We start from the raw sequence: 144,179 nt of genomic DNA on the forward strand, positions 1-144,179 counted from the left end.
AAAACTTTAAAGCCAGCAAGATATGGAGCATCTAGCACTTCTATCACATGATAGTTATTAATATTAATGAAATTTAAATGTTTACACTCCCTAGTCTGTAATGTTCTCTTTGATGTTAATTACTTTACAGTAGATCAACTAAATTCTTTCTTGGTGTCTGACAAGTAAGGGAATGTTTCCTTTTCATTAACTATTTCCCATAGCAACGTAGTAGGTCATAGCCGTTGGTTAATAACATACATTTTTTTTTTTCTGGGCATGCTGTATACAAATCTGTGTCTTTGCATGTTTTCCACTCTGTAAGTCTTTGTTACTAAGATTAATAAAAAATAATATAAAGATAAAAATATGTGGTTATGAAAGTAACTAGTATAATGAAGTTTCGCAGCATTCTCAGACACTATGTTCTTTTTGTTTTTCCTTCTCTTATTACTGTGACACAGATTAAACAGACACTGTCTTCCCTTGTTCCCATCTCTGCTTTCCTGGATATTCTTATTCATCTCTTAATCTCTCTGAAGAAAGGCAGTTGTGAAGCTAGTATCCTATGCATTTTTTAAAAATTGAAACAAAAATGAGCTATTGCTTTCAGAAGGGTAATTTCCTCTACATCTCAAGTGTGTGTGTGTGTGTGTTTTATCCTGATGAAATTCAAGGAAAAATATACATTTTCTTTACTTAGCCTAAAATATCTGCTTTTTATGTATTGGCTCTTTAAAAAGATGCAGATGTGCACGAACTGAAAACTCAAAAGTCTAGATTTACAGATATTCTTGGAAAACCTGTGTTGGCATAAATAGTCTTACCAGTCGTTGTCGTCACTAGCTGATTTTCAGACAGGGCCGGAGTTTGTCCTTCTGTCTATTAATAAATTTCCGAAATATCTGAGATTTGTCCCTGAATATTTTGAACCAGATACAAGTAATTTATGCTTTTGAAAGTGATTGCAAAGCTTTATGTGTTGCAGTTGGCTTTTTTTTTTCTTCTTCCTGAGATTTGTATTCATCTAACAGTTGGCCATCTAAAAATATTTTATCAGGAGTGTCAAACTCCTACAGGATCTACTTGTGTTTATTTAACAGCAAGTCATAAAGATCCTGAAGGATCTTTGTCTTTGTGTGTCTTTAGAAGCTTCTGTACTTCTGGGTGGAATTTGACATTATTTTTTGCTATCTATTCCATTGCTACTGGTACTGTTAGTGTAGTCTTTCTGCAGTGTTGTGCTGTTTTATTTTTTTGGTTTGTTTTTTTGTGCCAGTCATCTAAAAAAGAGAAATTTTCATTAAGCGACATAACAGAAATACTTCTCAGGGATCTTTATCTCTCAAAAGTGATAGTGAAGGCAAGGTAATTAAACTTAATGCAGTAGTGTAAAGCTAGTCTGGAACTGCCTATTCATTATGTCACATTAATCTGTAGTCAAATGGTTAATACATGACTAAAAAGTGGTATTGGCAGATGTGCTTAACCGTGTAAATTCATGGAGAACCTCCTTCAAAAAAACTCCAATTACTAACTCAACATTTTCTTGTAATATAAAACTGTAAAGAGTAACTGCTTTAAAAATCCTTAATTTCCATGCATATTCTAGACTGTTTAAAAAAAACCCTGGAAAGCAGAATAAATAAAAATCTTTGTAACCTTAAAACTTTAAAAGATTCTGGCAGGTGACATTTCTTTTATATTGTTGTGTTTTCTTTAAAATGAAACTTTCCTAGATGGTCATAGCAGCATACTGGATGCAGAGATTTCATGTAAGTATGTAAGTTCATAGCGCTGGACAGAATTCCCTGTTTCAGTATTGGATTCTTTGTGCAGGATTTTTTCATTTTTACACACTATCTTTACGCTATTGAGTAAATGCAAGTTGAGGGTAGGATTATCTGCAAGGTCGCAGCAAAACTTAAAACATGATGGGCAAAGTACTTAGTGAGGTTGGAACCAGAACTAAACACCAAAGTAATTGTATATGGCCATACTGAGAGTTATAAATTAAGTGTTAAGGTTTCCAATCTGGGAAAGTATCATCAGAATTTAGAAAGTTCTATTTAAATAGTCCATTCTCCTCACTTTAGACATCTGTTACTGGTTATTGTTTGAGTGACCGCCATGTACATTATACAAAAAAAGAATGTGTTTTTTGTAAGATCTTTGCTAATGTGGCAGATAAAATCCCAGTGTTTGATAGCAGTGCCAAAGGGCAAAGAGGTGCTGAGCAGTATTCCTCATCTTCACCATAACTTTCCTTCCTGGAAAAACAGGCTTTGACAGTGGGAAAATGAAGACGGAGATAAGGAGAGGTGGAAGGAAGCTTGGGAACTGAGAGTGATATAGACCAGAACTGTATTTCAACAAGCAGGAAAAAAAATCTACTGCATTAATGCACCAATAATTATTTCTTTGACTACAAATTTGAATTATATGTCCTTGCCATGGTAATAAATTGAAGGACTGGTGAGATATGAACCAGTTATTTTTTTGGCAATTAATGTAATCTAGTCCAATTTTTACAGTGCTTATAATTGATTATTGACCTGTTAAAACACACTGTTTGCCTTGATTTTTGTTCTTTGCTGGGGTAGAATTTCTGTGCAGTAGATAAGTGTTTGCTGCACATAATCTGTATTTGTTTTCTCCTTACAGAGCTAAGCAGGTGAATATGGGTTACAGGAACTTAGGAACTAATCTGCAATGAAGACATGTTAAAATTTAACTACAGCTAAATGTATTGCTGGCTACACATAAACATTGCAATTAGCCAGGATTTAACTCAGGTTGCCGACATCTTAGACACTTGTTATTAGATGGTCTGTCTTATTTTACTAAGGTGCGAAAGTGTACTGGGCAGGAATTGGAACTTGATAGGCAGGAAGAAACCCTTGAATGGAAATATAAGTTTATGAAAAATATTATGACATGTTAGGAACATTATGGCAGTTTTTTGTGATATTCTTGATGGCAGAACAAGAAGAAAAAAGTTAATAAAAGTAGAAATAATTATCTGTGGCTAGAAAAACATTAAAATAATTTAAAATATTATTTTTAAAGGACTGTTTTGCAGAGGGTCTCTGCTTTTTTTTTTTTTTTTTTGCTATTTTTTGGTTTAATATGGGAGAAATTTGGGAGACAAGGGTAAAGACGCATCACTTGAAGAGAATCATGAGACGGCACTAGCTGAACATGGTGCTGTGTGCTTGTACACAAGAGCAGAAAACATTAAAATACATTGCTAGAGTTTCAGTGTACTAAAATGTTATTGTTACAAAGCTCACAATTTTGAAGACAGGCACATTAACTTTGAAAACTAATTTATGAATTTGTGAGGTTATAAGTTGTAAAATAAACAATGGGTTTTAGTATAGTTTTCTATTTTTGTTAATTCATGCTCCAAACTGGGTAAGTACCCAAAAGCCAAATATTAGCATATGTGTTTGAATAATAAACTTCTGGCAGATCTTCTTGTTCTTTGCATTTAAACTGCTTCACTTCCAGATATTAGACAGTGTCTCATATGCTGGGACTAGTACGTCTGTCAGATGAGTAAGTCTAACACCTCTATCTGCCAAACTAGTACAGGTTCTATTAAATTTGTAGAATCAATGTAGATAAGTGCAGTACATTAGGAAACAGTGTAAAAGCCATTGAAAAGAGCAGTCCTGCATCACAGCCTACTGAAGGAATTGGTGAGCGTGAAGAAAAGGGAAGTCTCTCTACAATGTGTTTAGATTTCCGAAATGGGATTGACAAGGTGCCTCCTCAAAATCACCTGAAGCAGGTGAGCTGCAAAAGGTCCTTTCAGAGATGACCTGGCTAAAGGGTAAGGGAGGTGGAGTAAATACTGGAGTCAAACAGTTAACTCCTGAGGCTGGGACTGAGTGCTTGTAAATGATCTGAGAAGCAAGCTGAACAACCAGGGCTGACCAGGAAGCATTGCAAAAAGAGCTAGTAGTAATGAGGGGCTGTACAATAAAATGGTAAATGAAACCCAGCATAGCAAATGAAATGCATATAGGGGCGAGGGAGAAAAATCTCCAAATTTGAGTATACAAACAATGAGTCCTGGTCCAGCTGTTTTAACTTGGAAGACTTCTTGAAGTATTTAAGGCTTTATGAAAGCATTAGCTCAAATCACAGTAGCTCCAAAAGCATAGTCAATTTTAGGATTTATTAAGAACAGATGGAAGAAAATATAAATAATACAATCGTTGATCCACCATACAAATTAAGTGTACATGTGCTCTTGAAATACTTTATACATTTATACTTCTTTAAGAAAAGTAGAGAGGTGTTGAACTTCTTCAATGTAAGAAATGATTTAGAAGTCTACAGCCCAGAAAACAGACAGTTGGAGTTAAGTGGGAAGGGTTAATAGTGGTCTATTAAGTCATGGATGGCAAGAAGAGATAAGTAAGAAATGATCATTTATTCTAGTTTAATAACTAGTGGCATGAAATTAAACCACTGTGATAATTTTGAGCTGAACAAGGTGCAGGCTGTCATGCTCATAGGATGACTTTGTGGAACTGCCTGCCCCAGGATCCTGCGGATGTAGAAATTCACATTGTTTCACAAAGCTCTTTGAAGAATTCTGGTAGAAAAATCACCTATGAGGTGTAAATATTTATATAGATATCCACCCTGTGTCTTAGAAACCTCCTGAATCTCAAATTGTTAAAGACCCAAAACATCTGGGAAAAGTATCATAATTTGCTTAACTCTTCTATATTCTCCTGCAGCTACCTGCTAGTAGCCACTGTCGAGCACAGCATACAGGGCTATGTGTACCTTGGGCCAACCCAATACAACTTCTTATGTAATTTAAGTGTATGTTTTGTTGCATAAAATCCATGGTATTTATCATTTCAAATGACTTTAATGTTTTCTGTGTATTAATTATCACTGGAACTAGACTTTTATAAACATAATTATAAAAATATTTCCAATTAGTAACATTATCCACATGAAACTTGAAAAAATTGGCTTTGAAATTTAAAACTGCAACAACATGATTTTTAAAATGCATTCCCAAATACCAGCTGATACAGATAGTCTTCTAAATATTGCTTAAAATTATACCCTTTTTTTCTTCTTTGTGGCAACATATTTTTCTGATCTGTGTGAAATAAGAAGAAATTTGTTAGAAAACACATCAAGGGAATGGGCCTTCTTGCCCTTTTTTTCACTTGCTTTTAAATAGTCCTCTGAAATCCTGGAAGCAGGCTGTTTCTATTATACTTGATAATAGATAAAAATGAGAAACTTGATAGCCATGTTGTCTGTACATTATATGCAAATTGGCATTCTCGTGTTTTCATTACTTAATTGATCACATGTGAATAAAATAACTATCAATGGTCTTGGTAGCATGAAAAGCAATGACAAAAGCCAGTTATAGATTAATTTGTGCCTATGTAATGTATTGGATTTCTTTCTATATCCATGCAGTGTTGCAGCATTTGTTTTCATATTAAAAAGAATTTTTAATTAAATTGCTTAATCTAGACAATCTTTTCCCCTCATGCAAGAGACCTCAGGAAGAAAGTGGTAGGGTCGTGTGGCCTTTATGTTTTTTTTTTGTTTGTTTGTTTTGGTTTTTTTTTTTTTTTACGGATTGAGAAACTGAGTTACAGAAGGATTAAGGTTTGCATAAGGGTGCGCTGGTTTGGGATTCCAAAGTTTTGGAGTGCCTGCGGGATGCATTTCTGTTTCCTAGGTACACTGTGCATACTGTCTTCAGTATAAGTAGCTGGTGTGTTCCCAAATTCCTCCTGAAGGCCTAATGTCAGAACACAATCAGAAAGACTTTTTGGTTGCAGCTGATTCAAATATAACTGCCCCCCACCTGCTTTGCATTGCCCTAGTCTCCTACCAGCAGCTACCACTCTGTTTGCTAAATAGAGCTGTGAATAGTCAGTCCTCGTGGATTTCTCCTAAAAATATGTGATTTAACTTGGTAGTTTTTAGGATGAGTTTTAAAACAACTGCTGTGTCCAAACTTGTTTCGTTCCATGACAGTTGTGGCCACTCCGTTGCAGAAGCTCTGGAAGAGGAGTGGTGGAGGCAGAAAGGGTGAGGACCAGTGAGCAGGGCTTCTTTAACTAGAGCTTAAAGGCTTTTAACTGAGGTTAAGCTCAACTCTGTACATCCTTCCTGGTGACAGGCATTCTCCTAGGAATCCAAGTGGCCTTGCTTGTCACCTGCTCTTCAGGGTTCAACTCTGCTAATATTTTACAGGTTGTTTTATAAATCAGGTGTTGCTCCCTTCGCCTCCCCTCTTCCCTGCTTAATTCTTTTTATTTAAGCGTGAAAAATATGATGTGTTTGGCAGATCTAGGCAAGTTGATGTTGGTGGTTGTTTTCCTGGAGCACCTTTTAGAAGTCTTACCTTCTTTTGCCTTCCAGCTGATAGACTCTTAAAGTTCTTAATAATCTGCTTCCATTTTGAGATGCAGTGTGTTCTGCAAGCATTTGACTGTTTTTTCAGGAGTAAGACTTAGCGTCCCTTGTTCAGCTGAGAAACTCATCTGTTTTGTCTTTTGTTCCTTTGCATGGCAAAGGTTTAGTTTTCTTTATATTGAGCTTTCCTGTGTGTTGACTAAATATGTGCCACTTAATTTGGGGATTTTGTCCAAAGGAGGTTGCTTCTGTAATACGCAGATCTTGGAAGTGAAATTTTTTTTACATTATGTCTGAAAAAGCTTTCATGCAGTTCTGAAACTTTCCTGGCTTAGTTTAGATTCAGAGATGAGTTAGTTAAAATGGAGAGTTAAAAAAAGTTACATTCTTTAAGTGCATAAAGCATCTCAACAACTTGACCAAATTTAACAATACTGAGATGCTTTAATTTGGCTTGGTGTTATTCTTTTTCAAAAACAAATATTTTTGTATTATGTATTTGTCTTAAAGTCTGAACATGTGTAATCAATGTATCTTTAATCTGCTAAATTATTTTGGCATAAAGACTTAACATCTGTCGCTATTTTGTAGTGAAACATGGACTGCAGATGTTCGGTTTGGTTTTCTGTTCCCCTTTGCCTCCCACTGAAGCAGTTGTGTGCTGCGGTAGGTAACATCTTCAGATGTTAGGAGAGGGAGGTAAAAGAGTAAGGGCAGGTGAGACTTGCTTTAGTCTAAAAAGGAGAAGAGACCTTATGAAATAATTGCAAAATTAGGGAATGCACAACGATTTCCTGCTTGGCACCTGCTCCCACTTTCCCATGCTGTTTGTAGGAGGGAAGTTGGCCCTTCCTTGTAGCTGCCATGCAGCAGATCAGGGAGAATGTTATTGGGTGCATTGTGTGCTTGAGACCTGCTGCTCCCTTCGTCTCGGAGATGAGCGCATTACCATACACTGTGTGTTCCCTCACCTCACCTTATGAGAACTTTTAAATCATCTTTTTCATGATATCCAAATGCTGGATTTATTTCTGGTGACATAATGCACATCAGAAGATATGCAGGATGATATCTTTTTCGCCTTAATTTTTACTGCATTTTAATTTTATGGCAATTTTAGTTTTGTCATACCTAGAAACACATAGAAGTAGGTGGTGCATTGCTAAGGTGCTCAGCTGTTCTGAACGGTCATTCTCTCTGTGCACTTAACAAATGTGTTGGTATCTTGCAAGCGCCTATTTAATAATCTGTGGTTCTGAATTTAAGTTTGTCTTGTTAGCACTATAGTGTAACCTGTAGAATATGTATGTGAAAATCTGTGAAAATTACTTAACAAGTAAAAAAGTTTGAAAAAGGTTCTAAACTCTGTTTAGAAATTGTATCTACAGAAAAATATATTGTTACTGTATTGCTTGAGATTGTTCAATTGTTGGAAACTTTTGTCATCCCTGCTCTTTCATGTCAGGACTTCAAGTAGCCCTTTCTGGACTATGAACCTGTAATAACCAGAACCTTGTTCTGGTTATTTTGATAAATCCCTGGACTTCTGAATGTTTAGAAATAGCTACATATGAAATTCTTTGCACTTACTACAGTGAAGTGCTATATAAGTGAATTAAGTACTTCTCTAGTCTGTAATGCTGAAGCACAAGGAAGTAATGATAATCTAGGGTTATCAGTTTTACCTACTTCTGATAATATCTGTAACTGTACTATCTGATCATCATTAAAAATGAATTCAGACATGCAAGCTCTTTGTATAAGGGGTGTGCTGGTATTATTATCTCTTCATGTGGATAAGAAACTAAATCCTAGCATTGACTTTCCAAAACCACAAAGGATATCCCAAATTCCAGTTTTGTACTGTACTAACAAGGCTGTTTTTCTCATCATGAATCACTTCCGTGGATCACTTTCCTAAGATCAAACTTCTATGTTGATAGCTAAGGGTGGGAGCAAGATAAGGCAGCTCTAAACTCTATTTGCGCAGACTTATCAAAGATCGGGTGATACGTGGTACCACGTTATTCTGTGGTACCTATTGGTATGTCCAAGTCTTCTAACCTGTCCTTGATGTTTACCATCAAGAATATATATATATTTGTGAATATGCTCATCAGTGTGGTGAGTGTAAACACTGCCTCTCGCCCAAACCTACCCCGTTCCACCTGGAAAAGAGGTTATATGTCTTTGTAACCTGCTACGTGTGATTTTAAAGATATTGTAATACTTAAAAGTTGTGCTGTAGTACTTAAGTAATGTAGTACTTAAAAGTGCTTTAGAACAAAAGGGTGAAAGCAGCTTGTTGGAATCTCAAATTATCTTTTTATTATCTTGAACAAATACTGTGCTGCTGTTTCCGTACTTCTGGATCAGTTCTGACACAGGCAGGGGCACGGCAATATATCCTTTCAAAACAACGTTGTGATTGTGCTGCAACTTGGAGACTTTGCCCTGAGGAAAAACTTGGTTTTTGCAATTGTTTGAGCTCCAGCTACCTGACTCCTTTCCATATGTAGGCTAAAAAACTCCTACAGAATTGGTACCAGACCAGCACAGATTGACAACCTAAATTAAACTTAATTCTCTCATGCAATTTATGCCTCTTTTTCAACATTGTACTTGATAGAGCAGTTCTCGGAGACCAGTTCAGATATTTAGATTAAGTAATGACTACTCAGCCTGATTGCAGGTGATGAAGTGTTCTGTTTGCGTTAAAACATTGTCTTCACTAAATAATGTGGAAAGGTTTGGCTACTGCAAATACGCAGGGTGTTTTTGAAGTAGCTGTCTTGATTAATTCATGTTATTCCGTTGATTTGGATGGATCTCTCACAATTATGTGTTTTAACAACATCGTATTAGTCCTTAATTTGTATGTCTCCATTATAAATCACACCTCCATCAGAACTGAAGTTATTTAGATTTCTCTACATTTTTCTGGGGGTTGTAGCACCCACACATCTTTCATGATGAAAGACAATAGGAAAAAACAGCGTATAATATTCTGTCTATCCGCAGCTTTTGGGAGTCTATTTTATTGCACTGCAGCTTAGCTTCTTGTGGTGTTCTCACACCACGGTTTTCTCATCAGTTTTTTTGAAAGATCTGTTTGCAGCTCTTTGTTTGACATGTAGGCCCCTGAGTAGCCTATGCTCATGCTTAAATTCTTGGATTTGTTACTGTCTTCCTCTAAAACATGAGAAAATCAAAGACGCCTTCCTTTTGGAGTTTCTGATATATATACTACATATGTAAAAAGCAAGTCATTGGCTTTTGAAAGATTACTTAGATGCACCTCCTTCAGCTTATAAATGGGGTTTTAACTCCATTCTTTTGAAAAGTTTGAATGCATTTTAGCTTGGCTGATTCCTGCTGAACCTATGAAGACAGATCTTCAAGTTAGTCCTTCTAGGCAGTTGCTGTTGATCTGCTCCCTTTCTAGGGAGATTTTGAAAGCAGGGGACTAAAAACATCTAGATGTTAGCTGTTGACTCTAATCCTTTCTTACTATTGGCTTTTTGTCAAAACTTTTTGCGACCTCTAGTAGCTCAAATTTATTCCCATTTCATATTTCCGAAGATTGTTGCTGTAACTCTGGACTGCTTGCTGGACACTTAAACAAACAAAAAAGGCAGTATATGGCCCAAACAAGCTTTCTGAAACTTGGCAGAGCTCAGTCTGAGGGCTTGAGTTTCTAGTTTCCCTTCCAGTTGTGCATATCTTCATCATCTTCCTTTTTTGTGCCTCGGAATCTTGTAGTCCCATTTTGCAACTAGTGCAAGAAACTTTGGATTCCCCGATAATGTAGTGAATGGTTTGTCTTTGAGGATATTTTGGCTCATAACTTAGCTTCTCAAAGCCATGTGATGCCTGTAACAAATCACAAGTTTTTCCAGAACTAAGCAGTCTCTTCTAGAAAAGAGGTCAAAATTAGAAGAATTAGAATTTGTATTTTCCTGCTTTTGCCGCTTAATTCTTAGCTATTCTGTAATATGGACTTAGCCCATAGTCTCCTAGAGAATTTTTACATGTGGCTCCCTCTGGAACCTTCACTCTTTTATTGCTTTTAGTCCCTCTTTTTGAGTGACCTTTTGAGTAAATCCGTAAGATCACCTTAGCTAAGACAAGGAATAAAGACCAAACCCAAACTCAAGAGGTTCTGGAAAAAGATCTGCCAAAGTCATTTGCATATCAATATATAACTTTATCTACTTCTTAAAATAATGAGAAATAGAGATCACCAAACCCCTTTAGCTCTCATATAGTCATCATTAGTAATAACTGCATCAGTAGCTGTTCAGAGCCATGTGCATACACAGAATGAGGCATTTGGCTACTTTGAAAAGTTCTTTCTAGTTTTCCTTTAGGTGTCTGTCTATGTACTTTTCTAATTAATGCCAAATGAGTCAAGTTAATACCTGACATTATCTAATTTCAACTTTTGTAATATATTAAATGCTGCTCTTTGTGATAGGTGCTGACCAATGAATAATTTAAATGCTTTCTCTTCCAGAAACATGCAGTGTCTGGGACCTTTGAAGTTCAGTAGTCAGCTCACAAGCTTGCTAGGGCTAACTAATGATTCACCAGAGATTTTTGAGCAAGATTTTTGTCATTAATTTAAAACTTGGAGAGGTTTGCTGCTGCAGCCATCTGGTAATTCTTGGTTCTCTGGAGGAAAGAGAAGCCTTTTGATAAACTAGATCAAAGCATTCTATTTTTTTCAAGTGAGTGATACCTATAAGTAACTTAAAAGCTTCTTAAATTGTTTTTTTAATGCCTGTCTCACTTGCTAGAGGTTTACAGTATAATACAATATTGATCACAAATTTGATTGTAGAAATATTTAAATTGTTTACAAATGTCTGTTCACTGTTAATTATGTCAAGTATCGATCTAAGTATTACTAATCCTAGAAATACATAGTTTATGGCAAATGTTGGTATGACTGGTAAGGTCATACCTAAATCCTTTTTTTCCTTATACTAAGCATAGAGGAAAGATCTCTTAAAGGCTGTTCTGCTATACCATAAGCATTAGATCTAGATGCACCTTTTACCTATAGGTGATGTGTAGTTATACTGTAAATGTATGAATAACTATATACTCTATATAAATAGTTCTGTTAGCAATTAGAATTCTGCTGTTAGGTAGATGTTTGACAGTGCAGGCCAAATGTACGCAGAGTTTTAGAGCAGGAGGTGTACACCACAGCATGGATTTGAAGCAAGCAATCCCAAGAACTGGAATTCGTGTGCGCAGCTGAGTTTTGGCTGGGATCAGGACCCGGTTTCCATTTTGTGAGACACTGCGTGTGTGCAGTTGTCACGACCATGCACGTCCAGCCCTCAGAAAGAGCGAGTTTATAACATCACGAGGGTGGCACAAGCAGCCAAAACGTAATGATGAAATTGGCTCGTCTTGCAAATTGTTTTGCTAAAGGCAGTGTTCGTGAGGTCTTGCGCTGTGCAACAGCAGAGGAAAGGGAGTGTAGGCTTGGAGTGTATTGTGCATCTGCACATGAAAGCAGAAGTATTTTCTTGTTAGGCGGTGTTGAGTTCACACTAGAACTAAGCCCCTATGTTTGTTCTTTATATTAGCATCTCGCTGCAGTGACTGATATATTGATAGAAGGAAATCACTAAGTCTCTCATGTTGCAGTATCCTCAATTAAGACCTATCAGGGAACTCTCATAGTTGATGAAACTTGAAATACAATTAGGTAGAATAGTAATAGCTTAGTTTTATTTTGATTTAACTGCTTGAGTTATTGGCTAAATGGTATATACCAGTGAGTATCAGCGGGTTGCCGCAAACTTTTCAAACTTGCTTTGCTTCTATTAGCTAATGTGGAGAGGTAGAAGTTCTAGTTTTTAAGAACTTTACTGATTTTAATGTGAAAACTAGATAACTAGTTTACTGATACATTTTCAGGCAGTGGAGTGAGGGCGGTTTGTTGAAGCAATAGCATGTTTTTCATACATCAAAATATGCTTGCAACCTGGTTTTTAAGGTGGCATATACATAGCAGAAGAAAATTCAGAGTACCCATGCTTGCTGTTACTGTGGTAAGTTTTCACTTAGCTGTCCAAGATATGTCTAGGGCGCTGTCTTTTTTTTTTTTTTTTTTTTTCTTCTTCCCCCCCCGCCTTTTTTTAAAGCACACAGACAACAGTAAATTTGTTACTCCATACCTTAAAATCTTTTATGAACTCTTATGTTATGTTGTACCGATGTATCAGATGCATGTGCTTACCTGATTGTTTCCTCCCTTGTCTCCTAGACATGTGCTTCTTCCCAGCTCCAGCTGAACTTTTGTTTTTTCTTTTCTCTTTCCAGTGTGGGAACTTTGCTGTTCTGGTGGATGTTCATATTTTGCCTCAAGGCTCCAGTAGAGACACCAGCTGGTTTTCAGATCATGAGAAGGAGGTACAACAAAAAATCAGTTCTACTTCAAAAGCATGTGGCTGCAGGGAGAAAAAGTTGGATTGCACTGAAGTGCTTGGGATTTTTCAGTGTTATGATAAGAATATTCTAGTTATATCTAAACTGCACAGTTCCTGTGGGACTCCTAAGTCAATAATGTGCTATCTCTTCTTGGGTCACTACATGGCCACTTGCTCTTTGTCTTTAAAGTTTAAATCGCTGTGTAGGTGCCTGCTATTTTGATTTTTCTGGCTTAAATAATTTTCAAGTTTTAAAAATATCTCCTGTGAGTGTTCGTGAATTATCTTATAAACTGTGACAGATACCTCTTCTACAGAGCTTGTGAGTGAAATTCCTTTTTTACTAATTGTTTTTCATCTTCTGGGAAATGTGAATGGTATTGTGCTTAGAGAATAAATGAAAGAAAATGATTTCGTGTGCATGCATGATCAAGGAAAGTAGATACTTGATGCCTTGATAGTAGATGAAATCTTGTAAAACCAGTGCATTAGTGACAAGAAAAATTAAGAGCGTAACATTTGTGAGATTATTTGATTTCTGCTGGGATCTTGTGCTGCGTTACTTGGGAAGCTCTCTGGGAGATGTCTGAACTCGGGGCTTGGGATGCCTGTGCGCTTTCCCGCAAGTCTTCGTTACAGGAGTTTTCAGCAGAGAGGTTTTCGAGTAATGGCCTAAATAACTTGTCACTACAAAATGTCCAAGTATTTCTCAAAGTAATGCATTTGTATAAAATCAGAAGAAACAATAAAAAAATATTCTGAGGAAAGCAGGATATTTTCTAGTATGTGTTTAATCTGATAACCAGCAAGAGAATATGGGAAGTTTTAGATTTCTTTTTTTCTTGATGGATGAATACACATTACAGCTTCTACTTATAACTGGCCTTCCTATCCTGGTTATCCAACTTTTAAGTGTTTAAAAAATGTATATTGTATAACTGCCAAAACAAAAGATATAAATTTCAGGAAATTAGCTCATGATTGATTTAATAAAGTGGCAGCATTCATTACGTTTCTAAGTACAAAGGTTGCATATTTTCAACAACCGAGAAGTGTGATTCGAATAGCTTTACAATTCACTTCCTCAAAATTGTGTTCAGAGTCTTTGTTCAAGTGGGAAGAAAAAGGTCAGTAAGATTGCAGACAAATTGTGCCCCTATGAAAGTCTGAAAGGAGCCTCAGACTTGAGGCTCATTTTGAGCCGTTTTCAACAGTTTTGCCTTTTGCAACTTGTGCAGAATGGCACTGCAGCCCCACTGCCTGTCCGTCTGTCAGTGAGTGAAGCAGGTGCTTCCCAGAGCTCTTGCAACACAAATGCAATGTCTTCGGAGCCTCGGCTTACACGGGGTGATATTCAGTGGCTGCTCCTTGTAGGAAATGGAGGTGTCTCTGTTTGTCTGCCCTCTTCTAACTTCCCTTGCCTGTCCATCCTACTTCTTTTTTTACCCCTGGAATAATGAAGTCACGACTTTGCTTTGTACTTTGAGCCAAAAGGGTTGGTTTGTTTAATTCTGACTTTTCTTCATGTCACTGTTATGGTCTCCCCCATGCGTGTGTAAGGTCTCAGCTATATGTTCCTTTTAGCTGTGGGAAATAAGCAGTGATGGTTCTCTTTAAAATTAATCTGCTTATAATTTCATAAATACAGGCCTATACACTGCTCTATGGAGGACTATTTAAATATTTCCGTAAGCATGCCAACTAAAATAAGTAGTTTGCATGTAAAGTGCGAAGATGAGCTGCATGCTTATCTTTATTGTACAGAATGAATCAAATTCACACTTTCAGCTGCTTTCCAGACCTTTTCATTTTAGGTTGAAGACCTAGACCCATTGAAGAAATGTGTAATGAGATCACTTTAATGAGTAAAACAGAAGAATAAGTAGAGCCTGTGTTTTATAAGTGTAGTCTTCAAGCTGAAAGGAAATTATATTCCTTAAGGAGAAAATACTGCTTGTAGTTCATCAAATATATATGCATTGCTGTAATTTAGAGCAATACATTAACATTTTGTTGCTCTGCATTCTTTTCGAGATTAATGAAAGGTATGCTTAAAACCAAGTTATTTTGTTTTAGATGGTAATAGTATAACATTGTCTGTTTTCCAAACACTACAAAATGGAAAAGACATATCTTTTTATCCCACAAAGTACCGTTTATGTGAGCACGTACTTATGCACAATGTAAAATGAGAATATGGAGGGAAAAGGATAAAATATCTGTATATGAATTAATCTGAAAATTTATTTTAGTATTAGAGACATTAATTTTTGTTTTTACTCCATGGCAATTTTGGCTGAAAGACCTTTTTTTTTTTTCTGTTTTATATGTGTGTGTGTATATATATATATATATATATATATAGTTTTTTGTGCTTTGTTGAAGAAAATATGCAAGATGTATATGGCAATGCTTAGGAGGAGAAAAATCAAAGGGAGCGAGAGCAATCAGGTTACTGTGGCCTAGCTAGCTCCATGTGTTCCTCAAAATGCTGCACTGAATTGAACAAAAATATCTGCTGTGTTTTATAAGAATTATTACAGAGGAATTAGTGTTGACAATTCCTGGGAGTATTTTCCCTAATATTCTGCTTGAATTACTCATGTTGTGGCATATTTTTCGTATGTATTTTTTTTCCAGCTTTGATCGCGTGAAAATGAATTTAATTTGCTGTTCAAAAATGAATTGTAGTATTGTAGTTTGTTTCATCTCCCCATTAAGAATTCTTCCATTAAAGACATTCTATAAATACTGTAAATCACATCATACAGTGTGTCCTACATGGATCACAGTGTGCTTCTTTCTTTATTTTTCAAAATATATAACAAAATTATTTGATCTCCACCCTCTGTATTTCTTTTATTCTGATGCTTTTCAGAAATGATGTGCTGCTGCTCTCTGTTCAGTACTTGATCACATATCTGTTGTTTGTTATATGTTAAGGGGGAGATCTGATATTGTTTGCTGTTGTGCATCTATGTGCATGTCTATAAACTGAGATTTATCAAGGCAAATTATCGCTCTTTCAGGAGGTCTGCATGCTGCTAGAAGATGTGGTTGCTTCCAGGGTCAAACACTACTTGGAAGCTCCTAAACAACATGGTCAAGGGAAATCCATGGATCACGCAACGTCTGCTCCTTTCTTTCTAACAGGTAAAATCAATTATTTAATTTAGGGTGAAACAAAGTATTGTAAAACTGCTGTTCTTTACTTCTGTCATGAGAAATTGGACATCAGGAAACCCAGTAAACCCAAAGCGTACATTAGAATTAAAAAGAATGAATGGTATAATCATGGATGCTCCCAAATCTGTGGAAATATTGCTGTTTATTTGGTTGGTCTATTTTCCATTTAAACCCTAACAATTTTTTATAATAGAAATAATACTTGTTTCCTTCTCCTTCTGTGTTCATGCTTCATATTTTGTTATGATATGATAAACAGCATTTGTCACTTCATGCGTTTTACTGCACATTTGGGCTCTAAATGGCTGGCCAATTTTTTTGTATAATTTTATTGCAATAGCAGGTCTGATCACAAAGTACGGGTGGGGGCTCCTACTGTGGATAGGGTGTTTTCTCTTGGTGCCATGACTTGATTATTGCCAGCTTAGAGTGCTTTATAAATCTGACACAGCAAAAAAGGGAAGTAATAGCTGGGTGTTTTTTACATTTGCTTAAATATATTGAAATCTGTCAATAATATATTAATTCTGCAGTGATAGTAAATACATGTTTTTGTTATGCCATTACTATATTGTTGCACATTTTTGAATTTAAGGTATATGATTTAAAAATCATAATTCCGAACGAATTCTTTGCCTCAATGTTTTGAGTTACCATATATGTATATTGCTGGAAAATGCATTTGGTGGTTGTAACATTAAACATTATTATCAGTATTAACATGAATTATTTTTAATAAGGAAAATAGATTAAATACTGTATTGCTGGTTCAGTATTGCAGTCAAGATTATTGAACATCTTGTAAAAATGTGTTGGGAGTGCATGGGGGTGGCTTTGCTATGGCACAAGTGTGGGTTTCCCCCTGCCCCCACTCAAGTACAAAATATAAAATATGCAAAAAGAGCCTAGAGCTATTTAAGGGATTTAAAACTTTTTTTTTTCTCCCCTGTGAGTGGGAGCTGCATTTTAGCCCTTTAAAACATTGTAAATATTTGTGAAACATAGGAACTTTGTTTCCTGCACTTTTCTGTTTCTTACTAAATAATTAGAATTTTCCTGCAGTGAAAGCAGAGGGACCTCGCAAAGTGTGAGAAGAAAAATTATTCAGTGAAGGTGATTTTGTTTGTTTTTAACTGAGTGCCTATTTTTTGTATTATTTATTTATTTCCTGCCTGAATAAAAAGTGTTTTTAAAAACAAAACAAAACAAAAAAGTGAAATTTACCTGCCAGACAAGCCTAACTTTTATATATACTGATAGATGCACTAATTTGAAGAGAGTCTTAAGATTTTTATGGTTTTACATTTTGCTTTCTATCACAAACTTCAGTCAGAATATGGGTCCGCTGCTCTTGGAGGTTGTATTTTCCCTTATTTCCAGAAAATAAAAGGGCTTAAGTAATGAACATGGAACAAGGTCATCAATAGTGCCTGCCACTGATTACATATTCGTGTGCGTTGCATGAGGCAGATTTACTGTTCGATCAGTTTTGTGCAGTTAGTATCACTGTCATTAATTTCCACTAAAAAATCAAGAAAGCAATTGGGGATAACAAACATTCATGTGGAAGGAACAAAACTTTTGATCCAGCTCTTTCCTCCTCTTTAAGCCTGTGTTGTTCAGGGCCATCACGTGAAGGAAAGAGGTGTTTCAAGCCCAAGAACCAAGTTTATTCAGGGTGTATTCATGTCTACACTTAACCTGAGACAGGAACGGAAGGGACCAGGTGAAGCACAAGGTAACTGGCCAGTGCTTAGCCGGCGGGCCCTGCAGCACACAGGGGAACGCGCGGGCTGCGCACGGGCCTGGCTGCCCCGCGTTCCCTACGTGCTGCCGGTGGAGCGCTGCAGCCTGCAGCTGCTGATGCGTTTGGAGGCTACTCGGTGCTGTTGAGCTCTTCTAGCTGAGTGTGGTTTCTTATGCTTACAAAGCATGTCTGTGTCTAGAGTTTCACTGCTGTGAAATCCCCACTGCAAAGAGGAACGTTTCAATGGAGGGAATTAAAATATTTTCTTAGCTGGTTATTTACTACATGGAGTATCCCTGATCTGCACCTCACTTCTGTTGAACTCATGTATATTCAGGTCATGCTTAGTTACTTATTTGTTCTCCACTTTGCAGACTGTACTCAAAAATTACTAGAATCAGAATTATTAGTCCACTCTTAGTAGAAATTTTAGACTGCCTTTAGCATTGAAGTGTGCTGTGTCAGGATTAGAAAGCTGTGTCAGAAATAAAGTCAAGCTACTTCACTTGATCTGCTCTTGGTGTCTGCAGAACAGAGGAGAGACTGCTACAATGGCTACCATAACTATTTTGAAGGGAAAATCAGCAGGTATCACAATTTCTGTTTATATTATGTTTCATATTAATAGTATTTAATACCACCTTTCAGTTTTACAGCACATAAAGTAAATATCCATATTTGTTAATTTACTTTTCTTTTTCATGTAAGTTACACCCACGTAGCAGTGTGTGGTGGGTCGCATACCATCTCATTAGGAAATCTGTGGGTGTTGTACATAGGAGAAGAAAGGAGGAAAGAATGGAAAAATGAGTGAAAGTAGCCAAGACAAGCAAGTTCTTCCTATTCTTCCTTCTGTCTGAACAATTTCCCTGCCCCTCCCAAATAGCCAGTGTGAACAATTTGCCAAAGTAAGCTTTAATATAATCTTTGGACATAGGCTTTGGTGTAAACTCTGTACTTCCTGTGTTTAATTAAAGTCCAAATATGTTTGATTCTGGTTTATTTTTTTTAATAAAAAGAGAAAATTAAAATGTGATAGATTTTACCAAGATTTGATTTTGCCTGCATCCAACCTGCATGGACAAAACCATGCAAAAAGGCCATTGTTTTTCAGTAGCATTATTTGAAGTGCAATGAGCATAAATTAATCAGTAATGAAAGGCATGTATTAGTGATTTTTGGTTATTCATTTAAAAACAGTACTTAAGTAATTCACAATTATATAATCTTAAAAGTTACAGCTTGTGTTCATATATATGCAGTACATTTTCACTTTGCACTTCTGGTACTGCTTGATAATGTACTTTTTTCAGTAAACTTGTTAAGCACACAATACTCTGATATAAAAAGATCATAGGCCTGAAGATGACAAAAGCAAAGCCTGTTTTTTTTGTGCTCTGTAGAAGATGGCTCTTTCTGATTAAGAGCAAAGAATTAAGTAACAAGGGGACTGAGTGGAGATTTTAAATACAGGAGGATGTTAAAGGACAAACTACAGAAGCTTCAGGCAAAAGGCAAAGTTTGCATGCTAGAGAGGAAACGACAATGAGGATGTGTACAGAAAATATGGCTAGTAGAAATTTCCGTAGAAGAAATGGAAGGGAGGAAGGTTAGCACAGCTGACAGACACAGCAGTTTGCACAGAGGATGCAAAAAGGCACCTTTGTTTCCAGTCCTGGCAGTAGCCGCCTCCTCGGGCCCAGCTACAACCTGTCCCAGAGAACCTTCCCTGGGTGGACTCGATGGTATCAGCTGGTCAGAGGTTTTCAGCTGGACAGGCCCTCTGAGAACTGCTGCAGCTGCCCAGGTCTCGGGCTGCAGAGGGTCCTTGGGGCCCCTCCGTGAGGCCTGGGCTGATGGCGAGCTCTCCCACAGAAGGTGTGCTGCTGGTGACGAGTTGTGTCATCACGGAAAGGAGCTGCAGGGTGATGTCAGTCATCTGTGTAGCATCCGAGATGGTGAGCAAGCGAGAGGTGTTCTTGGAGACTGTACGCCTCCAGGGGTCCCGGTGCCCACTAGCAGTGGGGTTGCTGGGGGGCTCTGTGTAGAGTGAGAGGGTGCCCCATAACACCGTGGAAGGTAGCTGAGAACGGGTCGCTCATAGGAGGAACAGAAAGGCACTACTCATCCTGATGACTTGCAGGCTTGGTGCCCTCTGGGCTGAGGAGGAGTTGGGCATGACTTCAAGGAAGCAACTGGGCAGACAGACCCTTTGCCATGCAGGAACACCCAGAAGAAGAGTCGAGTGATTGTTGTGGGTGACTTCCCGCAGCAGGAGACAGCGGGACCCATCTGCTGAACTGCCCTCTTATCTAGAGAGGTTTGTCACCTTTCCAGAGGCAGGGGCTCCAATGTGAGATGTCATGCAAAGACTGCCAAGACATGTCCACGTGTCAGACTGTTACCCCCTGCTGCTCTCCATGTGTGCACAAGTGGCAACAAGGCCATATTGGAAAGGAGCAAACAGGATTTCAGAGCTCTGGGGAAGACAGTCAAGGGTCTGGGAACCCAGCTTATTTTTTCCTCAATCCGGCCAGTGAGGAGGAAGGATGGGAGGAGGAGTAAATGGATTTTTTCAGGTTACCAAATGGCTGCACTGCTGGTGTTGGCAACAGGGTTTTAGTTTCTACAACCATGGGAATCCTGTTTGAAGATCAACAGCTTGATGGGGAGAGATCCACCTTGCTAAGCAGGGCACATGTATCCTTGCTAACAGATTGGCCAGCCTGGTAAGGAGAGCTCTGAATGAGGAAACGGGGGAGGAGGAGATTTATAGAGACAGGTAGTCAACAAAATGTGTCTCAAGTTGGGATGGATGAAGAGTGACTCAAGAACTTATGGTTAAGGCACATGGGAACAGTGAGGTTACAGAATGCATGGAAATCTCCACTGGCTCAGGAAAGGGCCATGTCGAGAGTAGATGCAGGTTGGGAGAGTCTTGGGCAAGATGTTACATATGTTTTTGCGTGTTTTTATTCTCTCCTTGTATCCATTTTTAGTGACTTATAAATGCAAAGCATTTAACTACGTGGACCTTTGATCTGGCACAATATGGCCTTTTTGTATGTTCTTGCCATCATACTTTTTTGGCAAAAGCCGGCACTGTTATCTGAAAACATCAGTTTGTGAGGAAAAAGATGTTGTGTTTCAAAGATTGTCAGAAAAAGTGCTGGAGTTACAATATTCCAGCATCTATGTTTGTCTTTTTCCTGATACATGCAGAGACTTCAGCAGTCCCTGGGACATTTACAGCTGCAGTACCAGGTGGGCTGGATGCTTTATCCTTATTTTACTTCTTCCCTAGTTGCAGTTCCCATGTGAAGGTCTTGGAGAGGAAATGAAATAGTGTTGTTTTTATTTTAAAGATACCCTATAATGGTGTTTTATATAGTTAATATTGAAAAGAAGTATCAGTTACTCTAAAACAATAAGCGTGTTGTTTAATTTAATTTTAGTTTTGAATACAGTCTTGACTTCTGACCTTTAATTATGTCTGCCTTATATTCATACTATTTCAGTCTCTTGTTTCTATCTTTTGTTTCTATCTCATTTCCATATGAGTTTTTCCAATTTTATGAAAGGCAAAAAAGGATTATGAAAATTACTATATGTATGCAGGTGCAACAAAAATACCTGTGTTTTTACATGCAAATGTAACAGGTATTATCTTATGTATCTCTATAAGTTATAAAGGTCTTGCTATAGTATCTTGCTATAGTATCTGTAGCTATTTTGCTGTTAGTACTTCAGTTCATGCAGAAACACCTATTTATTGTAAATCTAATTATATATAAAAACAATATTTTTATAATGTTCATTGTATAGTTAAGCATCATTTCAGTAAAAAGTAATCCCATGCTCTTATGAAGTGAAATCATGTCTCCTGTTCCAATTTGCCAAAGCTGGCTAGAAGTTAATAGTCAATTTACCTATACAAAATATGCAGGACAGAAATAACCTCATCCCTGTCTGGGTTGGTGCAAGTCATGTTTACTATTTAAAAACAGAGTTTAGAACACTGGCTTGGTATAGATCTCAAGTTAGGCAAGAGGAACCTTCCTCTTAATTCCCAGTTTGCTTGATTTATATCTGTAACTGTCAAAATGAGTGTCTCAGGCTATAGAGTACATAGCTACTATGTGAGAGAGGCCTTAGCATCTATTTGTAGGTGAGAACCATGTCGAGTGAGTTGGGAAATTGCTCCCTAAGGACTTACCATTTTCTGTTTGACTGCCTGACTGTTCTTTGCAGCCTGTTACTCTTGAAAGTTTTCTTCTGTTTGTGCACTGTGAAGAATCTGAATCTACTTAAATATTTTGGGTTTGTCTGTAATATGGTAATATTATCCCTGTGATATGAATAAACCTTTACAATAACTAAATTATTAGATGCACACCAGGCCTATCACTCCTGTATTAAAAAAAAAATCCAATTGGTATCTTTGTATTTTTGTATTTTTGCATCTTTGCTGAGCTTGCTACTCATGTGCATGTTTCCTTTATCAGTGGCTATGTACATGGGGTTTCTGCAAGTCTGGAAATGTTGCCTCTGAAAATCTTTGTTACCAAGGCTTAAATTCTACTTTTCTTGACATTAGTAGTCTTGTTAGACAATGATATAAGTCATCAAGATTGCTGGTATGTGAAACATAACTGTGGAATTGGGAGCATTGTCAGTATCTTCAATATCAGTTTTTTTCATATAACTGCCAGGGAAAGAAGAATTGAGTTTAAAAAAATGATATGGCTATTAAAATACAAGTAATAAAAGGAAGAATATGTAAAGGGAAATAACTCTTCTAAGCAGAAAATTAAAAATGTGCTCTATTTTTAAACTCACTGGTTTTCAGTTTGATGGCTTCCTCTGCCTCTTTTTTCCAGTAGAAAATAAATGAGACAGAAAAAAGTAAAGATTTGATTTTCAAATTGAGATGAAATATCAGATTCCCTTTTTTTTTTTAAAAAAAAAAAAAAAAAAAAACTAGGTACTCTGTATTAAATGCTTCTAAAAAGAGCAATAGTGTTTTGGTTACAGCATAAGCCAGAAAGAATAGGGATTTAAAACAAAGCCTAAAAGAAATACGATTTCCCTAGAAATGTTTGGAGGAATTTACTTAATTGCATCCAGAAGTCTGACCTGGAAGTGTAATGTTTTGACCCCTTAGCTGTCTGGTTTCCTAAATGTGTTGTTTTGCTGTCTTTAAACTGTGAGAAAATCTGTTTTACATGTCTTTAACCCTTGATTTCCTAAAATTCTCAAAGTAAGTCCCAAAACTATTACCGGTAGTCCAACAAAACCAAAAACTGACATTGCATTTTACAAAAAATGCAAGAAATGCATATGGTAGACTCATGTCTTTTGGTCTTTTGGTATGAAATACCTTAAATTTGCTGCTGAACGTTGAAAAAGAGAATGTTCTGTGTATCTTTTGCATGTAATATCTGTTAAACTGATGCCAGAGTCTGCAAGAGACATAGGCAAGTCACTGAGGTGGTTCATTACAGTACCGTGTTCGTGAGCAAGCTAAAATGAGCAGCTTGTTACCAGCCCTTCTGAGATGAGAACTGAGCTGTTGGCGCCGCGGCCATCACCTGCCTCCCTGCTAGAGCTGGGTAGAGGTCCTGCTGCCTGCATCTCTTGAGAGAAAATATCACAGGCTCCACTGGGGTGGCTTGGCACTTATTTTCTGAGAAGGAGCTCCTGTAAACATTAAAGAGAGTGTTTTGCGTGAACAGACAGGAACCTATGAATGAAACACCACAACTTGCTTTGTTCTGACAGCACTGTGAAATACATGGTAGTTCAAATCCACACACATTTCTTAACTCTCTCTCTCTCTTTTTAAGGTGCCTTTAGGTCCCAGGGTAGAAGAGAGAGCTCATGACCATCAATATCTACCTCTTGGCTCCATTGAGCTATCTCTTAATAATATGTCTTTAAAAATGCACAAAAATATTCCATGCTGCACATATGTCAGGATCAGCTTTGAAGAAGTGTACCTTCTCACATGCCATCCTTCTAAAGTTCTGCTGGGAATACTTGTACTAGCTCTTCCTTCCCTCTCTTTTTCTCCCAGCACATTTAGGGGCAGACCTCCCCCTGAACCCATAGGTTTTCTAGCCATGAGATACAATATACAGTTTTCCACCTGTTCAAAGCTTCTTCCTGACATTTTTAGTGACCCTTGCCTAGACTTCCTGTTATGGGTAGAAGATGGAAGTCTTGTCAGCTTTGGGAGCTGGAGTTTTAGTATCCTTTTCTCTCAGGAAAGCTTTTGCAGAAGCTATTTTCAATTGCCAGGGGAAAAATTGTCTGCAGGCCCATGAAGGGTTTGTTTGCCTTCATTTGAAAGTCTTTTTAGCACTGTAGTATTAGCACCTATGATAATGTTGTTCCAATGAGCAGTAAAGGGAAGCAGTCACGTTTGTTAAACTCTGAAAGGCACCTTTCCACATCACAGTGAGGTCTTTGTGTTCAAAGTGACTTTGATTTGTAAGGAGTGCAACTGACTTGTGTTCAGAAGACTTAGCTAATAGCAGAAGGGCACTAAAAATAATAAATTTGTTAAGGGGAAGAGTAAGGAGAGTTATCTCCTGGAAGAGATGGAAACCAATTACATCATTAAACTTATTTATAGCTATAAAAGTTGTTAAGATCAGACCCTGCATATGTGCAGCATGATTTAGCATTTGATAGAACTGTATCAGGGAAGACCTTTAATTTGTGCATGCAAAACCACACCTACAGTGCTGCATTAAATGCCTTTAGCTTACCTGTCCTCCTTCCTAACAGACACATGCACTAATATATGCATATTCATACAGAAATCAGTACTGCACCCAAGTGTTTTTTCCTATTCACGTTTTATGTTTATAAATGTAATGGATGGAATCGACCTTTTTAAGTTTCACTTAAAGTCTACCTACATATTCCTATGCATTTAACGTAACTGTCGCTTTGAATGATACAGTTTTAGAAAACAGATTAAAAAATTAGTTCGAGAAAGTGCCCTACCTTGATACCTCTGCAAAGGACCAGAAAAGGCGCAAGGAGTCTCGACAGCTTCTTGCGTTGTGCCTGCCAGCTCCTGCTGGGCAGGGTGCGTAGAGCGGCGCCTGGACACCAATGTTTGGCTTGGGATCTCATCTAGATTAGGCTGAGCTAGCTGGAGCAGGTGAGGTGAATATGTCCAGTCGTTTTGGGGAGGGAAGGCTGCGCAATTAGCAGTAGGCCTCTCTTTTGTTTTGTTTAGGTTTTTTTTGTGTGTGTGGTGTTGTGGTTGCATCTGTTTCTTTTATTTTTTAGGTAACAAACAATGATCAGGAATTTGTTGGTTTGTAATTCTAAATGGAGAAATATGACCGCTAAAAAGCATCATAATAATATGTCTGTAGAGTACTTTGAAGATGAAAAGCCCTCTATACTGTAAACATTATTACCATTCTAGTTTACTCTGTGTGCAATAATTAAACTAGCATAAGCAACATTCAGATTTTGTTTTATTCTAATATTTCAAAATGTCTATATGTTTACTTTCCCAGTTTAACATAGCACATTCATCTTCCATTTTCAGGATGTGTGAGTTACAAGGATTTACTGCAGACACATAGAGATGGTCCTAATCGGGAATAATCTGTCAGAGATGTATAATATCTGGACTGTTGGAAAAAAAGGATTTTTTTAGAGCGGTATAAAGAAATACTGATATTTAAAAATAAAATAAAATAGCTGTGTGCCCAGCAGGGACCTGTTTGTGGGGCACCAGGCCTTCGCAGGCTGGCAGTGGGGTTGGAGAAGCCTCTGCAGAGCTCAGAGCCAGGCAGGTGCCAGACTGTGCTGGGAAGCGAACACCTGCCAGGCTGCTGCAGATAACTCTGCTGCTCAGAGGCATTTTCCCAGGCTCCCAGCTCACTGGTCGCTAATAGCCGTGGGAGAGGGCTTCCCACTGCTGGGATCTCTACCACAGCCCTCTCTTGGCAGCCTTTGGAAAGCTCAAGTCAACTTGGCTGTAACTCCTTCGGAAAACAAGTGTTGCTGGATAGTTTTACAGTGAAAAGTCAGTGTCTGATACTTCCCCTCAGTGTCTTGGGACCATGAAATGTAACAAGCAGGGCAAATTACCATTCCCTTAAAAGGCATTACTCACCGGTGCATGTTACAGCTGAAACCGAACTGCAGCCTCTCTAGAACTGCTTTTGTTAAGTCACGTGCTGGGTTCCAGGGGCTCACTTTTTGATCTGTTGATTTAGATGCACAGTTCTGGAAAAAGTGGAAAATAAATGCTCGCAGAAACATTATTTCTGCCTACGTTGGCCATCTGCATAGGGAGTTATGCAGGTGCTGCATGGCGAAGATGAAATTCCAGCTTTGGCTGCGGGGGCTTGCCGAGCCGAAGGTGCGCGAGCTTCCTTTCTGCGGGGCTGCAGCGCGGCGTGGGCTGCTACGGGCGGCTTGGAAGGGGCTGGCACCGGCCTGCTGGAGGCTCCCCGCTTGTTCCTCGCTTCCCGTAGCGTTTGGTCCTCGCCGAGCCGACACTGGCCCTCTTCCCTGTGTATGAACAATGTGGATGGTCGACAAGGCTGGTTTTGGGAACTAATTCAGGCTCATGCTCATTAGCTGTACAGAAAGTTTAAAAAACTGCAAGGTGCAGATAAGGAGCTGCTCTTGTGAGGCTTGCTCTTGTGTTATGAAGAAGAATGGTTAACTGAACAAAACCTTTCACTCAGTCAAAGCAGAAAATGAATGTGGCAGCTTTCATAGTGCTGCAGTAACTCTGACAGTCTCAAAGCTATGGGCAAGTTCTGCAAAATCCAGGTGACTTTAGGGGCTGATTTAGGTTTCACACAAGAGTTTAAATACGTTCAATAAACATGGCTGTGTGTTAGTTTTAAAGTATGGATATTTTGAATGTAACACAATGTAACATTTTCTCACAATTATAGCAATGCATCTGTTCCAGCTTTTCAACAAAGTCTAGCGGTAAATAGTCATCGAAACTGAAACTCTCCTAGTGTTAGTCCCTCTGGGCAGAGCTTATTCTCAGGTACAACACCCTGTGAAGGCTCTGTAGTGCTTTCAGATTTGAGGTGTCTCTGCAGAATTAGCGTCAAGCTCTCCAGGTCACTCATGTATGCATGTATTGTTTATTTGGTTAGATTTAAGGGAGCTGCTCTACCCCAGAGAACAGGAATTAGCTGAATCAAGATTCTTCAATAGGAATTTCTAACTTTGTTCAGGCCATTAGTCAATCCAATGTGATTAAAAACAATAGGAGAGCAAGCAAACTAAAGATATATCACTAGTTTCTTAAAAGAATTTCAGGAGTGAAGTATCATGTTTTTCCCTGTGAAAAGCACAAGACTTACCCTTTTTTATTTTAAGGCTTACTGAAGAAGAACGCTTTGGAAATATCTTAGACCTATTAAGAGAGGAAAGACTCTCTTAATATAATTCTCTCTGGAAATTTGTTTGCAAAATTGTGTTGTCTATGAATGTTACTTTTCTAGCATTATGGAGGTCAAGTGGAAGACACTATAATTGCACTAATAATTTGTTTCAATAAAGGGCAAATTCCTAGATTTTGTTTACCCTATTAAGAGTGTTGAAGAATTGTGGATGCCAAATTGGAAATAGCTAGAAGTAATTTTCTTTAGTTGTGTTCATAAATATACAGTTGATAAAGGTGATCTTCCTGAGGGGAAGGAAAAAAGATGGCTGATAAATATCAAAGGATTGATTGTGATCAATAATTTTAGTACTTAAGGCGAGATGATGCTGTAGAACATCCATTAATGGGGAGCTCCAGGAGATCTTGTACGAGTAGGAGAGCAGTCTGTGCAGGAGCGGACGTGCAGCTTCAGGCTTGGACTTGGAAATATCCTTGTACTTGGCACTTGCTTAGCAGAGATTGAGCCTGGGGCACAGGGTCTTTCCTTACTTCCTTTAAACGGTTAGAAGAACAACAGTGCCACTTCATTTTTAAACTCGTCTGTAGTTTTTGCAGCTAGAATGTCTGTCTTGAAAGGAGCAATATGTTAAAACTTGCAACCCCCTAAAGAGCTAGGGAAAATATTAAGACTTGCAAACCGCTGAATAGTTGGGGCCAATCTCACTAACTGTCTTTAAAATTCTTGTTTGTTTTTTTGTAGTGATATGTAGAGGGAAACTGTGGAGGAGGACTCACAGATTCAAACTTCTTTCAATTTCTTAGGTTCCTAAGTACCTTTCTGAATCTGGTTTACTCAGGGTCCACTGGGAATTTAAGTAGGCTTCATAGTTACTTAACATAAAATAATCCTTTCTGGCCTTTTCTGATGCTCCTGGAGCATAAGGATTTCTATTGTTCTCAGGAAAGGGAACTCAAGAAGAAGCCTCTAGAAATGTTACAGATATCTGCTGGGCCAGCCAGTATGACTCTGTGTATTTGTAGGTATTGACATTTCTGAATGTTTGCATTTTTCACTTAATTCAATACAATAAACAATTAAGACATTTTTAAGCATTTTGCTTACTAGGAGTTATGACATTTCTCTAGAAAACAATTAAGGAATGGTCATCTGTAGTCTTCATGTAGCATTTGTGTAAAAGTATATTAGTGACTAGGTGTTTAGCCCCCAGGGCTGTTGATGAGACATCTTCTATGATCAGTTAATCAATTTAAATATATTTCTGTGATTGAATACCTAAACTTTGCCGTAAGGAAATTATTTAGGTTTTCCCCCCTTCTAGATACTTATTTCTTCAGACTTAAAGGTACATAGTTCTTATTTTAAAACATTCCTTTGAAGTTGTGGTGTTTTTTTGTATTCATAACCTGTTGCTTTTTTCTCTCTTCAGCAGTCCTATTTTTGTAGATATGCAACATTTTGAGACCAGAATGCACAAGATACCCTTGCACTTACTATTATCACTTTTGTTTTATGTAGCAGGCAACCGTTTTCACATTGCTGCCCAGTTTATGAAGAGATGGGTCAATCTTCGTTGTGCTGTGGGGAAACAATATCGTGGTAAGAGACTGGTTTCTTATGATGTTGCTCATAATGTGGCATTTGTAATAGAAAACAAGGAGATTATAAACTAATACTTTTGTTAGGTTTTTCTTGCTATACTTAATCAAAATTATTTTAGGATTTGCTTTTGTTTTGTTTTTCTAGAGGATGTTCGCTAAAATTAGAAGCGTTTCTTAACATATGATAGATTTCTTTTTTTAACTTAATTTAAAATTTTGTGTGCCTCGCCTCAGGGTAATCAGCTAAGCCACACCAAAATCTGTAAGTATGATGAGACTCAGCATTTTGCTGAGTTTCTGCAGGATGAATCAACCAGAGGTTGCAGTATGAATCACTTCATTGTTGCTCGAGTGTCTTGTGACATCAACTGTATGGTACAAGTGTATGCAAGAAAAAGCTTTCATTCGGCCCAGTGTTATAAAATCTTTACATAAGTGATGTCACTGGATCAGGTCTTTTTTCATGTTTTCTCAGGCCAAGATGTTCTGTAAGGAAGTGATATCAATCCCATCCTGCCAACAACAATAAAAAAGGAGCTTTAACAATCACTGCCCTTTTTGTGGATTTTTTTATATGAAAGAAGACTAGTAAATCAACTAAGTGGCGTTAAAAATATGGTTCCTTGAATGGAAACCTTTTTGTAATTTCTTTTTTTTTTTTAACAGGAATTTATATTCATGAATGTTTAAATCTCGTCATATCAACTATTTTTTTTCTAAATGGGTAGTGATTAAAGAGATTATAGTGTTGATTTTAAATATTTTGTCAAACTTGTTTTTCTTGCCTGCTGAAAGAGTAATTAGGTTAGAATAACAGAAAGCCTGTGATGCTGTTTCAACATTCTTTTCTAAGTATTATATCTTAACTTTCTTTAAGCATCAGTGAATGCCTAAAGATACATTTATTTTATTAGCCAGCAAGTGAGATTATTATAAAATATAACAATAAAAGCAACTAGCTAGAATTAACTTGCTTTACTACTGTGGCCGAAAAGAGAGACTTTAAGTCTTCAGTCAAAACTCAACTTCCTGAAAACTGGATTTTCTAGCAAGAGGAGCTTAATGAGCAGTGTTTTCCAGTGCTTGATAATCCTTATAATAAAGAAGTCTTTTCTTTAAAGGAAATTTCTTGCCCAGTTTGTGCTCATTGTTTCCTGTCTCTTTACTGGATACTGCTGAAAAGAGATGGGTCACTTTTTTTTACACCCTCCATCATGGACAGATTGATAAAATTCCCCTTCTTAAGCAATCCCAGCTTTTCCTCATATTACAGATTCTCTGATCTCTTAACTTTATTTGTGGCTCCACTATGTCCATACTGGACTTGCTCCTGTATGTCCCTGTCTCCTACATAACTGGATGTGGTCCAGATAGAATCTCACCAGGTCTGAAGAGAGGAGAACCTTCCTCTGCCTGCCGATCATGTTCTTCCTAATGCAGGGCAAAACTCTTCTCGGCAGTGGCCAGCGACAGGACAAGGGGTAACAGCTGCAGATTGAAACACAGGAAGTTCCACCTCCATGTGAGGAAGAACTTCTTTCCTGTGAGGGTGACAGAGCCCTGGAACAGGCTGCTCAGAGAGGTTGTGGAGGCTCCTTCTCTGGAGATCTTCCAAACCCGCCTGGATGCCACCTTGTGCCATGTGTTCTGGGTGTCCCTGCTGGAGCAGGGGGGTTGGACTAGATGATCTCTGGAGGTCCCTTCCAACTTCAACCATTCCGCAGCTCTGGGTGTTGTTGGCCACGTTTTCTGACAGGGCATATTGCTGGCTCATGATCAACTTGGTGTCCATGAGAACCCCCAGGTCCTTGCTGGGAAGCTGCTTTGCAGTGAGTTGAACCCCATTCAGTGCTGATGCATGAGGTTATTCCTCCCCTGGTGTGAGACTCGCACTTCCCTTGGTTACACTTTATGAGGTTCTTCTCTGCCCATTTCTCTAGCATCTGGCATCATGGCCATGTTGATACATATTAGCTTGCAATTCCCATTAGCTAAGAGAGTGTCCACAGAGAGACCAGAGCTGCAGCTTAAGTACCACAATAGCTTGTTAAACTACCTCAGCTTGTTTGGGAATATGAGCCTTTCACACTTGCTTTGTTTGTAACATCAAGACTTGAAATGCCTCCCTCAAAAGCAGAGCATACTGGCTTCCAAACAGTAAAGCAGCTGTGATGGAAAAAGCTGTCTGGAAACCACTTCCAGATATATGAAGATAGCACCTTAAATTGTTTCTCTGTGGTTCTTAGTGGTTAATTTGTCCAGGGGCTTGGATGGACTAATTGGCTCCCAGGGCTGTCCTCTTGAGGACTGGACTTACTCTCACTTAGCGATTATTGAATGTTTTAAAAAGGCAGGGACCCAAACCAGGGATGAGATGTTGAAGAAAGAAGGTAATAAAGTTCTCAGTAGTGGAGTAGAACAAATGAGTTCTTCTGTAGTTAATATATATATATATATATATACACATATACTTTTTACAAAAATAATGCATATATTGCCATTATGTGTCTTTGAATATATGCATTTCATTTTTTGTAATCTTCTTTTCAATTGTTTTTGCACAGAGCTACGTGTATTCCCAGAAAGATTTGTGGTTTGTATCAGTAGACTTGAATCTGATCCAAGTGCTTGGACCTGTGAGAATGGTGCTTTGGTATGTACAAAACAGTTCTCTGATTTTCCCGTTTACTGTAGAGTAGCAAGACAAATGTTTTATATAGATGTAGTTATTCACATATTTGTGAATGTCTGGTTGGAACCAGAAAATCACCCAGACAGTTTGACTGAGTATTCAAAAGGAGATCCTAAAGTGACTCTGAAACAGACAATAATGACAGTTTTTAGAAGTTCAGTTTTTATTATTATTATTTTTTTATTATAATACGACCAGTTATTAAGGAAGCTAAGTATACATTCAGCCCCTGGCTTTAGCGATCTTTTTTAGGATCTTTTTTTCCTTTACCTTTGGTCTTTACAAGAATTTATTTTGCAAAGTTATGAATCATTTTTTAATGACTGTGGAGTTTTTGTTTGTTTTGTTAGTGTTGCTGTTTTGCAGAACAGCTCAAATGAATCAGAGCTAGCCCTGCTCAGAGAAAAAAATCCCAATCATTTTTGGGGGAAGAAGGCATTGATGGGTAGTTAAGTACCATAAAAAGTTGCACTTAACACCTTCATGATGAAGTATATATCAACAGGAAAGGCCTACATATTTTATGCTGCAGCTGATTGACGTTTGTCTCAGGACTACTCGCACTGACCCAGCCTATATGACAGACAGGTTTATGTGTGTTTTAGAGGTCTGTATCAAATATGTTTAGCTATATTTGATACTTTTTTTTAAAAAGGCATTTCTTTCATGCCTTGAACATGATCTTTTTTTTATATCAGGGCGTTTTTATTTCTCATCTTACATTCATAGTTTATTGTCTTGTTTCCTTAACTGGTAAGTATTCTTAAGTGTCAAAGGACTGAGCAAATGTATCTATATCTGTCTTTCAATCTCTATATACCTTTCTCTAAAATAAAATTAATTGCTTTTCTAGTTTGGTGAAAATTATCAATTATGAAAATTACCAAATGATCCAGATCTCTTACAGCATATTTAGTTCCAAGTTTGTTATAATTTCTAGTTGACTATTTTGCCAAGCCTAGTAAAGATAATTTCAGGTTTTTGGTACTCCAGATGTCAAGACTAAGGATTTAGTGTACATGCTTTCCTCTATGCAATTTAACAGTGTGTTTGCTTGAATACCAAATTGGACTACAAAAGACCACTGAAAAGACCCTTCCCTTCCTGTAGATTCTGTTCTATTCTATCATGGGCTGAAAATCGGGCATATGCCTTTTTCCTCTGTATGTTGTTTGAGTTTGACTCATTTCATAAAGACATTTAAGTTCTTTTAGATATTTTAACAGCTCTTACCTTTTACTACTGATTTGAGGATCTATCTCCAATTTATAAAAGTGACTAAGAGTTAACAGCGGCTTCATCACCTTTCAGTGTTATGTGTTGTTAATGGTTGGCCAAGACTTTAAAATCTTGGGTTTTTTGTTTGTTTGTTTGTTTTAAAATTTTTCTTATGTTGTTTTATATTTTGAGTCAAGCTTTAATTCCTGAATTAGATCAATAAATGTCAGGCTTAGTGGCCTCCTGCTGTATACTTAGAACCATTTTATGTCAGCCCAATAGATGGACTTCTCATTCATTCATTGCTTCTTCTCATACGCTTGCAACTCTTCTGTTCTTCACCAATCTTCAGCAGTTCTTTCTTTGCCCGTTCCCTGTGTTTTAGGCTATTTTTTCCATCTCCCAAAACAGGCATTGATTAAACCAAGAGTTGCAAGAGATGTGACTAGATATAAAATAAAATCCTAATGCCCTGCATCGTAAGAACAATCAGGATTAGTTTGCTTTTGAGATATTCACAGGCACAGACCTGAGCAGTGATGGCTGAAAGTAGCAATTTAAAGCCTTCTGTGATGTGTGTTGTGACTTAAAACAGTCTCTGTAAAATTAGTTTTAAATGTGAGGTAATAAGAGGTTTGAGAGAACTTGTATGGAATAGAGCTTGAAATTAAATATCAGTAGATTGCCTTCTGTTTTACCTTCTGTTTTCTAAAATCTATGCTTCGAAATGGGAATTGCTGTCATCACATCTAGGAAACTGTCTGCAGATAACGCATCATTTTGAAAGAAAGCAAATCGCTATTACAGAAACGATACAACAGGCTATTAAAAATACCTAACAAATTGGAAGTCTTAGAAAAAAGATGGAAGAATAGCCCAGCTGATTGACGCTAAGTATAGGCATAAAGCCACTGTTTCATGTTTTGTCATATTATATTTATAATCTTAAATAGATTTACCATGAAAAAAGAGCGGATTTCGGGAACATGGCAAAAGAGGAAACCCAGGAAAATATAACAGCTATAGAGACGTTAGTCATCGGAGTCAAAGTGTCGACATTCTCTTCATGATTACTATTTAGAATGCTAGAATGGAAAACTGTAACTGGGTTATCTGAAGAAACAGTGGAAATGGGTGGAAGGCTTATTTGGAGTCTTGAGAACATTTTTTAAATGTGCCAACAATAGAGTATTCATTGATAACGGCATAAGCTTTATATTACAGTCTATGAGAGGAAATAGTTGTAGGGAAGGCATGAAAGAACTTAAGCTAACAATGATATTAAAATGGAAATTCGAAATTCATATGAAATTTTTGAAAAAAAATGGAGAGATCATATCTTGATTTAGAGGTAGCAAGGTGTTCACTGATCTTTATTAAGTTATACAGAATATTATGGGAAAATTAAAATTTTTCCAAACAGAATTTGACTCCTAAAAGGTACAAAATGAGAAAAGTATGGAAAATATGCAGAGCGCACCATGAAATACATTTGTACAGTTTACAGTGCACAAGGTGCTAATCTTACCATGGAACTGTGTTGTGCATTTGTAATATCACACTTAAACTGTTGTAACTGGGGGCTAATCCTGAAAAGGTCAGTGTCCCTTCTATTGCCAGCTGCATATTGCTTTCCCTTGCAGTGGGCCTTGTGATTCTTCAGTTGACCTTCAATCAGTTGGAATTGATCCAGTAGAAAACTATTTATTTGTTACATTGTTTTGTTTCTTTTTTCTTTTTGAGTTAGTTTTCTGTCATGTCCGTTCATTGACCCAGCTCATCATGTGCTCGTTCAGTTGCCAAATGGGACCCAAAAAGCCTTGCAGAAGCATAACAGGATTTGGAAGGAGAGGGAAGGACCAACCCTTCAGACAGCAACACACAGTTACTTGGAGTGCAAGTAGCATCCAAACCACATGCTGATTTTGCATTTGATGTAGTGCCTGATTGCCTGATGTTTTCAAAGTCATTGCATTATCCTTTTTTTTTTCCTCATAAAATCTGTGATTTGGGTTTAGATAATATGCTATAATTCCTTCTAACTGTTATAAGAGGCATAATTAGAGGAGAACGACTTAATATTAAGATGTAGTTTGATAATTGTCTGAACAGGATTAAATATATTGTATGAATGGGTTAAATGCTCTGCATTGGTCTCAGTGGCCCGGAAAATAGTGTCGCAACCTATCATTCATTCATGACTTCTTCAAAATCATACGAAACAAGATTGCACAAGCACGCCAAGTTATGTCACATTGCCTTTATTCTGTGTGTAAATGTATTCTGTATTTCTTTTGAATCCCAAGCTCAGAGGTGGGAACTACTGCACCTGGAAAGAGGCGTTTGTGTGAGGTATGGCCCCCAGGGCCAGCTTCCTCCGAGCTCCTGCTTTGCTCGGGTGCGTTGTGCTGCTGGGCTTTCTCATAATCTGAAGTGCTGAGTTAGAAAAGTGCCTGGAGCTGGGATTCAGGAGCCCTATCTCCCTTGGAAGTTTTGTTCCTACCAAGCTGACACTGGCACTTCTGTGTGTTCTTCAAATCTGCCCTGGTTACTGGGTTGCTGGTGCCCATTTTAAGCAAGAGATGTGAGGGAGATTGACGGAACAATCAGTTAAGCAGCAGCAAAGCAAAATGCCAGGTAAACATGTTGTTCATTCAGGAATTATTACTGAATTAAAATGAAAAAGTAATCAGGCTGTACAAAATGCGTAACATTTTTCATTAGAAGCTGTTCTTAGTAGAAGTAATATAAGAGCAAATACTGCCTTTTTTATTTTTTTTTCCTAAAGAGGAAAATTGCAGACTAGTGAGCCTTGTCCCTACATCATTTTACTTAGACAGATAATTAGTTTTTCTTTTGTGCATTTGCACTTTCAACACTTGAAGCTTTTGTCACCTTTTTCTACTGCTCCTTTGTGTTCAGCTCAAGCTGGCCAAGACTGAGGACGCTAAAACCTGCGATCTCTCCTGCCTTCTCTTCCTTTTGATTATCTGTGAGTTCCTGTCTGCAGCTCCTGTCACTATCTGCATGTGTGGCGAGTAGCCGTAGTTCACTGATGCATCTGCAAACAACGTGTTTGCTGCTGCTGTTTGCAGGGTTACCTTTCAGCTGGATCCCCTTGGCCAGACTCACTCTGTGGCTGCCTGAGTGCCTGTGTTCACACAGGCACTTGGCAGGACCAGGTGTTTGATAAGGGTGAGGCTTTCCTTTCATTGTCAATATAGCTTTAAATTAGCTTAAATCATCAAAGTGTTCTCCGAGAGAAACTAAAACACAAAATAGCGGAGCTAAGGCCTTTGACTCAGACGTAAGGAAGAAAGCTGCAGCAGTTTCAGATATTCCCTTTTGCCCCACTCGTCTGCCTCTCCTTGGGTATTCCAGCTCCTGTAGCAGGGTTTGCCGAAGGCTCTGGGCTCCTGCCCCCCATCGCCTGCACGTCGCAGTCGCGGGCGCCTTTCCTTCCCTCAGCCCTGCTGGGGGGCAGAAACCTCCTGCAGAAGGGGAGGGAAGATACCCGAGAGCGGTAAGGTGGATTGCCTGCCCGAGCCCTGTCTGAACTTGTCTTGGTTTCTTAGTTCACAGCCTGGCTGATTTGTTTTCTGCCTGGCTAAAGTGTAATAGCTGTCTGCTGTTTGTTATATTACTGTTCCAGTGAAGGGGCTAAATAGTGAAGTTGATACAGTTATTTCAACAGGTCAAGATTAGAGAAAACTATGGGGTACATGGGAGAGATCTCACAAAGATCAGTAAATGGCTTTCAGGACTCTAAAAGAAAATTATTCGTTGATACGTGTGAAGTAATTTACACTGCGAAGAGCAATTATGTTGTTGATGCCTGCTGCTGAGTGCTGCTGCTACCTGTAAAACCTCCGGAAAAAAAATCAAGATACTGCTAGTGAGTGGATTTGAAAAAGATTGCTCAGTAACATTATTTATCTGAAAAGCAAACAGAATATTTGTGTGTCAAGAATAAAATAAAAATAGCAGAATTATTTTAATGCCATTAAGTTGAATCCAGTTTCATTAAAAGGTTTTGTACTTCTCGTGCAAATCCAAATAAGATTGTAACTGCAATATAAATTAAGTACATAAATTGATTCTCATGTTGAAAAAGCAGGGTAAATTCAGAAAAACTCTGATATCAGCAGTTGTTTCTTATGTGAGTACTCCAGGTAATTTCAGTGTAACTACTGGGCAGCATTCACATAGTCTCATTTCTCAAAGGCTTGTGGTTAATTCAGATATTATTGTCTCTCATCATCCTTTCCCTTGTGCCATTTTCCTCTCCACTCTCACTCTCTCGATGTCTCAGCTTGTGCTGTGTAGCAAACACGTATTGAACCAGGGCTGTGGACATTGTGCTGTGGGATGCTCTTCCATCTCGCAGCCTTTGAGAGGATGGGCACGTGCTGAGGCTTAAGGTTGCATTAAGCCAAAGAAGTTTAGTCTGCCACTGTGCGCCTGAGAGATTTTGATGATTTAAGTCCTGAAAGAGACTTAGATGACTTAATGTTGTGATAATAATTCTCTGTGTTCCTGTTGTCCAAAGGGTAGGGTGGTTCTTTTTATTATTTTTTCTGTCATTTTAAAGAGCAATCTGTTCCTCAGCCTTCAGCAGAAAACCTTGTAATAACTAGTTGGAATTTCATAACTGGAATGAAAAGTGAGCTGAGCTGCATGAATGGGGAGGATCACGGGTGGGTGGTTGAGCAGTCTCTAATGTCTCTGGTTCGGCTCTGCCGTACCTGAGCTTTGCACGAACCTTCGGACACGTGTTTTTTTGCTCACCCTGCAGTCAGTGTGTACAAATGCACCGTGCGGTTGAGCTGGATAGAGACAACCCGCTGGCCACGGCTGAGCGTCAATGAGGTGTTGGTCGAGGAGATATTCTCTCTTTCCAGTATTTCCTTGTGTCTCCTTACTTCTTATTAGAAAACAAACAAACAAACAAACAAAAAACCCAGGTTGTTCTCCCATTGCTGGAACTAATCGGCTTTTGCCTTCTCTTCAGCTTGCACCACGATACCTCTGATTTCGTCATGCATCAACCTGAGTGAGCCCAGCTCCCTGCCCCGTCTAGCGCAGTGTCCTCCCCCTCTGTGCCCACCCAGCTCCTCCACAGGCCTCTCGGGTTTCTTGGCCCCCTGAGTCTGCACAGTTGCCTCGTGTTCCTGTGCTGCCCCTGAACTGCTGGCCAGGGAGAGCGGGGGCTTGTTCGGGCTGCATACCAGCTGTCAGCAGGCTGAACAGCTCCAGCAACGGAGCTCGCTCTGCCTTTCCCTCTGGGGAGACGTTTACAAGGGATCTTTCCTTTTCCTGGATGTCAGCTTTCTTTAAACATTTCAGAATTGACTCAATTTGAGACTTCAGTGAGTCTGTCGTCATTGCCCGAGATTGACCTGCAGGTTTAGAAACATTTTGGAGGACCAGGCACACAGTGTGAGCTCAGAAATCTAAATCTTGGGGTTTCAGGGCGAGGGGGGTGCCCTGTTTTGGAAATTGAAATAAAAACGCTGGCAGAAGTGTGGAAGAGTGAAACTTTCCCAGGATGTGCAGCTTTGTTACTGAGCTGGAGCCTGGGGGCTCTTCTGGTTTTATCTGTTTGTATAACTAGTGATCAAGAATATATATATATATATAGAGAGAGAGAGAGAGAGAGAGTTAATCTTTCTGAAGTCTCTTGTGGTCGTTAAATGCTGTTGTAATTGTATAAATAGAATGGTTGCTTTTAAACTTGAATGCATTTTTTCCAGGTATTTTATTTTGTGAGAACTGATGTTTTAAGCAAATCAGTCATAACGTTGTATAGGTCATGTACATTAATTAATGCTCTGTTATGTCATATAACCCAGGATAAAGGGAATTACAGTATATCTGCAAGGATAAATACAAAATTTACTTAAATTATTACTGATAGATAGTACTGGTTTAAATATCTAATACACCACTTAGATTTAATAGGCAGATAGAAGATCCAAATTTTAGACTGCTAAAAGCTGTAGTGGAGCATTACAGGTTCACCTTGCTTTTCCGGATACCCATGTGACAGTTTAAGTTGATTCCCTTTCCTGTGGTTTGCAGTTTGGGTGAAAGGGTTGAGCTGCACGTAAAATCACTATTTTTCCTTAAGAAGTTCTTTAAGTATAAAACATGTTTTACATGCGTATCTTCTTTTGTGACTACTGAAGTCAGGAAGTTTAAAGTTCATGTGAAATGGGCCTGAAGATGCGTGTTTTCAGGCAATGTATTTCTCTGGGAAAAAAAAATTAGACTATGTTTAAGTTTTCCTTAAATATCATTGAGTGGTTATTTTACTTGAAAAGAAAATGTCTTTTTCATTGTTTCCTTATTGGAGGACATCTCTGAAGATAGTATCTGAATCTGGCAGCATCAGTGCATGGAATCAGAATGATTAATAGGTTAATTAGTTAACATTAATTTTAACACTTTTGCCTTCAAGCAAACACACACAGTATGTATCACATGTGCTTCTAAGTATGTAAATAAATCATTTGTTTCAGGAGCACCATCTGTGTGGGTTTAGAAAACATTATGTATGTCTTGCTATCTGTCATATAGTCCTGCTTGTTACAGGAGAGAGGTGCCTAACTCTGGTTGATACTCTGGTTTCAGTCTTGTGAAAGGAATGTAATTCAAAACCACCAGCATGTCTTAAAAATACCTGTTTCACATATGGAAGTCCATATGCCCATTCTTGGCATGGAATGTGATCCGTAGTGTTTTTTGTTGTAAATTATTGACCTGTAGAATGGGAGAGTCCGCTTTTAAAATGTAAAGCAAAATTCTGCAAGACCAAACAGTGAACAATATTTCAGATTGAGGATATCCATTTCTGTACGTGGAACATTTCTGTGAATAGTTTATCTTATAGTAGGAGTCTGTAGGACGGGTGCAGTCCTATAGTGAAAACACTGAAAAATTTGGGTCACGTAGGAGGGTTCAGTCAGAGACTAGTTCCAAAATGTCCCATACCTGTTGATTCTCTGTCAGTTGGATCTGGTTCATCCTTCATTTACAGGCCTATTATAGGAAGCCTTTGATATTTATGAGATTGGAAAAATTCCTGTATCACCTCTTTGCTCTGCCCGTCATCTACCAGAACCTTTCTAAGATCTAAAATATGATTGAGCTCATGATGCTACCAGGGTGGCATTAAGAGAAATCATAGAAGTGCAAGCTCAGATAAAGTTCCCAAGAATAACTACTTCTGTCTGATTCCTTTTACTAATTTTAATTTTATTCAGTTGTGTGTAATTGGGATAATACTTTATTCCATTGCTTCATCTCCATTATTGTATTCAGGGTCTAGGAATTTTGTTGTTGGGGGCTGCTGTGCTACATGTGCTGGATGAGGCCTCAGTGGGGACCCCCATATGCCACTCTGGTACTAACTTTGATTTATCTGGCCCATTGATGTTTTCTATTAAGCTTGTTGTTTGATGATTAAGTCAAGCCACATTGATAAGTGCGATTCCAAAACAATGTGTTCTTTTTAACCAGACATGAAATTTAATTATCCCATACAGATTTTGTTTTATTGGTACACAACTGTTGGTGCCACTGTTATATTGGGCACAGTCACTGGCAACTGCAAGATTGCAGTGTTTATATGAGCAGTATTGGCAGCTTGGTTTCTGAAGAGGCCAAACCTTTCAGTCTTCTTCAAGATGATCAGTTGATCAGTTCAAAATGATCAGTTGATCATTCTTGTGAAGAATCCCTACACATAAATTAGTAGTACTTTTACATATGCTTCATGCTGGCTCTCATGGAGAGAGGTGCATGTATCAGTCAGAACTCTTTCTGAGATGCTTGAGGGATTCTTCTTCACTTGGAATTTAGGTAGTAAAAGAGAACAAAATTGCAGTCTGATAAGCCTTAGTGCAAGTATACTGTGCACCTAACAGCCAAGTTTCTAGATAGCTCTTAATAGAGAGGGGTATTTCTCCCTCTCTCCCCCCACCTTGATGCCAGACCACTGAGTAAGCGCTAAGGATCTGCAAATGGGGTTCTGTGCAGCAGGTTGTATGTGCAGGTAGGGTGGTGGCTCCTCGTTTCTGCAGGCCCTTCGCAGTTGAGCTTAAGTGATAAAAAGGAGCGAGTTTACCCTAGGATTTTCAGAGCACAGATTTCTAATAGAACTTGGCAGTTCAAGGGCTAGAGAACCATTTTAATCTTCTGTGCCCACCCAGTCTCTATACAAATGTAAATATGTCTGTCTTTTTAACAATTTGCCAAGAAATGTGGTTTTAATTTGTTAGCAGTGATCCCACTCCCTGCAGCTCTCTCGGAGTCAAGTCGCAAGCCTGGCGGTGCTTTGACGTTTTCCTCTGTCATGGTGTCATTGTTTATGTGAAGTCTGCTTCTGCTCTCCTCCTTTTTTATGCCCGGAATATTTTTCTTTAATTATTTCACTGCCTAAAAGGAACTTGGGATTACTAGACAGGATGAGAGCAGATTAACTTCTTTTTTATTTTTTTTTCTTTCTCTAACAAGTCCCGAAGTTCCCATAGGAAATAAATAGTATTCCCAAAACAGACAATGTTTTTTATTTTTTTAATTAGCAAAAATTATTAAGCTTAATAAAGAAAATAAAGGAAGTATCACCAGTAATGGCCGAGTGACTTAGTAGTATATGCAGTGCCCGTTGTTGTTGTTTATTACTCTTTTTTGCCTTCTATTGTGGACTTATTCCAGCCTTAGGGAGTTTACATCACTTGTAACAGCAAAAGGCTCTCTGGTTCCCACAGAGCCTTTCAAAGCCTGACTCATGGGCCTTATGTTAATTGTTCAGCTCTCAAAATACAGCACTTAGAGGGTGTGGTTCCGAGGGGAAAATCTACTGTACTTAGAGGGCATGTTCAGAAGTGTTTCACATATAAATCATTTTGATTCTTTCTTTATTTTTTTTTTTACTGTCTTAACCCTTTTCTGTCGCCTCTTGATGGGATAAGCTACTTGAAAACAAAACAAGAGTCGAGGCGGTGCAGAAAGTGAACGTGTTTGCCGGTCAGCTCCGAGCTCCTAACTTCCAACGTGACTCAGTTCCCACGTGAAGTGACTCTGTGGCCTTTGCTTCTCCTTGGGCTCTGCTCCTCACACCCAGAACTGACTTTGCCTTCTGGTCAGCAGCCATTCCCTGCTCCTGGCAGGACACAGGATAGGAGTGAGGTTCATGGCTCACCTGCAGCAGTGAGCGCGGGTGGACAGTTCCTGACCATGGTCCTCCTTTGCCCACGTTGTCTCCTTGCCACCCCTTGTCTGCCACAGCCAGAAGTGTGTGGTGGGCTGGTGATCCTGTCCCAGGCTGCTTTGTGATGAGCTCAGGGGAAGATTTAATGTAAACAGCCTTCCCGCTTACCATAAAGCAGAATAAGGAGGTGCAAAGGCTGCTGCTTGTGCCACTTTCTGTGGCTACCCAAGGGTCTGTCCTACTGTTTTGATGCAGAGCTGCTGTGTAAGAGCTGCAGTCTAAGCTGAGCGGCAGTAACTGGAAAATGTAACAGTTCCTGCTGGCTTTAAAGTTAAGGGTCTGTGCTTCTTTCCAAAGCTTTTCAGTATCTTCATAGTAATATTTCTGCTTTTAATAGTTTAAAAAGTATGAAGGTATATTAGGTCAATTTAGGGGAGTCCATAGCTTTAACAAGAATAGAAGCAGCTCTTCAGCCCTCATCTTAAACTCGTTAGGCTTGATTTTTGAGATTGAAATCACATGGCATGTATGTCTTATGTGTTGGGTGCCTCCTGTAAACATGTATTGCAACAGCAGTGCACAGAACTTTATGCATCTATTAATACACACACAGAAGTTTGCATAACTTGCCTCTGAAACAGAGACTCAAAACATCTGCAGTTTTTGAAGCTGTCAAAATACCCTGTTTCTTTGCCGAACTGTCCTCTCTCTCCCGAACAAAACAGGAAGTCGTTCTCACTGGCTCCTGCTCTTGGGAAGAGAAGCAGGGTTTGCCTCCTCTCCTTGAGCAAAACGGCAGGGTTTAACCCCCGGCGAGGGCAGGCTGCCCCAGCTGTGCCCCAGCTCGTGCTCACGCGCGGGCTCCAGCCCCTTGGGTTGCTTCGGTTCTGCCGTTTGGCCGGCTCTGGCGCAGGGGGCTGCCAGCGTCACGCAGGCAGCAGTAGGAGCGAGGGCTCCCTGTGTTCGACAAGCCCCAATCAGAGGTTGCATCATTCGTTGCTGATGAGGAAAAATGCTGTCAAAAGAAAGGAGATGCACAAAGCCCCTTCTCTTCTTGCCTTTGCGCCATTTCTTTCCCTCCTCTCCGTAGCCGTAGAGATCAGATTTATTTGCAGTCTATGGTAGTTAGTAGTGAAGTCAGCAAATGGCCCTTCTCTCATTGAGATTGTTTCATCGTGAAAGGAAATGCTCACAGTTTGAAGAGAAAGAGCATTTTCCTTCCCTCCCCCCGCTCCTAGTCTCATATTATATAAAACCATGGTGCTGCTGTTAGCTGAGACCAGAAAGAATTCCCCTGTTGTCCTGTCGTAGCCAACCACTACAAGCTGTGAGCGTCCGAATGTTAGTTTTAAAACTTTTAACCCTTGCCTTCTAAAATGAGCAAATAATACTCTGTATATTTTTTGGTAAGTATGGAAAATTATGGGAATTCTTTTGAGAATAAGTCCATAGACCGCTGCGCCAGTCAGTCTCTTCAGAAAAAAAACTGACAAAAATGCTCCTGTCTGCAACAGAGATTCCTGGCATTTGTCACAGTTTGAGCCACAAAGATGTCAAATATTTGCCAACAGTTTCCTCAGCTGGTTTGGAAAGCTACATCCTTTACATTGCAATCTTGTTTGTTTGTGGTATATTTTCGCATACGAAATATGTTCATCAGGAGTCTGAAAGGGGAGTAAACTGACTACAGACTCCCAGTTGATATAAGATTAAAAATAATTTGGTTCTTAGCTGTTTCTCTAAGACCACTCACATCAAAATAATAAAGACCATGTGTAAGACTTAGTAGTACAAATGGATGAATAATCATAGCTTAATGTGTCCTGTTTTAAACCTGTGTTTTCTTTTGGAGCAGAAAGAAGTTTCCAATGGGATGTCTGAGTATTTTACTGAATCTGCCGAGAATGAAAAGCCTAAGCTTAGTGTGACCCAAAAGATAAAGCAAGACATCTTGAAAGAAATGTATGTCACTCTTGTTTCTGAGTTATAAAAAATATGAGTAGATAGGAGTCAGTGCATGTTATGAAATGTCAAATATTATGAGCTCTTATATAAAAGATTATTTTTGATTGTTAAGAGACTGATACTGTACTGTGGATAAGCATATAAAATGTTCTTTGTTATTTTATAGGACATGAAAAAAAACTATTGCAACCCACATAAGCTATCTCACATAGCAGTAGGCAGAATAAAAATATTTTTTTTTTCTTGAATGAAGCTCTGAGCCAAAATAAATACTTAGGATGTTTGAATCTGATTTAGAGAGAGGAAAAAAAAGCCCCACTTTGCAAATACATATTTTTTTTTTTGTTTTCATTTTGTGAGTCTACAGTGTACCACAGCATTAGTCAGGACCTGTGGCTACAACTAAAGGGTGCCCTATACAGCTATATAGCGTAGTGGAATGGGGCGGGGGGTCAGTTGGTCAGCTGCATGTTTCAGTGATCCTGCGCTAGACCATTATGCTGTCCTTGCCTGCCAACAGCCCAAAATGTTTACTGTGGAATCAGGATATTGCTGTGAACCCTGGCAACTTTTGTTTTAACCCCCATTTTCTCATCTGTGCTGATTTTAAAGTGAAATCAGATTTGGGGTTACTATTCTAGTCCTTTTCTCAAGTTAGATATGCTGACTTGAGAACTGATGGCATCAGCAGAGCTGCAGAAAGCAGTCTCAGCATGGGAGGAGCTATTCTATAGTCTTGAGACTTTAAATCTTATATAGGCAGCTCCCATACTTGTATGTAAAGTTCATCTTACAGATTATGTGAAGTTTAGCTTTGTAGGTAATACACACTGTTGAAGAGTGTTTATGTACTAACAGGCCATTGTGACTCTTATGATTTCATTTTCCTGTATAATTCCTTTAAAAATATCCTCTATTTGTTTTACCTAAGTCCCTTCCAGATGAGCAGGCTTGATATTAGATGAGTAGTGGTTAACTTTAAAGTAACGCTTTGAAATGTCCTGGGAAAAATTCCAGAGAAACATTCTAAGCTAGTGATTAGACACTCTCATACACAGACACACACACTGCATCTTCCTGCCTGTCCCTCTCTAGTCTTTAGATATGCATAATGTATATGAATATATGGGAATGGTTTGAAATCATTTAGACGCTTATGAAACGCTGTTTTATCTAGCTAATTTGGGAAGGAATTCAATGTACTTATGCAGTGTTGACCTTTAACATCTGTAATGAATCCAGTTCTGCCTCTTGGAACAGAATGCAAACTCCTTCATGGCTTAGTCATTAATAAATAGGGTTCCCCTAGAGCAGTGGAAAATCAGATGGGTAACACTTGGTATTATCCTCATTAGACAAACATTACTGCTTGTCAGGTGATATATACTCTCCTTTCCACATTCAGAAAGAGGATTGCCCTGCTGGTCTTTGAGGATTAGAAGAAAAGACAGATTGAAACAGTTAAGATTCATTTTTATTTAAAACATTTTTTTTTAATTACAGTGTGAAAAGGACAAAAACAAGGGAAAGTTGCATGAGCAAACCTCAAACAAGAAAGGACTCTAATAAAGTACATCCTGGCTCAGGGGACTCCCAGAAAGAGAACAGAAAGACTGACTGTCAAACTTCTCCCAATCCATCTGATTTAAAATGTGGGAGTATAGAGCAACTAAAGGATTGCATAAGTGCATCTGAGAGCAACTTAGAGCTTCCTGTTTTAGAGCTGGAAAATGATGTTAATCAGAGACAGCCAGATGATGCTAGCAGCCAGCAAAAACCTCATTCTGTGGAGTGGTTAAAGATGAGACTTCTAAGCAAGAACCCTCCTTCTAGCTATGAGTCAGCACCACTAGATCCAAAACAAAGTCAAAAAGTGACTGAAACACAGGCTCAACAGAAGAGATGTGGTTCAGAAGAAAAGCTAGGCTGTTCCGGGAAAGAATTTTCTGAAGAGGCTCCATTAATTCCCAGCACTACAGAAATGAGCAAGTGCAGTGACGATTGTTCAGCTCCAGTCTTAGAGGAGAAGACCCCACTTGATTCAAGATCATTTTCTACAGAAGACTTGACAAAAAGGGTATCTGATGAAGAGTCACTCACTCTGGAAGAAAAGCTCTCCAGACCTCTTCTTGAGGGGAGCAGTATAGTGCAGACTGGCAAAACTGAGCCAGGCACAACCCCTGAAGAGTTCTCTCTGATGCCTTCAGCATCTCATTTTAAAACACTGTCTATGTCTCCAGAGAAGCTTAATCAAAAAAGAAAAAAAGAGGTTAAAGATGGTCTCAGAAAATTAAAACTGCGAAGGCTCAAGAAGTCATGATAGTGTCTTGAATATTACTGTGATGGTTATGGATCAACAACCAGATTTGTATTCAGAAAGAATGTATAAAGAGTAGGAAGTCAGTCAAAACAATGAAAAACAGTAAAAAATGCACAAAGTCTAAATTGGAAAAACTTTTAAAGCAAGTTTAATAATTAAACAGGTCTGTGATTTTGAAGTGTAATTAAGATAATTCTGATTTTTTTTTAAGTATTAAGACATGTAAATATTTTAACAATCATAATATTTATAGAAAGAAATATCTTAAAATATTTACCAAGCAAAATTTCCGATGGATGTTTATTTTGGCACTATAAAAACTGGGTATCGGCTGGTGGCAACAAAAGTTAAAACCCTTCTCATTAGCCTTTAACAACTGTAGTTGCCAATTTTTCCTTGCTTCTGAGCATATAATTGTTTATATTAGTTTGTATTAATTACTTCTATTTCCATGTTAGAGAGTTCATGTCTTACTCATATGCTCTTTATAACAATAAAACAAATTTGGATTAGATCAAATACATATTTATGCAACATTTAATATTGCCGATAGGTTAAGGCTTATATTTTCAGTGGGATTTCAAAATAATTAGGAGTTTGCAGTATGCAGTTTTGATACAAATATGTGTTTCTAAGATGAGTTGTTGATACAAGTGATCATGTATTCTGTGTTTGGAAACACTGAGATTGGTTTTATATTTGCTGTCACCTACATTTGCAAACATTGTTTTTGAGGAAAAAAAAAATCATACGTAAACATGCATAAACTTATTTGTGCATGTATGTTTCAAAACCAAGCCCTGTTTGTGTGCAAGGACAACATGCTGTAATGTCTGGCTTTTTCAGGTTTTAGTGATACCTTAGCTGTTACTTTAAGATGGAGTTAATTGTACAGCAGTTTTTAATAATGCATTTGTAAATTGTAGGGTGATGTGCTAAGGAAATGTAACTTCTTACTTCACATTTATTTTCTTAAAGAGGAAAAATAAAATTACAAGCAATTTCTTTTGATTGTTCTCTCAAAATCAATGTGAGCACAGAAATTTTGTGTGAATCAAGCTTTGCCCAGTCTGACTGACAAGCAGTCATTACTGTGGATATCTTTACTTAGATTCATGTAAGCATTAGAGTTGATTAGAGCAAGTTTTGTCCTTATGAGAGCTAGTAAGTTGAACAGCATCTTTGCTGCTGTAAGTAACTTCAGCTTTGCCTGTGGATGAAGAAAATTCTGCATGCCCACAATACACTTTTTTTTTTTCTTCCAGTCTCTTTGCATGGTGTTTCTGACTGTGTTTTGCATTAAGGCTGATAATGCTTTACCAAGCTGCAGGCCTGCAGAAAGGTCTTTCCTGGTAACAAGCAAAACCAAAGTTGCAAATGAACATGGGTTTGCAGGAAGAATAGCCTAAGGTATGTTTATTGTTATCTTTTGTATGGTCTAAAGATACTAGGTTACACATCAGGGAAGAGCCCTTTTTTGATGGACTTGAAAGATTTGTGAAGATGTATTTAATGAATTATTGATCAGGAAAATAAGAATAATTAGAATCATCCCAAGAGTTTATATAAGTGTTAGCTTATATTTTCTGGAGAAATGATTATGGTATACAAGTCGATAAAAACTGATACAAGCATATATGATAGGCAACAGCTGTAATTTTTTTCTGTGTTCTATGTTCTACTTTGTTTTTGCTCAAATCCTTACGAATTTTCTATTAGGTTTTTCTACTAAGTTTTCAGGTGTAATGCAGATACCCACAGGAGAGGTTCAGACAACTACCCCGTGACAGACATATGTTGAGGTTAGCAAATCATTTCAATTTCTTCTCTTCATTTTATACTAGATAGAAAAAATGCTCTTATCACTGCTTTTCCAAACTGGTGACACAATGATTTTTATCTGTGAAAGTTTTGAACAAACCTCAGTAAATACAGCCTACTACAAAAAACTACAACTTACAGTTTTGAATTCTGAAGCTTCCCTTCTTGCCTCCCTCCTTTCCAAATCAAAAAAATCTAACATATTAGAAATCATAACTCTAACCACAAATAATATGTACCATCACACAATATTTAACGGTAAGGTTGCAATTTATTTTTAATCTTAATAGCATATGGAGGTATGCATCTTTACAAATAAATGTTATCGTAGATGCATAAGGGGCTAGGGTAGATCAGTCTTAGCTGGGAACACTTCATCCTGCCTTTAGGATCATTTGCTATGTTACAGTGCTGTTTTCCATCACTTTACTGATAGCATGGGAACATCTTGCATTTAAAACAGTGATCTTGTGACAAGAATCGTGAGGCTAGATTGCATACAAGTCTTGGAGGCCTAGAGATTCAGAAGGACTTTTGAAAAAGTCCTGGCAACCTGTAATAGGAGTGAGCATAGTTGGCTCACTCCTACTACAGGTTGCCAGGCTCCGAGGCTCTCTGGGAAGACCCACTGCTCTCTGTGCTCATTAATTTGAAAAAATGTCTCCTGGATCCTCGCAGAAATGCAGTTATCCAGGGAAAAACTTTGAATTCATGTTCACTTTTGGATTTTAGCTGGTCCTGCTGCCAGAAATTGTTCTTTTTCTGTACAGCAAGACTATTGTAAAAGCTTTCCTTTTGCAAACTTTAACAATGTTTTCTGAGATTCCATGACACCCAGGGTGTATTGTTACTGTGTGTTTCTGTTATCTTTGTGCTTTATCCCTAAGGTCTTCTCTTCAGTGTTTGGGTTTTTCTTTATCTACAGTCCACCTGCATCCAGATCACTGACAGGTGTGTCTGGCCTGAGATGCTCTTGATTCACAAGTGTAATTTCCCAAATCAAGTTTAGGAATAGAAAAAAAAATACTGGAAACTGAGCCTGAGTAATGTAAAAATAGTATTGGCTTTGGCTTTCTATTACAAATTTGCTTCAGAGCGGTGTTAGCGTATCCTTCTGCTAAAGGTAATAAAGATTTAAGGTTCTATAAGGTTCTGAACCTGTACTGAAGCACAGAAACCATGTCTGTGCTTATTTTTTTTCTGTTTGATCTGTTTCATTTTTTTGTTTTGTTTCATTTTTAAAGCTTTTTCAAGCTTCTCTGACATACATCAAGACTATGAGTAACTGACTGGCTGAAGCCCAAAATGTAGAGTTCACGTTGAAAAATATAGATTTGTCCTTAAAAAGAAATAACTGTCTCATTCAAAGGAAACCTCATTCATATCCTCCTTCTCCTTTTTAAAAGAAATTAGCTGGTTAATTTGATCTGTCGTGTTTGTTGAAGTAGTTAAAAATATTTGTTTAGTGAACTTTTGTGTTTAAACACACATCAAAAGCCAGACCACACTTTTACATATTTATTTATTAGAAGGGAGCATCTGATGTAAGATCTTCCCTGGCCCCTGTTGGTCTCTTAGAAAGTTCAACTGTTGCAAGATTTAGTCTTGAGTAGTAAACATCGTGCTAGCTCTGATGCTGTCACGTTGTAGTTCTGCATACGAAAGTCTGGACAGTCTACTGGCATGTTATTACCATTGTATAGCCACATTTCAGTGTTCTTCACTTAGAAAAAAATAAAGATCAGCTATTCCTAACAAAAAGGAAAATCTTAACTAGGACTTTGCATTGCTACAGAAACTTAGTCTGAGTGAGGTGTTAGGAAATCTTCCCAAGAAGTGCATTTAATCAAAGTAAACTTCCTTCCTTTAAAGAGCTCGACATGTTGGTCATGTGGTTTGAGTTTCAGTTGGCATTTTGAGATCATTCTCTTATTGGCTTTTGGATACAAAATGATGGATTCTGTTTTAAGTAAAAAAAAATAGAGGAAGAATTTTTTACTTGCATTGATAAACAGGCAATTGAATTTTTAATTAGAATATCTCAGATTGTTTGTGTTACAAATAGTTGTCTCTTTGCCTTTATCAGTATCTATCAAAATGTTTCGTGCTGTATGAAAACAGTAATGCAGGCTCAAACAGATAGAGTTAATAGTCTCAAGTATCTTTTAGCAGGCAGTGGGAAGTGGGGGTTGGCCTCAGAAATTTGCTTTAACAAAAGACACTCCTCACTTCGCTTTCTGCTTTTTGGACTTCTCCAAGCAGCATTAGCTAGCGTCAAAATACCTATGTGAACAAAAACATGTAGGATGAGGGAATAGTTCCACATCTAGCCTTTCATCAAAGGGCTCTGCAAGCAGCTGAACCTAGGAGGAATATGAAGATGCTGTTTTTGACAGGGGGATAGCACTGATGGTAAGCGACTTTGTCAAGGTGATGCAAGCTGGGTAAGGAATTTATTCTGCAAGTTCTTCTGTCAACACATTTGTTTCTGAACATGGTTCTCACTTCTGATTTAATTTTTAATTTTTTATTTTTTGAGCCACCAGATCATTGAAATGGAACGTAGTCAGGGTGCGAGGCGTTCCAGTGACATTTTTACCCATCCTTTTCTGTAGCCAATATAGTCCCTTCAAGTAATACGTCACTGGTAGGAATTATCTGTCTCCTAACTAACTGCTGCTTTGGCTGTCAGAATAGTTGTCTTTTTGGTTTCTGCATCAGCTCTTTAAAGAAAAGTGTCTCGAGCTACAATCCTAGAGATGGGCATGCTTCATCATTTTAATATTAAAATGCTGTCGTAGTGCTAGAATAAAAAGAATAGATTTATTTCTCCACCTTGTTGAGAAACTGGTTGAGGCAATTTGCACATCACAGAGCAGGTGCTCACGGGCAGCACTGGGCTGGGTATCTGCTGTGACACCCTGGCTGCTAGCACTGATCCCTGCCCGAGTGAACCTGCCTGACCCAGGCAGGCCAAGAGACAGCTCAGACCCTTCACCCCCTCCCCACAAAATAGAAATAATAATTTTGTTATTTTCTTTTTTCTTTTTTGGGAACAATAGCTAAGTTTTTTTAGAGCTCTACGTGCGCTAGTAAACAATAATCATGAAGACCTTTAGTGTCAGTATTGCAAAAGAGGAAGTTGGAAAATTCTTAAAAATCAAGCGTGTTGTTGAATGCTGCGTCTGAGCGCTGGAAGGGGAGGGGAGCTTGTGCAATCGCTTCCATCTTCGGCGGAGGAGAAAGAGAGGCTCAGTTTGGCACTTCCTTTATCACAACTTCTCATCTCCTTTGCGTATGCTCATAAAAAACATTAAGCCTCTGCCTTGTGACTTGTTCCAGCGGGATGTGGAGAGCGGCAGCGGCAGCAGCGCTCCGGGCCTCCGCGCGGAGGCGGCGGCAGGATCAGCGTCGTGTAATGGCCGAAGCGGCTGAATCATGTGAGGGGCAGGGAGCAGGAGCCAGCACAACTTTGTAAAGTCCCTAGTTTGGCAGGGAGCTCTTTAATACTATTAACTCTCGCAAAGGAGCAAATCAGTTTGTGCAAGGAGTGGTCAAGGAGAAGAGTCTCAGCAGGGAAGGCGCTCGAGGCTGCTGTCTGAGTTTAGGCCCCGGCCTGTGGTAGGCGCTTGCTGGGTGAGCACTGTACAAGCGCACACGAGCTGTTGTTCCTTGGGTTACTGCATGAGTGGCTGTTCCCAAGGCTGGCTGGCTTTCCACCAGTGACGTGATATATTGAGTTAAGGCTGCTGTAACGTGCAGAATCAGCACCTTTCCCTAAGTCACCTCTCTGAGAGGAATGTGGGCCCTTTCCCTGCAGAGGTGCAGTGGCTTTGATGTGGCTCCCTTCAGCTCCTGTGGGACCAAAAGGAGATTTGACAGGTTCATTTAGCGGCATAGGTGTAGCAGAGCTGAGAGGGATTTTGTTTAAGCTTTTATATTTAAAACACAGCTCAGGAAACATTTTTCAGTTCTTAGATGAATGAAGAGTCAAAGAATAAACACACAGTAGCAGCAGGAAGCAGCTCTTGATTAAACAGCAAGTGTCTTCCTAGAGCAGTAAACTGGAACCTGGCAAAGTAACATTTCCACAAAAATAAATGGCTCTTGATATTCCAGTTAGAACCTTCTCTGTTTCTATGTATTTTTACAACAATGGAAAAATTCTCCCAGCTGGGTGGTGGTTCTGGGCTATGGAAGACTGTTTTTGTTTTAAATTCACCAGAGTAAGTAAGTTGTGAAGCTACAAGTAACACATGAGGATGTAATTTAAAAATACCATCAGAGCAGTTTCACAGACTTCAGTTGCTTTGACAATTAAATGAGTTATATAGGAAAAAGATGCTATGTATGGAGAAGCTATGCTGTAACAGAAGCCTCTACCTGCTCAATGTCAGGGTTTGTTGCCCTGCAGAGGCTCAAAATAAATAGTGCTGTCAAAGTCTTAACAAGCTTTGAAGCTTAAGAAATCCAAGTTTTGCTCTTCATTGAGTCCTGGGAGGCCTAGTCACTAAATGCAGACACAACCATTTGAATATCTAATTAGGATTTACTTCAGCAGGGTGGGAAGGTGGCCTGACAAAGGCATATTCCTAGAGACTAGGCCTATATATTTTTTATCTTCTTCTTCACCTTTGCTTAGTGGAAGATAGTCCCAGCTTTCTCCCTACAAATTCCCATGTGAACAGTCATTCAAAAGAGGTAAGTGAAGGGCTGAAATGGTAAAAGTGGACTTCAAGAAGACAATTCAATATTAAAAGCACAACTGTTCATCACTTGGGCTTCAAGTAGCTTCTTAAAAAAGGCTTGTTTACTTTTTTGCAGAGCAGAAGAAATCTGGAAACAAAGGAAAACAGCAGTTGTGGGGTTGGGCAGCTGAGGCGTTACTGAAGCAGGCAGCTGAAGCACTAGTAGTCCTGTTGACTCCCCCTTCAGCAAATGGTAACTGCACCTTATCCGAGAATTTTCAGTTTATGGAGTATGTGAGGGGAAAGAGGAAAGTAGGACCCTGCACCTGGGAGTGTAGTGACTGGTTAGGCATCCCAACTGCAGTGAACTTAAAAATAATAGTAAATAAATTTGATGCTTGCTTTTTTTTTTTTTTTTTTGAAAGTTGTAGAAAAGTTACAAAAGCATAAGATAAGCAAAAAAATAGGTGTTCATTCCAGGGATATTACAGCACTCTCTGTATAAAGTTTCTGTGTTTACTATAGACCAAAGATAGAACAAAAGTTTTTAAAAAAAAAAAAAAAAAAAAAAATCTTTCAGTATGTTGTAGCAGGCTGGCTTAAACTGAAGTACAAGACAGACCCTGACCATCTTTTACATTATTTTGCAACTGAGTTTGTTACACAGTTAAGGGTTACTTCACATTTAGAGCAGTGCCTTCCAAAAACAAGTTTGCAGCTTAATTTCTTTGGGCACATGTGCTACCCTACAGCTAACCCCCAATTCCATTTAGGGCCCCTCTTACCTGGGAGAGGCTGCATTAAGTTAACCATCAGCTCATTATAGAATATTTTAAAAGCTGATTTTGTGCTTTACAAAGCACTTGCCTATTAGAGATCAGTATAATCTATGGATCCTTTCCCATCCAGGTCAGCAGTTTGAATCTTGCCTAGCTACTCAGCTCTGCTCACTACCCCAGGGTAGTTCATTGGCCCAGGCAAAGTAAACTAATTGCACAATTCTGGTCCCATCACGCTTCTTACAGCTACATGGAGTCAAAAGACATGAAAAACAAACACATAAACAACCCCAAAGGGACATATGGCTTTTAAATCCCTTCGACTTGACTCAAAACCAGATGAGAGGGGGTAGTCATCTAACAAAGGAGTGTAACACAGTAGCAAGTCTTGGAAATGCAAAGTGCCACCTGCCACTGCTTTCGCACAGTTACCTAGGTGGGAGGGCCTCCACGCTCAATAATCTCCACGCTTTTTTTTTTTCTTTATGTTTTCCATACAAAAATTTAATAAATATTACTTTTCAAGATTTATTGCCAGGAACAACACATCAAAGATGCATTTTCATATAACACTAATATCACAATACAAGGTATCTTCATGATCTCAATGGTTAACCACTGAGATTATTATGTTTATAAGCCTTTTGATCTTAAACATTGTAATAGCACTTTGATTTCCTCACTTGTTAAGGCGGGCAGTGTAATCTATGGCAAACCTACACAGTGATCTTACTGGACATTCTACTGTTCAAGTATTCAACAACTAGCTTATTAGAATACTCCCTAAATGCAGTAGATTACCCAAAAAGTCAAATCTACAAGTGGTTCAGTATTACATATTCATGGTGAGGAAGAGGAGGAGGAAAAAAAAAAAAAAAATCAGAATTTACAAAATAAGATTGCCGTGTTTCCAACTTCACACGCTAATTTGATATTTTAATTACATGCAACCACTCACATTTCATCTACATAAAGTCATAGCTCAGTTTTGTTCCCTTAAACTGCTTCTTAGCAGATTATCTGCCTGTCACTCTTTTTCAAGTCTAAAGCAGCAAAAAAAAGTTTCTAGTCTATTTATCTAAACTGCCTCAGTCAGTACTTACAAAAAGTCTTAAAGTGATACTATGGAAGGTGTTTCAAACGTTTGACATTGTACAAAAAACCAGCATCAAGGCATGAAAGCCCATCCTAATAAAAACAAACTATTTTAGAACACCTTAGGTTTTGGCATATAGGCAACATGTAACAAGAAAATAAATTCAAAATAAAGAAGCCACAAGCTTACAATGCTATCAAAAACCTTCAACTCTAAACACATACATATAAATAAAAAGGAATGATATTTTAAGGCTCTTGATTATTAAGTTAATAAATCAAATATACACAGTGATTAATAAAAAAAGAATTATTTACATATCTATACAAACTTCTATTTTTGACACATTTTCCTCTTTAAATTCTTCATTTACCAGCAACTGCTGACAAGTTCCCCCCACCCACCCCCAACAAAAATACAATTTAAAAAAAAAATAAATAATAAACTTATTTTTGATAGCTGCTGTGGTTCCGAGCTGCAAAGGCACTTTCAAATACAGAACTAGTTGTACGTCACCATAAAACCAATATACAAAAAACTCAAATTCAATAAATATAAATAAAATGTATTATTCTAAAGAAACTGTATAAATTGGGACATCTGAAAAAGAGTTAACACTAAAGAGGAGTGATAAGGCTATGTAATACCTTATGAAACGTTTCCATGATGCATCAGCTACAGCTGAATTTACATTAGGGCACTTTTGACTAGTTTTGCATAGATGTGAAATGCAGCACTTGGTATTCCAGCCAACCACAGCAACTATCATTGCCAGTGTAAGCCAGCTTGTCAAAACTTAAATTAACACAGGGATTCTAAGTAAATAATAGCCTTAGACTCAAATATTACACAACAGTTTAAGAACTACAAGCTCCAAGTGCCTTTGTAATGATACTTCAAGGCCCTGCATGGCAGCACCCCACTGTCTGCTATACGATGTACTCCATTCGGTTTAAGCTTTGTGCACTTTCCAAGTCTCTGTTGTCTTGTTTATTTGTCCAGTTTGGATGTTTTGTGGGTGTGCTGTTGGGTGGCTTTTCATCTCTGTCTACCAATGTGTACGCTGGCTGTTTGGCAAATCGGGCCTTCTGCTGGTGTTTGTCCATGTCATCTTCTTCCACCTCCGAATTGTGTGTCCTTATTTTGGCAATTTTAGAGTTTTTGTTTTCATAGTCTTTGATGGGGACTGTATTTGCTCCGTGTTTCTCGATGGGGTTTTTGATCTGGTTCAGCTGCTCCCTCACGTTGTTGGTGGTGTTGTCGTCAGCTGCCGTGTGCGTGTGGCTGCTCTGCTTCCGGCGCTTCCGAATGCACCAGTAGAACACGGTTACCAGGCAGCAGATCCAAGCTACTGTTAAGACTGAGCTCAATAATGGCACCAAGAAATCTGAAAGAGATGAAACGAGTTAGCCCTGCTGCAAGTTTTAGTCAAGGCTTTCTAAAAACAAAACAGCTTTAAATTCTTCTGTCTAGTTTGTATGTAGTGGGTCAGAGGGAACCTAAGGATTACCTTAAGCTCCTTTATAGTACAGGGTGGTCTAAACAAAATTAGGACTAACCAGTAGCTCTGGGAGCAGCAGTGTCTTCCTCTTACCCCCCCAGTCAGTGAAGGCAGGCAGCAGCAGTGCTCCTGGGGACAGTGGCATAGCCATGTCAATTAGTGGAGCTTTCAGGACCAAGAAGCTTGGCTTTCAGTTACACCAACCACGCAAGGGTAGAGGGAAGGAGCAAGATCCTCAAGCGAACCCCCTTTATTGTTCCCACTTAACAAGAGCAAGAATCCAACATTCTCAATCTTGCTACACATCTCAGGAATAAGGAAAGCTTTGCCTGCTCTGAAAAGCTCTTTTCTAGTCAGCTAGAGGATAGGAGACTGTGGAGACAGTGCAGTTTACCTGTTTTGTTTTTAACTGGTCGCCGTTGCACTCTGACTTCCGCAACTGCAGCGATTAGAGTGTTGTTTCCATCGCGCTTGCTGACTAGGTCAATAATCCTGTCTGTGATTTCTTTGATCGGGTTCTCGTCTTCTCCTATATCTTCAGCAGACTAAAGGAAAAGTCACACAATCAATAGCAAATACCTGATCGGGTGCATGGGCAATCTACTATTTATGAACTTGAACAGTCAGTTAAGGCACTTGGCATTTTTACTCTCACACACACACAAAAGGACAGGGTAGTGGGAACAGCACTCAGGAGTGTATAACCAAGTTATACAAGCCCGTGTTAGCAAGATTCTTCCCTGTTCTCAGAAGGGAAGTGGGATAGAAACTAAACCACAAGTGCTGAGAAAACAAACAAAACACACCCCAAAAAGATAAAAAAGACCCAGAAATTATGATTTTTATGAAATCCACATTACATGTGTATCCAGCAATTGCTACTAAGGCACATACACACAAACCATTCTAGGAGTACTTACAATAGCAACATGTATCTCATTATTCGCCAAGTGTGAAGGCTCACAGGTAATATAGATGGAATATTCAACAGAAACATTCTTCAGAATATTTAGGTTCCTCAGTTCACTGCAGATATGCTCTGTGGTAAGACCCTAAAGCACACAAAGATTTACATGTTTATTTTTATATATTTTTGTGTGTATATGTACAAGTGTGTGTGTGTTTGTCCTGTAAGAATTAGTTCTTGGCTGGGTGGGAATGGAATTCCCACCAAACTAGCTTTCCTTCTTTTGCAGACACAGAAGCATTTATGGTAGAAATCTGTATTAGGCAGTAGCCCTTTATACCTTAGGTTTGCTTTGATAATGAAGGACTATCAGTTTTTATTGTACTTTACTAGCAAAGCAGTTTGGTTTGTGCTGTGGTGCACTCAGGCTGGTTTCCAAGAGCAAGAAGTCCTCTTACTTACTGGTGCCATCATTTCCTTGTTAAAGGTAAAGGTGATGTTGGCACAGTTGTCTTGGTAGTAAGAGTCAGAATTGCATTTTGTCTTCACAGGTTGTTGATTTGAAGGCCAACATTCACCCACTGCAGCACAAGGGTGGGTGAAACAGTGGTCTTCTTTAACAGGAACACAAGTGTGTCCAGCAGGGCACTCGTTGTGACCTTTGGCATGTATTATACAAGGCCGAGGACCACACCAAACCTGGAAGGGAATAAACACTGATATAAGAAACTTCTAGTTATAGAACAGAAGACCGTGTAACCCAAAACACTGTAGATTTGTACCTTAGAACAGGTGACTTTTCCATTCACACACTGACAGGTATTACAGTCGTCATCCCACTTGGTCCCATCTGGCATTACACGAACATTGGTAATGCAGGGCCTTCCTGTAACTGAAGATACAGGCTGGAATTAAAAATTTCACATCGAAAAAGCGTGGAAAAAGTGTTTCCCTTTCCCTTCACCTTAGAACTTTCTAAACTCAGTGTTGATTTAATAAGCTTGTTTGAAAAGGAAAACCTATCTGTTATAACGCAATCATATCGATCTTGTTACAAACACTGTTATAGCAGTTGTTACAATAGTTATAATAATCCCATGACACCTGAAATACCTTCTTGGCATCCTGCACCGCTACGACCCGGTGGGCAAATGCAACGATACCCATTAATTTCATCCACACATGTAGCTCCAAAAGCACAAGGCGAAGACTGGCATTCATTGATGTCTATCATGGGGAACAGAAGAAGGGGAGAAAAAAACAAAAACAAAGAAAAGTTACTCTGTAACATCCTTTTATTTTGCCAAACAAACAAACAAAAAAAACCCCAAAACAAAACAAAAACACCCAACACACACCCACAACACAGCAATTTGCATACTGGAACCTTATGTTCCATTTCCAGTGTCTACTCAGAGATCAACACTTATTAGAAGCACCATTATCATCTTGGAGCAGTTTCCATGAAGTTTCTGCTATAGCACTAGCAGAGATCAAAACCTGACCCTTATGGCAACTTATGGCTTTTCAAGAGGAGACACACTTCTCTTCACATGAGGACATTCCCTCTCCTTTGACACAGTCCAGTTTTGTCTACCTACCATACTATACCTCAACTGATGACAATGTTAAACCCCTTTCCAGTTAGGGAAACTAGGTACTGCTCTTATGAAACTGCTATTTCCATGGCTGTTATTAAAAAAGTGTTAGTCTCCTACCTGTAATTATTATTAAATTACAGGGAAGTGTATACATGACCTCAGGGCTTGTATGTATATTATTAATTGACAAGGCTTCTGGCTGGCATGCTTTCATATCAAACAAACCCACGCCACAGACACATGCACACTGGGACAACCATCACGAAGGGCATTCTCCCCACTCAGCTGAACCAAAAGGTTTCAGTCCCCTTTGAACTAAATGCAGTATTTCTTTCATTTTCAATGCAATTCCTACTCTCTCCACATCAGCTACAGATCTGGGTGAGGAAGATATCAGCCATCTATTGTAAATCTGACCGTCACTTGACTCAGTTAAAATGACTGTCTTGCAGCAAGATTCAAGTAAGACAAAAATCAAGGTAGAGTCCATTGTAACACTCACTGATTCTGCAGTCAGGACCAGCAAAGCCTGGAGCACATTCACAGCGGTACCAGTTGTCTCCATCCACGCAAGTGCCACTATTATAACTATAAATAGAAAAATAATTTAACACACACACACAAATTAGTCTGCTACAAATAAAAAAAAACTAGTATTCTAAAAGGAATCTAGCATTCTAGAGGGAAGAGGGAAAAAAAAAAAAAAAAAAGGAACAGGATGAAAGGCAAGCATTAAACTTACCAAGGATGAGGACTGCAGTCATTTGTGTCTGCAAAGCAGAGACAGACACATTAAACATGCAAACTTTGGCTAATGCAACTCTACTGTCAGTAAGGAATGACTAGACTTCCCCTAATGCCCCAGTTGCACTTTAACTTTTACAAAAATATGCCGAAATTCTCTACTAAATTGATTCCAGGCTTCTACCACAAAATTTGTTAACTACTTTGTGGAACACATGTACACAGGAAGAGATTGTTGTAAAGAATTTAAAGGCAGGGGGAGGGGAAGGAAATGAGTGGAAGCAGACAGAGCTGCTGGTAGAAAAAGAATCTGGGAGAAAACAAGACAACATCTGTCTCCACTTAGCTCATTTGCAACTTTCTCATGCCCAGGTCAAGGCTCTATCACATAAAGTCATTAAAAACAAAGATTCAGGTGATGCTAAAGCCTACATCAAACAAGCTTTCCCTTCTGGTTTCAATCTTGACTCCAAGGGCAACAGGATGAGTTAATGTTCTCATCAGGCAACACTTTGGAAAAGTTCAAGCCAAGACAACTTACTCTGAGTACATGTGGGTCCTTCCCAGCCCTCTTTGCAGACACAAGTAAAAGAATCCCCACTGACTACGCAGGTACCACCATTATGACAGGGGTTTGGCAGGCAGCTGCTGTTCCTTGCTGTAACACAAACAAAAATTGCCACTAAGCTTTCAAAACTGAGCCAAGAGGGAAAGCTGAGGTCACAGATTCAGAACTGCATCTGCTTCCTGGTGCTTATGTGGGGTACTTGCCTATATTACAAGTGGCTCCTTCCCATCCTGCAGGACACATGCACTTGAAAGTGTCCCCCTCATCATAACACGTCCCTCCGTTATTGCATGTTGCCTCATCACACTGGCTGTCACCTAGGAAGAACCAAACTCTGTAATTCTGGTGCTTTCTTAATGCAATCGAGTAAGCTGAAACAGCATAGCAGAGCATGCCTGCTGTGTTTTGGAAGTGCTAAACTTACGGGAATGACAAGTTTTTCCTTTCCATCCATTTTTACATTCACAAAAGAAGTCATTGACCAAGTCTCGGCAAGTTCCTCCATTGTGGCAAGGGTTTTTACTGCAGTCATTAATATCTAAAAATGTTATGGAGAAAAAGTGAGCTAAGTAGCACTTACAGAATTAACAAGCTAAGTAGCACAGAATTAGCAAACACCTAATGCCTGAAAGATTAATTTTCTGTTCCTAAATTTGTATTTCAGTCATGGATTAAATACTTAGGCAACTACTTTTATGCTTTAGGCACTTCCACAAAAGTCAGAATATTCTATGTTCTGCTGCCTCATTCTCATTTTATTTCAATGAACAAGAGGTCAAAGATTTATTTGGAAAAAAAAACAAAAAACAAAAAAAACAAAAAACAACCTATCAGAGGAGGGAAGGTAAAGTATTCACTGTTTTCAGTGCTTTCTGTTTTCAAGGCTGATAAAATCCAAATAAGGCACATCTGCTCTCTTAAAAACTAGGTACTCATATTAAACATTTCTTGCAGAAGTTATCCAAAGGGTCCAGCAAAAAAATGGCCTTGGAAGAAGACCTCGTGCTGAGCTGGCATTGCTCACTATCACTTTAAAGACCAGATTGGCCATTTCTTGCTGATATTTCTCCGAGTTTTTCTTGTGTGCAGGAGGAGGATTAACTTACTTGTTTCACAATACATTCCTTCCCATCCATCACTACAGATGCATTTGTAGGAGTTGATGCCATCGATACAAGTGCCACCATTTTTACAAGGGTTGCTCTCACAGTCATTGATATCTACAAAAATTGGGGGGAGGTGGGAAAAAAAAAATCATGCCGTAAGTTCAGGAACTAAAAGTTACCATCTTACTCAAGACTATTTGATGCTGCTTCCATTTATAAGCTCCTCGGAGGAAGAGTTCTAAGCAAGACAAGACACACCTGAAGACAGTACAGACATGAAATGATCAAACCACCAGTCAGCAATTTAGAGGGAGAAAAAGAAAGGACATTTTAAAAATAGGACTTTTGAGGAGCCCTTAAAATCCATGTTAAACCCCACTATTAAATACCTCAGACCTTGTATACATAAAGTTTTTAAAAACATACAATTCAAGGCCAGAAGGTTCATTATTGTGAACTTTCCCCAAGGCCTAGCAAATTCCAAGCTGCCTCGCCCAAGTGGGATATGAAAACCTAAAGCAGTTCCAAGGTTCACTGTGTTAGAAGGAGGAAAAAAAAAAAAAAAAAAGGAAAGAAAAGGAAAAAAAAAGAAACAAAAACACACACAAACACCCCCCCGCCCTCCCCAAACACACACACTTCAAGTGATCTGGCAGGAAGGATGGAATCTTTTTTACAGGGGAAGATTCACAGACAGTAAACCTCAAGCATCATTCAGCTCTTACTCTCATGGCAGTAGGTGCCGGTGAATCCCTTGTTGCATTCACAGGTGAATTTTCCACCCGCTTGGCTCTTGCACTTCCCATGAGGACCGCAGACATTTGAAGAAATGTAACGAACCCCTTCAGGTGTGCTGTTAGAAGCCACTGCCACTGTGCAGCTGTCAATCACTGCAGGAAAACAGCGATCTGTGTAAGGATTGCCCCTTTGAGATGGCTTCATATGCTAATAGCCACCTTACTACATTTTAAAAGATTTGTGCTTGCTGCTTTAGAATATAAGGAATGTCCTAAGTATTCAGGCATAAAACAAACAGCATCTTATCTGAAGGTTGATGGACCAATTATTGGCCTAAAATATCTCCAGCAAAGCTGGCTATTTACTGCTTGTGCTTCATTTCCATATCTTCTTTCAAATAGCAGGGCGCTTTTTCTTTTTTAAAGAGTATTACCCATCTTTTTGCACTAACACAAGCATAAGCACTGGGTACAATTCAGCCTCTTTATATAAAAAAACAAACCAAAACAAAAAAACCCACCCTCTTTCACTGATTACACTAAACCAGGGCTGCATTAGGTCTTGTGCCAGGGGATGAGCAGAAAGTGTTCCCAGTCATTCCCAGCCTCCAAGGCGACACAAACCTTCACAAGGAGTTGTGCGGCAGTGATCTTTCAGGTGGGAGCAGTTCTTCCCTTCATAATCTTCAGGGCAGTTACAGAAATAGTCCATAGCAAGATTGAAGCACTGGGCACCATTCTGGCAAGGGTTTGGCTCACAATAATCAATGTCCAGCTGTAAGCAGTCCAGAGGGAAGGCAGGGAAATGGAAGAGGGAAAAAAAAAAAAAAAAAAAAAAAAAAAGGTGGGGAGGGAAGCTGAGTGAAACAGAAGTTTTATCATAGCTTTCCCTCATTACGCCAAGCAGACATCGTGGAATCTGACCTTTTTATCTACTGCCTCAATGAATTGTTCATAATGCACAGAGTTCAGCTAGACTTGCAGCTATTTCAACAGACAGCCCTCTTGATACTAAACAGTCACTGAAAGCTAATAGTTAGCATGTAACAAAACCTGACATGCAAACACTTGCAATTTGCTTAACAAAAAGAATCTTCAGCAGCCTGTGAGCCTTTTCCCCCCCACCGCCCTGTTGTTTCTTTTATATAAATATATAAATATTATATATATATATTTATATATATATATATATATAAAAATATATATATATAAAAATCAAGCACTTTCTTGGCAGCTTGACAGCTATACCAAGTATGACTTGATACTATGGTCCACTGGATGCAAAGTATTCAGGGTAGAGCTCCAGAGCCCTGCTGGAAAAGCCACGGGCTGCGAAGCCGCCTTTCACCCGCGCCTCTTACCTGACAGAGGTTTCCTGAGAAACCAGCAGGACAGAGACATTGGAATCCATTGATTTCGTCCTGGCAGTGACCCCCATTCATGCAGGGGTTACTTGCACATTCATTGATGTCTTTCTCACAGTGATCTCCTGCATAGCCAGGTGAACAGATACACCGATAACCATTAACCAAGTCCTGCAAAAGAACAAGAAAGTTTAAGGTTGAGGGGTTTCTCTTTCTCTTCCCTCACACATATGATGTATGAGTGTATGTAGATATATATACACACATATGCACAAATACATTTTTATATAATGCATACACTATATATATATATTTATATATATATAAAAAATATATAATACTACATGTATTCATAATTAAAAGTAAAAACCCTAACAGCCCCACAATATCATCTATTATATCCAATACCAACATATATTTATATATATACATGCACACACACACACACACACACACACATATAGAGCTCATGTTAAAACAAGATAAGAAAATATAGGGGAAAGAATATCCACCAGCTCATGCTGGCATAAATTCTTCATTTCTCAGGATACATAAACCTGTACTTTCAAGTGGAGGATCCACATTTGTAGTGGTTGATACGACAACCAAGCCTGTTTCTTGGTGACAGTGACGATGTGTCATTTGCTGCAGTTACTGCTCTTGCACCCTTTAGGAATGTGTGTGCAGAAGAGCAAGCGTGACACAGCCCTGCTGCTGCTCCAGTCCAAGGCAGGGTAATGAGCACCTGCAGCATTCCCAGCTTAGGGCTGTTTCCTGCTCTGTTTGTGTTTAGACCCAAATGTCTTAGTTACTGTTGCAAACTTGCAGAAACCAAATCAAAACCAGTTGCTTACCCGGCAAGAACCTCCATTCTGACATTGTCCACGACAGTCATTAATATCTGCAGTAAAATTAGCATGGTTAGAAGGCAAAAATATATTTACACTAGATAGAAGGACTTGAACTCTCTAAGACAGCAACTAGATAAACCTTTTGTCAAGTTTCCTGCATGCCTTCCCTTGAGATAAGGTTATTATAATGGGTGGGAACCTGTAGTGATTCTTCTAGTAGAGTTAGTGGAACTTCACATCATTGTTTTAGTCACTTTATCAGAATATAGCTATGTTATGAACTAATGAGTTTGATAAAATTGTGTATTTTCATTCCACACCAACTACTCCCTTTCTAAAAACAACTAAGACTCTGACCGATATTTAGAGCGGAGCTGAGAACTCAGTGGAGCACATACATTAAACACCCACAATTAGCCCTTAATAAACGCGGCGCTCCAGACACTCACTTATATCACAGTTGTGGCCAGACCAGCCGGTAACGCAGTCACAGTAGTAGCTGCCGATCAGGTTCCTGCAGGAGTTGGCATTGACACAGGGCTTGCCCTCACATTCATTCGCATCTGAAAGACAAGGGGAACGGCTCCATGAGCTGCTCCAAGGGCGGGAGACCGAAGGGAAGCCGAAGGGAAGCCAGCACTCTGCTCTCACAGCAGTGACCAACAGTTCCTGTCTCAAAGGAACTTGCAATATACAGCCTGGATTAACGTGATTTGAGAAAACAAGAGTCAATCATGCCTCAGTCTTTGAGGTCTCCTGCAATTCCTCTGCAATTAGAATATACCGGCTATGCCAATTATGTGGTAATTGCCCAGCTACTCAATCAGACCCCTCCACACACACGGCAACACTTGGCTTTGTGGCAGGAGAGCTGCCGCCTGGTCACTGGGGTTAACGTGTCGTGGAGAGCACACACAGCTCGCTCGCCGTGAGATCATCCGCATTTTGGGAGGCAGCTGTGAACTCCCTGGTCTGGAGGAGTTGACATGGCTGAAGAGATACAACGACTTTCTCACAGGCCCAAGGACGAAACATGTGGGGGCAGATACACATACACCCTCCCCACTGCAGTATTTGCAGTTTAGAGGATGCCTGTTTGGCTTAGTTAACTATTTGCTTCCCCAGCTAGCGCACGTCAGCAATAAAAATGAAAGGATGCCACTCTAAGCTGTTTTAGGCCCCACTCCTGCAAACACAAAAACTTAGGACTCTGAGTATGCCAGAATATGTCCACAGGTTTCAGAAACATGAACATGCCCACAACATAACCCATGAAGCAGTGGGCATGATCACATGCTTGCAATGCTTGCAGGACTAGGATCCCTCTATTTTTTTTTTCCCCCTCCAGCAACTTCGGAAGAAAAGAAACAGTACTCACCTAGAAGGCATGTTTTGCCAGTCCACTGAGGTGGGCAAATACACTTAAATCCATCAACTAAATCTTGGCAAGTTCCTCCGTGACCACAGGGATTTGGAGAACAATCATCAATATCTGTAACGCAGGAAGAGAAGAGGCTCAGCTCTGTTACCAAACAGGCAACCAAAAAACAGCTGATACGATAAGTTACTTTTGCTTCTAGGATCTATCCTGAGGGACAGAAAAACAACAGAGCTTCTGCTTGGAATTTCTACTAATATTTTAGCAAAATAATCCTTAAAAAGGGTGAAAGGGTTTTCAAAGCATACAGAGCATGGAGAAAGATTAAGTGGCCTTTTACAAGCAGAATCAGATTTTGATACAACAGGTCTCTTGGACTGCATTTTAAGAGCTTGCCAAAATGCCACCCAAAGTCTGCTCTGCCTCTCTCGAACCTGTTGACCATTCTCTCTCCTTGCATTTAAGGAAATGCCGCAGGACAAGCACAGGAGAAAAGGGTGCATGGTGACACGCATGGGTGCTAAGAACCAATGCTAAAGCCAGCCCAGGATAGGCAGGTTGCACTGTGAGTTTGTCAAGGATTAGAAAGACAGATAGAAAACAGTAACTAGGATTTTCTTACTGTCAAGCAATTTTGGAAAACAAGCTAGCAGAACAACCAAGCCCCACAGACTTACTATCAGTGCAAGTCGGTCCCGCCCAGCCAGGCGCACAGACACACTCAAATCCCGTGGAAGTTTCTAAGCAGCTTCCTCCATTGTGACAGGGATCGGAAAGACAGGCATGTTCCGCTGCACCAAGACACAAGTTGGCTCTGGTCAAGACCACTGTGGCATCGCCACCAGCCCCCACGCGCGCTCCTACCCTGCGCCCGCTGCCATTGCTCCTGGTGTGTCCAGTTCCCAAGAACTGGAAAGGCACAGGCCACCAGCAGGAAGTCACCTCCCATGCTAAGCTGGCCAGCACACTGTGACACACACCTGCTCGCATCGGAAGCAAACAAGCTCAATCATGAGCAGGGGCCAGGACACACTAACTATCAGCGATGAAACAAGTCTGGACCTTTGTAGCTCTCCCCAGCAATTAACGCTGGAAACCCACTCTTCCCCAGCACAGTGCATCCAGGTAACAAACTCAGCCACTAAGCAGGGAATAACTGCCAAGTGGCAGGTCAGCAACCTCATCAAGAGCACTCACCGATCTCACACTTCTGGCCTGAGTAGCCCTCGGGGCAGGAGCACTGGTATTTGTCTGGGCCAGTGTTGCTGCAGGTGCCACCATTCAAACAGGGTGGGTGGGTTCCACAGTAGTTCAGATCTGCAAAGGGCAAGGTGCTTAAAAACCACAGCTCAATGGCTACAGAAATAGGGCTGCGTGCAGAGACCTCATCAAATACCTCTGCCTGCAGAAGTAGGACAGAGCAGAGCAAGATGAAGCACATGCCAACACCACCAGAACAGCGGAGCACGCAGTGCCGAGGCACTGAAGGACACCGGCTCTGCCCCGACCCAGGGAGGAGCCTGTCAGTGTCAAACCCCATGGGTGCCCTTGGCTCTGGTGAGGTTCACATACCTTTGTCGCAGAGCTGACCACCCCAGTTGGTTTCACAGAGGCACTGCCATGGTTCAATGCAAGTGCCATGGACACATCCTGGGTGTGGAATGCACTTATCACAGTACTGGCCTTGCCATCCGTACTGACACCTTCAGAAAAGAAAGGGGAGAAAAATAAATTAGAGCAGGGAAAGCAGTCTTAGAATTGCTCTGTGTAGATGTGAGTGTTGAGTTCCAAAGCCTCAAGAAAGATGGGGCAGAAAGGGAGGACGAAAGGAAGTGGAGAAGCCATTCAAGGTTTGTTTGATGGTTTCTTATAAACAAACATTTCAGTAGTTTTGCCAAGGTCTCTGTAGCCGGCCTCCTGACAAAAGAATAACTGTTCTGGGAGAACCAGCATGAGGCCGTTGAGCACAATAACACTCTTTCTGGAGCCTCATATAAATGTGGCCGAGAAGGTAGGCGTGCACGACAAATCAATCTCTGGACTTTGACAGAGTGCGTTATAAACTGAGGGAGGGGGGAAGAACAGGCAGTGGAAACAACAGTTTTCCAGAAATGCTCCTGAATCCAAGGTTGCCAGCACTGCAGCCATGCTGCGCGGACAGGAGGACAAGCAGAACCATGAGCAGGGGCTCCGAGCCCGCGCAGGGCAGCGGCAGCGCAGGAGGAGCGCGGCGCTCTGCCGGGACACAGCCCCATGCCGAGCTGGGAGACACACACAGGAAGCGGGACAGAGCCACAGCACGAGATCAAAGGAACCAGCGCACGCCAGAATTTTGCATTTGTTCAAAGACAACCTGTTGCGAGTGCACTTCTGAGCTCGATCCGAGCTAAGCTCTCTTCAGGTAACAACTAAAAGGTGCCCAATTTCAAGCAATTTTAGTTACATTACCTGAAGAAGACTTAATCATTTTTAGCTGTTATTATCACTATCAACAAGCTACACAAATTCCTGCTAAAAAGGAGGATGCTACTTTAAAATAAAGCTCCCTTAAAAAGAAAGTTTATTTTGGCTTTCACTTCAGTTCTCACAGGCAAAGCAGACCAAGGATTCTTCAAATTAAAGCTCATCTATAGACAGAAAAGGAAGACAAGCTGAGACTTAAAAGCAAGGGTTTGGTGAAGTACTGCATGCATTTCTTTAACAGGTCCTGAGAGTAATTGATCATCAGTAATTATGCACTAAGCTGACACTAGATTATGAAAACAAACCTTTTCTGTACAGAAGTCAGCTAAGCTTTCTATTTATAAAACCCCCTACTATTCTTTTACTAGCAATTTCTTCTCATGGGAAAAAGCTGGAGGGATCTATCCAATGGTTAATCACACACAGCTAGTGGTAAGTCTGACTTCCCTTCTAAAAAATCTCAGGTGACAAACTGCATCCTAATGAACTGTGGGTTTTTTCAAGAGCTACTTCAATAGCAGCCTACTCAAAATCAGTGGGAAACACTTGATAGTTTGTGTATATATAAAAACCAAAACAAAAGAAGAGTTAGTCCAACTTATTTTTCTTTGTGGACAAAGATCATGAAAGAAAAACCCAGATCAAGCAAAACAGCCCCTCTCAAGTAGCTCTTAGAAAGTGCTTCCATATAGGGAATAGAAAAAGAATGCAAAAAGACCAAGATTTAGGAACATACCCTTTTAACTTCTATTGCATTCAAAGCAACTGGCCTGTAAGCTTACATGCAGGCCTAACTAAAGTGCCTCACCTAAAAAAAAAGAAGCACACAAATCTAGAATTTTACTCCCCCCCCCTTTTTTTTTTGGTCAAATTAAAGCTTTTTGATGTGTAAAGAGAAACAAGTATTACTTAAAAAGAAAAAAAAAAGGCGCTAAGATCAGCTTCAAAGTATAACAAAGAAAAAAAAATAAAAATAGGAGTAAGACTATGGTCATCTTTAGAAAAAGAAACAAAACACAAAAAACCCACCCCATCAATCAGATATCCATCCTAGAACAAGATTCATAATAGTAATTCTTGTTTAATAATATGTATACAGTAGTTTCTCATGAGAAACTTAAAGTTAACTTTCCTTGCATTTGGTTTTGTTGGCAGGCTTGCATTCAAGACAGTGACTTGCACCAAGAGGGAAGAGGATATTTTAAGAGTGTTTGCGAGTTGTCTATTATACCAGAACCCAGAGCAGTTTCTGCTGGGATGTTATTTTTAAACTCTATTGCATTTGTAACATAGAGGCTACATGACTCATCAAAACTTAAGAGAAAATAAAATCTTGTTTCTGTAGTCTCTTTAGAGATATTGGTCTAACTTGGCAGGCAGAAGTTATCTGAAAGCACCAGAAGGACAGCATTGTTTCAAGACTATGCAAATCAAGTGTGGGAAAGTTGCACCTTAAGTAAATAAGAGCACTAGTGCATGTCTGGGCAGTGAGTGGGAGGTAAGAGCCTTAGAAAGAGAAAGGGAAGAAAAAACCTCTGGAAACAAAGCCTGTTGTTCCGACTAGGAGACAGCAACCTCTACAAGGCATGTTTATTCTGATGACAGAAGCACAAATCACTGCTAGCCCTGACTGATACCCTCTCCTCACAATTTTCTCCCCAGCCCCACCCATGCTTCTTATTACTTGCTTTTTAAAAGAGGAAAAAGAAAAAAAGATTTGGTATTTTGGGGGTTAACCAGCCTATATAGGTGTAGCTAGTACTTAGCATAACCCATATCAGTCCCTTCGGGAGCTTTCACTTTGTCAGGTCTCTTGTGGAGGATGAAAAGTTACTTTCTGTCTTGCTCTAAGGATTCCCTTTGATGAAAGTGTTTTTGGTTTGTTTTTGAAGTAGAGATGACAGGGATAAAGAGAAAGAACAAACTACTGTGGGCATTTGGGCTGACCTCTTACACTGTGTAGTCTGTCAGACAACCTACATTTAATTCTTGCTTGAAGTACGGTTTATCGAGAAGAGCAACCCAATTCATGTGAACGTTTCCAGCAAAGGAAAATCCACCAGTTATGTTTTGTAAACAGGTTTTATAAAGGGTTACACAAAACCAGCTATAACCATTTGTTAGTAAAAATGTCCAGATTTATTATTGTCCTTACCCTTCAATTGATACAGGAGAAAACCTCCCTGGTGCTGTAAATATATGGTGCATATTTTGAAGTATTCCCAATATTTAATTGCTGGGTTATGGCTAAACTCTGCTTCTCATTGTCTCCTTGCCAGGACAGAACGGACTTCAAAGCACAGCAGCAAAATTCTGCATTCATCAGTCTGCTGACAAGATTTCATCCCAGCTATTAACCTCTCAGCACTCAGAGCCTGGCTCACAATGGTAAAGGAACCAAGAGATTTCAGTAATCCCATTCTAAAGAATGCTTGACTTTTGCCTACCGATGGAGCAAACTTTGGAGTGGAGGAAAGTAGAGGGGGAAAACAGGCATGAAAGGGAGGAGAGAGAAGTCACACTGCAGTTCAAACTCCTACTGGAGAGAGCCTATTAACCAGGTTGTACTGAAAAAAACAAATACACAGCCCAAAATATTTGCACCGTTTATGCAGAAGCAATTAGTTAGCGCTAATTAGGCAATATTCACAGCATTTAGCCCACACGTTTTATGGGCATTGCTGTTTCACAAACTAAGCACCCCTCAAAAGTATTAGTACATTAAAGACCTACCTGCCCCCCCTTTTATTCAGGACTAGTCAGCATGAATAGTGCACCCTGGTTAAAAGCAGAACTCCAAGAATTCCCTCCCTCCGCAATCCTGTTTTTAGCATCACTTTTTTAGTTACGTGGGAGGTGGAGGGGGGTGAGAGGGAAGAGGAGGGAAGCATTTACCTGCACTCTCCTGGAATTGTGCAAGAACCATGCTTGGGGCTACATCCCTGACGACAAATAGCTGTTAAAACAAAACAGAGTATCAGCATGCTGCCTGCATCTTCAAGCCCGTGGGAATGTTTTAATCTCTGTCACTATAATCCTATAGAATCCAAGTTTTTAGCGAGTCTCTCATATCAAGTCTACTGGATAAAAAAACTAAGGTAGCTGTTCCCTACAATAGCAAATCTATCGGCTAGCTTTGCAGAACAATCACACTTAGCACTCTTCAAAGAGTTGCCTCAATGGTAGAGAAGCCATCTCACTTTACAGAGCTGCAAGTCACTTCTAGTCTACAGATTCCCTTTCTCTGCATTTTGCAGAGCTAGCCCCTATCTCTATATCTAATTCAGAGCAACTTTTAACTACTCTGGATTTGCTTTTGAGCCCTATCTCTACACAGAGAAGAGATTAAGATGAGCGTCTATTCAAATTGCAGGTAAATTCAGTCAGCAAGACATGCCGATAGTCTGTTGCCCCTATTCAGCATCCTGCTTTCTCCATCTGAAATTACCTAGGAAATCGCCAATCCCTAATATACATGTTAAACACCAGCTCAGGTGGAACAAATGGTCTGGGACTTTTCAAAACCAAAGCTTTACACTTGCCAGGTCACCTCTAGAACAAGTCTCTCCTTCCTGCTTGTCTTGAAATTCTGCACCAAAGGGGAAATCCTGCCATTGAAGTCAGCAGCAGAGCTCCCATTGATGTCAGTGGGCTGGGCTCTCTTCCCAAGGGCAAAGATGGGGATAATCAGAGAAAGAATACATTTATTCTTTATATTCAGACCTCTCCAAGATTTTAAAACAAGTCTAGAACTAGCCTTCTCCTTTCTGAGCTCTCTGGGTAAAGAGTTGCTTCACTGTCTGTCACCCTAACACTAGCATACCACCAAACTTCTGGACATGAAGGACCCCATAGGCTTGTCTCAGTCCTCCAGCCTACCCAAAATTGCCGATCATTTGCGGTTAAAGCATCTGCCACAAACCTTTGTTGCATTCTGGTCCCGTCCAGCCTTCCAAGCATGTTTTGTTGCCATTCTGGTCACAGGTGTGGTGAGTGAAGAAGTCATCTCTTGGTCGACAAAACTTGTTGCAGCCAAAGCCATAGTAATGCTCTGCACAGGTCACCCGGATCTGATACTCAAAGTGGGCAACTCCTGCATTATGTTTCAGAGTCTGCCACTGACGGCTCGGATTGATCATGCCTGAGTGCGATGCCTTTTCTATAATGCGGTCAGGATCTATATGGGAGAAGAGACAGAGTTAGATTTTCCCAAATTGGAGTTCTCAAGCTGCATAGGTATGACCAAGGCAGCCAGTTTGGTTTTAACAGCTTTATGTTTTAGAGAGTAAGATAAAGCTGTCCTAGGGCTCCACACTATTAACTGAAACATTCATACACTATGTCAAACCAAACAGGGCTGGAAGTCGAGATGGACTCAAGTCTTAGCCAGGCACTTACCAATTTCTTGGTGAGAAGACATTCGATAAGAACCACAGGTCTAGCAGTTAAAGAAAATTGAGCTGCTTTTCCTCCGAGCTCCAGAGTGGAGCATAATGCAAATTTCCCTGCAACTCAATTACTAGCACTGGCCTTGTTTTTAACTGTAGCATTCCATACTACAGTAGGGCACTCTCCACCAACTGGACATAAACACTACAAAAGAAAAGTTTGCAGCCTTTTGGGATTCCAGGGTAAGCCCTGAATCCCTTGAGAACCAGCCGCTTTGGCACTCGGTTGACACCAGTGATTTCACAAGAGAAATGTTGTGGAAGTTCTCTTTTCACAAGTCAGCTCACACTAAAAATTCAAGCTTACCAGAGCTTCGAGCAAGGAGCTCACATTACTGTGCTTGTTACAGATTCCCCTTCTCTCTATAGGAGATTTCAAAGTTTAGACTTCATACTATATGCTTAGCTCCAGCAAAAGTTCTCTGGCTTTTACAGACCTACAACTGCCTAAATTATATCTTGAATAATATTTCACATTAGCACCGAATATTGGATATATCTGTGGTATGTCACTTTGTAGTCTAGGCCTTGTGACTTAAATGATCTGACACCACTGTACAACCTGCTGCTAGCAAGTACTTGACTGCTGAGAGAAAGTTTATCATAAAACAGCCAAAATACCCCTGCAGACATAGTTTAAAAGAAAGTGCCAGGCTGCACTTTCTGTACATGAGAGCATAATCCAGAGACAGAAAAAATTCAGGCAAACTGCAGAAGGGCAGTTTGCCAGTGACGTATTAGCAGCGTGTGAAGAACTAGCACATTCAAGTATCACAAATTAAAGAGTACTGACGTTCACTTGTCCTTACAACAATTAAAAACAATTTGGAGGATTTTACATAAAGCAGAGTTGAAGATTAATGAAGCTGCTACAGAAAGCTTATGAAAATACATGGGAAGGCTTCTGTATATAATACTTCTGAACATATTGTTAAGGGCCTTTGATTTTTAGCTTTCTAAAGGAACATCTAAACAAGCTCCTCAAGCCTCAGATACCTGCTGTCAATTTCCTGACAGATCTTGCCTGCTTGTGCAGCAAATGCTTCAACTTAACTATCTTCAAAACTGTAAACAACAACAGAAGAGTGTCAATACATATATATTTTAAGCAGATACAGGTATTCTTGGCTCAAGACTGCAGCGTTTATTAAGCGTTTACAGTGTGAAATTAAGGGCAACAACTTATTCACCTTCTGGTATTTCTGGTTTTATGACGTTTCCCATTTAAATCAGCTTTTATTATTCATTGGCACTAAGCCCCCAACCCCACATCTACGCCTAAGACTTTCCGATGCATGCAGGCCTTTATTAGTTTAAAACCCATTCACAAGCAATGCAGATGCCTAAGGACTTTCCATACTGGTATATCCAGAGCAATATCATGTCCTGTACCATGCAGGTGTAAGACTCTCAGATCTCATCAACAAGATTACAGCCTAATTCTAAGAGGTACTTAAGCAGATGCATATCTGCTTGTCTTGAATGGAGCTAGTCAGGCAATTATGGCTGCACTCATGCGTGCTGGAGATGGCTTTACTGCCCTTGCCAAGATTACACCCCGATCTACAGCGTAGCTGGAAAGTGAATGCATTTCCCCAAATATCAAGCCTGGGCATAAAGACATCCTGTTTCTTGCGAGTAAAACAACTCTATCCTTTTCTCCCGTAGGCAAGAGAGGGGGAATGACACTCAACTGAGTTCTGTCACACCCCCAATACACTTCTAGAAAGTCTTTTTGTGTTCTCTGCTGGGAACATACCCTTGACAGCCAGGTCAGTTCTTGGCACCAGAAAAACAAGAGCTATGGAGAAAGAACCTTTTCATCTTGTCTCCCGCTCTACCCTTCTTCCCCTGCTTGTCAGCTCGTGGGGAGCATGTCCTTGCTGCACCACTGCGACATCTCAACTCCAGCCACCAGCTCCTTCAAGCCCTTATCCACAGGCTACTGAATTTACACACAGCCATCCTTCTTAGTCCCCCAACTTTATTTTGGTAAGTGCCCAATTGGAAACCAGCTGCGATTTCACTTTGGATCATGGCTAAAATACTTTCATTTGATACGGGCTGCGAAGCTGTCACTCTGCATTTAAGTCTAAGTAAGGGCACACAGACTTGTAAGATCCCTTTCCTTAGCCGTCACCCACAGTTTTCACAATGAAGTTGTGGCAAGTTCCTTCTTGCATAGCAGTTTCTCCACCCCTCCCTATTCCCACCTGCCAGTGCACACTTACACAAGGGTGCTGACCCAGGCTTCAGGGAAGGCATTGCAAAAACACTGCCATTCTTAGCCTGTAGCATGCAACCCCAAAGCAGCACACTGGCTAGGTTAAAAATAAAAACAAACAAACAAAAGGCTGCAGAGGCTTGAGAAGAAGGGGTCTTCATCATGCCCTTGACATCGTTTGACTCAGGAGCCCATGACAGACAGCAGACAGAAAGGTTAGAGGAAACACTAACTAATGAGGAGTTGATGAAGTGGAAGAGAGGCTTTCTGCAAATTTTTAAACTCCCACTCTGCACTCTGATGCCAGAAAATTTGGTGGTTTCATTTATTTTTGGTGGCTGAGCTTCAAAGCCTTTAGTCTGTCTTTATTCAAGGAGCAACTAGGGGAAAGTTCTTAGGCACAGAGAAAATTAGCAATTTTGAGTGCCCACCTTGGCTCTTCAGGGGTCCCATTTTCAGAAACTGCAACTGGCCAGCCCTAGGAAGCACACCAAGAAAGCCTGGACGCCTCCAAGCAGTTTGGGTGGCCATAGACACCGCAGTTATTTTTTGAAAGTCTTTGCTTCAGACAACCTCCAGCTCTGGCTTGGTTTACATTGTGTTGAAGCCTCTTATGCCTGCCTGGAATTCACATGCAACCGATACTAGTCATTTACAATAGCTCTTTGACATAGTTTGAGATGCAGTGTCGGCCCCATTAGCTTTATGTATAAAGCGACAGGAGCAAGATGGAATCTAGACAAGAACCGGGATAAGAAAACTATTTAAGTCGAATCTTGGCTCCAACAAAGCATGATTCTCATCGGCTTCACCAGGGCCAGAATTTAACTGCAAGCCACTCTTGGAAGTGGGACAAGAGCTAGCGTGTGGTAAAGGGAACGTAGGAGGAGAGGAATGTAGAGGGGGGAAGGAAGCATCCACTCAAGGATCTCCTAATGACAGGATTGATCAGGATGCTACAACTATTGCAGAATATACAATGCCTCCTAACCCCACTATTTTTTAAAAGAGCTCTCTCGGAGTGCTCACAATTCAGCTGTAATTAGGGCAAAATAAAATCCCGTCGACATCTAAAAATACTCATCATATTTTCTCATGACAGTCGTTTAGCCCTAGCTCAACTAGTTCTTCGAGGCTTATTCTTCAGTTATGGGAAAGCTACTGTAAGTAAAGTGATACAGTGCAAAGAGAAGGGCTTGTGCAGTACAGTGACTGAAGGGACCTATAGATGGGTCTGTGACAGCAAAGCTAGTGCAGGAATGTAAGTCAGGAACATATGCAAAGCCATGTCTGCACTTGGTCAAATGCATTGCTGAGAAAATGAGGCAGTTTTGTCTGAAGACAATCACACATCCAGAACATGAAAGCAAGAAAGGCTTCATTGTGTGGCTTTGGAAATGCAGTTGTTTCATGAAAAAAGATGAGCTCTAATAATAGTAAAAGTGGCAGAGACCCAGCCTGAGAAAACCCTCAAAGTCTACCGTAAACAAGACTTGCTTTTTGAATGCAGGCATCTCCCATTTATGATACAGCTCTGCTGCCAGAGCAGTGTATTTTCTGCTCCTTGATAACATACTTCTAATCGAGACTCAAGAGGTTTCCTAGGCCCATTACTGGTGCTGGGGTAGGGCTTAAAAGCACAAGAACTGCAACAGCGTTGGACAAGTCAGGCTGTAAAGCAAATTATGGATATCACTCATGGTCACGGAAATCATTTTCAGTGGAAAATTCTCTCTTCCAGAATTAATAGGACATCCCGTATACTAAAAAAAAAAAAAAAAGTGCAGAAAGGCCCCTGGAGCCAAAGTGCAGTTTCATGACAGTCTGCTGTTCATGAACTCGAGGTAAGCATAAACCTGTAGCACTGCACCCACAGCAGAAACCCTTTAGCACCACACAACCCCACAGCACGCTCCACACGGCTGCAAGGCCTTTCTTCCGCAACACGGAAGCCCTTTCTAATACCCTGTGGCTGCCACCAAACACTCCAGAGGGGACTATGCTAAACTGTTGCAGCATCTGGGGGAGCTGCTTCTGTCCAGAGCTGCTTCTGGACAGAAGCAAAAAGACTTGTATCAACAAAGGTTTACAAGTTCAGATTCGTTCTTTCTGCAGCAGCTTTCCCCCCCACCCCACCCCACTACTAAAACTCTAGCTTGCAAATAGAGGTAATTTTGCCCTTCTACTTCAGTATCTGTAGCTTATAAGTAGAACAGCTCATAAATATCTTCAATCCCCGATTATTAAATCCTACACATCCAACCGCTAAGCAAAAGCTGATAATCATTCCCATTTCTCATCTATGGTCATTAGATGAATGGATGCACCAGGTTTAATTGCACAGTGCCTTCCCCTTGCTTCCCGAATAAGCCGCATGTGCATTCAGTTCACCTTTGTAGTCAACAGGATTTAGGCTTCTGAATATCATTCAAGAAACAACAAAAAAAAAAATCAAAAGACATCCCACAAAACAGAACAAATCCCTTTCCCCATAAGCTGGACATTTACTCTCCCCAAGGAGAAGGAAGGACAGGTATTTTTAGGCATCAGCCCTTGGGTGCCTAAGCCAGCAAGCCACTCAACCTCTGTGTGCAACAAGAGGGAGGCTATGGTGGAGCCTGGAGGAGCTGTCCAAAACCAAGGCTGGCAGAGCTTTCCCTTCTCCCCCATGGCTGACCAGAGCAGAGTAGGTAGATGTCTGAAAGGTAAGAATGAAATAGGGCTTTTTTTTTTTTTTCTCCAGTAGGACAGGAAATCAAGGAATTTGAACTAAGTAAATCAGTGAATCCAATACTTACTAGTAGAGTTATCATTGTAATCCCATGCCTCAACAAGCAATGTGTAGGATCTCTGCAAAAGAGAAATATGAGAGTTTAAAGCCAGACCAAAAGCGTAGAAAAAAATTAATGTAATTTTAAGTTTGAGAAATTTCTGGTCTCTGCCCTAGAACTGTGTACTTCAAAACATAAATAGGTTATACTCAAGACAAACATGATCTTCTTCCAGCCTCTTAAGTCAGACTGCGTAAGGTCGCTTAACAGAGACCTTTCACCTCAGATTGCTCATCTTTGTCATGGCTAATGCATCTTATGTACTTAACCTGGAAGCATAGCCCCACACTAGGCTTTAAATAAGCACAATTCAGGTTACAACTGCTCGTGTAAGAGGGAAGGACACAAGAGAAAGCACCAAAGTAGCATTAAAAGTAAAAAAAAACAGCCCCCCCTCCAAGCCCACCACTCTCTCCCATCCCAAGAACTGCTTCAAAGAATTTCAGTTCCAAGAAAACCCTAGGCTTGGATGTCCCTTCCCCACTGCCGCTGAAAGCAAGGAGCCTCGCCGAGAGGTCTGCGCTCTGCCCCCGACGGTGATCTCGAGGGCCTCCGCCTTTCAGCACCCCCTTTGAATGCTCCGTGTGCCCGAGGGCCAGCGCTGCTCCCACAAGTATCAGGTAACTTCGGGAAGAGCCGATGGCTCTGGGAAGGCAGGGGGGGCAGGGACGGTAACACAAAGCGCAGGCCGCTGGGAGAGGGAAGCAGCGCCGCGCGCCCCGCGTCGCATTCGCAGACGCGCGAGCCTGCAGGGAGCTCTCTAGCACTCCAGCAATAACAACCATGCGCGTAAGCTCAGCAGAGTGATGCTGCGGGTTGGAAAGGTGCCAGCTATTACACCCAGCCACCTTTATCTCCGATCCTAACTTGAGAACAAGAGCCATTAAAAAAAAAAAAAAAAAAAAAAAAAAAAAAAAAAAAAAAAAAAAAAAAAAAAAAAAAAAAAAAAAAAAAAAAAAAAAAAAAAAAAGTCTTCCCCTCCTCCAGCCCTGGCCTGGTTCATTGCTGTCCTGCCTGCATCCCTCAAAACTGCTGTTTAGCCAGCTGTGTAGCAGTGTATGGGATGACTCATGAGAAATCAAAAGGTAAAGTTGAGGAAAAAATATGAAAAATTACCATTTGATAAGAAAATAAGCAAAATGATAATAAGGACTATAAAGCAGTAACGAGGGTAACATTTTTACGGTGGTGGATACAGCAGAATGAATACACTGCCTTTCCAGGGCAGGCTGGTAGTGCCCAGCAGCTGCTCATCACCAAGTTTCACCTCCATAATCACCTCCGCACGCAGCGGCAGCCTGTGCAGTTGTGGTCTGCAAACCTCCCCCTTCCTGTAATGGGCAATGCAAACACGCTGCTGGGAGGGAGCTGCCGCAAGGTGTAAGGGCAAAAGTGGCTTCCAAAGAAAAAGAAAAGGGGAGAAAAAAAAAAAAAACAGGGACTGTTTTCTCACGACTGGACACAGCATGCAGCCTCTGAATGCGAACCTAGTTTGTGATGGACACCAGCTTGGAATATAGCCTAAATATGTTTCACATTCAAAGCAGACTAGGATTCCATTTTGTTCACTGATAACTGTGGGAAAATGCTTCAAAAAGTAAGCAAGGCTGGGCAAGCCGGGACACGAGCCCTAACTTCTGTGCAGAGGCTCCCTCAGCCCAAACCGTTTTTGGTTAATATTTCATCAAAGTTACATGTTATTGTTACTATTCTGGAACAAGTCTTACACCTTGGAAGAAGAAAAATAATAAAAGTCCCCCTCCCACCCCAGGCAGCACAGGACTAATAGCTTAAAACTCTAAAACAGATTTTGAGAAGTACTGACACAAGTTTAAAAAAAGAATCAGACTATAACTCCTGAGCCATATTACAGATACATATTGCACTACCTTGGGTGCTTCCTCCCTGCTTTAATTACAAACAGCGAGAAGCACAACATGTTACTGCAAGCTTGAAAAAATATTATGATATAGAGAATGAATTATGGCAACTCACACTACTTCCAATAAAGTTAAGGATGTTTTTCTTTCAGCCTTGCATAATTGTTTTGGAAGATATTTTGTCTAAACTCATAGCAACAGTTCCCGGACGGTTCTCAAGACTGTTTACTAACACACCTAGCCCTGGAGGAAAGGAAAGGAGAGGCTGAATCGTTGCTCGGAGCACTCCTGCTGTTGCCTGCTTGTGTGACCGCTTCCCAGCTCCATACAGGAGCTGGGGAAAGAGACACTTCTGCCTAACAGGATGGAAACAGAAGAGGGGGAGGAAAAAACGGGCAAACAGACCTAGTCTAGCAATTCTGTTTTCCATGTTCCCCAGCTCTTTCTGCTTCCGGATAGTTTAGACAAGGAGTCCCTGTCCTGACAGGCGATGATACAGAGAAGAGCAGTTTATTCTCTCAGCTCCGTCCTTCCCAGCGTGGGGCCAGGAAAGGACAAGGCATCGTAGTCGAGATGAGGCGCTTCTGAACACAAGTCTAGACACAGCCCCAGAGCCGAGTGCCCCCTTGACTTTTCCCAATCTTATAGCTCTGCCCCGTCCCCCCAAAACAGCTCTGTGCAAAGAAAAAAAAAAAATACCGCATATCATCCCCACTCTATAGATCAACAATTAAGATATCTCAGGAATGATGACTCCTAGCACAGAGGTTTAAGCTTTCCCATGCCCAGAGCTGACCTCTGCCCATCTTTGAATAAATACATATCCAGACACAAGAATTCCACATCACGCACCTTATTCCATCAAAGCCACATCCTAGGCAACAAGGCAGCAGTGAACTTTCCCGAGTCGCACCCAATTAGGCGCCGCAAACCTGATCCTCCCCAGCAGGCAGCGATTCTGCCTGCGAGGGAACAAGAGGCCAGCGGAGCTTGCAGCACACGCGCAGCCAGAGCAGCCCAGGGGCCTGTGCCCAAAGTCAGCTCAGGCAAATTTAAGCAAAATTCCTAAGAGTTAAAGTGTGAGAGGGTGGAAGTGGCTGAGGTCACATGCCGAAACAAACATACAAAACAAACAAACACACACACACACACACACAAAGAGCAACAGTGCACAAGAGCTATTCTCCTTGGTGACAAACCACCGTGGCTCAGCCTTGATCCATTGATAATGCTACTCAGGAACAACTGTGACAACTTTGAAATCTGTCTCTTTTAAGTGTCTGTAAGGGCAACACAACCTCTGTTCTAGGTGATTAAATGATATACTAGCAGGTTCAGGTAAGCAGAAGGTATTCAAAGCTCCAAGCTTAACTACCTTCTTCTTTCCCTTCATCCAGACACCCCCTCAGGAAAGGTGGGTTTGTGCTTGGCCTTCGATAGGCATTCCAAGAGTCAGACTGAGACATCAGGCTTGCCAGGGAGAGGGCAGCCTTCTTTCCAAAGAGTGCTGCAACTAGTCAAACCTCTTCCCTCCCCTCCTTGCGGTTAAGCCATGCAAGCGCTTTGCTGAGCATGTGAAACCATGACTAGACAAATGCAGTGGGAAGTTTGCATTCTAAATGCTGCGCCAGCTTTTACTCCGGCGAACAAGGAAATCAGGTTAAGCCCAATAACATCCACCTCACGTTCTTGCCAGCCACACGTCACTGCGAAGACCAGTCTCAGAAGGTTCCTTGCACCCTACCTGGGTCTTAAAGAAGCCTGGAAATTGGCACACTGCCACCGTGAGCCACAGGGCAGCACACAGCCAACGTGCCGAGAGCTGCAGCAATCCTGCCTGCCTGCCTTTGGCAAGAAGGGGGTGACAGAGGGAAGAGGGACAGCAAGGAGCACTTCAGCATGCCCAGCATCCAGCGAGGGGGGTGTCCCTGCGCAGACATAGACACAAAACCCCTTCCTCTGAAGGGCAGCAGGACTCTTGCAGGATGCCCACGCTGCCCTCGGGTGGCTCGTGCTGACGCTCTCCACACACACCAGAGCATCATGCTGGGGCCAACCTCCTACCCTGGACTTGTCTCTAGCTCTTCTGAAGACTTATTTGGTTGACCAACTCGTTCATCATGCACAGATATGAATGTATTGAAGAACAGAAGGGAAAGCATCTACCCTTTTTAACTCTTGCTGAACGCAGCTCTTTCTCTGGGTCCACCTCCATAAGGAGGCACCCTGTAAAACGTGTACTCTCTCCACGGCCAAGAGCCAGACTGAGCCTCAGGCACAGCCCAGTCAAGAGCCTCATCGGACTGAGCCTACACCAAATGCAGCGCACTGTTCCTCCAGCCTGCCTTTGGAGCAGCTCCTTCACTGCTGCTAATGCTGCTAGACACTTCATTGCCACATAAAGGAGAGGATATAAAAACAATTGTTAACTTTACTAGAAGCTTCCAGAAGAAACTTTCCCCCTCTCCTTTCTTACAGCACAAGCCAAGCCAGTAACTGAGATCAAGATCTTCCCTGCGATACAGCTGCCACCCTCCTGCCAAACGATGAAGGGCACAAAAGTACCACTATCCAAGCCATGCGCGCGCTTAAGCGGCCAGTAAAGCAGGCTGATCTCGGGGCTGGCGAGCCGGCTGGAATAATGAGGATCCTGTGAATACATAATGTGCTGGAGTGGCCATTGTGTGAAGTAAGTCCACGGTTTGTCTGGGAGCCGAGCAATGCTGAGTCTACTGCTGCTTCCTGTTGCTCGTCCCGTATTAGCATTATTTTTGGATGGGCCCCATTATGTGCTGTAATCCTCGCTGCAGTCAGTAGGGCCGCACTATTGTTCTTGGTCAATATTAGCAGCCAATGCCCCTGTCTGGGTGGCCGCACTGCGGCGCATCCCGCTGCCAGACCCGGCACGCTTTGGTCAAACAACGTGCTGGGAGGCAGGGAGGACACTTGGGGTCTCTGCATTTCTTTTTCTTCCTTCCTCTTTCTTTCAAAGAAAGAGAAGCTACTGCATCTCAACTTTTTCCTCTTAAAATCTTTTTTTTTTATTATTATTAAAGTGATCTCAGCTACGAGGGTGCATAATATTACCAAAGCTTTTTAATCAGTGTCTTATCTGGTTACAAAGTTACTTTCTCATGAAACCCCACTTGTCAAAGGCTCGCAGGTAGACCGGGATGTCAATGGTTGCTTTCAAGCTTCCCCATCAAGCGGATTACCTGCTCTTATCACTCCCCCTACCTGTTTAAAGCATCCCTCTGATAATTAAATGCACCAGTTACAAAAGGGTGGCAAGGTTAATAGAGAGAATACCTAGTAGCCAGCCAAGCAAAACAGTCAGGTTCACATAGAGCAAGCCTGAACAAGAAGCCTTTCTACTTATTTACCTAAGTGCACAAGAACTGGGTTGAGCTGGTAAAGGACTCTGCATGTTTGACTATTTACAAACCACTTTAACCACTTCTATCCACATTTTACAGTTTCTTCTAAATACCAGAACAATAATGAGCGCGATTTATGCTGTAGAGCAGTGACCACAGACCTACGAGTTCCACAGAGTAACAAGAAACGAATGAGAAAAATTTCTACTGTTGACATCTTTCCCCACGCAGGACATACACAGGTTTCCAGTTACAGTAATTATTAGAAATGACTCAATTAACATATAAAACTCCTGTCTGTCAGCAGAAACATAAAGTCAAGTTTGCTTTGGTTTTTCAAAGTCAATCTTGTCTTTGTTTTTATATATAAAGAAACACTTTCAGGAACTGCAAGTCTTGGCACACGCTGCAGGGCATATGGACTGAAATGGCAATGAACGGCAGGCATTACAGAGCAAGTCTCTAGGGCTGCACATCAGCCCCTCTAATTGCCAAGGCAGCACCTCTCCTAACTGCACAACTCATTTATTTCGAGCCTTAGTCCAGCACAAAGCAGCAGTTTTCCTCAAGTTCACTCCAATTTTAAGCATACAGCATTGATTTTTATGCTGTTCATTTTAGACATGCTGACTTCCAGCTGCATAAACAAGCTGACAGTGCTGGATATAGTCTGAGAAAGTTTAGGAATAAGCTTCAATGAGCAGTGCCAGGCCCAATCCAGCTGCCACCAAAGTTAAAGTGGAGCAGACCTTTATTAGAGGTCCCAAGAATTCTGGGAGCAGGCAGGATGAGGATTTATTTTTAGACGTATTATGGTAATACAGTCAAATGGATTTACCAGGAAGATGAAGTTCTGCACTGCCTGGGGCAGCAGTGACTCTTTAGAACACATCGGTAAGAAGTCCAAAACATCCAAATAGATGCACCAATTCTCTAAAGTCCTGGAAAATAGCAGCCTGGTGGATACTAATTATGCTCCAGGTATCATTTAATACTCTCAGCTCCATTCTGGAGGAAGTGCAACCTTTCACCTACAAATAAGTGGTGAGAGGATTTATTCCTAAGTTATTAATTAACAGTGAGTATCACACTGTGGATACTACCTGACTGATCGGCATTGTTATCGCCAAGATTTTCCTGTCAATTGCCCGTGAGGTAGGCAAAGATGGTTTGCTAAGATGATTTATCAAGAATAGTTTAAGAATGTTGAGCACGTGACTACTACAAGATAACTGGAGGAAAAAAAGAAAATGAGGAAAAGAAAAAGAAACCCTAAATAATTTAATGCTAAAAAACTACAAAAAAAAAAAACCCTATCTACTGGTAAAAAACAAACAACAAACACACCCAGCAAGAGACACAAAGCAGTTGAATTAGGTGATACCTTTCACTTGGATTCAAAAGGCTGTTATTTTAACATGAGCTATGGATTAGTATTTTGGAAGCCTTTTGTCAAGACAGAGCAGGGGAGAAAAAGTTCATACAGTTTAAAAACACTAAAGCTCTTTAATTATCTTTTTTTTTTTTTTTGGCTAGAAAAAGATCCCAACAATGCCTATCCAGAGAATGTCCTTTACATCTTCAAGAAGCAGTAGCAGTAAGATTTGTCATTAAAAAAAGGCTAACTGGTTATTTTATATTTTAGAGTAAGGTTGCAATAACATATTCAAAACTTTTTAAATCATATTTTATAGCAAGGCCATCTAGACACTAGATTTTTTTTCCACCTCAGTAGTTTCCTGGTGGCTTGGTGCAATTGGTCTCAATATTAAATAATTACAAGGATCATAATTCCAGGATAAACAAGCCATTTGAAACTGGAGCTGCACATACCAAAGAAATTGCCAACTTTGACCTGCTTCTTCTCCCAGTCTCACCAAACCCCAAAAGACCTTCCCTTACATAAAAGCAAAGTTTAGCACCAGGCTTTGCTCAGTTAATTCAGGCACAGCTCCCTCAAGGTACGGTATGCATCTCATTTTGGATGTCATTTGATTCTTTCAGAATAGAAAGAGATTTGATTTATGTCAGAGAAGAGCATGTGTCTACCTTGCACCAAAACTTGTGGAGGCAGCCTTTGACATGTGCAACATGAAAATTCTTTTGTTCCTCTCTTTTCCATATGGCTTCATAAGCCAAGTTTGCCTGTCAAGAAAGTCACTTATGTCTTAAAATGAATGTGCAAGTAAGGCCTAGGTGAATGTATATATGTATTTTTAATGGAACCTTACTGTCCCCTCCTTAGCGGGGCTGCAGGGAGGGCTCTCTGGGTGCCCTCCATTTCCTTTATGCTGCTCTGCTGCCGTCTCCCAGCAACTTGCTCAGACCTCCAGTCACTGAAATGACTTGAGAGCCCATGACCTCCACCCCCCTCACTCAGGGACGTATCAAAACGGACAGTAGCGAAGCGCACCAGTTTCTGATAAGACTCCAGCAATACAGGACTACATTACAACTACCATCCAAACCCTACACTGTGCTTCAAGCACACCATTTTCCTTTTCTGCCTCCTCCCTCCCCACCTTTCTTTTTTTTTCCCCCTCCTCTGAGTAAAGACCTCTAATGCCATATAACTATTTTTGACAAAAGGCATAAGGAGCAGCTTGGCATAGGAAGAGATTTTTAAGTAGTCAAGGCAACAAGACTTCCCAGTGTTACTGACTCAAGCGGGAATGCCCAGGAAAAGCCTCCCTTGGACAGCAGGAGATAAAATGCTACACATTCAGAGATCAGCATGACTTTTCAAGTGCAATATGATTAATATTTCAGTCAAGCTCCTATTACCTTTACTATAGTTCTCAGTTGGATGCATTCAAAGAGAAATTCATCATTAGGCAAATTTACAAATGCAAAGTTGGTTCCAAGCTTTTCTAAAGTCAATAGTATTCATTGAAAAGAATTTCTTTTAAGTGCTAAAATTTCAGTATAAGATTTGAGTGGGCTAATTAAGTTTACTGCTTTATCTTCAGAACTTCCACAGCTCCCCAGATGATTTGTGTACCCACTTTTAGCACAAATAAGAGCTTTGCCACATTAAATATTCTTTTGTTCAGCTGCTATTGGAAAGTCACAATGGCCAGCATAAAAGCCATGTTCTGTGGAAGTTAAAGCTGGGAGGCAGCCTAGATAATTGCAAGCTGACAGTCATCACAGTCTCAAAAAGTGCATTTACTGCATGGGAATATGCAAGAGCAGACTCCAAAAGTTTCAGCTGTAGTGGCCAGAGGTCTGAAATGGAATTTTATGCACTTCAAAGGATGCCCCAGGAGTTTGCTGCTCCTCAAGGATCCCAGCACTCTGCCAGAGGCAGCAGCACAACAGCAGCATTTCTTTTACGAGAAAACAAGCAAACTTAAGGAACTTCTTCCAGGGTCTATCCCCTGACCTGTCCCCACACACAGTGATTTCTCTTCCCACCCCTAAAAAGACAATGGTTGTTAGAAGGCATTTAATTTTCCACTATTTTTAACCCTATATGCACACATCTATAGAATCAAATTCATCTCGACAAAAGAATAACTGTGGGCAAGGGTCTTGTTAACAAAAGAAAACAAAAAACCTTCCATGAACCTGACTCTTATTGGAAAAAAAAAAAAAAGAAAAAAAAACACACACAACCCTGCAGCACAAGCATTACAGCCACTGGCAGAGCTTCAAATACCTCAGATTTTTACAAACCCCTTTATCCCTTTGATGGCATATTTGATAACAGTTTTATCTCATTTCATGCTTAAAGAAAAAGGCAGGGAGAGAGAGAAAGCCAGGAATTAGGCTCCCAACAGACAACACTTGTGCTAACTCTGCTCTTGTACTTTGCAGGGCCACCTCCTTCCAGCCCTGGCTCCATTTGGCCCCGCCGTCTCTCCAGCCTTTGCAAGGCACAAGTGACGGAGGAGGCAGGTAGGAGGCAGCACAGGACGCTGCAAGAGCCCAGAGCTGCCTGCAGCGCCGGCCACGGGGCTGCCAAGTGGGTATAGGAAGAACGTTCCTGGGACCGGCTTCCCCTCGCCAAAAAAAGGCAAGGCCCTCCCAGCACCCGGCCCTTATCTGCTAGGATGGGCCAAGCTTTGAAGGGGGTGGAAAAACCTACACGTGCTTCAGCCTTGCCAGCAGTGATAGTGACTGAGGAAACAAGACCCAGCCCTACTCTGCCTGCACGTAAGGGCCCTCCTCCCCTCACAAGAGTGACCTTAGGCTTCGAGGTTAGGATGACTGGATTCTCAAAAGTGCTGAGCATCAACATATCCCAAGGCAGGCATGGGAAAGTGTGTGCTCAGCACCTTTAGAAAAGGGGAGGGGGAAAAAACAGGCTTGGTTTCCTAGGTGACCGCCAAATACAAGTTCTAGGAGCAAAGATTTGGAGGCTTCCGGCTTTTATACCCCCAGCACCCCCCAAACAACTACTTGAGACAGACTATCACATACACCATGAGTGCCCCGCTCAGCCATCCTCAGCCTCTGCTTGCCCATGGGCAGCACTGCTGGGCACAAGACAGTGCAGTCCCTGCCATCCAAGGCCACGGTGGTGGCAGTCTCTGTCCACAAACGCTGTGGCTCCCATGTCCGCACACGCAGGTCACCACGGACCCTCAGCACAGGCCTCCTCTGCTGAGCAGGCAGGGAGATGTGTCACCCCTCGGGCTCTGCGCACAGGCGAGTCCTGCAGCCCAAGCCAGCGTGCCTCACATCCACAGCCCCGCATCTCCCTGGCCAGCACTTCCCGAGGAACGAGCCTGGGAGAGCGCCTGGCCCAGGGATCCCCCCTTCCCGAGAGGCGGCAGCAAGGGGCAGGCAGCCCTGCAGCTACAGGGCTGCCGCCACGAGAAGCAAAGGGCAAAACAGGCCAAAAGCTGCAGCCGGGGCTTTCTCTGCCTATAGCTGCTGGAGTCCGCAAGCAGCGCAAAACATCTCAAGCCTTGCAGCGAGGCTGGCAGCTAGTTCATCAAGGGCAGAAACAGCAGCGCAACACGATTTCCCCCTGGGGGAAGCAGGAAGCTTTCCCAAACACGCTCCAAGGAAGGAGGCCAGCTATGACACACACTTTTCACACGGGATCCCTCTCCAGCCCCTAACCCACTGCTCTTTTGGCTTAAGCCCAAGACTTCACTGGTTTGAAAAAAAAAACCTGAACTTCTGACCTTTCAAGTCTCAAGAGACTTATTCATGCTGTAAAGTGCAGAGATACTGGGTTTGCTTCCCTGACCCATTTAGATCCCCCTCACAGCACATCTGACTTTCAAATTTAACAGGCTGCATACTGTGAGCCCAAGGGAGAACAAAAACAAAAACACCACCACATTTCACTCATTTCTGGGCTACAGATTCCCGGCTCCCTTGCCAAAATGCCTGGTCCCTCTCCCGCCAAGCGAGCGGCCAGAGCTTGGCTCGCTGCGGCCATCTCAAATGCAGCAGGGTCCCGAGACAGGGCCACTCACTCACCGGCCAGGCGAAGCTGAACGGGATGACAATCCGGTTCTTTTCATTATTCCGGTTGTATTTTAAGTTGAAGGTATTTCCTCCAATGACAGGAGTGGACTTGGTCCCGAAGCTGCAAGGGCCACCAGCAGTGACCCGGAATTGATACTCCTTCAGGCAAACTTTAAAATAGGTGTCACACTCGTCTCTCGTGCATTTTTTCTCTCCTGGGTTCCGGATGCCGTCACAGCAATTTCCATTCTGCAGTTCTCCATTCACATTTTGCATGGATAAGATCTCCAACTCAAACTGTCCCGATGCTAGAGTCACCTGCTCACCCCAAGAAAGAAGCGAAAGGGGGGAAGAAAAAAAAAAAAAAAAAAAAAAAAAAAAGCCACCACACACACACAAAAAAAAAAAAAAAAGAAAAAAGAGAGAGAGAAAGAGAGAGAAACAAGAAACATACAGTTACCGTGGTTAGTTTTCCAAGTGCAATCTACAAGAAGTCTGCAGACAGGAGAAAGTCATTTAAAACTTGCTTTCAACAAGCAAGCAAGAAAGCAAACATGAAGTGCAAGCCCAGCTTTTCCCTATCAGCCATCTCCAAGAAAGGCTCTTAAATTTCCCCAGCCAAGTCCTTCTATTAAGTCTGCAAAGGACCCTGAAGAAGCAGCTGTAAAACCCCTGTGTACGCGGGGAGAAAGGGGCTCCCCGCCCCTTCGGAAAGGCAGCTACGGCAAGGGGAGGGTGCCGCTGCGGGCACCGAAGCCCAGCGGTGCTGCCCGCGCCTCCTCGGGGAGCTGCCCCGCTCGGCTCCGAGCAGTGCCCACCGGCTGCTGCAACCCCCCTAGAGAAGGCGGCTCGGGGAGGAAGCGCGGTGCAGCAGGGACGCCGCGGCCGCTCCGCTGCGGAGGCGCCAGCGGAGCCAAAGCCGCCGCCGCGCGGAACGTACCTGTGCCCGCAGCGCCAGCAGGGCCAGCAGGAGGGCGAGGGAGGCCGGCGCCGCGGCCGCCCGCCGGGCCGCCCGCATCGCAGCCGCCGCCGCCGCGCTGCCCGCCGCTCCGCGCAGCGGCCGCAGCAGGAGGAGGGAGGACGACGAAGAAGAGGAGGAGGCGCCGCCGCTGCTGCCGCCGCCGCCGCGCTCTATATACCGCGCCGGCCGGGCGCGCACCCGGGCCGAACAACGCCGCTTTTCAGGCGCCTCTCAATAGCGCCCCGGTCTTCAATGCAAAGCAGCCCGGCCTCCTTTTATTCTCCGTATTCTCTCGCCTCCCTCTTTTCTTCCCTTTGCCTTTCTTTCTTTCTTTTTTTATTATTATCGCGATTATTGTCCCGATCCTTTTATTTCTTTCAGCTCGGCGGGCCCCGCGCGAGCCTCGCCCCCCCGGGACGCACACGCACACAGAGCACACGCACACAGAGCACACGCACGCACACACGCAGCACACAGAGCGCCCGCAGCCGCCCTCCCGCCCGTCTGCGAGCACCGCCGCCGCACGCTTCATCTAGCCCACGGCGGCAGGCGGGGAGGCCGCCCGCCCGCGCATGCGCCACCCATGTGCGCGCGGGGGGAGCCGGCAGGAGGGAGGGCAGAGGCAGCAGCGGCGAGGGCAGGTACCGGCGCGGAGGGGGAGGAGAGCGCTCAGCGGCCGCGAGCGGCGGCTGCTGCTGCTGCTGCAGTTTCCGCAGGTGCCTCCCGGGCCACCTGGCGGGGCTTGGGGTCGCCACCGCCGCGCCTCGCCCGGGCTGCGCAGGGAGCGCTTTCCCGCCCGCCGCGCGCGGAGGCAGCAGGCGAGGCGGGAGCCGCTGCCCGCCGGGCGGCGGTGACGGTCACCTCGGGCGGGCGCGCCTCGCCGGCGCCCCCTCGCACCGCCGCTGTCACCCCCTCAGCCGTTGGCCCCGTGCGGCTCTTACCCCCTCAGCCATTGGTCCCTTTCAACCGCTACCCCCATCCCGACAGGCGACCGTTAGCCCCCACTAACTGCTACCGCCCCGGCCGTTACCCCAATCCCTTTAGACGACCGTTAGCCCCCAGTAACGGTCACCCCCCTCAGCCGTCACCCCATCCCCTCGGGCGACCGTTGGCCCCACTAATGGTCACCCCACCTCAGTCGTTACCCCATCCCCTCCGGCGACCGTTGGCCCCCGCTAAGGGTTGCCCGCTCAGCTAACCGTCCCCTCCGCCCCAACCGCTCCTCCGGCGGCCGCAGCCCCGCTCGCCCGCTTGCCCCGCGCACCCACGCGGCGGCGCGGGCGGCGGCGGCCCCGCCGGGCAGGCAGCGCGGCAGGTGGCCCGCGCGCCGGGGCGCGGTGCGGCGCTGCCCGCCGGGGAGGGGCGGAGAGCGCGTCCCCCTGTTCCCGGGGCCGCGTCCCGAGGCTGGGAGCGCCGCGGGCGCTGCGGCGGCGCCGCTCTCCTTTCCCCCGAGGTGCTGGAGGCAGGGCCCTGGCCTACAGGGTGCTCGGCATGCCCAGCGCAGCTATTCTGCCCTCCTCATCCTCTCTTCCACACGCTTTAATACATGTATGTAGAGATGTCTATTCTGTGCATTAGTGGTCTGGAGGAAAATGAGATTTCTAGCCTAATTTTATCTCCTTTGTTTCCATTTCCTATGGCAAAAGCAAATTACGTATTTGTTCTTGGCTGTGCTAGGACCTGCTGGGTCACACAGTGTCTTGGGCCGTGGAGCCAGTGGTACCTGCATGGTAGGAGTATGCTCATGCTTCAAGACCTGCATCAGGTTCCTATGGATCACTTCCTATCTGTTAGTTCAGAACTTCAAAAATATACCAGCAGTTTTGGTACACCTGGGAGGTACCTGCTTGCCAAATACTTCTTCATTGGCCTTATTCAGTCCAGAAGTGCTAGGAGTATCCGTTCTTCCTTACTTACTAAGAGTCAAACATTTCCTCAGCTGTTGAGCCTTGGCTGTGTGTGCGTCCCCAAGGTGGCTGCAGCTTGTGGGGGAGCCGCAGTCTCCCTGGCCGTTGCTGAGTGGGTGCTCTCTGCCTTCCACTGCCTCCCTCAGTGTTACTGGTTCCCGAGTGCCACACATCCACTCCTCTGGGCCTTTAAATACCCTGCTGATGTGCCCTGTACCTTTAGGGCAGATCTCGGGTTGGCCTTTCTGTGAGAGGTTACTCCACCTGTTTGACTCCAGTGCTTAGGAAATCCAAAATTTTGGTTCCCACAGTGCCTGTGACTCAGCAGTGTAGCTGCACTTAAATGGAATTACTTGTCCAGCAACTTAAAATGCTTTGCAAGCATTAATGAATTAAGCTTCCCAACGTCTTGAGATACAAAGCATTACTGATAGATAAACCAAGGCATGGTGTGAGTCATGCGTAGAAGTATAGAGCAATCCCTCCCCTTCACTTCACTCCCCCAAAAAAGCAGCGTTGACCTACTGGAAGTCAGCAGTGAAATCCCCTTAACTTATTAAGGGCAGAATTTCACCCTTGAAGTCCTGACTCCTTATTTACTTTACTGAGATCTCATGGCTAGGTCTTTAGGCAGGGTAAAGCAGCACTGATATCCAACTGAGCATGCCGTGTTACGCTGTCTGAGGATCTTTGCAAGATGCATATTGCACAGCATATACAGCAATATGCAGATTGCTAGGTATGCACAGGAGCTTGATTTTTAACAGCTTCTGCAAGCCTGAGATTGGTGCATTTCAAGTTGCTGATGTAACGTTGTGCTAACATGGCCATGTCTTACAAGGCGCAGAGCCAACACGTCTTCCTTCGAGGCTGGCGAAGAACTTTTCAATGACTGTCTTGCAGCTCTTTACGTTGTGTAAAGTTACTTCCTGCTAATCTGACTCTCCGGACATAATTAGATTACATCCTCATTAGAAGCCGTTATAAACGTCTAGTGTGCCAAGGTCCAGCGTTGCATGTAATGCTTTGCTTCGGACCTGAATCCATTTCCTAATATAGTTTTGGAAGTCGCTGGGAGCAGTGGGACTTCAATGGGATGAGGACGGCAGCTTTTAGAGGGAGCGCCGGGCCCGTGAGGGTCAGGTGTCGCAGAGTCAGTTCTTTGTGCTAGGAAAGTTGTAATTTCCTTTGCAAGTTTGGTGACTCATTGAATCAGGGCTGTGAACAATCCCACAGGATTTCCTTAGATTTGTGATACCTGAAGGTAGGCTTGGAATGGCGCCTCTGGAAATCCTTCGTCCAGGGACTTGCTCCATTGCCTTTTCAAGCCAGTGACTAAACTCCTTCTTTGCTACAGCAGTGCAGATGGACACAGTTGCAGAATTTCTGGGGCCTGATGCTGTATCAGCTTTGAATTAGCCAGCAGAGAGGACTGCCACGAAAGCATTCATGAATATGTGGAGCCAGTAGTCATCAAGAATTCATAAAGCTTGACCTTATTCCACGGCAGGTTAGGAAGCTGGAGAAGTCTTCATTTTCTGCACAGGTTATATAACAGTTTTGCATCTCTACCTTAGCCACTGTCTAAAATACATTTGCTGCAGCTTTAGGCAGGCTGAGTGAAAGAAAGGAAACATGATCCATTTGGGTAGTCCTGTATCTAGGAGTTAAAGAAAAAAGCTATCCCTGCAGTTAATCGTGGGTGAGTGAGCTTTCAGATAAAAGTGTTCCCTATAATTCCCCTCTAACGCTTTATTTTCCTTGCACCGCGCTGGAACTGACCTCCCCACTCGGGCGAGTGTCGGGGTGGCAGAGATAGGGGCTGTGCCGTGCTGCTTGGCTGACACACATTTCAGAGCAACACATTCCTCCAGATGAACCCATTTGCACAGCTGAGTGATCTAAACTTAGAAAGCTAATTTCTCTAATTACAGAGTGAGACTGAGCTCCTGTAAAGCTTTTCATCACCTGAGTGGAATGGGAATTGCACTTCCATAATCATTTAATGTTCAGAAACTAATTAGAAAGTGTTTAGCAGGGAGGCCCCACCCCTCATTAGGCTGTTTCACAAATGGATCAGGAGAGAAAGCTGCCTGTGTTGGGAAAGCAGAGCAAGTGGCAGGGTTTGGGAGAGATGCAGTTTGCTGAACGCTGAGCAGTGCTTACCTGCCTCCATAAAAACCACGGTTCTTTGCAGTCAGGCAATTTCTTGAACTCTTATTTCTTTCAAAAGTGACATAAGAATTTTGGGGGGAGAAGATGCCCTAGAAAACAATCCTGTTTGCTGCTGCATGCTGCCCTGGGGCACGTTGCTTAAGACAACTGTGTTTTCAAAGCCCTGTTGTGTATATCGTACATGTGTCTTTTGTGACCTGCAGATTCCCACCTTAGCTTGTTTGTCCATCAGCATCGTGGAATTAAAACGAGGTGCTTGCCTAATGCATGGGGTTGTCTGTGAACAAGGAAAAAGCAAAGGTGCTACTCAGGAATCACCCTAGTGAGAACCAGCCACAGAATTATGCCTGTGGTAGAGCTTTTAATTTTTATCCAGCTGTTACTAAGTGAATTTGCATTATTTTCAGTCACAACATAATATCAAGACCTTACCCCATCCCAGAGAATAATACGGTTTCTCCTTCACTTTCATATATTTCCATATATGTAGAACCTGCTTTCTGGTTATTTCCGTATTAACCCATCTGGATGCTTCCACATGAACCTGTGAACACAGTTGCTTTGGTGCTCCGTTATCCATCCTGGCAATGGAATTCCTGTTCATCAGTGATTGAATCTGGAATTGCTGCATTCTAAAAAGGGAGGTGAGCCGAGACTGCGGTGTTAGGCCTGAGTAGGGGTACATCTTATCAAGCTCCAGTAGGTGCAAAGCCCGTGACACTGAGCAGTGCTGGCATGTCTGTCACAGCCAGGATGACACTTTGATTTGATAAGCTGTAACCTCAGCTATTCTTGTCAGTTGTAGAAATGGTGACACTGAAATCTGGGCTGAGAACCATCTCCAAGAAACAACTGCTAGTTCCAAGCTTCTAGTAGGGTTTTCCTCACAGCTCTACGTAAGAGCATTTCTTTCGCCAGCTGCATTGAGTAAGTGCTTGGGTCAAGTTTCATTTTGTTGTTAGGAGAGAGCATCACAACATGTGAAGTCTTCTCGTAGATTCTTTTCATTATTAATGCTTATGATGGCTTATGCTTAATACTTTCTCCATTGCAAAAGATCTTACGTTTGCCAGACTAAAGAATTCCTAGGTGTCTTGTAGGTAAGGAAGTGACTAAGAAGATGAGGACTGCAGTTCACAAATTTAAATTTGTGTGTGTGTTGCATGCTCTCCTGTCCTTGACTGCCATTGTTGCATGGCTGAGCTAATATATTCTGCACTCTGAATTTTGTTAGACCTATATGGGACATTCAGTCCAAAATATAAATGTGCCTAAACCAAGGCACAAAATACTAAATTAGGAGTGTGGTCAAGTAACTTGCTGGACCATGCAGTGAATTCAACCTCAGTTTGGAGTGGATAGAAGAGGCTCTGCTAGTCTACATAAAATTAGGGATATTGACAGTGGCACAATGGCATATGTTTATCTAGCCCCTTGGCGCTACCTGCTCTCTGGCAGAAGGAACCTTTTAGTATCAGTACCTTTTTGATCAGGAACCTTTTTGATCAGTTTGTATCAGTAAAATGTTTTTATACTAAGCACAGGCCCCAGAGGATGGGTAGCATCCTTGGTGGCAGAGACGAAAGCAAGATTTTAGGCAAAGGAGCTAAAAACGGCAGCTTTATTCTCTGCCTGCCCTTTATACAGGTATTAAAAAGACTTGTCCATTCTACATGCTGTGACAGGCCACTACTAGGCAAATATTCCTTTATGTGTGCTAGTGGCTTTGATGTCACTCATCATGCAATGAGGTACTTTCTGCCTGCTCTGTATACTAGAGCCAGCAGCATTTCTTAGAGCTCAAGTCTGTCCTGATTTGGGAGGTTTGCTGTTGAGACACTGCGTTTGTCCAGGGTCTGTAGTAACTTAGGTAGTTAATCGTTGAGGCCCTTCTGGTCCTAATCTAGGGCTAGCTGTGAGCAAGGTGCCTGCAACTGCTAACAAGAAAGTGGACATAAGAGTGAACAAGAAAGAATGGGATAAGAATACGTTAGGGAGTATGGTCAAAACATCAAGTCCTGTCAATTTGTCTCTCAGTCAAAAGGTTTTTCTTTGCTTCTTCGGCAGTACCTGAACAGTTCCCATTCCTGCCAGTTCCCAATCCCTGTTGGCCATTGTGTCTCATCATGTCTCAGATGCACGGGGCACGATGCCCACTTGATCCAACAAGAATCAGGGCTCCCTGATCGAGGCCCTGAGTTAGGGACCACTGCAAATGTGATGAGGGGCATCCCTGATTTGTGACAGAGACAACAAGACATGCTTGGTGAAGACCTGAACAGAGAAGAGCCTGATTGTTGAATTGGGCCCTAAATCCCAGTTAATTTCTTTGTGGGTAATGGCATAACCCAGTGTGAGCCCACTTTATGTCTGAAAAGGGCCTCAGACTCACATGGATCCGCAATCTGTGTGTTGCCCTGACTTTTATTTTTTTCGCAATGGTGATTTTTATTTACTGTGGCAGAGGGGAACGAACGAGACTCTGCCATAATGTGAGTAGCAGCAATTCCACACCTGTCTCTTTAAATGCCTATTTGTGGCTGGCTGCCTCTTATTGTCCCCTGTGCTGGGGACAGCAGGAGAGGGTGTGTGTGTGTATACGCACATGCCCATGTGCTGGGAAGGATTTCCCAGTTCAGGGGGTGACCCTTCATCTTGCTGCTCCAAGCGGCGGCTTCCCTGCCCTCCTCTCTTTGAAATATTTATTGGAAGCACGTGCTGAGGAATCTGTGAGCCTACCATGCTAATGAGCGCATGGCACAGAGCACGGCGAGGCACCAGATGCAAAGGGACAGGCACGTTTCCCAGCGAGGGCGGCCCAAGACCCATCTGTTGAGTCTCGTGGGCCTTCAATGAAGTTAGCCACGCAAGGTAGCCAGAGGAGGGTTTCTCTCCCTTAATGCTTTTAGTTCTCAACAAGTGCAATCCTGTATAGAGCAGCATGTCATGGGGTTAGGCTTTGTTGTTACTAGCAGATAATGTGACTTTGAAAGGAATGCCCCCACCCCAACTGAAAGGGGGATAACCCTCCTCAGCCCCCCTGCCTCCCCATCCTCCTGGCTCAGATCAATAACAGCTCCCTAGGCACAAAGGCTGCATTCTTTTATTCTCAAATTAGAGCAGCTGCAGCAGCAGCACCACAGCTCATTGGAAACCTATTAGCTTTTGAAAGACTTAATCCAGTTTGAAAATAACTAGTGTTTCTCAATCCTTCACGCACTCGGTCTCGTAAGAGGCAATATTCTTAGACTGCTTTGAGAGTGGACTGGGTTTATTATAATAACCTGCATCTCTCTCGGTGTCCCAAAGGGGCAACAAAGAAGGCAAAATGTCAGTCCTGGCTTCACACGGCCTGAGAACATCGGATTTACTCTGCCATATCACACGCCGTCACTGAGCTATGCTGCCTACTCTCTTGCCTTCAATAGTGACCAGTACCTTGTGATTCACTCTCCAATTTCATAGATTTAAGGCCAGAAGGGACTATTATGATAATCTTTTTGACCTCTTGCACAACACAGGCCTTAGAATTTCATTCTAGGTGGGATAAAAGCTGGGAGCAGCTGGATTCTTTGATGCTACGCTACTGAGCATCATGGAAAATTTATTTTTGCAGGGGTAGGTTTTGCTCTAAGAGGAGTTTATTCTTTTTCAGCATGTTAAATATGGAGCTTTGCAAACGGGTGCCCTGTGCATACCCAGCTGGTGTCTTGCTCTTGAGTTAGAGGAGCTGATTTTAGGGAAAAAAGATTTGTTCACCTATCTTGTTTTGTTGTTGTTAGCTTTTGCATCTGATCATACTGCGCACTCCAGTGATCCTGCAAGTTAGTTATTCCTATTTTAAAGATGGGATTCTGAAATGCAGGTGATTGGTCCACCTTTCAGAAACATTTAGGCCACTAATGCCCACTGGAGTCAGTAGTAGTGAGGAACCAAAGTTGTCTTGACCAGTCTTAATCTGATGCCCCAAGTCATGCCAGAAGTTTGTTGAGGAGCAAGGAGCTTGTTGGTCCTGAATCCCAGCCTAGCCTCTTTGCTGGAGGCATCTTTCTCTGCTCAGTCTTTTCCTATGCCATGCCAGATGTAAACCTCTCCAGTACGTGCTGCGAAACTATTGTCAGTAATGACAGCAGAGCTATTTTGCCAGTAGTATCATCTTAGCCAGTAGGTAAGACCACCAGCTGGCTTCCTGAGGACCACTCAACAGCAACAGCTTTTGATTTCTACTGACCTGCACCAGATTCAGGGTGGTGACCTAGAGCTAAGGGGCTCAGTATCTCATTACTAATCCCTTGAGCTAGCCAATTCCTTCCACCAAGTCAACGTTTTCTGAAGTGTTAAAAGACTTTTCCTGCCCGCCTGCCCATTAAATCCTGCTCCTCTGTCCATGTCCTTGGATCAGCGTAATCACTGAAGTGGATCCGTTTCAGGTCTTAACCGCTCGAGCTGCTGTATTGACAGCGCTGAAGGCTTTGCCAGATGGGACTCGTGGTGTTTCCTCCTCTTAGCTCAGTTAGCTCAGAATTACAATTTAAACGTTTCTAGAAACCTTAAAGAAAAAAAAAAAAGAGAGAGAAAAAGAAACTAGCTGGTTCCCTGGATTATCCCCTGACATTCTCTGGATGCTTCAAGTATTTTTTCTCTTTTATGAGATCCTAGTCTTCTTGCTTTCTGAGAAGGGGGACATGGCTTCACAGAATGAGCTGCATAGAGCACCATCGCAATTTCCTAATGCTTACTTATTATTAAATTATCTTTTTTTAATGTTACAGGAAAATGGGCTGCAAAAGAGTGAGTACAGAAGACCATGGTTTAAATGTTTACATTACGATGTGTGCACACACACTTGAAAGCATTTTTTTCATCCATTTCTTTTCTTAGAAGAAAGATTATTCATGGAGAGCACTGTTGCCTTTGACTATGCTTGATATGCTGGGCTGCAAATGAAGAAATGCTAACGCTCCCAGCTTCTGCACTCGCTGTTTCTGCAGGATTTATGTATTTGCTGAGGAATAGCTACATTTGCCCTCACGTGCTCAGTGGTTCTTTTAGCTCCAGGCTGTCTCATTAAGATTATTCTCGCAGTTGTTAATTAGTCCCCAGTATTGTGAGGGGTTGCGCCCACTTTCCATTACTGGTGATGGCAGTTAATGCTCTATTATCATTTGAAATAAAGTTTTTGTGTGGGGCTTAACATGAAGGCTCATGTCTAATAAGTGCACAGAGGCAAAATCTAATAGTGTCCTTCCTTTTGCTAGCGCTTTGTTTATCTGAATTGTTTCCCAAGTTAACTCCTGTGGCCTAACCCCATGGAGGAGAAGATCTAATCTCTAATTGTCCTCTGGGACTTTATTCCTGCAAGGTCCTTGAAGAATATATCCTGTTTCCCAGTCAAGGAGTCATTCCAAGGATGTGTCCTGTCTTTTCTTCTCATCTGAAGGTTGTTTACCTGTTATTTATGAACTGTGTTTTGTCTATGGACTATTTCTACTGGGTTGGTATTGTGTGATGCCGACTAGAAAAGGAGGAAGGATTAAAATGGCCCAGCATCATCTAGCCTGTGTGGAAGCATTTGCAGTATCACAAATGCACCAGACAACCTTTGGAGGCAATTCTGTTTAGGGGGCAAGGCAGATTAGGTCTGTAGCAGAGAAATATCAAGAGACTTTGTATTGACCTGTTCTGATGTTGCTTTAGGGCAGTACGGTGTCTGTTGGCAGGTTCCACATGTGGAGGGAAAAAGTGAATATTTTAGAACAGTGCTAAAACAAAAGCAAATCACAGATCAAATTCAGCAGGAGTGTAAATCCTCAAACTCGGCTGCAGCCAATGGCAAACCCTCGCTTGTGCCAGTTAGGATTACAGCCTGGCAAATTTATTCGAGTATGAAGAGGTCACTTATTGCTTGAAAGAGGTTTTTCCTGAAAGGAAGGCAAGTGGTGCTGAAGGGCTGAAAGCACTGAACTGTGCTCATTTGGATTAAAAATAGGTATTTTGGGCCAGCGGAGCTTCAAAATAAGCAAATTCTCAAACCAAACAGTTTTCCTTTTGGTAGCTGAAAAAGGAAACTGCACATCCAGGAGGAATGTAGATCAAAGCAAACTCTGCAAATGATGCAGAAACACATAAAATAACAAACAAGGCTGGTGGGAAGAGGAGAGCTTTTGTAAGCAGATAGCTCTGTTCATATTACACTGAAACCAAATGCAAGATTGCTAAAAGAGATACCTGAGAGAGGCATATCAGGCTATAAGTTTTTTTCCTCAGAGGATTTATTTAGGCTGTTTTTGCATGCCTCTGTTGTATATCCAAAGCAACATATAAGGGATATTTTTAGTGCTAAAAGATCTCATCGATAATCACTTCTGCCTTTCGCCACTTTAACTTCTCTCATGCTTTCCTTCCACCTCTAGCTTCCCTGACTTTGCTTCGGCCCGTATTTGTAGCAAAGCATCTATTGGTTTTAGTGTTTGTCATCATGTACCATAACTTAATTTTCAGTGTTTTAGCAGTTTAAATTTCATACATAAATATAGTAATTATGAAAGAATAAGGTACTGCTTGATTTAAATTAGAATTAATTGTTTAATGCATTCTACATTGGGAGTACAAATCTACCTCTGGGCTGTTTTTAATAGAAAATATAAAGGGAAAGTTTTTTCCTATATATATATATATTTGCTTATATATAAATAAATATGTTCCTGCAATAATCTCTGCTTATAGGAATTAAATTAATAAAGATTTTGTAATTGTTGCAGTGAAGTCGCTCATTAGCTTAATGACTTGTCCCGTCCTGCCTTGAATGCAGTTTCATGCCTTGATGAGTGTATAAGGATCTACCCTGAAGTCCTCCTAGTTTCATTCCCATAATTCTTGACGCAGGAGGAAGGATCTTGGAGAGCAGGGATGGGTCCATTGTCCAAAAGCCGTGAGAAGATCCTCTGGGGTTAGCGAGGCTTCTTCCCGGGAGTCCTGCAGGCCTCTCCATTTCTTGTCCTACTGCCTTCTTCTAAGTCTCTCCAGCTGGAGGAAGGGCATGTCCTGTGCCAGGTACCACAGCTTGCACAGGAAACGACTCCTCTGTCGCCCCGGAGGTTATCTGTCTCATCTGGAGCAGCAAAGGAGAAGGTGGCACTTCTCTAGGAGCGGCACGTCCTTACAGGGAGCTGAGCGGGGCTTTTGCTCCTCACCCTTCCCTCCTACTTCTGCAGCCAAGGCCTTTGGAAAGAAAGCTTACGGGTTCACAAGCCCTGAGGCCAGGACGGAGCAGTCTTCTCCGTCTCCTGGGATGTAAGGAGGGGACATGAGCTGGATCGACTCCACTCTCTGCAGTTGGACAGATTCTGTTTCCTTTTCTTTTCTGTGAAGAGCAGCCCCTTTTCTCTTTGCTTTCCACAGCAACCTCCTGTCAGGAAGGGCAGGCCTCACTGCACCCATCCTGTACGGGTCAGAGGATACATGTTGGGGTCAGCTGGGCACCTTTCCGCCTTTGCCTGTGCTGTGCATGAAAAGCTACCTGCCCCTGAGCCAAGGGCAGTTTAATGCAGAAGCTCCAGGGGGATGAGAAGTCGTGTTAGCTGCGCCCTGAGTGCATGGAGAGCTGCTTGGTACCTGTTCAACACTTCTGTGCAATAGCACCATGTTCCTTTATAGCACTCGGGGATTTGGTTTAGTTTGCAGAGGACTCAAGTGCTTATTAGTTCTACAATCTGCTCTTTGGTTTCATTTGCTGTTGGGTCTTTTCCTGCAGGGAGTTGTGTGCTGCTCATAGCAGGCAGACACCAGGGGCAAACAGCACTTCCTTCATTGGCATCTCCCAGCAGTGGGAAAAGCCTTTTCAGCCTTCACTTACCTTGAAAAATTCTCTTTTGCAGCTGGGGAAAGTAGCAGGACTATTACGCCTAAGGGAAAAGAATAGATTTTTGGAGTGATTTTGTTACATTTTAAAAGAGACAGGGGGAAACCTTGCAACCGTGCTCTTAGCTGATGGAAATCAGTGCTGCTCCTCTGAAGACTTTCCCGAGGATGAGTACTAAGCTGGCTACTGAGTTGGCTGAAATAAAAGCTTTCCCACTATGTCAAGAAAGGCTTGTTTATGCCAGATGAGTATCTCCCCCCCAAAATTTTTAATTTCTCCAAGACATTGGTCTTGGTTGGCAAATCTTGGAACATTTTCTTAGCATGGCCACTTCATTTTAGCCTGAGTGGAGCCTAGCAAAGATTTGATCCCTCTCATCTCCCCACGTGCGCTGGGGCAGGCGATGGACTCCATGCAACATGTAGCTCTGTGCAAAGGGGCAGCCTGCAGCCAAAGGGATGTTTGCGCTGTGGCCAGCGAGGCTTCCTTAAAAGCAATAGCCAAGAGTAAAGACTATCTGTTAACAAGCTAGGTCCTGCTGACAGCATGCAAAGCTGTCAGAGCAGAGCTGGCAAGATGAATTTGGGCTTTAAAAAGAGTATGCCCAAAACGTTACTTCTGTTTGTCTACTGAAATGTGGTCTTTCTTTTTGTGCCCTCAGGTTACAAAAAAGTGTTTTCTTTGTTGAAAGAGGATTATCCCCAAACCCCAGCTAGCTTTGCTAAGGGAAACTTGCTGAAAGAGAAGGATTTTTGAAAACTTTATTCCCAGGGTGATGCCTTCTAGTAGAGAAGAAAATTGTGTTTGTGGCCTATTTTGCTCTTGGTAGATATATGGGCAGCAGAATGCTTGTAGCTGTAAGGAAAAAGGATCTTTTCAAAAGCAGAGCACTTAAAAGGGCATCTACGTTTCTGCTCGGCAAAAGCAGTATTTAGCCTTATCACCTTGAAATACTAGTTTTATCTTTCATATTGGTTTCTATAAGGGACCAGTAGATTTTTAGCCTGTTCCTGTATAAATCTCTTATTCCAGGGAAGATGCAAGGATGGGAGAAGCTCAAGGGGCAGTGGAGTTTGGGACAGAGGGTAATCCCCCACATTCTCCACTTGGAGAGGGAGCTATTGGATTTCCTTTCCTGCGCACTTCCATTCAGATCTCTGTGCCTCCTCTTTTTTTCCTGTGAGGGTCTTCTTTGTTCCCTCACCTCTTCCACCCGGCTGTAGCAATGGGGGAAGAGACCAGTTTCTTTCTTACTCCTCTCTTTATAGTCTGCTCTTTTTTCATCTCCTTTCTTCAGTTCTCTCTGCCCCTCTTTTCCCTTTCGCACCCTTTCCTGCTTCTCACTTTTCAGGGGTAGCATCTTCCCTGAAAGCACTTTCAGTCTAACTCTTTTTTCCTTCCTGTCAGCACCAGATCCCATGGACATTGTGGATTAGAGGGGCTGAGAAACTCGTGTTGGCTAGAACACTTTGGAAGCACTTTTCAGAGCCAGCCATCCTCTTTTACCCCATCCCAGATCTTCCTAGATGTTTTCTCAGTGTCACCTGGGTGATCCTCATTGCCAGAGGGGATGGTGCTGGACTGGCAGAGTTTTGGGGGGAAGTTTGTTGATGAGTGAAAACAGAATGGGAAGAGACTGTGAGCATGAATGTGCTCCCATTAAAAAAGGATCAGCACTTCCTAGTAATGATTGCTCTAGTTTTCTCAGCAAATAAACTCATCTGTACATGTTATTACTATATAATATTATTACTGTGTATTTTTATTACATTATAATGAAAGCGGGGAGTAAGAGCAGCCCAGTATGGGGTAGAGCTCCGAAGAGAACAGTGTTTGAACTCATGTTCTCTAATGGAGCAGAGAGAAGAGCTGAGGATCATGGAAAGATGATGTGGGAAGGAGCAGGATGGATTAGGGCAACAGGAAATGAAAGCTTCCTAGAAGGGAGGCCTGCCCTGACCCTCCCGCTGGAGACAGTGTAGGGGCTCCCGGCAGCGCCAGCAAGGCAAGCAGTGCTGGGGCCCAGGCAGGACACAGCAGCTGGTGGGCGCCACAGAAGATGGTGCTGGGGCTTACGGGAGCAATTTTCAGGAGGTAACCAAAATAAGAGACATCATCATGGAGTAGAGGTCCTGGACGGAAAGAAAGCAATTTTCTATCTGCCTAGCTCAGTGGGAAAAAAACACAATGTTTGCAGTATCTTTTCTTACTGTTGGGGCTAGGGCAGACAATACTGTGCTGAAGGAACATGCTGACCCTTGGGGAGGAAGGGCTGTGCCTACCTCAAAATTTGGGTGGAAACTGCTTTTGTTACTGCTAATTTTGTACTCCTGCACTGTGGGAGGGGAGGAGGCTTCTTCTGCGAGTTGGCCATGTGAATAGGACACTTCAGCCTTCTAAGCCAGCCAAGGCTGAAGAGATTTTGATGACAAAAATTAGAGGTGGACAAGTTCTCAGTCAGACTGGCCAGTCTCTGAGTAGTTTGGTGCAGAGCTTTTCCAAGTTGCTAGAAAATCTCTCATTGAGTCTGGGAGCTTTTATGCTGTCCCACTCTCTTTGGTTAGCTTCAAATATATATAAAGTCATGCTGGACTTAGACTCGTAGAAAATCTCTTGGTCAAGGTCTTGTCCTGAGATGAAAAGTGAGAGGCTGGTTCCTTTGAGACAACTTCCAGTTTGATTGTGATGGTTGTGCTTAGCCCTGGTAACTGAGATGGGAGGTGAGCTAGAGCCATCGGGAGACAGTCCTTCCTGCAGAAAACTGAGTTTATGTCCTTGGGACAGAATAGTGACACAGAGACATAAAATTGAAATGCATAAGGAAACCTGTTTAAGAATAAGAGCTTAGCCTAGATCTTAAAAATAAAACAAAAAAGAATTCAAGCAGGATTTGAAATATATACTTTAGCCTGAACCTGAAATATGAATTGTCTGAAGTTCTTCTGCTGCAATACCTTGCTGAGTAGGTGCCCCACGAATCGACTACAAGGCCAGTCTTTCATTCTGGTGACTCAACCAGTGTCGATAAAAATAGCCTGAAAACTGATCTAAGAAGACCTGTGGGATTTTTATTTGACACATTTCTCAACAAGACACAGCTTTCTAAAACATGATTAAATCTTAGATAACTTTGACCACAACTAAAACTGATTAGTCTGTAATTCAAGTTTTTTTTTTTAAAAAAAAGAAAACAAATAAACAATTGTCCCAAACTTCTAGAGGATTTAAAGCTTCTAAAAGAGATCCTTAAACATTAGAAACAGCTGCTTTTACATAACCATTAATATAGCTCTTGCTTTTATTACAGTGTAGTTGCTTCACAGTATCTGTTACGCTTACATATGTTAGAATTGTATTCTTGCTCAAAATAGCCATTGGCTCCTTGTCAACAGAATGTTATAATCAGAATAGTTTTCATGTAAGTAGGGCTTTCACAATGAAAGTCCTGCATTCAAGAGATCTCTAATAACTTTGAGCTGGAAAGGCACCATTAAAAAAAAGGAAAATGCTTTTAATATTATTGTATTATAAATTAACTAAGAAGGAAAGCAACAGAGAAGTGTAAACTTTGTCATAGCAGATAAGACAATCCAGTGCAATATCATGTATCAGTATTGGTCGGTAAAAGGGGCAAATAAATTAGAAAGCAATTGTGAAGGAAAAATATCCTGAGCCTTTACTTAGTAATTTGAATCAGAATCACAGAGCTTTATATCTGTGTAGTTGCATCTTGTCAAAAATAACTGAGGATATTTTCCATACAAATCATTAATTCGAGTGCAGCATTTTTAGTTTCCTGGTTATTCTTCTGGTAGAGAGTTCCACACATTAATTATTTTCATACTACAATTTTTCTTAAATCAGTTTTAAGTGTTATCTTTCTATTTCATTGGCAGGACCTTTGTCTTGTGTTGTAGACACGAAGGGGACATAACTTTCTGCACATCTGCTACGTATCTCTCATCTCGTTTACATTTAGGATAGATACATTTCCTGGTATTTTCAGGTGCTTTTTACAGATGTTGCTTTAAGCTTCTAAACACTTCATTTGCCCATATCTGGACCCCTCCTTTATTTCTGCCCTCTTCCCTTCTCCCTGGAGATTCAATATTCCAGGCAAGGAATTTAAGTAGTGACATTATTGTAATAGGAAAGTAACAAAATTTAAACTAAATGTACGTATATTCTAAACAAATGTCTAGACAAAATTTTACAACACTCATCCAAAGCACTCATTTTTAGGTTTTACTCTATTAAAATATGAGTGTAAGGAACTCTGTTGTTGAGAAAGTCACAGCGTGGCTGAGCTAGGCAGAAATACAGCACAACTGCTCCTAACCGATCATGACATCTGAGTGAAAAGGGAGGGCTCTGAATTGCAGGAAAGCGGCAGCACTTAGTAGGACTTGTGAGCCTGGCCATGATCGTTCGTATTGCTGCTGAGGTAAATTTATAGTGAGTCATAGCGTGGTGGTAGCGAAAATCTGTTGGTTCAGGGCCTGTGGTGTTCTAGAGGATGATCACATTACAATTTTAATGTTTCCTGTCCATTGGGGTATCTTTAATTCTGGAGTACGTGTTTAAGGGAGGCTTACGCGCTCCGTATTTTAGAGTGTCTTGCTGTTGGCACTGAACGTCAGGCTGTGTGAATGGCTGATTGCAAGTGAACTTGGTCTGTGGTGAAAAGAATAGGAAGAGGTCCAGTACACGCAGAGCAACTGGCTTTTGTTTACAGAGTCAGAGCTGAAAAACCATAAAGGGAGAAAAGCTGAAATCAGGGGAAATAGAAATAATGGAGTGGGAAGGGAAAAGGAGAATCAACATTTGAGGGTTCTTATGTATGAAACGAAGATCTGGGCTTCAGCAGTGGGAGAAAGGTATGAGTCATTCTTCCGAAACCTTGCTTGGCGCAAGAACCTCCTTATTTAAGTTTGCATTTGAGGCTCTTGGATGTGAAGAGTTTATTTCTCAGCAAAAATTCACCAACACATTAACTTTCTCTGAACTTTCAGCCTGATTCATCAAAACCAAAAGGGTAGTAAGGATACTCCTAGATTACTAGCTGAAGTGAGTTCTCTTCTAGGAAGGTGCAGGACATTTTTTTTTTAATTCCTTTTTTTTTTTTTAAAAAAAAAGAAAGAGAATTACAGTATTTCTTTCAGTATTCCTGATGGAGTTTTCCTACTGTCGTTGCACATTATTGCTTCCTTAATAACTCTGGTGTCTTCCAGAGCTTTTAGATACTCCTAGCAAATGCTATGGCTTTGAGGCATCTGGCTTGCTATCAGGCAGTCCTTCCAGAGCATAACTCCTGTGTCACGACACCGCCACGGAGCGTGCCCGGGGTGGTCCTGGCGAGCCATGTGCCTTATATGTCCATGGCGACTTGCGGGAGGTCGAGAGAGGGGAAGCCGAAGGATTTGTGCGGATGGCGGAGCCAAGCAGGAGGTCAGGGATGGCATTTTGTGGCCATGGGAAAGAGACACTTCTTTCTCCTGGATCGGGATGAGTCTCCGCCTGTGCTGAGTCTCAAAGGATCACGGGGTTTCCATGGCTGGCACCCAGTGTTCTTAATTTTGTGGTGAATGAGAGCCCTAAAAGCACATAATTTAATCCGCCTGAAGATAATTGTTGAAATAAATCATTTTCTTGTTTAAAGAATAAATCTTCAGCAAGTTTTGAGAGAGCCTAAAGCACTGCTGATTTTAATCATTATTCTGCATAGGGAAGTGTCTCTACCAAACAGTGCTTCCAAACCAGCAGTGCTTCTATTAAAATTTTGGGCCAGGATTTGAAGCTGTCCCTGTTCAAACAAAACTTTTGGGGGAATTGCTGAATTCACAGTTGAAAGAAGGGGAGTTCTGGTGAGCAGAGCACCCCGGTGCTCTCCAGGCTCACTTGGCCCAAAAGCCACCGCAGTGCCTTGTTTTCCATGCTGGAAGAGCAGGTGTCGTGACCGGTGTTCTTCAGCACGCTGATGTTGGAGAGAGGAAGAGCGCTGAACGAGGGATAAGTGTTTTTATTTCTTGGTGCTGCTGGGCTGTTGCTGGAATACGTGTTGGGGATGACAGTAAATGTGCTGTGGTGTGTCCGGCTGGACCGCGGAGACCAATTCCAGTCAATAGCGGGTGATTTTTATCAGGCTGCCCTGTGGTCATGCAGGGCTCCCCAGGGCACTGCTGGTCGGCTGCAGGGATTTTCTGTTCAAAAGCATGCCCGGCTTTGATAGATTTCTCAGGGTTTGGCTCATCGACAGGGGATTTTTGGGGGTGTGAAAAGGATGAGTTTGGGCGAGAGGCTTTCTCGCAAAGTAGAAATTACGCTGGGCAGCTGAGGTCTGGAGAGCCCCACTGCACGAAACCTCCTGTCCTTGCTCTGGGAGCTGTGCTTAGTGCAGACGCAGGACGTGGGCTGCAAGGACTAGCTAAGCGGTCGCCAGCACAGGCAGGCTGGGCTTTAGATAGACTGGTGCTTCTTTTTGGGGGTTGACTTGGTATGTAGCAATTCAGTAGTTTCTATGACAGGATGCCCTGACTGTCTGGCTGAAAGGCAGACCGTTGGCGTAGCTAATTTTTGATCTATATGTTAAAGTAAATTGCAGAAAGACTGGATACTTTGTACGGAAATTTTGAGTCCAGAATGGATTAAAGGCAGGTCCTGGCTATGTGTCGGTTTTTCGTCCTGGTTGGACACCCAGAAAGAGTTGTTGATCCTGATATTCTCCCGTGGTTTTGTTTATTTCTCCCTTTTCCTGGAGAGCAGTTGGGCTCTTGATTCTGGAGCTATTTGGGAGGAAGGGACCCTGCTCCCGTCTTCCCTGCTGCAGAGAATCCGATTTCTTTTCACCCTCCAAACTGAAAAGTACTTATTGCTCTATTCTGGCTGATTTTTTTTAAAATAAATTTATACAGTTTTTGGCACAGCAGCACTTGAGTAACTCCGAGTGGTCGGGAATTAATTCCCCATGCCATTTAAGTTACTTTGAAGAACAGATCTAGCTACGTTTTATTTTGGTTGTATTTTGTATGAAATGTGTGCATTATTGGAACCAGATACATTAACGTTGTGCCAGGCTGATGCACACCAGTTAAAAATGTGTCCCCTGGCATGTGCAGCAGGAGACGAGGGCTTTCCCAGCACAGATGCCACCCAGCTCCCTCCATTCTCTGCGAGAATCCTGACCCCCATGACAAGTTTTCATGTCTAATGCATATGAAAACACTGAGCCCAAGTACTATGCATTTAAATTCATATCCATTTTAAATTTCTGCTTTTGTCGAAAGCCAGTTGTTTTTAGAAGAAAGCAGGAGCCACTTTACTGTAGGGTAAATCAGAAGTGGCCATAAGCTTTTAAAGTGTTGTTAAATATAAGTGTGGGATATGTCTAGCTCCAAAAGTAGTTGTGAGTATAAGCTATATGTCACAAACCATTTTATCCTGCCTGGATTACAATAATTTCCATCAATAGCAGAAATATCGTATGTCATAAACACGACAGTCTTTCGTAGGCAAACATTCTTACAGATCTTTTGCAGAAAATGTTTGGAACATTTTGTCCTCATTCAAAGTTTGAAAGAAATCTCCTTCTGCTATTTTTAAATCAATCCTAAGGGAATGCATTGTAAAAGGAACAATCCCAAAGCAGTGTGTGATGTTTCCAAGTATCTTTAGAGGGAGTTCTGTTCTACTGAACATTTCAGGTGACAAAACACCAATATAATGCACAGTGCCAAATGGAAGGAAAGAATAGACCCTCTGGTGCTGAGAATAAAAGGAGACTATAGTAATGTGATTATGGTAATGGTCAACAAGTCATAGTCTTGTGCTTTTGTTCACTGTAATTAACTTCTTGGAATGGCACAGTCGCTTTCTCTGTGCTCATCAGATGGCCCTGCTTTTGTGTCTGCAGTCTGTTCTTTCTCCTGCGGGGACTGCGAGCCTCCAAGTGCATTGCTAAATGAATTCATTGCTGGAACAAAGATGCGGTAGCAGAATAGAGATTGATATCTTTTGTTGTCAGACATTCAATACCATATAGCAATCCAATTACTTAAGCTGTTTCTATCAGTCTTATTACGGCTCACTATTGAGGCATGCTTTAAAGCTGGATAATTCTGTCTTGCAAGAATGTAGTGGAACAGATTAGAGCTTTAATGAGAAGGCTTTCTGTGGGCCAGGGCATTTCCATTGTATGTGCTGGGATGGAGGAATCATACCTAGGCAGTGGCCTGGAATCACTGTTGCAGAGACCGATCAAAGGGAAACTGGAAATCTGTACAATTGTTTGCAGAAATTTTATGGGTTATAGAAAAATAAAATAAAAACTGGCAAGGTTTCTGCTGTTTTTGCCTATCTGGTGAGAATCTATGGTGCACTGGGAAAAGGAAATTGCTTACTGGAATCCAGACTGTGGGATGGATATCTCATTTTGTGTTTGAACTTTCCCTCCACTGTGCTGTAGGTCACATTCTGAGCTTCGCTCTAACATTTTAGGAATGCTGGCAGCATAAGAACGACTCAAGAATTGCTCTGTATTCAGCTACCACGGGTAGATGCTCCGAGAGGAGGGTTCCCAGTGCACATGCATTGCACGCAGAAGAGGAAAGATCACAACAGCAAGTCGCCCTTCCAAGTTTCATGCTTGTTGATGCCTTCTGAAAGACAAGGCAGGTAAATTGGGTCTGAAAGACAGGGCTCAGTAAGGCCTCAAAATTGAGGCTGAAGACTAGGAGTGGAAAATAGTGTTTTTCCTGGGAGGGAAAAAAATCCATAATGTAAAAATAAACATGCATACTTTGTAAATATTTCTTTGGGTTGTATATATGTAAAACACACCTAAGTTTACTGTGGAAAATGCAAGTAATACAAATCTGGGAGATGCCAGACTAAGTTTGCGTGTCTGGTAAGACTAATTTGCCCCTTTCTTGAATGTATGATGGACTTTTAAGACATGAACTCTAGTTGTCTTCTAGGGCCTCAGCAGAATCATCTGTGCTTTGAGTCAACGCAGTGCGAATGGAAGCACCCAAGGAATTTCTGAGGGTGAAGTAACACTGATTAGGCTGCTTGTGTATGAAATACCTGCTCCTTGGTGTTGTTCCTGAAAAGAAGTACAGCTCAACTTGCCTGAAATGCCACATCTCTAGTTCCCTCTCATTACCATGTCTGATGGTGTGTTTTATTTTCTTTGTATGATAAATGCACAATGGCCTGAGTGACAAAGCTCTGATTACTTCTCTGAGGCAACTCTGTTTTCCAACCGTTTGAGAATATGGCCCACTTTTACTAGATGCAAAGAAATGAGAATACTTTCTGATTTTATTATAATGAATCTGATTTTTCGTTTCTCGTGGTGGCCTTCCACTCTCAACAAGTACATATTTTCTCATGAGGGATACAGTTTCAAAGCATTTCAATGTGCACGTGTTGACTGACCATAATATTTGCACAGTATTAGAGAAGCAGCAATTATAAAGATATTTTCCAAAAGCAAGTCTATTGGAATTAGGATACGTGGCTGTGTGAACTTATGTCTGAGGCCTCTCTGGAGGTTTATCTATCACATGGAGTTGCTTCTGGAAAAAGTGTTATTCTTGCACATAGACTAGAAATTCTGCTTTTCTTAAGTAGTACAAGCGTGATGCAGAGTTCTGGGCAGAAGCTAAACTTGCTTTGTAGCGTCAGTTGTCCGATGCGGATTGGAGTTAATGTTTCATGAGGCACAGGACAGTACCTGTTCATTCCAGTCACGGCTACTGCAAAGGTATTGCTTTTGGGTCAGAGTTGAAGTTGTTCTGTGCTGAATTATCCATTTATTTCTTCCTCAGAAGTCTAAGGAACAATTCAAGGTTTAGGGTGTGCTGACTTTTATTCTTTCCACTGGTGCTATCCGCACTAACTACATTCTTGTTGTTTATTTTGGAACAGGGAGCTTTGCCTTGGGATTTTCTGAGGGGAGCTTTTAATGTACATTTTCATTTATTTTGCCTAAATACATTTAAACGTCCGGGCCAGCTACTCGGCTGGTGTAAATCAGCTTAGTGCCATTGACGCCAGTGGGATGGCGTCAGCAGCAGAGCTGACCCACTTCTTTAATCTGATCACTTGTCCATCCCATTTATTTCAGATTACATCAGAGCGAGCAGAGCCTTACCTCATTCACCATGAACCTGATACAGGTACAACCTTGCCTGCTTTGGCAGAGGGCTGGTGTCAGTGGGAAACATATAAAAATATACAAAAAGCAAGAGCAGCACCCAGTCCTCTGGCATACAGAAATTGCTTGGAGTTGAGGTCTCTGACAGACCCCGCTTCAGCCTTCAGGTATAGAAGTTTTGGCCTTTCTGAAAACTGGAGGGGATTTCTTTGGTTTTGATGGTGAGGTGCCAATGCACAGCTAAAGGACTGCATTTTCCCACCTATGTGTTAGCTGGTGATTGAATTGATTTTTGGATCTTCTGCTGACTTTGTAGTTCTCAAGCAATAATCCTCTCCAGATCTTCTAGTAGCATCCTGGGACAGCAGGAGCATAAACTTATCATCATGTGCTTGGGATCTCTGAGGTTTATGTATTCAGAGATGCTACTTGCCCTTGGGAGGTTACATCCAAGTTTTCATTTGTTTCTGCCCCCTACCCTTGCAGTAAATGCAGAGTCTTAAAAAAGTCTCAGGAACACATTTTTACCAGAACAGATACTGCTACAGAATACTCTTTTCTAGTTTACCTACATTGATATTTAGTTTACAGTTTGCTGTAATCTAAGGGTTTTGCTTATTTGTTGGTTGTTTCCACAAATATTGCCAAGATCACACTAATATTGCTATTTCTAGCATCATGTTGTCTTGTGTGCTTGTGTCCAGCCTCAACTTAATGGTCCATTTTCTTAGTAGGCAGTGGATCCTCTGCAGCATAATGTAATGTCCTGCAGTCTCCTCCGAGCTCGGCACGCAGCAGCATCGATTTGGTACTGCACTTTGTCCAGCACCTCCCTTGCAAGAGTTTGTGAGTGCCAAAGAGATGTGAGCTAGTGCACCTCTTGTGTCTTTTCTTCAAGTGCTACATGTTGTCTTGGCTTCTCACATTCATGAATTTTGTCTTGCTTGTATAATAGCAGTATTTTGCTACAGGTCTCTTTTCTTGCCTGTTATCTATCCTGGCTGTCAGAATTTTTCCCACTCCTTAGGTTTCAGTTGGGGTAAAGTTTCCTTTATTTGGCAAGTTCTGATTGGGTTTGTGCTAAATCCTTTAGCAATATTTCTCTCATCTTTTTTTTTTTTTTCCTTTTTTTTTCTCCCCACATTATATCATGCTATATCATGCCTTTCATACCAGCTTGTGTTTTCAGCTATCAATTAGTAACAGAATATTCCCATCTTTTTTTCTGAACTGTTTCAGTGCAGTATTCATTGAACTTCTGTACATTTAATAGTCTGCTTCCCCTACCTGAGTTAACCAAACTAGTTAAATCATTGATGGCTTCAGAAGTTCCATTGCCAGAAAAGAGAGTGTTTTCTTGTTGGCCAGGAAGGAAAGTGCTGCTTAAGCTTGCCCTGTATGTACTCTGTTTTTCTGAGGAGCTTTGACTTTGGACATTTTTTTAAATTCTGCATTCTTCCACACAGAATATTTTCCCTGTTCACTTTTTTATGGTTCCCAGAAGTTGCTGCTAGTGAAGTGGTCATCCAGTGCTGCTAGTGGACAGTCATCCATCTAACCTCCAGTCTTCTTCACAGATTTCTAATGGCAACATTAAGCAACACTTAATTGGGAGTCTGGTGGGAGGCCGAATTGCCAGGGAGAGACTCACTAACACGCAGCAGAGACTCTCCAGGTGCTGTTTCCTTGAGCCTTAGTTCTGCCACGCAGACACTGTCACCTAGGGGCACATGTACCCTGGCTAGTACATGGTCACTGGGCTCCTTTTTGCTTTGCTCCATAGAAACGGGGCTAGGTGACCCCTGTGCTGTCCCACATCTTCTGCCATATCATTACCCAGCATTTCATTGTAGAAGAAACAGAACAGCCCCATTTATCTCCCTCATGGCTCTCTCCAAGCTTTTTCTCTTTCCTGCATTCATCAATATAATCACCATGATGCCAGAGAAACTAGGTTGGATGGCGGAGTCACTCGTAGAGATCATTTCCACTGCAAAGGAGAAGGGAAATCCATCCTAAGCAGCATCCCCAAATTTACTTGCAAACTGCAGGGAGTTCACAAAAAAAAAAAAGAAGAAAAAATTGCCGTTGCGAAGGTCAGGTCCAAGGTGTTTTGCTTTTACAAAAGTTTTTACATTTGTTCTTGGAGTATGTGCTTAAGAGCTTTGCTGGATTAAATTATTAAATTTATATTTAATATTAAATTTGAGTAAACTAAAGAAACCAAACAAGCACAAAAATCAATTAATTTTTGTAATATGCGTGAGAGAAAAACAAGCAGGCAGCATTTCACTTATTTTTAAGAAAAAAAAAAGATATGGAAATGAAATAACTCAGTTCTTGGGAGCGAGCAGCAAAGCAAAAACAAAATATAGAAGATTTTTGCTCTGGGCTTTGTCTATTCCACTGACATATTTTGAAATGTTTTTCATAGGGTGCTGTGCTTATTTTGTTCATTTTTGTGAGTATTTTCATAAACAGAAGGCCATAAAATCACAGTGAGGTTAGTCAAAAGCTGGGACAATACTGAGTTCAAGAAGTGCAGCAGTAGTTCAGTGAAGATGCAAATATATCTGCATCTCGTCAAAAGTTACTCTTTCACTTACCAAGGAGGCATAAGTAAATTAATGGATCTTAGGTCAGAAGGGAATTCAAGACTATCTAATATGGCCATATGTATTTTGCATGCCATAGAATTCCACGCAGTTATCTCTGCAAAACTATTTCCTGCCAGATAGGGGCCAGATCCTACCTCCCCGAAGCTTTAACCACTTCAGTCTCTTAGGAAGAGCACGCTCGAAGGACCTAGGCTGATTTGGCTCTTCTAGGTTTACGATATAAAGATCTAATGATTCCGAAGTCCTTGAACCCTGAAATGAGTGGTTTATGCATCTAATCCATGAGTAATCCCATAATCCGAGAGATTGCTGAGGATAAGAATAAAAGAAGGCAAAGGAAAATCAATGTTTAACTTGGAAATACCTGTCAGTTAACAAGTCACAGGAAAGCAAGTAATTTTTACACCTAAGAAGGTTGAAGTATCAGTTTAATTTATATTTTTACATCAGAATATCTAAGAAAAAAACAAACAACAAAAAAATCCTCCCCAAAGTCCTTTTGAGTATATTCCTCTATGTTGTCAAATGTTCTTAGTTTTCAAGCCTTGTAATTTTTAATACAAGGAAATCTTCTAGAAATCCATGGAGCATATATGACAAGTGGGGTACCTGCCTCACACCCCAGTTCCCGGTCTCAGGTCTTTGTCATGCTTAAAATGTGCAGACACTTTCGTTCCTCTGTGGGAGGAATCGCTCCTGACTTTCCTGACTGATCAGTGCTGTAACACCTTGATTTCTAAGAGACCCATCGATCTGTCTCGTCTAGGGTAGCTGAAAGAACTTTATGCAGTGAATTTTCTCAGTAGTAACACAGCTATAAAGTAACACAGCTTGGTGAATTAAGCCAGCCTGTTAATGTATGGATTTTCTGCCCTGAGTGATCAATAACCCATTAGAAAGAAGAAAAAAAAAAAAAAAACAGTTCTCACAATTCGTATCCATGCAAATGGATATGACTTCAGCCACGGCATCCAACTGAGTTATAACACTGGGTTTGCAGGAGGACGGGGAGCATGTGTTGTATGTTCAGGTGCCTGGATGGCAGTTTCATTTTGACTCCTAAAAAAAAACTCCAAACCACTATGTTAATAATTTGGTTCATTCACTAATTCCTCAGAGTAATGCTCTGCTGGCAGAATGGTTAGACAGTTGCTAATGACAAGGTTTGCTGCAGAATCCTTTAAAAATATGACTACCTCTGCATCGAGTCACTCACTTTCAACAAAGAATGCGAACGTAAACCTTTTTTTTCAAAAACAGTCTCTAAAAAACCCTTTATCTGTTCTGTAATTCTTCATGAGAGTGATCAGATAAGTTGGAGAGGGAGGAAGCTTTCCATCCTGAATGTGTAAAGCACTGCAGCCTTTAATTTATTGACTGAATTAATCTGACTTTTGAAGGACCCCCCAGTTTGGCATCGGTGTTCTGTTTATCTCTCTTGCCATTAATCTGTCCTTTTCCCCCGTGTATAAATGTTTGCTAGTTCTTCACATTTGAGATCTGTCCTTTCTCCCTGAGTCTAAGTAACTGCTAGCTCTTCACTTAGGAGGTCACGCCTTGATGGATCCCTATTTATTGTACTAGGTGCATTTGGATTAAAGCATTCCTTTCCTTCTGCCCACTTCTCAGGTTGCTCTATTTGACTTTCTTAGGGGCTTGGAACCATATTAGATGTTTTTTAGAATGTTAGTTCTATATTTAGGGCAATTTTTCTTGCACCCAGAGGTGCCTGATCCTGGCACGTGGATGCTGAAAGCACCCATGAGAAACCAGGTGGCCTGCCATGGTGGGGCATTATTTTTATTGCAGTTTAGCTGGCCTGATGCATCCTGGCAAGAAATGCTCAGCGGCAGCAAAGGGGCAGTGCTTTGGGGTACACAGCTGGAGCTGGCTCCTCATGGCTGCACTTCCACGTGGCTAAAGGCCTTGCAGATAGCCTTCCATTTCTTTGGATTTGGAACTATCCTGATTCCAGCTTTGTTTCTGCCGTACCTTAAGTTTCTTCTTGCATATTTACTCTCTCATTTATTCATGTTTAAACATGCCATTTTTTTGCTCTGTCACAGATCTGAATTTCTCTGCATGTTTATTTTTAAGTATTCTTATTTGAATATTTCATGGCCTTTTTTCCCTCACCCCTCTCTGAGATAAGGGTTGGCGTTCGCATCCACGCTGTTAAAGATGTTGGTTATAAATGCAATGCATTTTGTCCTTTGTAATATCTGTGCGCTGAAATGAAGCGCTGGAGCAGGCACTACCCCAGCAATAAATTTTTTTACTGCAGCCAATAGTATGAGCAAGAATTCTGGAACCATTGCTTGCTGGCCTAGGGATAACTTACAGAGCAGAAACTGCACAGCTAAGGGGCTAAAATCAAAAGCTATCCCATTCATTATATGAAAAATATATATATAAGAAGCTGTTTGAGGAGTAGTGGACCCCATGCACCCTCTAGGGATCTTCAAGAGACCCCTGCATCCTTTGCAGCTCCCTCAATGGCCAGGAGGGCACAAGGCAGCCCGTGCTGTTTCCACCACGGAGCAGCGGAGCAGCGAGCTGGTTTGTACTGACTGGACGAGTAACCATCAATCCCTCACCTTCAAGGAGATTTTCCTCAGTTGGGGGCTCTAATTTAGGCCTCTTTCCTCTGTGAAATGACTGATTTTTCACAAGACCTATAGGAACTTAATTATCCTGGAGACTTCTGCTGCTCCCCTGACAACTTGCATTGAAATGTGCCGCTAGGCTTGAAAGTTATTAGGGGGAGGCAGATGAAGAGACAGGCAGCATGACAGCATCAGCCTCATTTCCTTGGGAAATCAAGTGGAAATGTTTGTCGAGGTTGTAGGCAAGACAATGTGGTTTGTGCCTGTCGTGTTACATTGAACGTTGTTGTCGCTGCGCTTGTTTGTTCCATTGTTGGGCTCCAGCTCGTCGGAAGTTTCCCAAAACGCTGCTTTGGAGCTTTTGTGATTTGCTTTCATGTGTCTCCCAGGAGCGCAGGCCGGGAAGGGCCATGCCGGGTCGCTGTGCGCAGGCTCCTGCTGAGGTATATGAACTGTAAAAGTTGGAAGAGAAAAGTGCTGTATAATAATGCCCTGGCTGGTACAGTGGGAAGTTAATGAGACAAATGAAACGCTCCGTGTGGCCCTGCAGAGCTGGAAGTCGCAGCATGGGGCAGGTCCCTTGCAGATCCTGGGTCGTTAGCTTATCTGCTGCAGCAACTGCAAGAGCTGGGGACGCCCGAGAAGGGATGCAGTTTCCCCCCTACAGCAAGGGAGTATGAAAAAGGCCTGTTTTCTTTAGAGAAGCCTGGGGAAATGGCTGCCAGATTGTTTCTTCATAAAGGGAATTTGATAATGTTCAACACGTTTACCCAAAGAAAATTCTGTGATCCAGGCGTTGGAGTGACACCGCTTAGGTGTTGATGTGCTCGAAGGACAGCAAGGCAGCAAGGAGTTTAGGCACTTCCCAGGCAAAACAAGAAGCCAGAAATCCCTCCATGGAAGAAGACAATAGGCTGAAAGACAGAAATTTCTTGCTATATGCAGGACACATGGCAACAATAGTATCAGATTATTTTTTAATCTAAATAAGACTAAAAAGAGATGCTAATGTTATAATACAAAAACCCACCAGTGCATATATTTTAGAATCCATGCTGCTTGCCTCAGGACCTTAGTTGAGCGCTGGCTGTTGGTATTAAATATACTTCCTTAGTGTATGCAGATGTTTGCATATTATTCGGCACACTTCTGGGATATTTATTTTCCAGAATACCTAGATAGTTTCAAATCTCAGTGATAAATTGTCATCCATGCAGAGTTATAAAATAGGTAGTTGTTCAAAAGAAGTTAGAGTCTGAGAGGTAATCTGACACTTTTTAAAATAGAAAATAAACAGAAGACAAACTCCTTTGCAAATCTCAGTTTTGGATTATTCATACCAGCTATGGACATGAAATAGAAGGACTTTTTCAGAACAATTTTGAGTCATTCCCCTTTTTGCAAGCAGAGTCAATACATAGCTGCAGTGTTGACATTTGGACCATCCTGGACAAACTGGAAGGAGGGGCGCTGACTCACAGCAGCGCTGCTGTTGGCTTGATCTGGCTTCATTGCAGTTTTATCCCTCTTTGCCCTTGTGTCAGAGTTGGACCTAGCGAGATGGGAGTTCCTCAGGCTAATCTAGTAAAATGCTTGAGGCCTTGAGTAACGTCAAGCATTCGAGCAGTCTCTTTGACTTTGGTTGTGCTGCTTGTGTCCCCAAACCTGAACTGTGCGCTGAAATACTGGGTTTCCTGAGTGAGGGCAGTGATCAGCTGGGCCACATCAGCCTTGCGCAACGTTCACGTGCACCCAGGGGTGCAGGGAAATATGCTCGTCTGCAGACCGTGAAATCAGAATTAAAAAGATAAGCAGAAGCTTTATTTCAGAAGAGCCCCTCTTCTTTAAAAAATATACACTGCTGCAGAATTAGGCAGCTATAAGAAGTCATTCCAGGGCCTCAGTCATTAAACTTTGGACCTGCAAAGGTATTTAACTGTTCAGCTCCTGACTGAATGAGAAGCTATTCTGGAATGTTGTAGGTACTTTTGTTGTTAGGTGTTGGAATGAGCTGAGTCTTTTAAACACTGTGTTAATGCTTTCAGTATGTTAATTTTTAACAATGAGGGGTTTTTTTCATTGAAAGCACATTTTCTGTCCACCAGAATTTGATAATGTTTTACACTAAAACTTGAAAAGTGCTATATTTTACAGTGCTGCTAGGTTTGTTCATTCAGGGTCAGCCTTTAGGGAAAAAAAAAGACTTCCAAGTAGTGGGGGAAAAGGTTATAGAAGAGCAGTTGCCCCGCGGAGCAATGCAGGCTGCTCTGTGTGGCCAGGCCGCGATGACTTTTGGCAGGTGTGACCTGTTTCTAAGCCCACCTTATCCTTTGCTCACCTAATCTTACATCTAATCTTAAATGGCAACTATTCCATCCCGCTCACCATTCAGTGGCTGATGATTCCAGCCTGTTGCTCTTCCTCTACAGGCCTTCCCCAGGCTCGGGGGCAGTGCCAGGTCTCCGGTGCTCTAGCTGGGCAGGCGTGTCGAGATCCTGCCCCAGTTTTGCTTTGAGTAGGCACATTATTTCCCACGCTTTTGCCAGAGCAAGCTCAACGTTGTCTTCATATGAAATATTAAACACTGGCCGAATCCTGCTTGCCTCGTTCGCCTTGCTATTGGAGCTCGTGGTCTCGGGTGGAACTGACACAGAGTGAAGCCAGCTGACCAAATCCTCCTCTCAGCTACACTTACGTAATCTGTGCTGACTCGGCTGAACCCAGCAGAGAAAGTCAAAAATGAGTAGATTATACTCACTTCCGGAATAAGGGTAAAGGCAATTAAAAATTCTTTTTATCGGCAGGTATCACGGTGCTATATAAAGCACATATATTGCTCATTATCACCCGTTGTGCAGCTGGAGAAGCTGAGTCCCAGGAGTCACTCACGCTCCCAGAGTCCCAGGGCTACAGCTGAAAACTCTTGTGTCCCTACCAAGCAGTCTGCCTGCCCAGTTGTACTGTTTTTTAAGAGAAAAATGTGCATGAATAAGGAACTGAATGAAGGAGTTGTATACATACTTCACACTTCAAGGGGGGGGGAGGGACTTGAAGTGGGGAAGATTCATAAAGTTTTGCCCTCTGTTTAAAAGTTATAGAAGATTTTAATTAGCAAGGGAGCATCATTTTAAGTTTTATTCTCTTGTTATAAGTACAAAACTTGACAGCCCTATCCCAAACCAGTACTTAATATAGGCAATAATGTTGAGCAAAAAGAGTATATTGCTTGAAGTCCTTTACTATATTTACAATAGTGCTTTCCCATGCTTATTTTAGGGTCATTTGGGAAAAAGCTTTAACTCCAAAAAAATGAATGCTTTGCTATTCTGGGAGTTAGACTGTCACTTAATAAATATATTTCTGATAATAAAAATTGGTGTCGTTTTGCTTGCAGGGACTTATTCGGAAGAAAGTTAATAAAAAGTGCATGGAAAAACTAGCATCATAGCTATTTTTTTTTCTGTTTGAAATTCCTACAGGAAAGTTAGCCGAATGCTACAAGTACCCAAGAGCAGAGCAACAGACTATGGTTGTTAAAAGCCAAAGGTAAGATTCTCCTAGTAAAACTACTTTCAAGCAAGGTAGCTCTGATGAACCTTTTAAAAGTCTGTTAAGAACAAAGACCCAACTGGCCCCGCTGATGGGAAAGTCATAATGTGGCTTTTTTCCTGACCACTTTCTATTCTTTGGAGGTGTGACAGATGTCAATGAAGTTGAAAAGTGTCCATTTCCCAGCAGGATGCTGGCTGTTTCCCCAAGAGCCTGGGCAGTTTATGGAGGCCCTAATATCTCCAAATCTTGAGTGCAGGATATGTAGTGAGAGCGTCCTGCAGGGTAGAGGCCTGCTGCCTTTGAATAGAGGGCAGCCAGCGGCTCTCTGGGCCTCAGCAAGAGATGCCACTGCACCTTCAGGAAACTCTGATTTATTAGCTGAGAAATTCACCCTCCCTCTGCATGCAGGGGTCACAGAAGCAACTTCCCTAATGTGAATCTGAGACCCCCATTATTTCCCACTTATTGCTACAAGCATGAAAAATTGCTCCGACTGAGAAAGTTGGGCACTCAGGACTTGTTGCCATGGCTGAATTTATAGGAATATTTAGGAGCAATGCTTACGGTTTTTGTTTGTTTGTTTGTTTATTGGAGGTTTTTTTGAACCTATAAACTCCAACGATTTTCACAGGTTTTTGCTAATTAATGCCACCATTGTGGAAATGGAAGCAGTTCTGCAAACAAACTGCGCCAAATGGGATTTTTATTGCGAATGGAAAAGTCTAGGGAATAATTAGCAAGTCCGTAGAGATCTCTTGATTACAGACATCTGCATTAGCAACGTCCAGACTCAAAGATCGCCGAGGGAAATGTTTAGGGATTTTCACCTTAGGGCACATTTATGTTGTCAGCTACACCCTTCAAACTCCAATTGGACAAATGTGGGAAAATATTTTGTGAAACGTTAGACTGATGAACCTGATGTTGACTAATCTGGACTAGGGAAACTGGCTTTGCTTTCTAAAGTACTCTCCAGCAGCCAAGACTTATAGATGAAATATTTTGATATCTCATTAAACTTGATTTCGCAGAGATGTTTCTCAGCGCTGCATTTGAGTTGCAGTGCATTGCCTAAGATGTTTTTGCAGTTATTGCTGCTTTATTGAATAGGATGAAGAGGAAGCAACAAGACTGATTATTAAAAAGCCCCATGACTCCTTGAAAATGAAGCAGTGCAAAAAGAATTCGTGTCAACGCAGGATTTATTAGCACAGGTTGAAGAGTAACTCGATTTGAGATTTTCCTGCTCTTGCCAAAATGATTCACAATATAAATCACTTGTCTTTTCTTAGCAGTAGGACTTTAAAATAGCTAATAAAATATTAATTTTTGGCCTTTGAGACAGAATTTTAAACTGGGAGTTAAAAAACAAAAAAAGCAAAATAAATATATGTATGGCAATCCTAGACTGGTTCCTACTGTATGAAATGCTATATAAACCCTGACCAAAAATAAATTTCTACTCCTGAAGAGAATATAGGGTGAAGATGTGCTTGCCTTTTACCAACTGTGTGTGGATATAGAATTTAAAATGAATTAAATTTAAAATGTCTTTAATTTAAAATACCTGTGACAAATGTAGCTCTTGCTTGAAACCTTCCTGTGATGGGATCTGCGCTCCTGCAAGTCCCGTGTCAGTGAATGCCCTTAAATATATATTCAAACCCATCCTTCTTTAGGAAAGCCATTAAGCAAATGATTAATTTCGGATGCTTTTTGGTCCCACTGGCATCATTTATCCTACTCACTGTTCAGGCAGTCACTTATGACAAAGCACTGTCCAGGCTTAATTCTGGAGTGAGGCTTCAAGATGCCACAAGAACAAGAGTAATTCCCCAGGCTTTTAAGCCTCTGCACGCACAGCACAGTGCAGGGCTGCATCCAGTAAAGCACCGGCTTGCAAGCTGGGGATTGATTGCTGGCACAGCACAGTTTATTCCTGAAGTTCGGAGTCAGTGGGATATGGCAAGTGCTTGGTGGACACTTTAAGGATGTGGATTTGAGCTAGCAGCTGTGCCTGTGAACAAACGTGGCTTTTCTTCTTGCCATCCTCAGAGCAGAACCTTGGGTTGGATACTCCAGTGGTCTCTGCTCACCTTGCTTTTCTTGTCTCTCTGGGATGGAGGATGGGGTGGAAGGAATGAAGGCTGAGTAAAGGAGAATGCAGAATTCCTTAGCATGCTACTGCGCTCAAGCAGTTGTAGAAGCTGTATGATAAAAATTCATGTATGCCTGGCATTGCGTACCAGAAACCTGCTCTGCTCTTCTCTGACCCAGAAGATTTACAGGGAGATAGCAAGTGACTCCAGAAAGAGGTTTTCAATAACCTTGTTCTGAGTCCTCATGAAGCCTTTCCAGTGATCTGCAGACACAATCTGCGATGACATGGACCTTGCTTGTCCCTACCTTGGGCGGATGGGAAAGCTCTCGGAGAAACTGCTTCAGATCAGTGTTAGCTAGTCAGGATTAATGCTGCAATAATGTCGATTTTGTAGAACATGGGATCCCTTCTGGGGTGCAGCTTACAGTGCAGAGACCACTTCACTGTTATCAGAACTTCTGTAAACTATAAGCTATTTACAGGTATAATCCCAATGCTTTGGAGTTCTAATTCGGTGCACTTTTCAGCTTTCTTTAAAGAAAGGCTTTACAATGGTTAAAGGTTTAAGTGTGTGGCATGTATATCTCGCTTTCAGAAATATGATATAAATTCCTGTAAATAAGGTATTTAAATATAATGTGTTTGACTATTTTTTAATGAGCCTTGTTCACAGGCCCTGCAGGGTTAATTAAGTTTCTAGATCTTATCTTTACTCTATTATACAAAAGGCAAAAACCTCTACAGGAACTGAATCTACTCAGAAAGAGCAAATAAACTAGCTCTAAATGATCGCCAACTGACCAAGCTTTTCTGCTTCAGCTCACTGTATGCCTTCAGGCAGCAGGGATTTAAAAGGACTGAGATTACAGGACCATAAAAATACACATTTACATTTACATGTGGTCACATGCAGAATTTAAGATTTAGACAAAGCCACAAAGGGAATGTTTAGCATAAGTAGCCAGGCACAAGCTGAATTAATGACACAGCAGCCCCAGCAGAAACACAAGAAAAACATGTAAACCTTCAGTTATTATTAGTTGCCGTAGCCTACACTCCAGAGGACAAGGACGCGTGGTTGTTAAAGTCTGTTCTTTTCCACTAGATCTTAAAACTGCTCTATGAGGGAGAGCTGGGAGAGTGCAGGAGAGTAGTGAGTTCACATGTGAGAGGCCTTATTTCAAATCTGGTTTCCTTTTTTGAATGACTAAATCAATAATGAAGAACCCCCCAAAGCAGCCAGAACCCTCTGCCAACCGTGATCATGTCGGGAGATTGTCCTGGAGGAAGGACAATTTTTTAGCCTTGACTCCTCGGTCTTAGCAGGGAGTAGATGATTTTTCAGAGGAGTGTCCTGCACATAAGCACTAGAACAGTTTATTTGGAGCAAATCTGAGCCCTGATTGTGTAATCGTGGCTCTGCTCGCATGCACACAAGAGTTCCCAGGGAAAAGTAGTGAGGTCTGTTTGTCTTGTGAAAATTGTGTTGTATTTTAGTATAGGAAATTATGGCATGAGGATTTCTGATGCAGGGTATTATTCAGTAATTAATTTCAAATGACAGATGAGTTTCAGAAAATACTTGTTCAACTGCAAATATTTTTCCCACAGCAGTGTGTTTGTTTAGTCCTTTTGCCTATTAACTCCCCACCTTAGGCAGCGTCTGCTCCTCAGCTGGTCCAGCTTAATGCAGTCATGGAGATCAGTTGTGGTGCTACCTTATACCAGCCCTGTGTTTAGAGTGCTAATTGCTTAACCCTGCAAACTGGAACGTATTGTAGCATTTGTATCACCGCAGTAGCAAGCTCTAGCTATGGGCAGAGACCGTGTTAAGATCATTAAAAATAAGAGGGAAAATAGGGCATTCCGCTATGCACATGCTGTTTTTCCCCCATCTAATGAGACTAATTGAAATCTGTAGCATCACTGGTTTGCTGAAAGCTAGGCATATGCAGAAATACTTACAGGATGAAGAAATAGGGACATGGATTATAAGACTGAGAAAAGAAGAAGAATCAAAAGGTCATGTTATTTTATCTCTCACTGGAGTTTTCTCCTAGGATTTGTTATGATTTACTGTCATTACATATTATGTAAACAGTCACTGTTTCCATGAAGTAGGAGGTCCTGTTAATCTTCTGAGTAGCTCCTCAGCATTGTTTGTGAGCTTCGCTGGAGATATACATCCTTACTGTAACGGAGTGAGCAAGAGCTTGCATACCCTGAAGCCTGACCCTATAAAATGTGCAGGTGGGATCTCCCTGTTCACACTCAGCCACTAAGTCTGCCAAGGGAAGCCTGAAACAATTTCCCTACTTCCTGCTCTTTTGCCTTTGTAGTGGATGATCACGACTCATCCAGACCAACAACTGCCTAGCCCCAGGGCCCATTAAAATACTCTGCAAGAGGCCTGTTTTGAGCTTTAGGAACTGACTGAATGGCACGAGTTTTAAAAAATAGTAAAGAGGAGATGAGGTCTCTCTCCTCCTACTCCTTCTACATCCTTTACCAGTCTGCTTCATTGCCCAGTAGCAGAACCTGTTGCCAAGCCATATAGGCTGTCCGCGTTTGCAACACCAAAGGTAAACCAGTTGTGTGTGATCTTGTGGGCCAGCTGACTCTGCTCTTTCAAGGTCTAGTTTCTGCCTAAAGTTTTGTGAATCTCCACTAACTTGGAAAAGTTCTGCTGGATCCAAACCCCACGTCATGTATAAAATTACAGATTTAGATATATTGAGGGCTATTTCTTCTTGCTGAAAAGACAAGACCCTGCCTTTTCCCTGTTCTCTCATCTCCACCTGTAGTGTCACTGGTATCAGTGGGAGTCTTCACAGGATGTCTGAGAGTAATTTATTAATTCCCTTTTCCATAGAGAGGTGTGCTTCTGGAGTGTTTCCTTCAGCACTGCCCTTCCAGTGGAGTTTGCAGTAGGGGCTCCTTTCACAGAAGTCACTACGTGGGAGTGGAACCTCTGGTCGTGTGTCATGTCATCAGGACTTCATCTAGCTAGAGGAGATGGTAAGAACTCCACAACAAACCTCTGCACACACTCCTAATTGCCACACATACTTATCACTGGTACCAGGAAAATACATTCCTGTGGTGAAAATGCCATGGACTGGACAAGGAAGCAGCTCTCTGGCTGTCCCATCTGCTGGTCTACCAGATTAAACATTACCCGTTATGCTTCCTCTCAACCAAATATGGTTCTCCAAGAATATCTGTCATATCTGCACCAGAAACACCACCACACAAGTGGTACAGATGGGCAGGATGGGAATTTAAACATAGGACTTGCAAAAAGTATAAGCTGTTATTTTGGTTATTTTTTTTTATGTGATTGCTCTTTACTGGGAAGTGAAGCAACATGCAGAATTACAGTGAGATTACTAGTGAGGGAATCCTGTGCGCACCTGCCGTGTGAAGGAGTCTCGGCTGTTGGCTAATAAAATCTCTCCAAGAGACAGATACTTTACGGAGAACTTTTTCCACAGTAAATCTTGCAGGTGCTTGTGTCTTTTATTGCTATTTCTGCTCTAGTCTGACAACTTACATTTGTTTGTAGATATTACTGGAATTTTTAAGTTCTGTAGATGGGTAAGTTTAAGCTACACGAAGGTTTATTTCCCTGCTATCAGTGAGAGGAATATTTGAAATAGATATAAAAACTAGCCTGTCAGAGGTATTTTTAATTTGTTTCTTTAGGATTTAATTTTCCTGATAGTTCCTGAAGCTATTCATAACTCCCACTGAAGCCAGTAAATTCCTAGTCCTTCATGGCAGGAAAGGCACCAAAGTCAATGGGAATTATTTGTATCCCGCAGTGGAGGAATAAGCCTCCTGGGAAGCGGCGACTCTCCTGTTTGCCATAAGCCATCCATTCCTGCACTGTCAGTGGTAAATCACTGTGGTATTTGAAGGAATCGCTATTATTTTTTAAGCTTATGCTTTCATCATCATTCCTTTCCAATATAAAAGTGACTGATGTCACTTATAAAATGATGTTAATATATAGATTTCTGGTGACACTCCATCGAAGGCTTAACTTTCATTGCCTGCATTACAGCACTTGTTGTCTTGAGATTCCAAGTTATGTCTGAGCCTGCCACAAATCTCCTCTCCTCAGAATTTCACCCATTGCTCGTGAGAATTTCGACTTCTGGATAAATAAATATTTTGGGTCAGGTCTTAAAAACACAGAAGTCCTTATTCACATGTTATTTTTGGAACATACCCACGTCTTAGTGGAACTCTCATACCACAAGAGCTGATGGAAGAAATAGAAAATGTAACTTCATGCCTTGGCTTTGAGGGTCAGAGGGGAGGGAAGGGGAGGAGATGGGAGAAGGAGTAGACAGATTCAGTGATCGAGCTTTCCCTGCAGAGGAATAAAAAGGGTTTAGTAGTGACATTGAGTAGAACAAACACTGTGTCGAATGTATGCATCTTACAAAGAATTAAAAATCATATCAGGCTAAAACAAACTTACATAGAAGCTGGGGGGAGTTGTCACAAGCCGAGCTCTTCACATCCTGTGCCTCTCAGCCTTTTTTTTTTTTCTGGGGAAACACATTCCTTTGCCCTCAACTGTCTTCTAGTTCTAGGATGGAGAACTTGGGCTCTGAACTTTTTATTCGTGGTTGTCATCACAAGCATCTTAACTCCAAGACTGTGAGAGTAAATTCATTGATACTCTTTTTAATTATCAGTCTCTTCCTTGGGTAAAAACAAACAAAAATAAGTTTGGGCTTGTCTGCTTTGATGGGCCTGTGTTGAACCATCCTCCCTCTCCAGACATTTCACTGTTTCCAGTTTCCATTAGCGCACAACCAGAAAAGTTTTCCAGAGAGGGTTTCGTCCTCTCTTCAGACTGTGTGGTACCTCACAGACAGAGATAATTTGGGGCCATTTTTAAAGACTGCAATTGGAAATTGGTTTGGGGGAAAAAAAAAGAAAATGTAGACCAAACCTCTAGTATAAAGTGTTTGACTTTTTATGCTATCCAGAGCGATAAGGTTTTGTTAAATATATTAATTTTAACAGGTGCTTTTGGTGGTACCCAAGACCTTTTGCATGCTCATGCTAGTGAACTATGTCTCATATTACCACGTTCTTCCTTCTCTCCCAGACTCCTTAAAATAAGAGGGTAAAGAGTGACTTGTCAGACACCCAGGACAAGCTTCTGGGATGTGAAAAAAATCATGGACAGGAGCAATCATGTAAATGGTGGAAAAACAGAGGCTGTTTGATGTTTGCATAGAACTGTGGTCACTGTGGGCTCAAGTTCAGCGCTTTCACCCTGTTAATGGTGCCTCTGTGAAGTCCCAGTGAAGGGAACAGCACCGGGTTGTAGTCACAGGAGGGACAGGCTGGTTGAGGTGGCGGCTTTCCTGCCTACACAGCAGAGCCTTTACTGAGGGCAGGTACAAAGATTTGAGTAAGGTGAACTCTTAAAAACTTTGAAGCTGTCTATGCAGACAATTAAAGAGGCACAGCCTATTCATTCTCATGACAACTGAATAAATTTTTTTTAAAACAGAACGGATTTAAGTCACAAAGTAAGCTTATAGTTTATAAAAGGCAGCCTACAGTTATAAAACTCCCTGCAGTGACTTTAATCATGTGATTTATGCACTGCTAATCCTGTAAAAAATATCAAATGAGAGTCAGACATGTGATCGAGCCATTATGCATTACCAACAGCCATAGGCCGATGGACTTCCTACTGGAGGGTATTTACTACAGTTCTTTGCCTCTCTCATCCTCCCAACAGCAAAGACCCATGTGGTTAGATGCTATATTTCATAGAACAGTGAGATTCTTTTGCATATGTCTGTGCAGTTTTTATTATTTTGCTCCAGGCCGCTTTTCAAATACTTGCTGCATGGGATTATGGCAATATGAAATCCAGCAGTACCCTGGTGATTCGACACTTTATCCTTCCACTGTATTATCTCCTGTCAAACACTAACTCATTCGTGGGGGACTGTGGAATATTGATCAGAGCACAGAATCATTAACGGAAAGCAGTTTTCCACATCCTGCCACATGGCTGCTCATACAGTTGATGTTCAACTTTGGCAGAGCAGCATTCTGAATGTCGAAGTCTATTTTAATCAAATATTACCAAATAAGGGCCAGATCCTCAGTTTCTGCAAATGCCTGACATTTGCTGATTTCTGTTCAGCTGCATTGATTTTTAATCCTCTGAAGGAGTCTATTTCTGAAGCTTATAAATTTAGATAAATGTTGGGCTTTACTACTGAGCCTTCTAGTGATCACTTGGAAGCCTGAGGTCCCCTGGCTCCATCTGTGTAATAAACTGCAGATGCTGGATGCCTCTCCACCTGATGAGATGTCAATGTGCGCTGGATAGATGAGCTGTCAGGAAACTAAAGAGCCTTCAGGTCAAACCTTGATTCTTTTCTCTTGATCAAAAAAAAAAGGTAAAAATGATTCCATAAAATATCTTGATTTTTCCAAGTCAGCATTTTTTCAAACCAGGATCAGTTCTAAGGGAAGGCGGGAGCCCCAGGAGTTCAGCTGAATTTTGGAGCGCCGCTACCGTGCTGCGTTTGAGTGACGGCGCTTTGGGGCTCAGTGCCTAGACGCTGCTTGGTTGCCTTGCTCCGACCGCGCGGTTCAGCCGTGAGTCACGAGGCACTAAGGAAATGGGGGAGAGTTCAGTGGGTAGGGGAAAGGCCTTGGAGATGGAAAAGTTACTGCCAGCAAGAACTCATTTCAGGATCCCTGGAACACTTGGCCCTGCAGGATTTTAGTATATAGGGTTATGGGGTAGGCTCTACATGTGAACTGGTGAATGAAGTGGTAGATTTAAGTGCAGAATGCTGATATAACAGACAGCGGATATGTTCCTTGGACTGATAGTGGAAAATGCAGAACGGATTTTTACTTTGCTAGGTATACTAATTGCAAACACTTTGCTCTACTTTGATTTCTAATTACTGCTGTCTTGCTTGATCACAGTGAGAAGGTATTTATGTGAAGAACCTTCATCCTGCCCCTGTAGAACTTAGTGGGAGCTATGCTGTTTATTTCATTAGGGGTTAGACTAGACCTTTAGGAATAGAGAGTTTAATTATTACTAAAATGGAACATGTCCATCTCACAGACTTTTTCCTCAGCTTTGAAAATCTCTCTGGTAAAAGCAAAAATCTTTTAAACCAGAAAAAAGCTTTCACAAAAAGCATTAAAAGTTGCATCTTTGGCTCTCTTCTTTAAGCCCAAGGGTGGCCCTAGCAGATAGGTTCAATAACTAGCAGCCGGGATATGGCAAGTCTCACAGCCATCCTTTTGGGCTGCTTGACAGCAGAGGAGAGTTCCCGTGTGAATGCTGAGAGCTCCAGTTAGCTCTGCAGAGCCAATCCATTTCTTCAAAGACTAGACAGTGCTGAACTTAGCAACATGAAAAATGCAACTTTTTTAAATTCTATTTTAAGTCCACAGCTGGATTTTCAGTCAATTAGGGTATTTCTTCTCTTGTGCTTTCTGGTTAAAATATTACCTTAAGTCAACCAACTCGTGTTGTAGTCCAGTCTTAAAATATGGAAAGTCAAGATTGCATTTTTATGAAAGTTCAAGAGCTTTTATTTTTGAACAAGAAAGAAAGTTACTTTCGTTGCTGATTTTTGTTCATTTCTGCAAAGGAATAGTGACCAGGAGCTGAGTTTTATTTTGTAAGTACCCGTTTAATCGTGATAGGTTGGAATAATCAGCCCAAGTATCAATTTTATGTCAATGAGACCTTGCAAGTGCTCCACATAACTGCAGATTTCAGTCTAGGCTGTGCATCTATCTGAAGTGACACTCATTTAGAAAAAAAATAATACATTAACATTAACACAGAGCTCAAAAAAAAAATTGGGGGTCCAAATTAGCTTCTAGAACTATGTTTTGGTTTTCTATTACAGGGCACACAGTGTTTGGTCTGATTTTCCCAGGGTTTCAGCTGAACTTTCTGCCAGCAGCCAATTTGAGTTAGACTGCATCTCAGATCAGTGCATTTCCTTATAAAGCACCAAGTAAAATTTTCTATATTCTGCTGCAAGCTAATATGTTGTAGCAACATTCACTCTTGTAACAGTACATGTCCTTGAAATCTTGGCCAACATTGCATGGACTACACATATTGTTTTCCCTCAGAGTAAAAATTAAGTGTGAAGGAAGGAAGGAAGATGCCTCAATAATGCTGGGTCTACATTCTAGTGAGATTGTTGATACCTCTTAGGGAGTTAACACTCCTGGCATGCCTCAGCTGAACAGCTAAAGGATGAGTTATTGACACTTTTGACACAAATGCCTCTTCCTGCGCCATCACTGTTTTCCTTATTTATGTTTTTTGGTGATACTGCTGTGATATCATCTTCAGGTTTCAGACTTCTTGCTTTGCCTAGCATCAGGATTTTCTTTCAGTGACCAGAGATTGTGTCTGCCTTAGACTTTGATTCTACAGGGTATGTATAGTATTGTGAAAATTTCCTTCACCTCCTGTCTGGGACAGCTGATAATTGGATCATAGATGGCATGATTGCATGGCGTTGGACTTGGCGTATATGGGATCTGGTCTACAATGATTTGACACAGGTTTTATTTATGAAGCACAAAGAGATTTTTATCCCAGATAATCACTGGAGATAGAAAAGGTGAATATGGATCCCATGTCCCATAGCATTGTTGAAGACAGGAAACCTGCCCTCTCCCTATTTAAGGGTTGCCGAGATAAGATCAGGCCTTCACTCAAGAAGTGTAAGATTTTATACTTATAAATATGCAAAAATATCCCTCTGAGGCAAAAGTTCATTCCTTATAGGCGGACTATTTTCTTGAAAGTGTACATTTAAGATAAACCCTTATTAATGACATTTTGAACAGCCTTTTTAAAATGCAAAAATTGAGAGAATTCCAGTAGGTTAAGTCCTATGATGTTGCATTTCAAAAGCAACATTAGTTATAATTAAAGATAGTCAAAAGTAAAGAATGTTTCACTTCATGGCAAACTAAATGTTTTGCTAGCTCTGAAACTCATTTTCTGGCGAAATCAATGAAGGCACTTGGCTCTTGCAGTGCCAAGTGTAACAACATGTAAGATTTGGTCATCCACAGCCTGGATTTCCTGTATCAAGGCTGGGATAAGTTAAACACCTGAGAAACAGATTCAGATAAGCCAGGACGCTTAGTAGAGAACTGCGCAAGGGATTTAAGTCCCTTCCTCACTAGAAGTAGGTGGTCATCTGTGCTTGGGATTCCCCCTTCTTTTGGAGATACCTGTCTAAAGTTGGAAACAACAAGAAGCCCATTCCCTTACATGGTTATTTTGCAACTGTTCTGCGTTGAATTTCCCCATCTAGATAAACTCACATTCTGGCTAAGGAAAGCAGCCTTAAAATGGCCAGTTCATTTTTTTCTCCCTTCTCTTTTGTATGTGAACACATTCCCTGTTGAAGTTCCTACCTTTGAATTATCAGAATATCATAAAGGTGCCTTGGAGCAATGAGGGCAAACCTGTGAGGCCTGAGGTTGTATATGTTCCTTCAGGGCCACTGGCCCTGTCTGCATTGGAGGTCTCCTGGGCCTTCCATTCTGCAGGGGCCTCACACAGCTTTCAAATGGCGAGGACTGTCTCTTCCATCAAATCTAAGAACTAACAACCTCAAAGGACATAGATGTCTTTAAAGCTCTTTGTTGGAAAATCTGGAGCTGAGGATTGGAGCAGCTGCTAGAGACAAGGGATAATGTAGTGTTATGGTGGTTATTTGGAACTCAGGCTTCAGTTCTTTGCCCCACCACAAATTGCCCAGTCTTTCTAGCTCTCTGTTTCCCCTCTGCCCAGAGTAGCACCTTCTTATCTTGCCCATGTAAATGCCTTTTTTTAAAAAAGATTTGCTTTTTTTTATTTGCTCAGAAACTTGAGTGGTTGGGGTCTTGTAAGTTCTTGGGTCACAGCGCCGGTATTTCTCACACTGCCGGATGCTCACCATGCTTCTGCTTTGAGAAGTTACAATGTCCTTCAGTCTCTCTGACACATTTTTTACTGACCTAAGCTGTCTCAAAGTCTATCTTGCCTTTAGCCTGGAAGTTCACCATGGACCTCCAGAGTACTCTCCCAGCCAACCTTGTGCTTGGAGATGTGGATTTTGCCAGGGCTCGGCCTTGTGGGCATCCCCATGGATAGTTCAAGGACGGAGAGAGCTAAAGCTCAGAACACAAAATCTTTGCAGACCATTGCCCTAGTGATTCTTGTAGAACAGAAGAAACTGGGACGATGTGTTTAGCTGGATGCTCTTCCCCATAACTAGTAACCTTTCTCTGGCTTTTGTCAACTATATTTTCTTACTTCACATGATCTGAGTTTGAAGCCTTCTCCTCCCTTTCCAAATGACAGTTTGAGCAGCCCTGTCAGAGAGTCAGCACTCTCTGTGTATACTCCCACATGACCCATTCCTTATTTGTAGCCCCATCTTAGCTTGGCTGCTTCTTTAACCTATCCATTGTGTAGCATGGACAGACTTCGTCCAATAAGACCTAGTCAAAGAGACTGTTGTTTTATGCCATACAGGGAAACCACTTTGCCATATTCTTCCCCCAAACACACACCTCATCAACTCCTATGTCACTCTGAGGATCTCTGGAAAGCAGTTGCTGAGTTGAACAGCAAACACCAGGAATAACAGAGTACACGGCCCTTCCGTTTATGCTTTGCAGAAATAATCATAGAATCGTAGAACACAGAATCGTTACAGTTGGAAGGGACCTCCAGAGATCACCTAGTCCAAGCCCACTGCACACACAGGGTCACCTAGAGCACGTGGCACAGGACTGTGTCCAAGTGGATTTTGAAGATCTCCAGAGAAGGAGACTCCACAACCTCTCTTGACAACCTGTTCCAGGGCTCTGTCACCCTCACTGTTAAATTTTTTTTCCTTAAGTTCATGTGGAACTTTTGGTGTTTCAGTTTGTGGCCATTTCCTCTAGTTCTTTCGGTGGCCACCAGTGAAAAGAGGCCAGCACCATCCTCCTCACTGCCTCCCTTGAAGTCCTTATAGACACTGATCAGATCCCCTCTCAGCCTTCTCTTCTCCAGACTGAACAGGCCCAGCTCCCTCAGCCTCTCCTCACAGGGCAGATGTTCCAGGCCCCTAATCATCCTTGTGGCCCTGCGCTGGACTCTCTCCAGCAGCTCCACATCCCTCTTGTACTGTGGAGCCCAGAACTGGACACAATACTCCAGATGCGGCCTCACCAGGGCTCAGTAGAGGGGCAGGATCACCTCCCTTGACCTGCTGGAGATGCTCTTCTTAATGCACCCCAGGATCCCATTGGCTTTCTTGGCCACAAGGGCAGATAATACCAAAATCTATCATGTTTTCCACACTTCAAAAGAGTGAGGAGGTTTGCACCAGCGCTCAAACTGGCAAACTTGCAGTTCAGGCTCCAACTCTGCCACAGCCCTGCTTGGCCATGGCCCTCCGACCCCTGTCTGGCCTGGCCCAGCCTCAGCCCTGGCTTGTCACCACAGACTAGTCTACAGATGAGGACTCTGCGCTGCCTCTGGCTGCCATCCCTCTGCCTGTCCTGCTCTTCTCACTGGTACCATGGGACAGGGGCCAGCTGGTTCAGCCCCTGGTGATTTATCGTGCTCAGGTCCTGGTCCCCGCTGTGCCCTGGCACTTCCCTTCCCTCGTGCTGGGGGCTCAGCTGGGGGCTCCAACTCGTTCAAGCTGTTGGGTGCGTCCTTTCTGGGTAAAAGGCACTACTGCTTCTCTGGCCCTGGCTAGAGTGAAGGTGCTGTGGCCTCTACGTAGTCTGGGCAGGAAGTTCATCACAAGTATCTGAACTCCTCCTCGGTGAGTCAACTTCCAGGAAAACGGTGCACCAGGAATGGCAGGTGGGCACATTCAAGGGCAGGTGTATTTGTTATGTCTTCAGTGTATTCATCAGGAACGGCCTCAGAGAATGTTTCTGCTGTTCCAGCTTTGTTAATTTTGCCTGATTGTTAAACCATCAGTGTTTATAATACTGTGGGTTGCCAAACAGCGAGCAAGCTTTTGGCATAATCTTGTGTCATTCTTTGCTTTACACTGGCAAGTATTTAATTGTTTGGGAGTTAGTCCAACGTACACTGCCCTTCCCATTATTGATCACCAGAGCAGCCAACATGTTTTGCAACTGCCTGTTTTAAAGACCGACAACTGCATTTGAAGTGTATAGTCTGTATTTTGTCAGCTGCAGCAGGGAAACATCATTGGAACTGGATCACATAATGCACAGACCTGATAGATGGACTCAATTAAATCAACAATAATATAGCAGTTGGCACACTCAGAGTTAGCTACTCTGATCCCTCTCTAAATTTTTTTGAAATCCTTTTTATTCTCCAAGTCTCTGATCAAAACTTTAGGCCCTTTATAACCCTAATTCAAACATCACTTCAGAGGTTAACACATTTGAACTCCCAAAGCAATGCTTTTAACTTCTATCCTGTGGTCAATAAGAGGCTAACTCTATCTGTAAACAGTGTCAGATGGTGTCTCACACGTTGCACTTAAGAAACCTTATTCCTGATAGTTCCTTGACCTTGGTGGCCTTGCAGACTGGGCAGCTTAAATGACACTGAGCAGGTACCAACAGAGAGATCACACGCTTCGTACTGGAACGCTGACAGGACCCTGAGCGCTCAGGGCATGAGGAACAAGGCAGGAGAGCACCTGGGGCAAGCGAGCAAAGAAGTCAGACCCAAAGCACTAGGTTAAGATCATTATAGGATGTTTGTATGACTATATCCCTGTATTTTTCTGTTGACCATGTATGAGCTACCGGCATATTTTCTAGACAGTCCTTAAGGATATTTGTTACTGGCAGTTTCCCTCTTGTGCCTGGTAGTGTTGTAACTTACAGTAAGGGTAGGAATGACTTGGACCAGAAACCGTAATACTGTAGAGCAACACCCTTATTGGCAAACAAAAGGCTAGATCTTCAGCTGGTATGAATATGGGAAGGTTTGTGTGACATCTGTGGGTGTTCAGTCAGTTTGTACTAACTGAGGATCTGATCCAAAGAGGCCCAAAGGGGAATTCAGCATTCAGTTCCTATTGCAAATCCTCTAAAAGAGCTATGATTACCAGCATGATGGAACTGAAATTACATGCGAGGATTCATATTCCCCAGTTTGGTTCTTTGTTTGAAGGCACCTGGTTACTATCAGTTGCGACTCTCGTGTGCTGCATAGCTGATGTGCTCCTCCTGTAGCTGCAGCTCCATTAGCAAAGCTCTGCTTCATGCTCTTTTATCCAAAGCTGGCCAGAACACGGGCAGTTTTGCTGCTGTATGAGTAAGTCTTTAGAGGCTTCTCTGAAACCCATCTGTGTCCGTCAGGATCATTTCTCTTCATGCACCTGATGAATCTAGGTATGCTGATACAAGTCTGTAATAACACATGCAGCCTAAAATCTATTTCTAGGTTCTTGAGCACATAAAGTATTTATTAAACAGGCCTCTCTTCCACAACAGTGTACATTTTTCCATTAAATATTGTGAGAACAACTTGAACATGCTGTACCAAAAGTTTACATATGCTGAGCTGGTGGGAAAGATGAGGGTAGGGGATAAAATGTTTCTGACATGCTGGCATATTTCAAAGGCTACCATGTCTTAGTGTTCGCAACTGCAAATCGTTTGATCACTGAGTTGTTGTGGTTCAAGTTTGCAGAGAATGATACTGTGAAAATGATTAATCTTTTTTTCTCTCCTTCTCTTGCTTGGGCCATCTGAAGCTTGTGATCTCTTCAGATTTAGCTTGCTGGAATAAATTTAAGTGTCTGAGGGACTATATGACAGAAAAATAGTGTTTGGTTTCTGAGTTGAAAATACTTAGAGTGTCTGTCTGTCAATGCATGGATGAAGACAATGAAGAAGGAAAAATGAGACGCTCAGATTTCATAAATGATTGAACTGAGATTGGTGAAAGACTGTTAAATCTTGAATCAAGGGGTTATAGTGGTAGCTATTGGATCAGCCTAAAACAACAAGGAGGAGAAGCATGCAGAGATTGTCACTTTTTTTTAGTAAAAAATTTGAGGATACCCACTCAAGATGAATAAGGTTTTGGATATTTGTCCCTTCTATTTGCCACCTATTATTTGTTTTGGGCTGTGTTACAAAGGTTACCTTAACTTCAGTTATTCCTTCTTTGAATATAGTTGCCCAGAAATTCTTTCTATACTTAATGCTGTCACAGGCAGGTAAATTGTTTATACAGCTGATTCCTGTTTAGTGGGTATAATGTTACTCTTATTTATTTTGTAGAAAAACACTGAAGTTTTTGTTTAGCTCTGATTTTATTTTCTTAGGGAGCAGCTGAAAAGTTTAAATGATAGTAAATCTCTGTTTTGTTTTTTCCACATATTTTACCTTTGGAAAAACTAATTTCCAAATAACTTAAAAATGTCTCCTTGTGGGACATTTTCAAAGACATAACATTTGGCTTTGCTGCTGCACGCATCCCCAAAGTTTTAGCAAAATCTTTTTGAAATTTCTTCAAATTATTCCCCAAATGGAGAAGCAGAAATATTTTCATCACCTGATTAATTTTTCCATGCTAATCACAACCAAATGACAGCTTCATTGATCAGATCTTTTGTCTATAAGCATAGTTTAAACATCACTTTTAAATGGAAAAGATAGACCAAACAATCTGATAAGGATTCCTGACTGTGTACACTGCTTGTCTCCTTGTAATTGCATTGCTCTGCGCTCACTGGTTGCAGTACCTTTATTATTAATAAGAGGAGAAGACTTTCCTTTTTGTGTTTCTGTTATTTATCAGCTGCATTGAGCTTGGCGTGCAGTTTTGGAACTCTTTGGCGTTAGCCTGTACCTGGGGCATCTTTGTCTCCAGCTCTTTCAGCTCTGTGCTGCAAGGACACACGGAGCATGAAGGTGCTCCTGCCCTCCTTGTGGGGTGGGCCTCTTCTGCAGCTCGCCAAGCACTGCGTAAAGGGGAGCCTGGTGATCCTGAGGAGAGGGGTGTGGTGCAAGCTGTTTTCTGAGGAAAGAAGAAATACCTGCCTCTAAACACTGACCGGAAAGACAGGCAAAGAATGGGGAAAAGTGTTACTCTTGCCCTGTTATTTATAAGGTGGTACAATATGGAGAGTAAATAATCTTATGTTGGTATTTGAAATTAAACCCTGGTTGGGCGAATCACTTAGTATCAGGATCATCTTTTCTCTCTTCGATGTATTTTTCCCATTTCTTCTGTTTTGAAATAACCTAATTCAGGAGTAAAACCAACATGGCAGGAAGGAGACAGGGACATTTGAGAAGGATTTGGGTCTTTCCCCAGTGTTTTAGTGTCTCTCTGGGCAGGATTTTGAGCTCATCTCTAATGAACACTGTGAACCTGCTGAAGAAGAGAGCTGTCTTTTGCCTTAGGTCTGCAGAGGTTACAGCCTGACCCAGGGTAGGTGACTTCAGTGTCTCTCTGCTAGTGCGTGCTCAGAGGGCATGGGTGAAATCAAGTAACAGAAGCTGTGTGAAAATGGCGGAGATAGATAGCCTGGCTTCCCCAGGAGACGTGTGAAATGTTCTTCTCACCAGGGAACTCACAATAAACACCATGGCAGTCCTTGTCCCGTGTAATCTTGCTGCTTGAGAAAATGGAAAGTACCAGCCCTAAGCCTGCCTGGAATTCCCCACTTGATGCCTTAAGCATTTCCTTGATGAGTGGAAGAGAGATTTCACTGTCTCTATCTTTGAAAGGTGATAGAAATACTCCAGAAAAGCACGCCCCAGTTGCATACATCGATGTCTTCAGGAAAAGCCAATTCCCAGCTGAGGATCCTATGCAGATAACATCTCCCGACAAAGCATGGAGCATAAAACAGGATAGCAGGGTCTGACATGAGCAAGTGATAACTGAAGGGCGATAGACACCTGCAGTGTCTCCTGAACTTCCCAGTGTCTGTCACTAAGAAGCAGGGGCTGCTCAGTGGATGAAGCTGCTGTCGCTGAATCCCTGACCTCAACAGATTTTGCCTTCGTTACATAAGAGTACTGCCTCTAAAATAAGAAAGGGGAAGTTACTGTGATCATTTCTGACAGCTACAGGCAGGAGTTGCACAGGAACATTTGACCTCTAGATTTTTTCAAGCAGCGAGGACTCAGTTTTACACCCTGGACTTCTGGAGAGTATCCAGAATTTTTCGCTATGGAATCTCTGGTTTATACACCTAAACAAGATGTAGAGATTATGTTTTTATGTACCATAGAGACACCTAAAGAGACTGGTGTTTCTTTTCCTGACCTTTTACATGCAAGTAAGAATGAACACAAATATATATGGAAGATGTGTTTATCCTACAGCTTTCCTATAGTCTGTGCGAGAGTTGCCCTACAGATTGATTAACCTAAAAGAAAAATCATGGGACACTGCCCATGATTTGGAATTTATGTCCACCAAAGTGTGCAGCACTTCAATATTCTGGCAAAAGTCAGGAGGTGGTTTTGGGGCCAAGAAGAGTTCAGGGGCCTGGAACATCTGCCCTATGAGGAGAGGCTGAGGGAGCTGGGCCTGTTCAGCCTGGAGAAGAGAAGGCTGAGAGGGGATCTAATCAGTGTCTAGAAGTACCTCAAGGGAGGTAGTGAGGAGGATGGTGCTGGCCTCTTTTCAGTGGTGGCCACCGACAGAACTAGAGGAAATGGCCACAAACTGAAACACCAAAAGTTCTACATGAACTTAAGGAAAAAATTTTTAAGAGTGAGGGTGACAGAGCACTGGAACAGGCTGCCCAGAGAGGTTGTGGAGTCTCCTTCTCTGGAGATCTTCCAAACCCGCTTGGATGCAGTCCTGTGCCATGTGCCCTAGGTGACCCTGCGTGTGCAGGGGGGTTGGACTAGATGACCTCTAGAGGTCCCTTCCAACCTTAAGCATTCTATGATTCTATGATTGGAAAATGTGGATTACAGAAGCAGACACAAGCACGTGTAACTCTTCCCCCCCCCGCCCTTTTGTTTTTCCAAGCAAAGTTTCTTGTGTACATGTAGTAGAAAGCAGCTGTTTCTAAGATCTTTTGAAAACCGTCATCCTATGTCCTATTCCAGAGGGGCTGGCCTTGAGCCCAGGACCTGGGCAAGTCTTGCTGGGGCAGACTTGCAATTTCTGATGTTTGCTCTTCCTCATGCAGGATCTCTAGAGAAGAGAGACAGCTGTGAGAGGGATCCCATCAGCCTCTTCTACCTGCTATGCCCCACTGAAGATAGTTCCAGCTGTGGGCAGTACTAAATTCTCCCTTTGAGATGCATAAATACAAAGAGATTCAGTAGGTAGCAAAATGCAGGCGCCTGGGCGTGCGTGACTGGACAGAGCTGACCTGCCTCCGGTGAAGCTGCGAGGGTTTATAGCAGCCGAAGAGCCAGCCCAATAGGACATGAAGAGCTTCCTACTGCAGATGAAGCAATCTGCCACCCACTGCTATTATTAGCAGTGGAAGGGTTTTTGAATCAGGAAGAATGGCAGAATTGACTTCCTTTTTATTGGGCTCTGAAGTCAAAAATTGGCTGTTGTCATGAGCGTTGTTGAAAGATGCCTCCTTCTGATTTTGAGAAATCCCTAGCTGAATGACTTGGGTTCATTATTTACCAGTATATTAGCCGCCTTTACTGATGATGGTAATATGTGGAATGCTGATATAAGCTAGGTTGAGAGATTAATTTAGCGAAATGACAACATATTTCTGAAAATGATTTGATAGCATTGTTGTGCCCTGCATTCCAATATGACATGAGCTGGGACCGAGAGCTGGAGAATCTGAATTCAATTTGTGGCTCTGTCACTGACACCCTGGGTGACCTCAGGGCACTTACATAAGGCCTGTATGCCCTGTTTCCCTTTTGTTAAAGGGGAGAAAAACTTTCCATTTCCCGTGTTTGCTTCTTCAGATTCAGGGGCACTCATTCTTTCTGTACTGCACCTAAAAGAAGGAGGCCCAAGGGCCTCCCTCCACAAGGGGCACAGGGCTTTACCAGAGCAGTCATTGTAGAAAGAACAAACTTGGTTAATCTGGAATGCTGAATCCCAGCACAAAATTAGAACAAGGCCACTCTGGGCTTGTGCACACAATGCCCTTTTTTTAATTACTACTTCAATCATTCATTATTTTTAAAACTAAATGCAACGATATTTACAAAATAAATAACTACATATTTCCTTGTCACCAGCAAAGCACTAAAATGAGAATAAAGGAAATCATGTAGAGCCCTTCCCTAGGGGGAGATCTCTCCAGGAGGGAGTCACAGAATCACATCCAACATTTTACCCTTTTACAGATCAGTTTAAAGCACAGATGCTTCCTCCTATGCAGTTGTAGGGACTCAGTGCCGCCTTGTTCCGAAGCCCGAGCGGGTGCTTCTGCTTCTGCACTGCCACGAAGCGTTGGAAGGTCCTGCTCTCCGTGGCCCCGCTCCCCTGGCCGGCCTCCTCGTTGCCCGTGCGCATCCTGGCTCCGCACCACTTGCAAGGGCATTGCCAGGGTCCAGCGCCGCGCGCGGGTTCCCCTGTGGTCCCTGCGGGTGTTTAAGGAACGCGTCTTCTTTCCCCTCCTTGCTGCAGAACAGCTGAATAGGGTGACCTACAACCGGGTATGGTGAGATTCCCTTGGATTCACAATCAGCCGTCTGCCCTGGATACAGATGGCAAGGGATGAGGGTAAATCCCTGAGGGTAAAGACCCATATGCCCGTGTGTGTTTGCCAGTCGTATGGAGGGTCACCCGCTGCAGCACCTCTTTAAAAACTTATCATTAAGCCTGTCTCCTTTGTGAACCTTCTCATTATCATTTCATTGTGCTGCGCAGGGCTGGCCCGGCGCAATGAATATTGACTTCATGCTTGCTTTTCTAATTGAATTACAGAGGAGCAGGCTGAGCCACTGAAGTTTCCTGCCTGCACTCCTGCTTCCCTGGCAGCCAACTGAATAGAGGTTGAAAGAAAAGCTGTTTGCTTGGGCATTATGGATAACAGAGACCTGCCACAAAGCTGTGACAATGATTTATTAAAAGACAGAAGAAAGTGAGAAAGAAAGGGTCTTGCTCACTTCCAGCACCAGCTGCTTGCTTTTCCCTTTTCCCTTTTCTTTTACCTTTTTTATTTCTATTATTTCTTTCTCTTTCTTTTCTTTTTTTTCTTTTTCCTCATTCCATTTTACTTTTTTCCTCCTTTCTCAATTTTTTCTTTTCCTTTTCATTCTTTCCCTTTTCTCCCCTTTTCTTTTTTTCTTTCCATCTTTCCATCTTTCCTGCTTTCTTGCTTTCTTTTTTTTTTCTTGTTTTCTTGTTTTCTTGATTTCCCTTTCTCCTCCTTTCTCTCTTTCTGTCTCTTTTTCTTTCTTTTGCTATTTTTTAAGTCGTGCCCCTATCTCTCTCTTCCATTTGTTTTCCTTTCCTCTTCTCTTTCTTCTTTTCTTTCCCCTTGCCTTATCTTGCCTACCTTTCCCTTCTTTCCTTCCCCTTTCTTCCCTCCTCTTCCCCATTCTCTTCCTTTCCTTATTCCTTTCCCTTTCCTTCCTTCCCTTGCCCTTTCCTTCCTTCTCCTTGCCTTTCCTATTCCCTTTCCCAGTGTCTATATGATGCCTACAAGCCATATTTAGAAGAGAATCCTGAAAAAAAAAAAAAAAAGGACTCTTTAGTTTACTTTTTATCATGTTGAGCTTAATGGCCAGTCTCTTAGTGGCCGTCACAAGAGGAGCGGAGCGCAGCCGGCTGTGAGTGGTTCTGCACGCACGGCACTGCCCTCGTACTGAGCCCACAGTTCACTTGAGGCTGGGAGCGCAAGGGAGGGCGCTCCCGAGGCTGCCGTGCCGGAGGTGCCGGAGCTCAGGAACGCCGCTTGGTCAGCGCGTGGAGCGCAGGCCGGCCTGGCTGCCTCCCCCGGTGCTGCGGACGGCGCTTTCCCCTGCTGGCCCTGCTAGCTCGCGCTGGCTCTCTCCTTCACGTTAACATAAAGAAAGCTTGATTCTGTTCAGCAGCAAAATCAAGAAGCGTAGTTCTGTTGGGTTTCTCAAGTAAAATGTTTGGTTCAAGCCTGCTGGATGGGCGTGCGGAGTGCAGATGCTTCTTTTGATTTTTCATGAAAATCTGTGCTGGTTTAAATTCTTTCTGCTTTGTTAAAAGTACCATTTTTTTTAAGTTCTGGAGAGAGGAGAAACAAGCTTCCCACCCTGCTCTGTTAGGACTAGGCCAGGTCAAAAGGGTTCCCTCCAAATGGTTCCTGATAAGGAGCAGAGCTTTCCATGAAAAGCTGGGGAGAAGGGCTCTTTTCTGCAGTGTCTGCCTTGTTCAATACATTTGCGCTCCGCCAAATAGAAAGATTTTAGCCTGGGGAAAGTTGCGTGTCCTCAGCTGGATTCTGTCTTCAACTGTGTGAACCACAGAGGCCCAGCATCTGCAGAGACTCAGTGTCCACAGGGACCCCATGTCCGCAGGGACCCAGTGTCTGCAGGGGCCTCGCTCGCTCAGCCGGGCTGCGCAGGACGGCTGTGCCAAGGGGAGCTGGGTGCAGAGCTCATCCCCTCTGGTTCCACGAATCTTGCAACACAAAGGCGAGGGTTTGGCCTTCTACCAGCTTCAGTCTGAACCATTTGTTATTTGACAGAGTCGAGGGGTCTCCGATTGCTCTGAGAAACAGGTATCGGAAGAGCCTTCAGGGAGGTCAGTGTTGTTCAGGAGCACAGCTGGACACGCGGTGCCATCCCCATTCCGAGAGCATGTATAGGCAGGAGATACAGTGGGAGAATTGCATAACCGTGTATTTGAGTGTACAGAGTCCCATATCATAAACAAATTGTGTGGGATATTTTGAGGAAAAATAAGAGGACTGTTAGAGGTCTTACGGTATTAGCAAAACAATCTTTTTTGCTGTAAGTTTGCTACACTGCTAATTAAAAAAAAAAAGAGGAGGGGAGGTACTCACCTCTTTTTAAATGACTTTTTCCAAATTGATTTCTCATGGAACTAGATCTTGTTTTTTTCTTCCCATTCCCTGATTTGTGCCGAAAAGTAAACTTTATTTGGTCATATCGTTATGGTTTTCGTTCTTTTCTGGTTCTCTGCTTTCCCTTTGTGTATTATTTACTTCCTCTGTTCTTACAGCTTTTCTCTTTATTCTTCCAAATTTCAGTTCTAATTAGTCTCAGCATACAACATGGCAATAAATTGCTATAGCAAAATCTCACCATTCAGTGGCTAGTATTTTACTTGATGCTCATTTAACTCTTCTCAGTGATTAATCTTTGTTAGGGACAAGTTTATGGGCGACTGTTCTTGAGGAGCCACTAAGCTGTTTGCAAACAGAAGGGGAGTTTTTTCAGCGACCTCATTGAAGATAGGGCACCAGGTGGATTTATTCTCAGGTTTACATGACTTGAAAGGGCAAACATGAAACTTCAGCCTGCTCTTTTCAGTGTAAGGAGCACTTCCATGGGGCTGTGTGTGTTTGTTTGGTAGGTGCATGCCAGGCTGGAATGGAATGGCTGTTGATAGAAGTTGAAGGGCCTTGTAACTTAGTAAAAAGTAGTGACTTTCTGCCACTTGAATGATTAATATTTGTTAAGGAACAGTAGGTAGTGGAATTTTCTGATCTGTCTGGTCCAGTTCCTCATTTTTCCAGCTATTTGCTGTGTGGCCATCTGCAAATCACTTCCTCTTTCTGTCTCCAACTGCTTGTTTCCCTGCCTTGTCTAGTGGATGTCTCCAGGGGCACTGTCCATTAAGTACCTGTCACTCAATTGCTAGTACCGTGGGGTCTGCATCTCAGTGGGTGGCACTAAGATAAAAGTAATTAATGCCATTATAATATTATTTTTCTGGTTTATTCAGTTTAATGCATCTGAATTTTATATCTTGAATCATGTTGTAATACCGGCAAACAGCAACCCGAGTAGTTGTGTTACTGGACTCAGGCATGTATCCCCTGTATCCATTGATAGCAGTAGTTCCAGGGTTCTTTGTGCTGTATGGAGGCTTATGTAGCCTAGACTGTGTAAAAGTAGGCTTATTTCAAAGACTAATTTTGCTAGGTAATTATGGTCAGATAACTGAGAGCGCTGCCTTGCATATCTACAAGGAGTCCCATCTTCACTTCTTGTACTAGAACTGCCTTGCTGACTACAGAATCTGGCAAAATTTCTTTTTGACTTCACTGGCTCTGGTATTTCATCCACATCTTTTGGATTTCCTGTAAAGAAAG

At 41.9% G+C, this 144,179-nt stretch overlaps 2 protein-coding genes across 2 annotated transcripts; one reads left to right on the forward strand and one right to left on the reverse strand.

The window, feature by feature from the left end:
- Positions 1-12,660: 12,660 nt before the first annotated feature.
- Positions 12,661-46,309, forward strand: SLX4IP (SLX4 interacting protein). The gene is made up of 6 exons (XM_088531297.1): positions 12,661-12,828; positions 15,875-15,998; positions 28,704-28,784; positions 31,351-31,439; positions 43,766-43,872; positions 45,379-46,309. The coding sequence occupies exons 1-6, from the start codon at positions 12,685-12,687 to the stop codon at positions 46,193-46,195; spliced, it is 1,362 nt and encodes a 453-aa protein (XP_088387423.1). The 5' UTR covers positions 12,661-12,684; the 3' UTR covers positions 46,196-46,309.
- Positions 46,310-53,980: 7,671 nt separating this feature from the next.
- JAG1 (jagged canonical Notch ligand 1) lies at positions 53,981-89,021 on the reverse strand. The gene is made up of 26 exons (XM_088531296.1): positions 88,927-89,021; positions 87,999-88,304; positions 77,270-77,321; positions 71,722-71,976; positions 70,695-70,755; positions 66,909-67,039; positions 66,534-66,653; positions 66,014-66,127; positions 65,337-65,450; positions 64,408-64,521; positions 63,962-64,008; positions 63,105-63,278; positions 62,368-62,518; positions 61,732-61,896; positions 61,007-61,120; positions 60,325-60,438; positions 60,104-60,217; positions 59,874-59,990; positions 59,331-59,358; positions 59,091-59,176; positions 58,101-58,214; positions 57,770-57,879; positions 57,450-57,686; positions 57,001-57,132; positions 56,475-56,625; positions 53,981-55,966 (listed from the first exon to the last, which is right to left on the reverse strand). The coding sequence occupies exons 1-26, from the start codon at positions 89,002-89,004 to the stop codon at positions 55,509-55,511; spliced, it is 3,657 nt and encodes a 1,218-aa protein (XP_088387422.1). The 5' UTR covers positions 89,005-89,021; the 3' UTR covers positions 53,981-55,508.
- Between the last annotated feature and the right edge of the window lie 55,158 nt (positions 89,022-144,179).

The sequence above is a fragment of the Tinamus guttatus genome, unplaced genomic scaffold, assembly GCF_059628265.1.
Source record: "Tinamus guttatus ecotype Peru unplaced genomic scaffold, ASM5962826v1 Tinamus_guttatus_pri_ptg000403l, whole genome shotgun sequence".
Taxonomy (NCBI): domain Eukaryota; kingdom Metazoa; phylum Chordata; class Aves; order Tinamiformes; family Tinamidae; genus Tinamus; species Tinamus guttatus.

Coding starts and splice junctions, on each gene's coding strand:
- JAG1 (XM_088531296.1), bottom strand. CDS start 89,004: ATGCGGGCGGCCCGGCGGGCGGCCGCGGCGCCGGCCTCCCTCGCCCTC. Junction 71,977..77,269: donor TTACAATGATAACTCTACTA/GTAAGTATTGGA, acceptor TCTCCCATATAG/ATCCTGACCGCATTATAGAA. Junction 64,009..64,407: donor TGGCCACAACTGTGATATAA/GTGAGTGTCTGG, acceptor ATTTTACTGCAG/ATATTAATGACTGTCGTGGA.
- SLX4IP (XM_088531297.1), top strand. CDS start 12,685: ATGTGCTTCTTCCCAGCTCCAGCTGAACTTTTGTTTTTTCTTTTCTCT. Junction 15,999..28,703: donor TGCTCCTTTCTTTCTAACAG/GTAAAATCAATT, acceptor TGTTTTATGTAG/CAGGCAACCGTTTTCACATT. Junction 31,440..43,765: donor CCTGTGAGAATGGTGCTTTG/GTATGTACAAAA, acceptor CTTTTGGAGCAG/AAAGAAGTTTCCAATGGGAT.